The sequence below is a fragment of the Megalops cyprinoides genome, chromosome 14 (assembly GCF_013368585.1).
Source record: "Megalops cyprinoides isolate fMegCyp1 chromosome 14, fMegCyp1.pri, whole genome shotgun sequence".
Taxonomy (NCBI): domain Eukaryota; kingdom Metazoa; phylum Chordata; class Actinopteri; order Elopiformes; family Megalopidae; genus Megalops; species Megalops cyprinoides.
This window is the reverse complement of record NC_050596.1, coordinates 13635801-13750828: the sequence shown is the minus strand read 5'-3', so window position 1 is coordinate 13750828 and position 115028 is coordinate 13635801. Positions and strand designations below refer to the sequence as shown.

The 115028-nt window shown below is 45.6% G+C and overlaps 6 protein-coding genes and 1 non-coding gene across 10 annotated transcripts; 3 read left to right on the top strand and 4 right to left on the bottom strand.

Moving 5' to 3' along the window:
- Positions 1-12907: 12907 nt before the first annotated feature.
- On the bottom strand, positions 12908-17363 carry LOC118788952 (small ubiquitin-related modifier 1). Its single transcript, XM_036545175.1, has 5 exons — positions 17219-17363; positions 16045-16119; positions 15868-15945; positions 15681-15752; positions 12908-14838 (listed from the first exon to the last, which is right to left on the bottom strand). Exons 1-5 carry the CDS (start codon positions 17228-17230, stop codon positions 14770-14772), a joined length of 306 nt encoding a protein of 101 aa, XP_036401068.1. The 5' UTR covers positions 17231-17363; the 3' UTR covers positions 12908-14769.
- Positions 17364-17431: 68 nt separating this feature from the next.
- setd4 (SET domain containing 4) lies at positions 17432-22042 on the top strand. Its single transcript, XM_036545822.1, has 10 exons — positions 17432-18036; positions 18119-18214; positions 18324-18361; positions 18460-18548; positions 18782-19211; positions 19771-19945; positions 20262-20343; positions 20785-20865; positions 21066-21189; positions 21552-22042. The coding sequence occupies exons 1-10, from the start codon at positions 17961-17963 to the stop codon at positions 21678-21680; spliced, it is 1320 nt and encodes a 439-aa protein (XP_036401715.1). The 5' UTR covers positions 17432-17960; the 3' UTR covers positions 21681-22042.
- On the bottom strand, positions 20630-20702 carry trnak-uuu. Its single transcript has one exon. It is a non-coding gene; the product is annotated as a tRNA-Lys (tRNA).
- A 1971-nt stretch (positions 22043-24013) lies between the features above and the next one.
- cryzl1 (crystallin, zeta (quinone reductase)-like 1) lies at positions 24014-32365 on the bottom strand. The gene is made up of 13 exons (XM_036545498.1): positions 32288-32365; positions 31648-31770; positions 31384-31461; positions 31109-31181; positions 30328-30372; positions 30068-30136; positions 29768-29901; positions 28640-28751; positions 26145-26243; positions 25568-25680; positions 25076-25181; positions 24676-24721; positions 24014-24245 (listed from the first exon to the last, which is right to left on the bottom strand). Exons 2-13 carry the CDS (start codon positions 31711-31713, stop codon positions 24146-24148), a joined length of 1041 nt encoding a protein of 346 aa, XP_036401391.1. The 5' UTR covers positions 31714-31770; positions 32288-32365; the 3' UTR covers positions 24014-24145.
- Positions 32366-32798: 433 nt separating this feature from the next.
- On the top strand, positions 32799-85834 carry itsn1 (intersectin 1 (SH3 domain protein)). 4 transcript variants are annotated; one of them, XM_036544820.1, is made up of 41 exons: positions 32799-32931; positions 48707-48770; positions 49361-49381; positions 50191-50286; positions 51584-51647; positions 52499-52659; positions 53514-53690; positions 53999-54077; positions 55964-56073; positions 56499-56562; positions 56745-56882; positions 57296-57408; positions 57875-58137; positions 59055-59204; positions 59584-59724; positions 60635-60722; positions 61405-61544; positions 65693-65802; positions 65899-66107; positions 66471-66592; positions 67371-67385; positions 68645-68964; positions 69628-69784; positions 70274-70479; positions 70650-70732; positions 70989-71155; positions 71949-71994; positions 72610-72731; positions 73332-73455; positions 74066-74257; positions 79625-79746; positions 80693-80799; positions 81036-81219; positions 81323-81421; positions 82459-82626; positions 83060-83272; positions 83510-83631; positions 83875-83957; positions 84507-84590; positions 85099-85272; positions 85533-85834. In XM_036544820.1, exons 2-41 carry the CDS (start codon positions 48743-48745, stop codon positions 85679-85681), a joined length of 5211 nt encoding a protein of 1736 aa, XP_036400713.1. In that variant the 5' UTR covers positions 32799-32931; positions 48707-48742; the 3' UTR covers positions 85682-85834. The 4 variants fall into 4 exon arrangements, with proteins under 4 accessions (XP_036400713.1, XP_036400715.1, XP_036400714.1 ...); XM_036544822.1 differs by lacking the exon at positions 49361-49381; XM_036544821.1 differs by lacking the exon at positions 67371-67385.
- A 4045-nt stretch (positions 85835-89879) lies between these two features.
- On the bottom strand, positions 89880-93688 carry atp5po (ATP synthase peripheral stalk subunit OSCP). Its single transcript, XM_036545400.1, has 7 exons — positions 93624-93688; positions 93241-93291; positions 92662-92772; positions 92183-92312; positions 90693-90805; positions 90360-90446; positions 89880-90117 (listed from the first exon to the last, which is right to left on the bottom strand). The coding sequence occupies exons 1-7, from the start codon at positions 93648-93650 to the stop codon at positions 90007-90009; spliced, it is 630 nt and encodes a 209-aa protein (XP_036401293.1). The 5' UTR covers positions 93651-93688; the 3' UTR covers positions 89880-90006.
- Positions 93689-101415: 7727 nt separating this feature from the next.
- Positions 101416-107818, top strand: slc5a3b (solute carrier family 5 member 3b). The gene is made up of 2 exons (XM_036545884.1): positions 101416-101481; positions 105129-107818. Exon 2 carries the CDS (start codon positions 105426-105428, stop codon positions 107559-107561), a length of 2136 nt encoding a protein of 711 aa, XP_036401777.1. The 5' UTR covers positions 101416-101481; positions 105129-105425; the 3' UTR covers positions 107562-107818.
- The last annotated feature ends 7210 nt before the right edge of the window (positions 107819-115028 follow it).

Sequence of the window (115028 nt, the reverse complement as noted above, 5' to 3'; positions counted from 1 at the left end):
TGGGCTTTCACTTCAAGCTTGACCCTGGCTTTATTTTCCCATGAGGTTAACAGGGCTGTTTTTTTCCCCTTGTTCTGTTTACTCCACATCCACGTGTCAGTGAACCAGCGTTCCGAGGGTTCAGACCAATCAATTTCTATTTGAATTGTCAAGTCATTTTGTTTCCTTATTACGTATGTTACCATTATGGAGTATTGTGTACACAAATACGTGAACTCTCTTTGTAATGCTGAGGGGTGAGTAGTTCTATCCAGCCCACGGTGACCTCTTCTCTATTGTTTAGTTTTTGGGAGGGGAATGGTGGTGGCGGTGGTGGGGGGGATTGGGCTGTGGGGCAGGCCGCGAGGGAGGGGAATTTCTGGGCCGCTACCACAGCAACAGCGAAACAGTCTTTGTGCTCTGCCAAGGAGCTCTGTGAGACCTAGCAACAGCCAAAACCTAAAAGAGCTGACAAACACAGACGCACAGGGCAGGGTCTCTGGGATCCGGGAACCACGGCGGCAGACGCCTCCCAACTTCTATAGGCGCACTTCACTTCAGAGTCCACTTTACTGAAGAAGAGGAAAGTGAAGTTCAGGTAGGATAATCGGGGTATCTGTGATGCCTGGGCTTGTTCTGTTTGACGAGTTTGGATTTGCTTCCCTGTTCAGCTATTCATTTTTTAGATTGTCTCATTTAACCACATAATAGTGGGCGATACACATGCACACTGACACACACACACACACACACACACACACTCACACACACACACACACACACACACACACACACACACACACACACACACACGCACGCACACACACACATGTAGAAAACAGAAGATTATTTTCACATAAAAGAATGATCATTTTAAACTTTCAGCAGAGATGCCTCATTTCTACTATACTATTACTATTACTAATACTGTGATAATTGTATAAACATTTTACTGATAGTGGTTACTGATACACTGTTAGCTTTACAAACAAATGTACATTTGGATATGTTGCACACTAAACATTTGTCATCTTAGACAAACCACTGACATTGTCTCAGGTCCTGTTACAGAGGGGCCACACCACTGACCCCCTCTCAGGTCCTGTTACAGAGGGGCCACACCACTGACCCCCTCTCAGGTCATGTTACAGAGGGGCCACACCACTGACCCCCTCTCAGGTCATGTTACAGAGGGGCCACACCACTGACCCCCTCTCAGGTCCTGTTACAGAGGGGCCACACCACTGACCCCCTCTCAGGTCCTGTTACAGAGGGGCCACACCACTGACCCCCTCTCTGGTCCTGTTACAGAGGGGCCACACCACTGACCCCCTCTCTGGTCCTGTTACAGAGGGGCCACACCACTGACCCCCTCTCTGGTCCTATTACCGAGGGGCCACAGAAGCTAAGGCTGAAGGAGAACTGGGGAAGAGAGACTCAGTAAAGGACAGAAGAAGAAGCCCATGCATGTCAGGAAGGAGTCAGGTCTTTCTCGCCATGAAGGACCTCTCCCTATCACTGCTGAGTCGAGGGTGTGGCCACACACAAGTGGACAGTCAGGGTGGGAGGATAGATGTCTGCTTTGAACCTGAGGTGAGCCTTGCATATCTGCCGTGGCCGGAATTGTGATGTACTTGTGGTGATGCTGTTTGTTTTGTACAGGAGAGCAAAATATCAATATCAGGAACAGAATTAAATGACACTCCCTCATCTGTGCTACTGGTATCACGTCGGGCAACATGTTAATGCCGAGTTAAATTCTGACCCATTTAATTTTTCCACAGGACTACTTTAACTGGAAGTCCCAGCGGCCCATGCTCCGCTTGACTGAGAGCGGAAGGATACGTTGTGAGGCGGAACCCGCACCTCCCAAAACCTACAGCACACGGAGGGGCCCGCTGGTTTTATACTCAGAGGACCTGGCCCTGCCGTACCAACCGGGCATCAACAGAAGGAGGCGCAGCTCCCAGCTCCCCAGACAGAAAGAGGAGCTGCACACCTCTAAAGACCTGAAAAGGGCTTGTGACAGTAAGCAGGTACATTTTAGCAAGTGCTAAATTAAAGAAAGGAAACACTATCATGTGAACATACGCACAGATTGAGGAGGTAGGTGTATACAACTCACTTGGGAATTAATAGTCTTCTTCATTAACGGGAAGACTGGGTATGTAATAAGAATTCCAGTGGTGCTGTGTGCCTGCAAAGGTAATGAAATGAGAAGTGTATTCCCCATGAAAATACAACATGTTTCTTTCCATTTAGCCCCTTGTATCCATTTTGGTTTGGTTTCGGTAAAAGACAACATTGCTGGCTGTTTTACTAATTCCAGAACATTTAGTCACAGATCCTCAAGGGTGCTTCCCTTTGGTAAACCGGTCCCGAATTAAGGAGTTGGAGTGCAGGGCACTTCCATCAGCCAGTGAACTTTGCAAAGTGTATCTGCTCCAGACTACTGACTTAGATGAAATCAAAGCTAAAGCACTGATCAGAACTGACATTGTAATCACTGGCAAAAGAACAGATGTGAAAGATTATTATATTATGTATATGCTGTTTAATTTGTGAGGTCAATTTATTACGGCTGACTTGAAAGGTTTTCTGGCTGATAGATATAGTGTACTTAAACTTCATGAATTTCATCTCAGTGGAAGATGGCATTGTGTTTAAATGGATTTAAAGTCAACTTTCAACTAAATTTGACTAAGGCTATGTTGTCTTTTTGGTGCATGTTGTACCTTACATTCTTTTCTCTCCATTTTTCTTTCAGCCACAGAACAGCACTGCAGGGGATCCTCCAATCTCCCTGCCTCTGTCCTCCAGGCTGCCGTTCATTCTGCCCAGCTTGCCTCCTCTCCATGGGCACTCCAGCAAGCGCTCCCTGGGTCATGTGAGATCCACCTGGCACCCCCAAGTGACACCCTATGACCCTGAGCTTCCAGGTAAGGATGCCAGAGTGAGGGCATAAGCACACTTTGAGGAGCTTTTTCCCTCACTGTTTGATTCCAAACAAATTACATGAACACTTTTTGTTCTAGATTGACATACCTTAAAATATATTAATTCCCAAGACTGAGAAATAAGACAGTTCTCATGTTTTCGGAGGTTCCATGAGGAGGCCTAAATGATGGTCACTTTCTGATGGTTTGCTCAAAATAATGTTAAATATATATGGAATGCTCTATATAAATAAATAAAATAAATAAGAGGACACACATAACTTCTTGAAGCACTCCTCAGGCTTCTGTTGCTTTATAAAACTGAGAGTAGATCTTCTGACAAGACTTGTGTCTGTCACCAACTTAAAGACAAAAGGTTACCAATCTTTCTCGTGAAAGGTCCCTAAACTTTGGTCACATTCCCAGCCAGTGTTAGAAAGGTAATTTTAAATGCGCCAGGTCACTAGTTACCAGTTTCACATCACTTTTCCTCACAATACAAAACACTGCATACAGTGGGAACAGGTAAATTACCAGGTGAACAAGAAGGTGAGGAGAAGAGAAAACTCATTTGGCTGCTGAATCTGTTCATTCTCAGTGCACTGCTGGGACTTACTGGTAGTTTCAGATATTATTGTTAGCTGCTGGAGCAGGTGTATGTGGTGGGGGCAAGGTGGAACAGACAAGTGTGTTGTTAGTTGTTTTAGGTTGTTTTTTGCTTGCTGTTGGTAATACATAAGCAAATATTAAGTTTTATCACCTTCAACATCCTTCAGTATGAGAGAGCTTTGCGGTTGCTTTTTCTCTATGTAGTCGCTAGAAAAAGCATACCAATTGCTGTTGTTCTGACTCAAAATACTCTCTTTATCCTTTAATAAAGTTACTGTCCGTGAGTCAAGACAAAAGCATGTTACCCTGTGTCCCCCGGGAGATGAAGCAAACTTCCTCCAGCATGCCAAACCCTGCAGAGTGCCCCAATCCCTGCCTCCTATCCCTGAGGCGGCGGGTGAGAGCTGTGGGGATGCTGGAGTTCACCATGCCTTTGCAGGTATTGTCCCCGGGGATGGGCCAGACGGGCTCCCTTGATTCCAACGACAGACGTATATCACATAAATGATCCCTATGGGACTTGGAGCGTCAGCTTTCTGTTTTGTTGATGGATATGTGATGCATATCTTTGCATCGTGTGCATAACCTACTCTGCTGCAGCCCACTTATGTTATAATAAGCCTCCATATTTTCTTGTGTATTTATATCTGGTCCATACTCCTGGTTCTTGCTTTTTCTGATCTATAGTTCTGGGCCATAGCTCCTAGTCAATAGTTCCCAGCTATAGTTTCTGGTCTGTTATTCCTAATTTCTAGCTAAAGCTCCTAGTCCATAGTTCCACTCTGTAGCTGCTGGTAGCTACTGGTCTGTAGTCCCTACCCTGTATCTCCAAATATATGTAGATCCTGATTATAGCTTCTGGCCCTATGGCCCCAAAAAGAAAGGCAGTTAATTGTATGCATCTATGTGATTGTTTTTTTCTATGTTAACCTGAGTGAAATGGGTGAAGAGTAAGTCATCTATTTTCATTAAAACTTATTTTTCCTGTGGTCAGTGTGTTGTCTCTATTCTGACCTTGGAACTGTCAAATATTTTCTTATTTACAGAATGTCACAGGATCCTTCAGGCAGGATATTTAGAAGACCAAAAAGAGACCAAGAAATTAAGCCTCAGGATAGTTGTGGAGCCACCCAGGGTACAAATGAGCCCTGTTCTGGAAACTGAGCCCGTCGTCCCAGGGGAGAATGCAGGAAGCACTGAGGATCAGGAGCAGGAGGGCCCTGTAATATAGGATCTCCTTTTTACTTCAAAATGTCTGCGTAAAGATAGGCTTGCTAATGCAGTTGTGTGTTAATCAGTTGTATAAGACACATAGAAAGGTCATCATATTATTCTTCTTGTAGATAAGCCTACCTCATATGTTGTATGATGTACATCTCTTGTGTATGATCTACAACATAATAACAAGAAAAAATTAAATCTGGTGTCTGCTTCTTTCTGCATGCCATAAGCCTTTTTTCAGACCAAGTCATTAGTCATTTCAAAAATGAAACTTTATTTTCCTGTAGAATCAGTGTTGACACTTTATTACAGTGAAAGCATAACGCAATAGATCAACACTTAAGGGTTTATCTTACACAAACTTGTGCTTGAAACTCACCAGCTCCCACAATGTTTGAGTGGCTGCCCTGCGCAGGTAGAGGCTGATGGGAAATTTAATGAGACCAGAGGTGAGGCGGAGCCTGAGCCTCTAAGGATGGCCTTTGTGGACTCTTCCTGGAGGTGCAGCCCCCTCTCGCACGTCACCTACTACGGGGGGCACCTTAGTGGCACTAGACGAGGAAGCCCCTGTGAGTACAGTCTGATCCCTGACCTGCTGGAGTCACAGTCAGATTCACCCTACTAGCTTTCGAAGGCACAATTAATTCTCATTATATTAGGGTTTGAAAAGCTTTGCATCTTTTCACTACCCTGTTGCTTTAATCAATATATGCTTATGCTTTTCTGTTTAAGATTCTCATGTGTGCTTTCTCAGGGAAGGTGGGTGGAGTGAAACCGCAGGACAGCAGGGAAGGTGTTGCCCTTGACCCCGGTCTCTCCATCCTGCATCTCCCCCCGATACACATGAAACCGCTAACAGGGGCAGGTCTGCCTGTTGGATCAGACCCAGACACAGGGGCCACAGTGAGTCACCCTCCTAAAGTTACCTCAGCTCAAACACTGTGAAAAAGTATCTTAGTAGCTGTAGTTGTATCTCTCATGGACAAAAGACAGATACATGAAATGAATTTAATACTTTTTTCTTCTTTTTTTTTCTTATCCAATGTATCTGTTTAAGTCCTGTGGAAGAATTTTTGACTCAAAACAAGACGGCTGTGAGTACAAAGTAACCAACCTTTTTTCATTTCACAGCAGAACTGTTCAGTGGGGCAGGAGCAGGGGGGCGGAGCAGGGGGGTGGAGCAGGAAGGAGGAGCGGGAGGGTGGAGCTACGCGGCTGCCCTCTCTGTGTGACCCTGCCCACAGACACCCACAGAGAGAGGTGCACAGGAAGGTGCTGCTGCTGCCTCTGTTTCTCCCTGATCTCAGGGAGACTGCCAATGCGGTGACACCACACGGTACCCTTTATGTGTGTCTGAGGCTGGGGTTCTGTGCGTGTGTGTGTGTGTGTGTGTATGTATGTGTCTGTCTGTCTGTGTGTGAGTGTGTGTTTATGTTTGTGTGTGTGCATGTATGCTTGCATGGTAAATGCCCTGTGGTTTTCCGTGTTCTTTGTTTTACATACGGGTGTCTTCACTGTATCTAAGGAGCCATCCATGATTATCCGGCTGCAGACAGGGTGGGGGGAGAAGGTTTTTGTCCTGCTCCTATCCTCCACACGAAAGGGCTGCATTTGGATCCTCTGGGCCTGCTGCAGTCAGGGGAAGGTACTCAAATTGCTGCTCTTAATTCACAGTGACATAATTTATGAGATAATTAGGTAGAATAAATATGCATATCTGTCCCTTATGGGTTCAATAGTGCATGGTTCACAAGACAATTAGAGAACTGTAGTCTAAGAATAACAGAATCCCAGATGAGTGTGAGCTTTAAAATGTTCATTATCTAGCCTGGAGGGAAGGTCAGTCATTGTTAAATGTACCTCTGCAAACTGAGAAATGTCTGATACTGAGTTGAAATTCTACACATAAGCAGAATACCTTCAAAAATATCCAAAGGTTCTTGATTACTACTATTACTCATATCACTGATTACTGAGATCACTGATTTTACCAGTAACTGATACAGTAGTTGTAGTGCATAGATGTGAGTGTCAATACAGATGTAGTATTCAGATGTATGAGCTTATTCTTCACATATAGTGTACGAATGTGCGTATTGATACATTAGATTTAGTGTACAGGTGTGTATGTGTTCCTTCAGGTGAAGGGTGCAGTTTACATGTGAGGGTGTGCGTTTTTTCAGGTGCAGTGTAAAGGTGTGTGTGGTGATCGTTCAGGTGTGGTGTTCAGGTGTGTGCTGATCAAACCTCTCTCTGTCACTCCCCAAGAGGACACCTCCCCCCTGGGTGTGCTTCCCCCACTGGGAGGGCGGAGGGGTCCGGGTAAACAAAGCTCCATGGCCCTCTACAGACAGGATCTCTTTGACCCCCGTGATCTTCAGGACCCTGAGACTGGAGTAGTCCGTGGTAGCCTTCCAGTGGAGCTGAGAGGTGTTACTGATAATTGATATTACTGATTACAGATACAGTGTTTGTGGTAATGCATAAGTGCTAAGAGGTGCCCCTTTCTTTTTGGCAGTTAGTTTGCCTGTTTACATTGAGCTGAGTTCATTTTGTTGGGTATTTGTCCCTGTTACAGAGTGGCAGAAAGGCAGTAATGTGGGCACCCTGATCATGGGTCCTGATGGCGAGATCATACGGGTGTCCCTCTGGGGTCCTGACGCTGACACCGCCGGGGAGCAGCAACTGCTTGATGACTTCACACGTGAGCAAGGTGTGTGGGGTGGGCTGTGTGCACAGAGGAGGGGAAATCTTGGGGTGTGGAGCGTGGGGGGCTTCAGGAACTGGAACTAGTTGCTGTTGAGTGAAGACTCTGGGGTATGTGTGGTTCAGTGGAGGGAAAGCTGTTGGAACTGAGAGATATCTCTCTGTGTCTTTGTCCTCAGCACTGAGTGTCCTGGCTACAGAGGTGAAGCTGGACCAGCCCTGGGCTATCCTCCTGCAGACAGATCCAGGTAAGTGTTGTCATGGACTGTTACTCTGCAGACACAGGCCAGCATTCACCTGGGGCCCAGTAATGGAGGTCTGTGGGAAGGAGGCCAGATTTTCCCTTGAACATAGGTGCAAATCTCTAGTCTGTAGACTGAGAGTTTTGTTTATAATTATCCTAACTATTAATATTATTGTAATTACTGTTGTACTATTCTACAGAAGGACACATATTATTATTAACAGTATACCATACATAGTGGACTGCATCCAAAATCCAATTCAAAAATACATTTTTCAGTATTAAAGAGATGGCAGTGGCTACATAGTGATTAAATTATATACTGATTTATTCGCCTTGATTAGTTCCAGAGGAGAGCACTGCTGGTGATATGATGAATCCCCCAGTGCATTTGAACCCATCTACCCCAAATCCACAGGTATGCACCTGCAGACCAGACACCTGGAAGGGTGAAAGGAATGCTCTTAAATGCTGAGTGATTTTTGTTGTAAGGTTAATGTAGTATCAGTCATACGCATGAGTTAGCATGTAGAAAATATATCAGATTATTGATGCACACACTGCTGCATGGTTGTGACATTCTTGTGATTATTACAGTGTGACCTCCTCCCTCATAGCCACCAGAGGGCAGAAGAGAGTCAGAATTTACACCCTGCCTGTGGCATCACTGAAGAGGAAGAGGTGAGCTCCCGCTGCATTTATGGGGTTGTGAATCTGTTTGCCGTGTGGCTGAGAGATCTAACCCTGTGTGTATCCCATCATCTAGCGTTCTCTCCCAAAGAAGCCCAGAGAGAAGACTCCTACTGTTACCACTCACCTGCAGGCCACAGGTAAGGAGAGAACCTGTGCTGCGTTGGCCAAGGCTCCCATCAGTGATCCTGACTGTAGTCTCATGCATTCCCCCTATGCTGTGTTTAGGGCAGGAAGAAGGAGAGACAGCAACAGAGGAGATGCAGAGACCCCTGCCGGCACCAAACAAGAGCTCTCCTGGGTCATTGCCCATAGAGGTCCTCCGCACAGCCTCTCCAGGGACAGTCCATCCCATGGGTGAAGTGCACACAACAGAAGGCCCCCACTCTGACCAAAGGGATCCCAAATCCACAGCAGAAGTCCAGAGGGGGTGAGTGCTCATGGTACCCCACCAACCCTATACTAAAATATTTAGTTCCTTTCACTGGCTTTACTGGCATGACCAGTATACACCTAGAATGTGCACGGAATACACATTGAATGTTTAAAAATCTACATGAAAACTACAGACCGTGAATAAAATGGGTCTCTTCCCGCTCTTTCTCTCCCTCTTTCTCCCAAGTGTCAGCCCATCAATGTTTTACGTTTCTGTTTTATAGACAGGGCAGTGTGGCTGTGGCTGGTAAAGAGGCCAAAAGGAAGGGTGTCCAGAAGCAGGAAGACGACACCAGGAGCAGGAAGCTGAGGGAGGCCAGCGAGGAGGGGCCGCTGAAAGAGCCTGTCACCCAGCCAACTGGCGCCGCCCCAGTTTCGGTGGGTCTGAGTTAGGATTTTTGTTAGGATTAGGTTGGGGTTTGGGGGTTAGGGGGTTAGGGGGTTAGGGTGGGGGGGGGGGGGGGGTGGTAGGTTTGGGGTTAGTGTTAAGGTTACAGTGATCTTCCATCAAGCCCACACATTACATCCAACAACATCATATGTCTTGTCTTTTCCAGAGTAAAAGAACAGAAAAAGGAGGGAAAGAGAAACAGCAGAGTGTTGCCCATTCAGAGGCGGGGACAGTGGTGCAGAAGAAGAGGAAGCAGGGTAAACAGAAGGCAGAATTTGTCGTTGGTGAGTTTCTGAAGTAGATCAAGTGCGCGATTTTATCGTCTGTGAAGTTTTGAGTCGATTTGGGCTTCAGTTGGCTTTAGAACCTCGTCATTCAGAGCCATTGTATCCCCCTTGCTCCTCAGGGAAAACACGGGAAAAAGCAGCCGAGAGGACAGACCACAAGAGGAGAACAAGGGAGAGGACAGACCAGAAGGGGGTGCCAGAGGAGAGGACAAACCAGAAGAGGAGACTAGAGGGGTGGACAGACATGGAGAGCAAACCAGAGGAGAGGACAGATCAGGACAGACAACCAGAGGAGACAGCAGACAAAAAGAGGAGGCCAGAGGAAAGGACAGACCAGGAGAGGGGACCTGAGGAGGGGGCAGACCAGGCACCGGATCCCGTGGAGAGGAAGGAACCGGACATGGTGATCCCCGAGGCAGCTGTGAAGGAACATGGGTCTGCCTGCACAACCCAGGGGGGCAACACGAGCAACAGTGACCCAGGCATGGAAGAACAGGAGCCATGCCCCCCCACTTCACACAGCTCAAGGGGGTGGGGCTCACACACGCCCACCTCACCCAAGGCTCTCTCCCACAGAGTAGAGGCTGCCTCCCACGACCACGTCTGCACCCCTACTGCTTCCATAGCAACCGAAAGCCAATCGTCTTTCATGATAACTACAAGAGAGACTCCTCGTGTGAACTTCCCTACCTCTGAAGTGAACAGTAGCATTGTGAGTGTAAAACACAGCTGTTGTGTGTTATTGTAGTGCTTTGAATTTGTGCCATTGTGTATTACTGTGTTTTTTTGTGTGTGTTGTGTATACTTGTGCATGTTTGAGTCTGTGTTGTTGCTCGTTTAACTTGAATGGATACACTTATTCTCTGTTGTGCTGGAAGTTACTCAGGATAAGAGTGTCTGTGAAATGCATGTAATGTAAAGTAATGTGTGAGTGCATGTGTTCTGTAAGTGTTTATGTCTTTGAGCTTATGTGTGTGTGGGGGGTGCTGTGTTCATGGATGAGTGTGTGTATATGGATTCATGTGTAGTCATAGCATTTAAGTGTGTGCATATGTGTGTGCCTGTGTTTATGTGCTTGCCTTTGTTTATATGTGTGAGTGTATGAGTGTGCATTCATGCGTGTGTGTATACCTGTGTTTAAGTTCTGACTCTTGTGTTCCAGGACAGCAGCAGTCAGGGACCCCCAGCAGAGGCCAAAACCCTCAGGGACCAGCAGGGGGCAGCGCGGGCAGAACGGCGCCGGCTGGAGGTGGAGAGGAAGAGGAAGGAGAAGGAGGAGGAGAGGAGGAGGCAGCAGGAGAAAGAGGAGAGAGAGGAGAGAGAGGAGCGCATGAGGCTGGAGCTGCTGGAGGAGCAGCAGCAGCGTGCTGAGGAGCTCAGGTACCCCACGCCCGCAGCCCCCAGTCCTGGAGGCCCCCTTCTCAGCACCAACAGCACCGTCCACTGGCTGAGGACTTCACTGCTGAATTATAAGAGCAGCTGTTCTGAACTGCTCTGAGAATTTGGCCTTTTTTGCCTCCTGTGCTGCTACTAGTATTTCAAATGAATTATGTGCTGTTATATTGTTAATTGAATAAATTATGATGAACTATGGTTCTTTATTAATAATCATGAGTTTGACAATGTGGTGTATGAGCCTTCGTCATCTGAGCAAGGATTACCTGCATAAATTTTGTAATAACATGGCTCAGCTTACAAACGGGACCCATGCTTAGCGCAAGCAATGTACAAAAGGTTCAAGACTCTTCTCAGAGCTCTAGGTGACCATATCACTCTAGGTAGCGGACCCAGGCATACTCTGAGCTACACTAATTGTGTGTACATGTGTGCATGTGTGCTATCTGCAGGCTGAACAGCAGTGTGTGTGTGCTGTCTGCACACTGAACGATACCTGCGTCTCTGCATGTTAAAAACAACCTGCGTGTGTGTGTGTGCTCTCTGCAGGCTAAGGAAACTGAGGGAGGAGGAGGAGCGGCAGAAGCAGGAGGAGCAGGAGAGGGAGCAGAAGCGAAGGGAGCAGGCAGAGAGAGAGAGGGAGAGGAGGAGACAGGAAGAGAAGAAACGGCAACTGCAGCGGCTCCTGAAGAGCAAGCAGGAGGAGGAGGAGTGCAGAGCAGGTACACACCTGTAAACGTCTGAACACGCCTGCACACACACGAATATGTGTGTCAATGTACAAATAATGCCAGTGTTTCTGGTATAACATTCACCTTTTTGTGAACAATATGAGTCTGTGCCATGCAATGCTGTTAAGATTAAATATATAATTTTGAATTCAAGATGAAATAAATAATCCACTACATTCATTTTTTTCCAGTTTAATATATTAAATATTAATAAATGCTGTGTGTGATTAATCTGCTTATAATTTTTGCATCTTATTTACCCTTTTGCTAAGCTATCCATCTATCATACACGCACAGACATATATGCATACACTTGGACATTACTACACCCATCTGAGAACACTCACTTGAGATCACTAATTGCTGCGCGAAGTCTGTAATGATTGCAGCGATTGCTCTCATCATTAATAATCACTAAAACACACACTAGGCTTACATAGATGGTAAGATGGTTCATGTTAAAGTCAATAAACACTCTGCCTTCTCCCATCTGCAGCGGAGTTAGAGCGTCTCCGTCTGGAGGAGGAGGCGCGCAAGGAGGAGGAGAGGAGGATGCTGCAGGCAATGCAGGAGAGCGAGAGGCAGGAGTACCTGCTCAGGCAGTACGAGGAGGAGCAGCGGAGGAGGAGAGAGGAGGCCGAGAGGAGGAGGAGGGAGGAGGAAGAAGCACGTTTGGCCAGTGAAAAGGCGAAGCTGCAGGCTGAGCTGTTTGCCAGGTATTTTATTTCTCTGCTGAAGTGGGGATCTGGGTTTCACAGTAGAGGTTGCTGAAATGCATCCTTTTAGTAAGGATTCCTTTGCCAGTGTTACTGCAGTTTGTCTTTCTCCGAATATCAGTCATTTCCAAATTTCAGTACTGGGATAACATTAGCATTGTGATGACCATTTTACTGCTCACCATCACTTGGCCATCTCTATCGATGACTGACATACCGCCTCTGTCCCCCCCCCCCCCCAGGCAGCGGGCTGCGCTGGAGCAGCAGCTGCAGTTTCGCCGTGGCCTGCAGATCGAGGCAGGGGCGCTGGAGCTGACGCAAGGCATCTCACGCCCCTGGGTCTACTCTTACTTCACCTTGCTGAAGCTGTTAGGGCTGGAGCAGCCCACAGCTGTGGAGCAACAGGCCTCAGACACGTCCTGAGGGGTTTTGACAAAGGGAAGTAGCCATATTCATGTGTAAGGGTGGGCGTAGCAATTTTATTTATCCAGAATAATGTTTGCATTGTGCGCAGTGGTTTCTCTGTGTAAACTGTGAGCATTATTATGCTTTGACTAATAAGGCACATGGGGCTCTTGCCAAAATCCTGAAATTCAAAGAACACAGCACTTGCCCATGTTAAGAAGATAGTTATGGCAACACGGATGAGCACGGCCCATATTTTAAAATGCCCAATTGGTGAGTCACTGGCTAACGTGTGTAGACCTGTTCTCTGGCTTCAGGTCTGAGGATCTTCATGAAATATGTATTAAATCACCTTAATATATTGCCACTTAATTTAAACAGTGTTTCCACAGGGCTTTGTTCTTCTGTGAATAAGCCAAATGGCATGTACACCCCATATATGCACTGTTTTATGAATGAATACCACGTTTTGCATGTACGGCAAGATCTAATGAAGCTGGAATAAATGTGAGAGAATTCATCCACGCTTTAGCTTTTGGAAAATTTTATTTAAAAAACCCTCTTCCTATAGCCTAAAACCATCCAGAGCAACGTTTCTCCCTAGGAAGAGAAGTTATGTACAATGACCCCATCAACAAGTGCTGCCACAACCACAACAAAACAATAGGATGTACAAGTTTATGGTGACACAGGGCTTCCAAGGTTCAGCACAGTGGTATGAGGGGCAGTGGCAAACATGCCATTCTGTAATAGTATGAATGACAATTCATTATTGATTTTAGCTTCAAAAAAAGCACAATAATGTGGAATGGTGTGCCAATACAAAAAAAAAAACTGTCTACCCATACATAAAGCCAGACAAAAACTGTTCACAAAACATAATGGGAGGACAATGTTTATGAATGGATTTTCCTTTCAATGGCTGCTTTCTTTCCTAAAATAAATTAGAATGCTGAAAAGAAGTCCCTGTACTCCAGTAATCACACAGAGTGATTTATTTCATGATCCAAATCAGATTTGTGTCAACATGTTCAGAATGTACTGTGTTTTGACCCGATGCACATCAACAAAGGGCTGCTGCAGAATCGGGGCTGACACACAGGTTCTGAAATCACACTGTAAGTCACCGCCTCCAGACTCTGCAACAATCTCAGAGCCCCACGGTACAGCCCACTGAACTGGTGATGAACTAAAGGGTTATAGAGCACGTACTGTGACTGACCAACTGTTTCCAGCAAGCAATTTTTTTTGCACTTTTTTTCACCCAGAATCCTGGCAAACTTCTCACACTTAAAATGGCAATTCAGAGATAAATCCAATCTAAAATGATAACATATGCTCTAGGCTTTACTAAACATTTATAAGTCAGCATGGTATCTTCCACAAAGGACTTTAGCTGATGATGAAAATTTAGCCCAATATACAGTACTTCTACTTTCTATTGTTGGAGACACTTCATACTTTCTCACCTTCAAAGTAGGACATTAAGATCTCATATTCTTGTTTAAAACAACAACAACAAAACCACTCTAGGAAATCAATGTGAAAGAAAAGGATTGCACTGAAATATTACATCTAATCTGCAATGGCTTCTACTCATTGACTTTAGCCAGTGTTTGCATTATTTTGATGCACGTACAGAAACAAACTTAGACAGTGAGTCTTTAAAAGCAGGTGTTGAACGGTGCTTTGATTATGAGAAAGTTCTGGGGTTTATGGTATATCATTGACGTTGCCAAAATACAACAACAGCCTTGAGGAAAAATATCCCATGCTACCATAGCTAGAATCTCCCTGCAGTATACATTTAACCCCTCTCTTCGCATGCTGTCCTGTGTCTTAAAAGGGGGGAGCTGAGCAGTCCACAATTCCTTTCAGACCTCCTCTCTGCCCTTGGCCTACCCAAAGCCCTAGTGGAGCATCAGTTTGACTCAGATGGTTTCAGACACTTCTCTCTAAGAGGAACAAAAAAAGTCATACTTAAAAAATAAAATAAAAAAATAGAGGGAGGAAACATATAAAGTCTAATTGTTCCAAAGTCCGCCGGTCTGTTCCTGATACACTTCGATGACGTCCTCGTCTTCCATTCCCAGCTGAGCGAGAGAGAGAGATAGAGGTAAGGAAAGAGTTTGAGGAAATATGGGCATCTGTACAAATATCACACTCAAATAAGAGCTTAGTAACGCTGACATACACGTAATACATGAAACAGTTACATGCCTAATGGCTCTCCCCCATCAAGCTAGTGGACGGCCATGGCACATCTACTGGGCAGGTCCTACCACTAAGTCCAGGAAAGAAGAACAAACTGAACAATCTAGACAGCTGATCTGAATAGTTTATGGTTGGTTCCTGTCATTTTAGAAAAACAAAAGACGTACTCCCTGGTGGCTCAGTCAGCTAAAACTACTCACTCTGAGCACATACTGAGCCTATGGCCTGGGTTTCGAGCCCAGGCGTGTCATCAATGAATGAGACTCCAGAATGCTAAAACAAACTGGCTTTGTTCTGTTCGGTGTAGGTAGGGGTGGGAATGTTAGCTGCTTCTCCTCATCTCTCCACTGCAGTGCTGACTAACAGATCATGAGGGGCCGACGGAGTCCATTGGTGACATCATTCCACATTCTCCAATGTGGGACTTACAGTGTGAAAAACAGACAATTCCTGAATTTGAGCGTATTGGAGGGTTGCACTTGTCTCCAGTGGATCGGAGGATGGTAGTCGGTTAAAAACGGAAGAAGACACTTATCCAGAGCAGCCTGCATAGGTTACAATCTTTACATGTTATATTTACTTAAGTACCTTGAAAACAGGCACCACAGCTGAGGCCCACCTGGGAATTCAACCAGCAACCTTTAGGTTATGTGTCACACTCTTTACCACTGCACTACACTGCTACCCATTGTTTCCAACCACCCTAAAGAAAACACCACACCTCCTTTGGAGTTTGGTTGTCTGCAATTCTCTGTCCTTCAAAGAGAAACCTTAGAGAATCCATATGAACACCCTGCAAAGAATGCAAGAAAGAATTGCTTAGATAGTGTACTCACTGAAATCAAAAGATTGCTGTTTCATCCATTATTAAATGAGCCATTACGAGGCTGTATTTAGGACAATGTTACCTGTCTTTGACTGTAGCTCTCCTTTAACTTCTTTAGATGTGTCGTCATCTTCACTTTGAAGTGAATTTCACTGTTGTCCTGAGGAAAATTGAGATATTGTTTGCTTTCTGAAATAACTCTCTTAGCAAACACTATAAGAGGTCAATATTGCCTATCCAAATGATACCTTCCTCTTACCTGACCAATAACCTTAAGCTTGATGTACTCTCCATCCTTTTTGTCTCCTCCATCTTGACTTGAGGGCTTTGTCTCCTACAGCAGTTTAAGACAGCAACATTACATTAGACATGGAAGAGGAAAACCTCAAGAGCAGCAAAACTGTCCCCCAGATCACTGCTCTTTGACACATTTATAGTAACCTTTAAATACCACAATCTGCCAACCCCCGTATAACACAGCCAATACTAAAAGTCTTGTGAAAAATGCTGTGGCAGTCTCAGAATGTTTCATTTACAAATACTGACCACAGAAACGAATAGGTAGGTACTGTCTGAGGCATTTAAACATGATTTTCACCAAATGACACAGTCGTTACCATAACTCACGTTACATTGCAGATGACTATTTACTCTTTTCGTTCCATTATAATCTAGTCATCTGATATCGGTACTTACTAGCAGCAGACTGATTGCGAAGATTGCCAAACAGAAACCTTACTTTCGGCAGGGAACTGCTAGGTAGCTAGTTAATGTTTGACAGTTAACGAACAAGCAGCAATAGTCAAGTTCAGAGACAGTTAGCTGGCAGCTTCTGTCCATAAGACAAATTTGCTTCTCTGCATGCTGATTTACAGCGCACACATAACGTCAGCCAGAAATAAGTAGCTAACTACACAGGAAGAGAAGGTAAGTTACAGACGGTGACTCTACTGCAGTAACAAAATAACGTGGTCTATTAAGACCTACAATCAGTTAGCAAAATAACGTTAGCTATAACTAGCGAGGTAAGAAATTTCGGACCATTAGCTGGGTAGACTAGACTAGACAGGCTATCTATGAGAAATGACGTGAGGATGTACAGTTTCTGTTTACATACCATGTCGAGAACAGACCAGCTGTACAAATGACAGGTAGTTAACTAGCTAGCGACTGATGCTAATTCTACGGTTTGTGGTGTGGCTCGTAAGAAATTAATCTTAATATAACGCAAAGTGGCCAAGTTAGCTGTCCAGTACATCATTGGCAATATTATTCCACATGCTCGAGATTTAACCAGTCTGGATCCTGCAAAGTAGACTGGCTAGTCTAGAGGAGGTACTAGCGTTCATTCTATCCGGCCCATTAGCTATCTTAGCCCATTAGCTGCGTCTGTACCCATCTATTTAATCCATTTGCAGATTACACAGACTTACCGTGTCCGACATGCTCCGCTATCTGTGTGACCTGCAAAGTCGTTTGTTCACAATAAATGTGTTAACTTCGTATTCTTTCCGGCTGCTCACTGACCAACGGCCCCCAACAAAAACAGAGCCTGACCTCACAGGAAAGGAGGCGGGATTTCCGCAGGAAAGTGCGTCGAGTTTTACGTAGTTTGCGCTGCACCATTACCTTCGCCAAATGACGTACGGGTGTATGTAGTCATATGCTTATAGTTAAACTGGTTCAGTCATATCGTATCGTGTATCAAAGTATTCAGTTGAAAAGTGAGTTTCAGTAACCTGGTGAATTTGCGAGACAAAATTTGGTAAGGGTTATGGGACGCAGATGTGGGAGAAAATGGCACGTGTGCCATTCAATTGTATTGTGGACTTCGATGTCTTCACGCTTTCCAACACGTAATGCTTCGGTTCTAAAAGCGAAATGATTTTCAGTGGTAACAATAGGAGCTTTCCCCTTTGGTCATTCCATACCATTAAATCATACCATTAAGTACAGCGCTAACTGTCCGGAGATGGGCAATCAGTGGAACCGAATGTGACGCGAACACGCGGGACAGAATTTGCTTGTGTCCCTCTGTCTCCCTCATCCGCTTCCCTGGTAGCGTGTAATTATTAATTACGTCATTAATTACGTATATCATTCGTAAGAGGGATTCCGAAGGACCCTAGAAAGTTTTGTACCGCGTGTATTTTATGGTTACACCAGGACGTCATTATGGGAATCCGAAATGGGAGAAGAGCAAGAAGAAAGCGGAGGAGACGGTACTGCCATCAGAACATCGTTCAAGCTGGTAAAGTGTATTGACAAGTTTTAATAAACAGCCAATAAAGATCGCATTTTATTTTGCCTAAATGTATTCTATACCTCTCCAGTGAGTCTGTGCCATGAATCACAGTATGTGGAACTGAGGAAGTGGCTCAAGGAGGGAGGGTTCAACTCCAAATCGTTGATCCCAGCACTTTTCTCAGGTCTGTATCCATTCTTGGGTTAACCGAGGTTAAAGAATGCACATTTTGAAATTTCTTTTCAGTGCATTTTTCTGCAAATCTGTCTCACACTCCCGTCTGTACCCCTCAGACACTGGGAGAGGACTCATGACCACAAAGTCTATTCAGGTAATTTGTTGTTCGCAAAATGTATGTATTATTTCAGATCACTCTCTGATATGTCTCTCAAAATATTTTTCCATCATATTATCCACTGATTTGTCCAGGCTGGTGATCTACTCATTTCCCTACCTGAGAACTGTCTGTTGACTACTGCAAGTGTCCTCAGTAGCTACATGGGAGAGTATGTCAAGAGGTTAGTTGCATGATAAAGATACTACAGGTATAGTGCCTCTTTGCATTTAAGTAAGTTGCTTTATCATCATCATATTATCTTCAGTAAAGATGTCCAGCTCTGTAAATGAGTGAAACGCACAGTGCAAGCAGCACATGCTCCCCCGGATCAGAGCATCTGATAAAGCAGTTAAAACATTTATTGCATGTGTTATTACAGTTTCTTAGACTATGTGGTCATGTTCCTTCTGACAGATGGAAGCCCTCTGTCTCTCCTCTACTGGCCCTTTGTGCCTTCCTCATCTCTGAGAGGCACTTGGCGATGGGGTCACAGTGGAAGCCCTATGTCGACGTGCTGCCCAAAACCTACACGTGCCCCGTGTACTTCCCTGATGACGTCATCAGCCTCCTGCCCAGAGGTCTCAGGAGGAAGGCCCTGGATCAGAGAGATGAGGTCGCAAAGCTGCACTCGTCGTCTTTGGGCTTTTTCAGATCTCTCCAGCCCCTCTTCAGACAGCCTGTGGAGAGCATTTTCACCCATGATGCTTTGCGCTGGGCGTGGTGCAGTGTCAACACTCGGACCGTGTACATGGAGCACCCGCAGAGCCCCCACCTCTCCAGGGAGCGGGACGTATATGCACTGGCACCTTACCTTGACCTCCTCAACCACTGTCCTGAAGTGCAGGTGAGGGCAGTCATGATCACACATCTGAGATTACGACCAGTGCTACTTTAGTGCCACATGGACCATGTAGGGACAGTCTCAGACTCAGTCCTTGTTCAGGATTACTAGATGTAAGGATGACGGGTCTCAGACACTGTTCTGGGGAGTGTGAGCCCTTGATGTGAATGAGCCTCAAAAGAATTTCTAAAACATTATTTGCAATAGTTACAGACAATTGTTGCAATGGTGGCAGTGTAGCATAGTGGTAAGGAGCAGGACTCATAACCGAAAGGTTGCTGGTTGGATTCCCTGCTGGGGCACTGTTGTTGTACCCTTGGGCAAAGTACTTAACCCAGAATTATCTCAGTAAATCCAGCTGTATAAATGGGTAACTTGTAAAAAATTGTAACCTATGTAAGTCTCTCTAGATAAGAGCGTCTGTTAAACGCCAATAATGTAAGCCGTTGTGGTTACATTGTAAATTAAGCATAATTCAGTCCTTGCAATCCAGCCTTATTGGATCTCCAGCAAAGCGTGTGTTGAGAATGTGCCCAGTTCATTCCTTGCCCTGTTTGCCCAGGTGGAGGCAGGTTTCAGCCAGGTGACCAGGTGCTATGAGATTCGGAGTGTGCAAGGCTGCAAGAAGTACCAGCAGGCCTTTATCTGCTACGGTCCCCACGACAACCAGCGGCTCCTCCTGGAGTACGGCTTTGTCGCCCCCGACAACCCCCACAGCGTCGTCTATGTGGATCCAGGTAGTGTTTAATCCCAGACTGGGGGGTGGGGGAGGGGTTGCGGCTATGGACACTGATGTGCTTAAATGAGTGAGTGAATATCAATACTTACGTGTAATTGCTAAATTCCAGGCTGTTTTTTTAATCAAGGGTCAGCCAGGTTTAATTATAGTCCAACAGGATTATATTGAACTTTTAAAACAATTATTAAAGGAAAGCCACTAATGATAATGTCACTGCCAAGTGTTGCTGTTCTAATGCTGTTGAATGACTAAATCACTAACAATGAGTAGACTGTATCGAGCCTCGTAAGTTCACATGAACTCTTGCTGTATAGGTGACCTGCAGGTGTGCCTCTCTGGAGCAGACAAGCAGTTTGCACAGAAACTGCTTTTCCTGAAGCAGCATGACTTTCTAGTGTAAGTGATTTATATTTTGATACCTGTTTCAGATGGTTTCAGACCCAATCTACATTACATTTACATTATGTCATTTAGCAGACATTACATTACGTCATTTAGCAGACACTGAGAGGGAGCGAAAATGAGGCAGATGGAGAACATACAATTTGCTCTTGATAGTAATGACTTTAGTTTGACCACAGCTGCACACAATTATTACTTTTCGTTATGTATGATTTGTACGTTGTTATTAGCATGATTCTCTTCTCCAAGGTTTAATTATTTGCCTGTGAACAAAACGAACCGCCCGAACAGGGACTTGAACCCTGGACCCTCAGATTAAAAGTCTGATGCTCTACCGACTGAGCTATCCGGGCTCTTCTCTACACATTATGGCGCTTAACCATGTCTCTCTTATTCTGTGTCCCTGATTCTCTTGTTGTGTCTCCTGTGTGACAGAAACTTGACCTTTGGGCCAGAAGGGCCTTCCTGGAGGTTGATGACCGTACTCAGACTATTGTCCCTTCAGCCAGACCAGTAGTAAGACCAATATTTCACAGAATAATGCCCACAATGCAAAGACAAACTGATTAAAAGTAATACCTATCTTCAAAAAATTGCACTTGTGGAATCGTGTTCATTCTATAAGACAGGATCACCTTTCTTCATGGGTGTAGTCTTTGATGTATAATTAATCAATGGTTGCTCATGGATAGTCTGTGTTTTTGTCCTCCCTACAGTTCGTGCTGGAAGAGTGTCCTCTTGGGGGCAGCAGTGAGTCAGGACAAGGAGGAGAGGAGCCTTCACTTGGCCCAGACGTTGTGTCAGTACCTCTGGGATGAGAACGCTACAGCTCTGCAGAGTGTGAGTGCAATTCATATCCATGCAACATTGATGAGACCTGCCCCAATGAATATTGTAGAAAGAAAGATGTAAGTCTGTAGAGGTAAATAGAAATTGACAGAACACTTCTGGTGTACCTTTAAGGAAAGAATTTAACCTGTATTATGATAAAAAATCCAAATCTCTGGACCATGAAAAGTGTTATATGTAAACATTTTAAATTGAGTATATCTCAACTGAACAAATAGATACTGGTCATGTAATGTTTTCCAGTATGTGTTCTCAAATAGAACAGGCTGTCATTTAAAATGTCAGAGATCAATAGGCAATGGCTAGGAAAGGTGCAGCATTAGAATGCGAGTGTGTGTTTTTGTATGTTACAGGTATCTCTCTTGAAGGAGGGTGCAGGGGCATCTACCAGGGAACAGCTTGCTGTGGTAGAATGCCTCAGACTCGAAGCACAGGGCATTCTGGGACATTCACAGGAATTGCTGAGGAATCCTCAGAGGTGACCAATCTGGGTAAAAGATGCTGCCCTGCCAGTGCAGGAATATAAGGAATGAGGCTGGTTTTAAGCTGACTCGAGACCCAGAAATCAGGGTTGGATCCAACCCTGTATCAAAAAGTATAGCAGTCCACTGTGGGGTCAGTAGCTTAGTCCACCTGGGTTATGTGCCAAGCGGAGTCAGTGGGATGCTTTGTAGTGTCCAATGCAAAGTTGACACTGTCATCTGGTCCAGCTGTCAAATACTGTTATCCCTGGAATTGAGACGGGCCATTTTCTTAGAGAGGTTGCTGGATGCTTCTCGTTTAACATCAGCCATTAACCAGGATCATTGTGGCACTTCTGTGCTGATCCCTCTGTTAGCAGACATATACTTTCCTTTACACAGGTGCTGCTGTCAGATCATTGGTCAGAATAAAATAAAACATTTTTACATGATCTGTGTTGTACAACTTTCGGTTTCAGCTTATGTCCTGAAGGTGGCGCTCTATGGCAGCATAAAAAAGCAGCCATCTGGGGAAAATGTTACTTTAACTGTTCTCTGTTCAGGCAGCAGGGGGAAACATTTAAACAGGGAAACCTAGGTTAATGTCTACAAGTCTGAAACTGACCTTTGACCCTTGACCTTGTCGATCTCCAACCCTTGAGTCAGATGTGGGTCATGAGCTGCTGACCAATCAGCTCATGAGGCTTAAGTCAGCAGGAAGGGGGGGGCAGACCCTTCCTGTGGGGGCAGAGATGGAGATGGGAGTGAGAAGACAGGACAGACCAGAGGGAAACAGCTGTGGTCCACTCCATGTCCCATAACAATGCAATAGACATAAGGACAGTCCTCAGAAGGACTACAGTCTGCACTGCTCCATGCAGATCCCCGCCATCTGCATTAATAAACAGCGCTGGAGAAGATAAGATGGACAGCGTCTGACCTAACGGACAGAGCGACAGGGTATCTCTCCTCGTCATCACCAGCGCAGGCTGCCTGTTGACATTCCTTTAATGAGAAGCGTGCTTGCTGATGGAATCCTGTACTTTCCCCCGTGCTTGGCAGGCTCTTTCCCTCAGGGGGTGACTTGCGGAGCAGTGTTACATCAGGTCAGCTGCCAGACAGACAGCAGCACGCTAGAATGAAACGCCACTGACAGGATCCTCTTGTGAGGTTTCGCTGACTGAAGGGTTTTGTTGAAAGCATGACGGTAGTGTGCACATACAAGCAATTAAGACCTACTGCTGTTATGTGTCATGGTTTGGCACTATGTCTATGTGGTTACTTTACAATCATCTTTTTGTACAGTACCAGTCAAAAGTTTGGACACACCTGTTTAAGATAATGGGAAACATGCATTCAAAGACATTTTGATTTAAAAACCTATGCTTAAATGCTGAATTTAAACATAAATCTTTAGATCTATGCTATGAATTTCTTTCCAAAAAATTATTTAAATTTTTTTTTTGGCTACTTTGAAGAATATAAAATATAAGTATGTTTAATTTGTTTTTGGTCACTGCATAATTCCATTTGTATTATTTCATAATTTTTATGTTTTTACTATCATTCTGAAATGTGGAAAATAGTAAAATAAAGGTCTGTGCAATCATTTGACTGGTACTGTATCTGTGTATGCTAAAAACTGGACTTCTCTAGGATTCTCTGGACCACCTTTTGCTGCCGTCATGGTCTATAAAGTGTTTTGTAACAAACCATATGTGTGCATATGAGATTGTAGAGGCTGTCTTCCTGTGATTTTTCTGACACGTATCGTAAGAGAGAGACTGCTCAGGCGTCACTCAGCACACTGACCCTGGATCAGTGTGAGGCGATGACAGAGGACCAGGCCCAGGGGCTCCAGCTCAGGAAACAGAAACGCACAGCTTTGCACTTCACCGTTTCACACTCATGCAACCAGAACACACAGTACATCCCAACTTCTCCTTTTGCTGTCAATGGGGTTGTGATGCTTAGTTTTATGTTTAGTGTGGTCTCTTTTTCATCAGATTATGCAGTATGTCAACCTCAAAGCGTAGAGGAAAAGCTTCTCCCCAGGAGTAATTTTAAGAGGTATTATAAAATGAGGCACATTTTCTTTGAATGTTGAATTAACAGCAGTTTCATAAATTAAAGCTGATATGGGAATCTTTCTGTGGCGCACACTGATAGAAACATGCTCACACCCAAAATTAAGAATATTGAATATTTATGTGCAGCAAGTGCATTGAGAACACTTTTATTCCATGTGTTTCTTAAAACATTGTTTCTTAAAAGAGAAACAAACAGTACAAAAATCCATAGATGAATAAAACCTAAAACACGTTTTTACACAATATAAAAACAAAATGCAGCCTTTTGCAGTTACACAGACAATTAATTTCAAGAGGACAGTCGGTAGTGAAGCACAACACAGCTTCTGTCTCTATGGTGCAGTGATTCCATAAACCTGCTGACTCACTGCGGAATGTTGGGACAGTCAGTCCTCCTCAGAGCTGAATCACCACCTTCTTTCTGACTCGCTTCTGCTGCACCATCTCCATGGAAACAGTCGCCTCATACAAAGGCACAGGGTCCTCCAACTGTGGCCTGCGCAGACAGAAAACATCAGCTCTGTCCACCACACACACACACACACACACACACACACACACACACACACACACACACAGTGCCTTGTCCCCATTCAGCACATCAATCATCCTGCTCTTTTTTACTCTGTTCTTCAATTTCAGAGAAACAGGTTGCGTAACAGTGGCTTCTTTCCATGAAATGAAATCCAGTACCTTGTAAATTGTGAAATTCACAAATAAGGGATTTGTTACCATAGCTCTTCCAATGTAAGATACAGTTTTTTCCTTTGAGGGTGGGAAAAGTCAGAGCAAACACTGCCAAGAGTAAATGTCACCGCTTTGATCAATCATTCAGGAATAAATGGCAAATGGAGCACTTGCATTCACAATCATTGCTATGGGCAACCCCCTTACACACACATACACAGGATGGAAGTGTGCAGTACCTCAGAGTTCCACTGGTGAGCTTCTCAACAACATCTTTCATGATATCTGGGGGACAATGTTAAGTTCAAGCCACTCATTTATATGAATGATTTTTAAAATACAGAAGTCATTTCAATTGACATTACCTTCAGGAATAACAGCAGATCCAAATGTGTCTATGCTGCTGTCTAAATAACCCCTGTGTTACGTTTCGAGAAGATGGTACCAACTGATGTAGAGGTACCAAGAGCTGAGCACCTCAAAGAAGGACATTTTCCAGCTGTGTGAGCTGGCCTCCAGGCAACACTGCTTGAGGCCTTGCCCACGAGAGAGAGCGCCCCTCTGGGACAGCGGCCAGAGGAGGGAGAGCCCTGCTGGGGGTGTCGCTGAGGGAGAGGGTTCATCCCAAGTGAAGGATACGAAGATACCTCCCCTGGCAGGCGCTGGACGCCCCCCACACTTCTTCATTCAGGAAGGAGAGAGAGGCACCCTTCAGGAAGAGACTGCGGCTATCTGGGGGGTCCAGCTGTGAGGGAGAATGTCCATTGTGTTTTGACAGGAAGAAGTCCCACGATGACACCATGCACACGCACAAACGGACAAAATGCTGAGTAGGCTACGCATGTAGGCAACAACATACAAAGCCATGCATACTAATGAAACAATATCCACCTATATACATAAGCCAACCATCACGAATATACCAATACATACAGAGACACTGTTTGTAAGTGGTAAGACTGCAAGGCTTAGTAGCAGAATTAGCATACAGTAAAAATCATACTGTATACTGTAAAGTAAAACAAGAACCTTACAAGAAACCATTCACCATTAGTCCCTGTTCCAGCATCCATTACAACACCGATACCAAGTTAACCCTGACTATTCACACATCTCCCGACTCCGCCCTACCTGCAGGTTGTCCTCTGCAGTGATCCAGTGACCTCCGACCCCAAGAAGAGTGATAATGTCATGCTTGTGTGGGAGCAGGCGCCGGGCCACCGGCTCCTCCTCATATAATCTCACTGACAGACCAGGAAGAGAGAACACAAGAACACATGGTCAGCACTTTGGGCTGGATATGACTTCCAATGAAAGGAAAACTCAAAATTAGCGGTAGAGCTTTTTCCCCATAGAGCCCTGCACTTTGGAACAACCTGCCAGACTTTGTCCGTGAATCACACTTCCCATCATTCTGTATAGACTAAAAATCCGTTTATTAAGTGAATTTTACAGCCAAAAAGTACAGAGTATTTCCTCTTCTTACATACTTGTTTGCGTATTTTAGTTTTCCATTTTAGTCAGTTTCCTTTGCAAGTTACCTCATAATTTTTAGTTTCGTTTTGTATTTACTACATGGTCTGTGATATTGTATTTTATTGGTTTTTACCAAATAATCTGGCAGGCTAGTTTCCAATATATGCTCCCTCTAACACAGAATGTAGAGCCAGCTTTCCATTTTCCCAATGCAACAGAGGTGCACTCTCACCTCCAGCATCAACGACAATGTCCACGCCCATCCCTCCAGTCTCCTCCAGGCAGGACTCCACCAGGTCCACCTTCCCCTCCCACGTGTTGATCACCCGGGCTGGGGGAGAAGGAACGGGACGCCCCATTACTGACATCGCCAATTCTCATTCACTCTCCGGTGTCACTACTCCGAGTCAATACCCCTCATTAACTCTTGTCTGCTCTGCAAAAGGATAACTCTTCAACAAAACCTGGAACAAGACTCAAGAGATTCTGAAAACTGTAGTACTGTTCTGAGACTGTACATGGCGTGTACATGAGATGGTCACAGGCACACCCTGCAGCACGGCAGAGAGATCTTTCTTGGTTCTTCTTAACAGGTTACAAGGTTTCAGTTTTCAAGTGTTCGTACGACAAAGCGCACCTCTTGAGGTAACACTTACAGTGAAAGCTGAGGGATTGATCACTGTTGGCTTAGGTAACCAAAGACAGCCAACACTGTGCTTCTCAAATGTCACCTCGCATTGCACTGGGTGTACGCTACGACTGTGTATCACAGAACGGAATGGTGGTTTCTCATACCAGACAAAAATGACTGCATCAGTTTTGGATTGAGAAAAATACACTGCAGGCTCTTGGTGCAAATACACCTGTTCATACCTGTGCATGCGTCACACACCAAACCTTGTCACATATACACAAATCTCACATTTGCAAGAACAGCTACAGAAATCGTTTATTCAGTTGACAGGTGCTGTTACGCAGGCTGACACAGATTATATTACTTCACATAATCTACATATCAACTGAAGCAATTGAGCTGAAATTACTCAAGGGTTCGGTGCTCCAACTGGGAATCAAACCTGCAACCTGCCGGTTGCAAGCTATGTTCCCTCTCCTTTACACCGTAGTGTCCTCCAATGTATAGCGTTGCTCTTGTTAGCGCAGGAGTGAAAACACATGATCTGACAATCGCCCTGCAAGTATTTAAGCCACCATTGTTTAATCAGCTCCCTAAATGAGCAGGAGTTAACAGCAATAAGGGTGATGCTGATCAGTCCACCCTGAGCTAACGAAAGGCTTTTCTCTTCTGACAGTCACTCTGATCTGACAGGAGAGAAAGTGTAACTGAGCCAATCAATGAGACTGAGCTCCCGATGGGGCCGCTGGTGTAACTGTGGCTGGCTCTGAGCCTTGTTAATTAAGCAGACAACAGCTTCCTGCAGTGCAGGGAGTGTGTAGACACAGAAGCCGTGCTGAGACACGACCAGGCCGAGCACTTCGCACTGTCTATACACTGCCTTCCCAGCCTCGGAGTGGATAAACACTTTTGTTTCCTTCTTAGGAACGCTGTTCGCAAGCATTTGCAATTACACTCTAAAATGTACAGGGCACTCGACATTCTGCTGAGCGTACGAGAAACTGATTCCTGGTAGAGAGACAAAGTAGTTGTTCTTGTTCTGTGTTCCCTAAACAGGGTTCGAATACATTACTGGCACTGTACATTGCTATTAACTTTGTCTGATGAATTAAACTTTATGAGAAGTTTCTTTTCTGTTTGCTGTCATGTTAACCAGTCAGTTAAAAAGTGGGACAGCACAATTCCAACATTGGGATGTTTGTCCTTTTATTTCCCTTCTGTTCTATAGGAATTTCAGAATGTCCTCAGTTCCACAGGGCTCATCAGGCTGAAGGACTCTCCGCAACAGGAAATCCCTCTCCGACATACACACACCGGCAGAAATGCAATCGCAGAGCCAGCAGGAAGTCACACATCGGCTTTCGCAATGTTAACGCGTGGCAGTTAGCCTAAGGCTCCGGAGAAACAGATATTGTATCCGCAGCGCAAGTATGCAGAGCCCGGCGGGTGTCGCGCCACATGCGGTAGGAGGCTCAGACTTACCCACGAGTGACTCCTGGACGCCTTTGGCGTGCGCCAGAGTGGCAGAGACAGAGTGGAAAGAGCAGTCAGTGAGCAGAACAGAGTAAAGACAGACGGCACACTAATCCCTCAGTGCCTGCTGTCAATCACTCTCACAATTACAGGACCATTGCGTATGCTGTTAACCACACTCCTAAATACATAAAACTTAAAAAAAAATACTAGGAGGGGCAGGGCTGCATGGCACGTGAATGACTGGGGTTCTAGAGGGCGGAGTTATGAAGTACATTTACGGGGTGTGGGGCACATAGCAAAACTGTTTATTTTTGCTTTGTTTTGATAGCAAGAATTCAGTGTAGAACATTGGACATGAATGACAAACTAATACTCACACATACCAAACTGTTATAATGAAACTGATACTAGAAGAGTGGGGCAAATAGTGTAGATTAAACAGTTGAACTGTAATGTCAGGGGCCTGAAAGCTCATTCTGAGGTATGCAGAAAGATGTAAAGGTAGAAAAAATGACACAACTACTTGCCACCATCCCTTAGCACCGTTCCACCGCAGCCTCACCCCAGGTCCTCCTAAATACCAAAGCACCCAACCCCCCAGGTCTTTTTGCTCTTACCAACACTAGGCCGGAGCTGCTCCAGGAACAGCTGGTCCTCAGGGGACAGCGCTGAGGCCAACACCTTCACCCCATGGTAGTGTGCCAGCTGGATGGCCAGCACTCCGAATGGCTGGGCCGCACACGAGGCACACACACACACACACACACACACACACACACACACACACACACACACACAAACAAACAAACAAACAAACAGACGTGGACAGAGGGGATAGGACACAATTATGTTTGCCCGTTAGCTATAGCAGTCTATTGAAGCCTAGGTATAAATACGTTTGCTGCATTAAATGGCCCAAAACTAAGAGTGAAGTGGTGTTCTTTTCACATCTTCCCTGATGGACAGAAAGTATCTCCTTAAAGCTAATCCAATAATACAGTCTGAGACAAGTGTGCCATTCAAAGCAGCGTAGTCCAAATGTCAAGCATTACACACAATTACTCAAGCAGTATTAAGGAGTGAATGTGACCTTGATGTGAGAACTGATAGGTGTGTGTATTTGTGTGTGTGTAGTCATGCATAGAGTGGTGTATAATTTTCTGTGTGTATGTGTATGTGTATGTGTAATAGACATAGCAGTAACTATGCAGTTGACACCAATACAGGCACAGATGGGGAGAGGATTGGCAGATGACTGGCTGATGACAGCTATCAGAGCCAACCACAGGGCAGCAGGTGACACCATCCTACTGTGGTTTAGAACAGAGGAAGCAGCACCTACATGACTGCTGTGTGTACTCTACCATGCAGCAGGACAGTGGCTTTACAGAAAAGTGTATGCTGAGGTTATTATTATATTTCAAGTTTTGATTTTGTTAACACTTTTTGGTCACTGCATAATGCCATTTGTGTTGTTTCATAGTATTAATGTCTTTACTATTATTCTAAGATGTGGAAAATAGTAAAAATAAAGAAAACCCCTTCTGTGAGTAAGTGTGGCCAAACTTTTGACTGGTACTGTATGTGTGAGACAGCACATGCAGGGCTGTGGGACTGCATTGCTGCTGTGTGTGTGAGCACTCAGAGTGACTATATAAACACAGTGGGTGTGAGGGGAGGGAGTAGACAGGCGGCAGGACAGTAGCTTTAGAGCAGCAGGACAGTGACACCGAGCAGCCTCTTACGCTAGCTCCATCCAGCACCAGCAGGGTGTGTCCGGCGGCCATGTGGGCGAGGGTGTGCAGCGCCGTGTACGCCCGAACCCCGTCCCGTAACGCGCCCGCCGCCTCCACCCAGCTCACCTTCTCCGGCTTCGGCACTGTGGAGCACACAGACGCGCACAAGCAGGCATACGCGCGTACAAACACACACGCACATAAACACACGCAGACACACACACAACCCATTACCTTCACACTTTCAGTAACTTCACAGCACTGTGTATCTGATCAGCCAGCACGTAACGCAACTCGGGGACAACACACCCAGGTGATGCTCGTGGATCAGGACAACGTCACATAGCCCAGACACCTCAGCATCCAGGGGGAGAATTCCTGTCATGAGACGGAGAGCGGAGTCAACAGAGCAGACACGTTCAAGCCATGAGTGCACTGCTTGCTGGGAAGAACCTGCCCCCAAACACTCAAGCTTTCAGTGGGAGATAACAACACAACCCCCTCGCTATCCAAAATGTTGTCCGCACATCAGTGTCGCGACTGACAGTGCTAATTTGACATGCTCTTACCGACAACTTCATCGTCAGGTTGAAAAAAAGTCACCTTGGGCCCAACTGCAAAAGCAAAAAAAAAAAAGATGAAACCAGGAAATGTCAAATAAAAGTCTCAGACATTTACTTTGGATATATTATTAACTGACCTACATTGACATTTGTTGGCTCATTTATGTGTCATGGTTAAAGGTTGCGGAAGCTTGTTATTGTGGTGTTGATTTTACAACTCTGTGGGGCATTAACATTGACAGGAGGCCTTGGCACACAGGACTTTCACCTGATGGCACTGCCCTAAACAACAGACATATAACTCCCCCAGCCAACACAGCTGAAACCTGATACGACCCTCTACACAGCAATCACAACTACACAGCTAAACCTGAAACATCCTTCTACACAGCAATCACAGCTGGCTGTCCACAAAGTACAATGTAACTACTGGGGCCCCTAATGACAAGTACTGTGAACAGCTGCTATAAGCTAGAGACACTGTATTGTACCGGTGTTGCCAGTATTGGTCTTCCACATTTAAACTGCAGCATGCTTTGATCCCCTGAACTGATTGGTCACACCTTATCCTAGGAAAGCACTAAAGCCATAGGGATTGTAATGCATTTGCTTACTAATTCCCTCTAGATAAGAGCATCTGTAAAGTGACCACATATAGGAAATACACATGAACACAGATTGACAAAAACTCTCACAGAGGAGAGAGGATCATGCAAGGCTGCTTAAAACTGAGCAAAACCACACCCCAGACAAAAAGAAGTAACAAAATGTGGTGTCACTGCTTTACCTTGGAGCACGACGCCAGCAATCTCCCTTCCAACTGCCACCAGGTCTCTCTTAACTTGTAAGTCTTCCAGAAGCTGGGGTGGTAAGGGGAAAGTGAGGGTCATCAGAGAGACTTGCTAATCAGTTTAGCTCACTGCTTCACAGACTGTACAGGTACACTGCCAGGCAGTCAACATTCTATTGTGAGTTTAGTGAGTCACTCTTTTTTAATATTATAAAAATTTAATTCATATGGTTTCCATGCACACACACTGACTGTCTTCTAAAATCACTCACCTTTGAGTCTAGTGGGCTAAGGGCACAGGTTTTCACTTGTACTTTGACCTGGTGGCTGCCAAGGGTTGTGGGAATATTCTGTGTGAAAATGAAATGTTTGCCTCTTACCAAGGGGATAGTGGTAAAAAAAAAAAAACATTATTTATGTTCGTTAAGATCAAGAGAACCAACTGGTGATCAGTCCAAATTTGTCTAGACAAAAATTGGCGTACATTACGTAACAAAGGGGGTGGACTGAATTCAATAACCATCTTCAGCACTCACCGTTTCCTGGATGACAAACTTCACATCATCTGGCGTTTCGCTCAGTCTGCAGTATAACCCCTTCATGATGGGGGGTCGCCCAAAGTGCCTTGGTTTTTTTGTTGGGAGGTCAATGAAGTGCGACTGCAAGGCGGAGGGAAGAGGAAAATGCTTCATCTACGAAGGACGCTTGACACAGCCTCGGAAGATTTAAAAAGGAGTGAAGAAGTTCTATATGTAAACTAAACATATCTAACTACTCTGCCCACCTAGTCAACTACCAGCCACTTTTACAGATTTGACCAGGGATTTGCTGATGCTGACCATCGACAATTACTTGCTAGTTTTTGAAGATTTATAGAGGCTACCTATAGCTATCCGACCAGCTGAGTGTATAGAGCTACATAACAAGAAATGCAAAGACGAGCTCATCTTTGTAAACCTTTGTTGTCACAGCTGTCGTTTTACTGTATGGACCATTGTGCAGGGTAACCAGCTAGCTGCTTTTGCAAAGCAACCGTTAGCTTGCTAACGATGGGATGGTCATTGTCAAAAACTGTGCGGCCAGATGAACATAAATTACACAGCATATTTCGAAAAGCTACCCCAGTTCTATAGCACAACGAGGTGTGTCATTGAAACAAATCTGATATAACCCTACCCAAACTGCTGCTAGTCCTGTTGTCAGCCAGCCAGTTAGCCAAGTTTTTCCACAGAATGTTGACAAGACACGTCCCTGGTTTACTGCTACTACCGGGGGCGTCGCCCGACGCGAATCGCATTACTTCATTGGCTGAACTGCGAAAAAGCTCAACCACGAGATTTGCAAGGCGTAACCCAACCCCCCAACAACCGATCCAGGTTCACCTCATCTAACCCTCACTCAGTCCTCAAATGTAATGAGAAAAAATTACTCTGATCCAGGGTCAGCTAATTGGGTGTAGGCTATGAATCGGACATATGCGTTGGAATGTCGTCTGGCATTTGTCCGACAGGACGCCAATCATAACTAATGCTTAATTTTATTCGTTAAATGTTGTGACGATAGCAGTAATTTAACATTTTGGATTTCCTATTGGCTCATACTACTGTCAATCTATTAAAACATTGGGAGGGTGTGGTTACGTAGGGAGAGGGTTGCGTACTGTGGTTGCGTAGCAGTACGGCGGCTCTGAGCGAGGAAAAACGGGAGACGGTGAGAGAGAAAATACGAGCATCGGCTGGAGGAATTTTACAGTTTTTTTTTTAAATTGTTTTAGGATTATCGAACGAGGTGGTCATTTGCAATGGATCACCAACGATGAGGTGAGAATGAACGCTTTGGGGTTTTTGTATTGGGGGTGATTTCCCCATATTTTATTGAGATGTGCAGAATGGGATCTGTCTTGGGAAGCATTGCGATCACAGGGACTACTAGCTAGCGTGGGGGTCACCCTGGAAGAAAATCACTGCCACTCTACCGATCGGCACAGCGAGATGGCAACACATTTTTGTAAAAAAAAATAATACATTTACCTTTGTGGTGAAACGATGACATTGGCTAGCTTTATGTGGTGTTTTGATTGGCATGCTATTTTCTAAATAGAGAGACTGAAAAGTTGGGCATATTGCGGTTCTTTTCCACAGAAAATAATGGGCAATGTTTACGCTAGCTGCATCAATTTATGTCCCGGTTGCGTGCCGCAGTTGAGCAAGCTGGCTCGCTAGCTAGCTGCCAAGCTCTGAATGCATACTCTTTAAAGTGTATGGTTAGCTAGCAGTGGTATGATTATTTATCTTGTTAGACAGCTTAATTAGTCAGTTAGTGCTTTGCGAAATGGTTGATAGGTTCGTTGCTTTTTGGGACGGTGAGTGTGCAAATTTGTGCATCTCACATGTTTGATAACCACCTTTCCAGCCACCCAACCATCTTCATAGGCATGACCATAAGGTTTGTATTTTAATATCCTTGGGTGGTGTGCCTTGTGAGACTATGCTACGCAGCTAGATAACTACCGCATACAGTGAGCAGATAATACATTTTCTACTGGCGTTAGCTAGCGTTAGTTAGCTTAGCTAGCTGACTAGCTTCTCTCTCTGAAATCTAGCCACCTAGCTAGAAACGGATGCCTCTGTCTATCCCATGCCATAGTCTATTGCTATAACATTAACCAAGTAGCACTCTAAATCAACAAAATTATTGTTGAACACATTTTAAATGACAGTACATGTGTAACATTATACTGTAGTTGGTATAACTAATTAGATAACTACCTAAACTATGTCATTGTGGGTGTCGCTGCAGTGTGTGGCTAGTATGATTTGACTGTCTGATGCTAACGTTAGCTGCAAGGATAGCTACTTCAGGGTCTCAGACGGGTCGCTGGAATCGTGTGACCTTACACAGCGAAATGTCTCTGCTCACAACGTCCTAGACTAGAGTGAAATAACTAATTTAGGTAACGTCAGAGAGTGGATGACAACACAGTTGTTGCTATGTTGAGTCGTGTTTTGAAAACAAGTGATTACACTCGTAATGGTAGCTTTACCTTTTAAATGAAAAGAATTCTCAGAGAGACAGGTGCTTTACACACATGGCAAAACACAAACCAGTGGAACGGTAATTTTACTAAACGTGTTCCGTCATTTGTATCGTTTGTTATGATTGCAAATAATGCCCTTCATCAATGGCATGTAAAGGTGCTTCGGGCTGAGCCGAGACTCCACTCAGTTATATGGCCAACTCCCAGTTCAGATTCAGTCAAGACATAGTTTCCACATTGCCTACCCTATAACATCTATGGAATTGAGCAAGCTGGCAGATGGAAAAAAAAACTTATTTTTAATAATCGCAACCAGACCATTATGAGGCTATAAGCCTGGCGAAGCATCTGGCACAAACGCTGATATAGGAAAAAAGTTGAAGAAACGGTCCCCCCTCGTGTTAGCAATCACGGCAGGGCACGGAAAAAGCGATGATGCAAATCTTGTGGTTGCACAGTACGTTTGGCCAGCTGTGTAATCGTCATGGCTCAGAGTCCCGGGCAATAAAGACAATCATGTTGCAGCTTTTTTTAGAGGGCAGAGTGCTCATTGCAACTGCAGCGCTACTCAAGATAATGTGCAGGTTAGTGTTTCTCCGAGATAAACCTTCCAGAGCAGTATCGGCTTCTATATTTAGCGCCTGAGAAAGGCTGTTTTCAGTTATATGAATTTAGGAGGAGAAGTTTTTGGGATATTGTTGATACCGCACACGAGAGTCTGCTTCTGCCACTCTTTCAGCTGCCCAGTCGTAGCTTGGGAGCTGCAGTTCAAACAGTACGGTGTCAGGATCGATTCCCAAGCAAGGCTCTGCTGTTGTGCCCTTTAGTAAGATACTTAACATGAGTTGCTTCCATTACGATCCAGCTGTCGAAATTGATTATATCATACTCTGCAGGTCCCTTGCATAAGGGTATCAGCTAAGCAACGAGGTAATGCTGTAATAATCTCTCTCCATTTCTGTCACTGCAAAACCTTCTGCTTCACAGGAATCTTTGGGCCACTACTGTAAACTACTGTAGACGCTACTGGTTTTAAATAGGCTTACCTGTATTTCTATAGGATGCATCCCTACTCCATTTCTGTACAACACAACCCCAAGAAAATGATGTAGAAAAGGACCACAGCCTCACTTAGGTTTTCATGGTGTCCCTGAGGTTGTTGAGGTTGAAAAAGCAGATGTGGTCCAGTTTCATTGGTACTGTTTCACACCTCCGCGTTCTACTTGAGAGGGAGTGTGAGGGATCAGAAGGAACCGAAAATATAATTATGGGATAGCAGTATAATATAATAACAAAATACTATGGGGTTAAAATGAGTTTAACCATTCGAGAAGATCATGTCTGTCATGATCACTGCATTTTCCTTTTTTCCATTTACCTACAGCAAGTCCAAAGATAGGAGAATAAGAGATTGTGCGTACAGTGTAGCAGAGGCATTCTTGACACTTATTGTCCATGGGTAATTTACTTTATAGAAAATATTTGTACAAATATTACATTAACATACATCTTAGTGTTAAATCCTGTTACATTTTGCCTCATCACAGTGCTGCTCCCATCTCTCTGCATTGTTCCCCTTGGAGTGGCTCCTTTGGTGACGCTGGAGCTGGTATCACTTGCACACATCTGAGATGCACAGCTAGCCAGTTAGCAGTATTACCCATCACCAGTGGCAAAAGTCCAGCTTCCTTTTCACTGCAGGATTCTGAGTTCAGTGCCTTACTTGAGGGGTCATCAGCAGTGCCCCGTGACGACAGCTCAGGTCCAGAGTGGTGATGGTGGGACATTGACTGGATAGAGTTGACAAATGCAGAAGCATTCATGTAGCCAGTTGGATCTAGTTCATAGATAGTCAGACTATGTTAAGTCATGTCGTCGTAAGAGCAGTGGCGGTGCAGAGTGTAGTTATACAAGATCATTACCAGAAGGTTCTGGGTGCGAGTCCCGTGTGAGGTGCTGTCAGGTTTGTACCTTACCCAAACTGCTTCAGTAAATATGCAGCTGGATGAATGGGATAATTTATAGACAGTGCACACTATGGCGGCCTAAGTCTTCATGGATAATGGTATGTGCTAGGCAAAGAGATAAGGAGGTTGCTAATGTAGCCTATCCATCTCTTTCTTCTGTCTGCCAATCCTGTACTACTCGTACACCCAACCAGATACAGAGGACCCACCCACCCCTCCTTGACTGTCTACTGATCCTCTCTGCTCTCTAGCTTCACCCTGATTTGGTGGACTGGGGACCACCCAATTGCGGAACGGGGGGGTAATACGGGTCCCTTTGTCCCCTCATCCCCCTCATTGTCCTTCTCCCCTGGCCTGTCCCCCCGTCAAATCCCCGCCACACAGGAGCCAGACAGTGGCTGGGCTTTGTGGCCGCTTTTGTGCAGGGGAATTAAACCCAGTGGCGGGGGGCGCAGCTGAAGCCATACAGCTCACGTCACTGGAGGTCAGAGAAAGCTTCGGCCCAAAAAAAAAAAAAAGACTGCAGAAAAGGAGCGAGTAAACAGTGAGCTGTGAGCTATGCCATCGTTCAGTCTGGCATCTCTCTCCAGGCCTGGGTACTGTCAGAGACGGCAGCCTTTTCACACTGCTGCGTGACGCTGTGCTGCGGTATTATCACGGAAATAAGTTTGTTTATGCGCCAGTATGACCGTGAGAGGACGGCTTTGGTGTGTTCCTGCCAGAGTTTTGAAGGAAGTCACAAAGTGTCGGTCCAGCGCTGCCCCTGTGGATGCCTGCACTCTGCAGGTGGAAGGGCAGGGGTCATGCAGTTATGTGGTCTGTGGAACCACAGTGCACCACAGTATGATCCACTTGGACTTCGGCACTTCCGAGCTCCCCAGCCCAGGTTGAAGAGGAGCCATGTGAGCTGGTGGTGGGGTCTTCCCTTCCCTTTCTTATTTCCTGTGACATTGGTGTAAACTGGTGGTTTTTTTACTGTTTTACTGGGTTTTTTTTTTGTCTAATTTGGGCAGCAGTGTAATGTAGCGTTAAGCAGCGGGCCTTAGTTGTGACTGACGTAAGTATCTTCGCGAAGCAACGGTAATGTAATGCAATTTTGTTTATCGACACTGGCTGGGGCTGTCACCTGGGGAACGGCTCGGTCATTCTCTTTGTGCTTTTTGCATAATTATCGTGAACAGCGCAAAACAGTTTGGTCTTTGTATGGTTTCCCGCCCACGTTCACTGTCAGTAGCCATAGCAGCCTGGCCACGGTTCAACTGTCCGGTCCGGAGAGCAATACCTCTTTGTGCGCCCCACAGCATTAATTCCTGGACAGCCAGCGGAGAGGGCTGCGTGCCCTGGTGTTCCTTACATGTCTGTCTGTGCTTGGTATGTTGCTCTGGAGAAGATCGATGCCAGGTTGCTGTAGCACAGAAGGCTCTCTGGGGTCTGCCATTTTTCTGCTTTTCAAGGGTTTGAGATCATGTAGGGAAAAAAAATCATGCAGAACCTTAGCTCCTCCTGCTTTGGAATTTCACAGCTGCTGGTTGACAGAATGGCATCGACTCCTTCTCTGAGGGCGAGGGGAATGTTCAGCTGAGGCAGAGGAATGCGCAGAAAGAGGGGTAAATGAGACTTTGGGAAGTGAAAGAGGACTCTTGGGGGTGACCGCTGCTTTCACGCGGGGCCATTTGGACGTCACCAGGCCCTGAAACGTGGCGTCAGTCCAGCATGCGAGAGAAGACAAGTGACCCAGACGGATGAGCCTTTTAAACCCAGTCACTCGGCGGAAACACTTCACACAGCAAAATCCAGAAGAGAATGAGCTTCTTCCGGACAAGATGTCAGCTCCGGTCATTTATGGATCCACATCTATTCCTTAAGGGAGCTATTCATTTTCTGAAGCGTTGCGTCGGAGCTGCGTCTGGATATTACAAGGAGGCCACACTGAAGTGATTACAGTTCTCCGGTTTCTCTGGGGGCACAGCCACGGCACAGCGACCCACCGAGGACGTGAACCCGTGACCCCCTTCTGTCCTGACCACAGCAGCTCCATGCAGGCTGGCCTTGAAGTGCAGAGCATTTCTTTTTTTCTTGTTTTGTTTGTAAAGAGGAAGCCAGAGTTGTGCTTGGCGGGCGAGCTGTCGCCTCCACGACCCTGGAGCGGAGATTATGGCCACCGGTGTTTGTGTGTCTACAAGGATCCCAGATCCAGGGCAGGATTTGGGCTGGGGCTGAGCCACCAGGCCACTCCCAGAATGCAACAGCGATGTGGCTTTAAGCCTCGCCTCTTCATGTGTACATGTGTACAGATGTCCTGCAGATCTCTGTAGGGGTGGTTTACAATAAAAGTTAGGCAGTACAGGGACATTTGATCTCCCACACTCCCCCCTTTTACTTTTCACATAACAGCCCCTATATAGCTCACACATTGAGTTCAAATCTCAGAACTCAGCATTTAAGGTAATGTATGTCTTGACTCTTGAGAATGTGTTGAATCATCATAGCACACGATATGAAGCTGTGCTTTAAGATTGTTAGATAAAGCTTGTTTGGGCTAAAATTTAGGGGCTAATGTCATGTTTCCACAATGAGCCATTGCTGCACTCTAACCGAATAGTTTTACATGTAAAATTCCACCTTAATTATCACCGCAGGAGAAACGGAATATCTTGTTACAAGGCCTTCAGACTTTGAATTGGAATGTTCTTTCCTTTCAGGCAGATGGCTAGCCCTGGCAGGGGTTGGGAGCAGAGCTCTTCACCTGAAGTTCAGCTCCCCGGTGTTAAAAGTAGAAGGAGTAGGCAGCATGAGGGTAGCTTATTTGTCCGTCTCTGCCTTTTGGCCGTTGCTGCACAGTACCGGGCTGTGCAGTCAGCTGTTGTGGGGCTTAATTTAATGCTTCAGTACGTGTCCCTTTGTGTGAAAGCTGACTTTCTGTGCGAATTCCCAAAGTGCCGGCTACCCTTAAAAATACTTCAGGTACTAGCGCATAGAAAAGGTCACAGTGACCTGTTACGAAGGAGAGAGTTAGACCTCCGTCTCCCCCTCTTCAAACTCTCCAAAAAAAGAACAGGAAGGAAGGGCTCTTCGCCAGCGGTTTCCGGCTTGGCCCTATCAGCAGATATGAGTCATGTGGTGATATATGATGTCCTGTCGGGCCTGCTGCAGAAGGGGCTGACGGGAATGCCCGCTGGTCTGCTATTGGCTGCATCTGCTCTGACAGCCTGCGCGGTGCGGCGGAGAGGCGCTGCGTCCTCCTCAGTGAAAACCGGTGCTTTAAATGTGGGGTCTGACTGCAGTGCTGAGGATGGGAGATGGTGCTCTGCCTGCGCTCTGTGTGAAAGCCAGTGGATTCAGGGAGTTCGGAGTCTTCAGCTGCACTGCTGAGGTGGTTACTGCAGAGTCACCCCTCCATGCCTGAGCTCATGTCCTGTGCACATTCAGAGAGAAGCTGTGCTGCGCTGCACACTGAGGGGTGCGAGGATGGGGACCAGTCAGCACACACGCACACGCACGCACACACACACACTCTCCCACACTGTACACACACACTCTCCCACACTGTACACACACACACTCTCCCACACTGTACACACACACACTCTCCCACACCGTGCACACACACACACACACACGCGCGCATGCACGCACACACACACACACACACTCTCCCACACTGTACACACACACTCTCCCACACTGTACACACACACACTCTCCCACACTGTACACACACACACACACTCTCCTACACTGTACACACACACACACACTCTCCTACACTGTACACACACACACTCTCCCACACCGTGCACACACACACATACACACACTCTCCTACACTGTACACACACACGTGCCTGTATTCTTGCTCATCCACTCCGAGGTGTAAGTCTCCCTGTGTATCCATGTGACGTGCCTCTCTCTGTGTGTCCGTGAGGCGGGCCTCTCTCTCTCTGTCTTGTGTGGTCTGCCTGTGTCGAGCAGAGGGGCGCAGCTGCAGACTGCAGTGTCGGAGCGTGCGGTTCGGCGCAGCCTTCGTGAGCGCTCCCCCCTGAACCGTCTCGCCCGCCCGCTTTCGAGGAATCCGCCCTGGCACCCGCCAGCTCTGCCTGGCCGCCGCTCTAATTCAGCGGGATGTATTTTTGCTTCCCGTTCTTTGGTGTTGTGTTGCTGTGCTGTTCCTTTAGGGCAGGGGTGTCCGAACCTCTCCTGGAGGGCCACTTGTCCTGCATGTTTTAGATCTCTCCCTGCTCCAACACAGCTGATTCTAATGATCAATTCGTTAGGAACTCCTGAAGCTACTGAATAACAAACTGATCATTTGAATCAGCTGTGTTGGAGCAGGGAGCGATCTAAAACATGCAGGACAAGGGGTCCTCCAGGAGAGGTTTGGACACCCCTGCTTTAGGGGGAACTGGGTGCCCGATTGTGGTTTCTGTTGTGGTGTGTGGAAAAGATGAAATCACCGGAAGGACATTACATGACGTCATTGTCATTTAGCAGATGCTCTTATCCAAAGCAACTTACAGTTGTTACCCATTCTTACAGATGGATAGTTACTGAGGCAATTGTGGGTTAAGTACCTTTACCAAGGGTACAACATCAATGCCCTAGCGGGCAATCGAACCAGCAACCTTTTGGTTACGAGCCCTGTTCCTTGGCGATGGCGCAGTTTGTGTGTTTTAGGGTGAGGTCTGTGTACGGTAACAGGAACAACATTACTGTTAAAAACAAACGATCCTATAAAAATGGGCCTGGTGTGGTTATCCCATCACCCATGTCTGACACAGCGGGGAGAGAGACTTTTAAAAGGAAATAAAGAGCAGGATTATTCACATACCCGCATTATGCAAACATGGTCAGACCACCTGAAGAAAATAGAGAAAAAAGAGCACTGAACATGGTTTAGGAATGATCAAAGAACATGTTCAACATGACTGAGATCAATAAATGTGCTGTGATAACAGCTAGCATCTTCTGTTGTTTGCCTTTCTCACCTTCCATATCGCTTGTCAACAGACAGCAAATTCTTTAAATCCCTCTCAGCTCGGCCTTGCTCTGACCCTCATACACCTTTTTTCAGACATGTTTTTGCCTTTTTTTTGTCTGTGTTTTGATTCCCTTTTCCCCCTTTGTGCGGCCTTATTTTGCAATCGGCAGTTGTGTACAGTCGTGGGCCCGTCTCACCATGACAACCTCAGCACTTGCACAGGAGCACCGAGGCGAGACGAATGTAATCTCCCGATACGCTTGGATGCAGCTGATGGCTATTTTCTCGCACTGCAAGGCGCGCAGCACAGTGGACACGGGTCGAAGGGTAGGCGCTAGTCCGCTAATGTCGTCCGAACGGCGTGCAGACACCTGACGAATCACGGGATGCCTGAGAGTGGTGGGGCAAACAGCCCCTGTCCTTGGTGGAACGAAGCCGATTTGTTCTGCTGCTGTGGGCTCCTGGTCACCGGCTGGGATCGAACCCTCTAAGACTGAAGGTAAAAGAAGAGCTAGGCCATGTGTTCACAAATGGGCCCTGTGATTTTGTTGGCCTGCTTGTGTGTCTTGACTGTTCCAGTCTACATAACCATCCTTATTTCCATTTAAGACGGTTGTTGCGGAGGTGAAAGAGTATAGGTTTTGTGAGTGCTGCTTTGCCCTGGTGGTGATGCAGTCAAAAACCTTAGTTTACATTATTGTCATTTAGCAAATGCTATTTTCCAAAGTGATTTACACAGGACATAATTTTATCCATTTATACAGCTGGATATTTACTGAGGGAAGTGTGGCTCATGTACCTTTCCCAAGGGTGCGACAGCAGTACACCAGCAGTGAATTTAACCAGCAACCTTTCGGTGTTGAGCGCTGCTCCTTACCCACAACACCACTCTGCTGCCACACTGCAAAATAAAGTGTCTGTGGTACAGGAACGCTGAGCAGGTAGGGGGGTACGAGCAGCAGGCCGCTTTTTGACCCCCCTCCGGAGCCCGGGAAGGTGGGATCGCCTCACTGGGGAGTTGCCATGGCGAAATGCTAATTAGCCTCAGGGCTCCGGCGAGAGGGCCGCGGAATGCCAAGTGCACCCGGGAAAAGGAACCGTGGCGGGAGAGAAAACTCCCGCCACGAACGGTGGCGATTGTGACAGAATGCTGGGGCTCTGAGTCACCGCGACAACAGGAGCGAAGCGGTCGGGTGAGTCAGGTCGGGAGGAATGCGTCGGACGAGTCGACGCTCGTATCTGGACCGGAGTACGAGCCGGCGCTCTCGCCCAGCAGCAGGCGTCCGCGTCACTGCACCCGGTCTCCCATGTGCCAGGCTTGGGGGTGTGTTTGCTGATCTTGCTGTCAGATTCCAAGGTTGGCCTGTTACTGTGTCTGTAACATTATGTATTACATTCAGCTTTGTCTGGAAGCGACAACGCATTTAATTAGATTTCTGTAAACTGTGAAAGCGTCACAGAAAAAAAGGCACTCCGAAACAAATGGGGACCATACACAACAAACAGGGCGTACAGATACAATAACACAATGGAGTTTTCAAATTTGCATACAGACATTACATTACATCATTAGCATTTAGCAGGCGCTGTTATCCAGAGCGACTTACATCAGGTTACAGTTTTTTTCACATGGGCCCCAGCGTTTCACTGCCTCATACAGGCTAATAAAATCAGAAAAAAAACAAAACGGTTTCCACTCAAAATGAGTGCTGTTCAGACTGTCATCTGTAATTGCGCTCATTAGGATTCGCAGTGGCCGTTGAGGCTGATCAGCCAGGGAAGGCCTGTGAAGGTCACAGAGCTTTGGCTTGTTCTGTCTGTCCTAGAGCGCCATGACAGTGATTGGCCCATTTCCTCCTCAGCATTATGTCATAAACACGAATGTGACATGGCAGTTTCACTTGGCTGGTGGCAGCTCTCACCCCGTGAATGGTCACAGCCGACGAGAGGACGTTTCTGTCCATCTGCTCTGTCCATTGAGTTTGACGTTGAATGTGCTGCATAACATTGACCTGATGTGTTAATCCATGTTGTATATGGTGCTGATGTCAGTTTACCTGTGGAGGGAGATGGGTACCACAGCTCAGCACCAGCCGAAAGCTGTGTGAACTACACCACCCAGAATCCCACAGTGCTCGTGAAACAGACTTGCCTAATCAGTGTCACTGTGGCATTATAGCGTCATTGCTGAAGTCATTACAGACACATTGTGAAGAGATCTTCAGATTTTTTGGCTGCTTGGATAAATCGATCACAGTGGATGTGGCTCAAGTGCAAAGCAAACAGCAATAAATAAAAATAAATAATGCTTAAAGGCAGCAAATCATGAAGCAGTTTTATTCATATGTTCATTGGCATGCCAGCAAATCCTTTGCACTGCATGCAGATGAGACATGATTCAGAGGCAATGCTGTGGGCCGTTTGCTGCAGATTAACGTCATCATGACGTTGCCCACTGCTGGCTATCTAATGGAGCTGTGAGACATGTACTCAGTCCACAGTCAGGCACACAATATCTCCGCTACTTTATTCATGCTTTTAGCAGGCAGCCCTATCTAGGATGACATGCACAGCCTATAGCTGTGCCTCTGTGTATTAATACAGCTGGAAATGATCTGAGGCAATGCTGTTTTGGCTTTCCTCAACCATTTAACAGCAATGCCCCGGGTAGGATTTGAACCGGCAGCAGTGTGGCTTCATGGCTTGTTCCATACCTGCTAAACTGCTCTGCCATCTGAATGGAGCACTACAGCCAGGTGAAAAGCCTACTGAAACGTCATTGTACTGCCTCTCGATTCAGATGGGAATCACTCGTGTTTGGAGGCAACCCCCCGTCGTGCAACGCGCCTGCCTCCGCTCCCATCTCAGCGTCTGCTGGCACGCCTGAGCGCAGAGGCCGTCAGGCCCCCGCTTCGGGGAGGGCTCCTTCGGCTGCTCGGCCCGGAAGCAGGGTCTGGAAGTGATTAGGGCGGGCCCGGCCCGGGCGCCGTGGGAGTGTCTGCAGGTTTCGAAGGTTCCTGGTCCGGCCCTAAAGTCAAAACAGTCAGCTGAGATTCATCTGGCCCCAGATCAGCCAGGAACGGCCTGTGTCACAGCGGCTGCCCTGTCTCTCCCGCCCTGAGTTTATTTGTGCTGATGTCATAATAGGGTTACGCCCATTGAGTCATTTCCTTTTTTCGTATATGTCACAATTCTGTGAGCTCATTGCGAAACGGACCGTACAGAAAGCACCTGTAACCCTCAGAGGTTCTGCAGTGGCCTGGTTCCAGCCTGCATACCAGAAACAGTGTCTAGCCTTCTTTTTCTCCATAACACTATTTTTTTTTATTGAATTACAGTGATGAACTCATACTGTTGTGTAAGAAATGGGAAAAGTAACTAGCTTCAGTTTGTCGCCCAGTTATAGATGTAGGGCCTTTTGAATGGTGTGTGGATTTGAATCCAGGCCCTAGTGTCTATGATTCTGTGTTCTGTGTTATGTGCTGTCTGTCTTCCTCTTTCTCTCTCACACACACTCGCCCATTTGTTCACACTCTTGCTTTTCTCTCTCACATTCTCTCTTACTTTCTGTCTTACGTTGCTGTTTTAGACAGCTGGGTGTTTTTGTGAACATTACTGTAAGCGTCCACCACCCTCCCCAGTACCAGCAGCCCACACCTCTGTCTGTCAATGGGACGGGCCGCTTTCCCACAGGGGAGGGACCCGCTAGGCATGATGGGATACCGTAACTCCTCCCATGGAGATCAGGGTGCAGCAGGGCCGAGGGCGGGGTGGAGTTCACACACGCTCCTTTCACCGTGTGAATACTCACAGCCTTGTTCTCGGAGCACCAGCTGTTGAAACTCCTCTCGGAATACAGGGCCGCAGTTTGGAGCCTGTTCATCCGCTTGCCGCTTTGAGGCCAGAGTGGAATATGTGCTTCCCCGTCTGCTCGTTTCGACAGAGGTGGCGTGGAAACTGTGTCTGCATTTAACACGCGCCAAAATCTCCTCATCTCTGAGAGAGAGAGAGAGAGAGAGAGAGAGAGAGAGAGAGAGAGAGAGAGAGAGAGAGAGAGAGAGAGAGAGAGAGAGAGAGAGAGAGAGAGAGAGAGAGAGAGAGAGAGAGAGAGAGAGAGAGAGAGAGGGAGGAGTGGAGGGTGGGTGGGTTTTGCAGTCCGGGTTCCCCCTCTGTAGTGCAGTGTTAGCAAATACTGTCTGTGAGGTCCAGGAAATGCACTCTGTCGTAAAATTTTTATCATTTTCAGGCCAGAGTCACAGGGCTGTGTGTAGCATTACATTGCATCCCATTATTGTCACTTACATACGTTACAGTTTTTACATGTTATCCATCAATACAGCTGGATATTTACTGAGACAACTGTGGATTAATCACCTTGCCCAAGGGTACAGCAGCAGTGCCCCGGTGGGGATTGAACCAGCAACCTTTTAGTTACATCCCTGCTTCTTACCACTCTGCTTCACTGCTGCGGCAGGGGGATAAAGGTGTGTGCATGCGGGTGTGTGTGCGTGTGCGTGCGTGTGTGTGTGTGTGTGTTTCAGCCAGTTTGAGTGTGCTGTTCACATGTGGAGGAAGCGTCATACCTGCAGGAAACGATATCGTTACAGCAGTCACGTTGACACCTGAAATTCTCCAAGCCTTTCTCTAACGAAAGCCGTAGGGTGTGATCTCGCTGCGTAGAAATGAGCGGGTATCACACGTACGCAACAGAGCACAGCAGAGCAGGGCTGCCTGTGATCTGCGCACTGCCACAGGGTGATCAGGGACTCAGGGACACAGCAGGACTCAAACCTGCCCCAACTGGTTCAGTCGCGGGGTTTAATCTCCAACAGAATCAGAATTTAAAAACGGCATCCAGTGCCTCTCTGCTCGGCGACCAGCATTAGAAGAAATGGAACATGGGTAATGGCCATGGATAAGAGAGTTGGTCTTGTAACCGGAAGGTTGCGGAATTGAATCCGTGGGTTGAGACACTGGCGTTCTGTCCTTGATCTGAACCTGTAAAGCGAGTAAGTCTAAGGACATCATCTATGAGCCCGCATGATATGAGTCATTTGCAGTCGTATCTGATTTTGTTACAGTTAAGAGGCAAACAAGAAGTTGCTGGTTCTCTGTGTGTGTTGATTTGACTGCAGCAGCTCTCTTATAGTGGGTGAGGGAAATGTCAAGGGGAAGGACAGCTGATTTAGGGCAGAAGTGAAGCATAGAAGTTAGGACAAGAGGTGCAAATATTATATACTTTCTGGCCAATATAATGACAGCTTCATGCTGTGTAAGGGTACCATATTTAAAAAACGGTTAGTGGGCTACATATGCTGTTGGGTGAAGGAGGGAACGAGTTTGCTCTGATCCCTGTGGTTTTGGGTTACTGTGCAATACAGCTTGGAAACATCTGGTGTGAGGTTGTGCGCTGGGATCACGTGCGCACGTATGTGTGCGTGTCAGAGTTCGTGCAGGGACGCGGTACTCCCCGAAACGCGAGCCTCATCTGAGACTTACTCAAACGTCTGGCCATTTCCGCATGGAGCTCCCACTTTCTTCACCCTGTGGGCATCTCCCTCCCTCATGAAAGTGCTTTTGAAGTGCGCGCATACACACACACACGGGCACTGCATATGTGCACACACATTTACATTTACATTCATTAATTTGGCAGATCCTTTTATCCAAAGTGGCTTACAAATGAGGCAGAGTACAACACAAGCAAAAGCCAAACAAGGAGTCACAATATTAGAAACGCTGCATGACCAGCTTTCAATAGTTGGCCAGACAAGGTACAAGCATGGAGCTCCTGCTTTCCTACCAAGTGGGCATTTCCCTCCCTCATGAAAGTGCCATTGAAATGCGCGCACACACACACACACACACACACACGCACACACAGGCGCGCATATTAACATACACAAACACTCATGCTAATGCTTCAGAAAGGGAGATGGCATTAAATGATGGTATTAAAGTGAGATTATTAGACAAAGCCAGGCTACACTGTGAGCATGTTCCTGTCATGGAAGCATGAACACAGGCAGATTTCAGAGGTCCAGCGGGCTTAGTCATGTGATGAGCCGTGAGCCAGGGCCCAGAAGCGAGAGGTCCTTTTTGCAGAGCGAGAAAGCTGGAGGTGTCTGGCTGTGATGCCTGCATCTGGCAGCAAATCCTCGTAATGATTAATAACCTGAAGGTCACGGGGTCAATCCAGAGGTCGGCTGTTGTGTGTGTCCCTATAGAAGTGAATGAAAACACTGCTGTCCTAAGAAATCTAAATTACACAGCATTCAAAGTAAACCGATGGTGCTCCCATTTAAAAATGTGGAGGTTCAAATTCAGGCTATTTTTCATGTGATTGATTAATGTAGGTTAAAAAAAATTCTATTTAGTTGTTTTAGATTAGACTTTTAGACTATTTGGGTTTTATTAAACATAGATGTAAAATTTAAAACCCCTAAAAGGGAGATGGCGTTTAATAAAGAAAGATTTCATGGTTGCGGTCGGATACAGCAGTGGGTAGTTTTGGAACTGACTGGTCGGGCCAGCCTGCATTTTCTTTAAATCTTTCCAGCTGCAGACTGAAAGTGGGCCAGGCTGTTTCTTCCACGCTATCTCACTGTATTTACTGTTCTCTGCGGTCCGTTTCTGTTTGCTGTGCTCAAATACCCACAACACAGAATGACAGAATACTCTCAATAAAAGGGGGTGCGGCCGGTCCTGTCCCTGTGCAGAAATTCAGTCTTCTTAAGTACTGAAGGCCATAAACCTGGGTTGCTTCAGTAAATATCAGACTGGATTGAGTAACCCGTCTGGGCAAATGGATAGTATTTCACTGTGAGCTCTGTACACTGTTCTGCCAAATTTATCTGCCAAGCAAATTATTATTGTTATTATTATTATTATTAATAGTAGTAGTAGTAATAGTAATGAATAATAATATTAATAGCAATAATAATAAGAAGAAAAGGAATTTACAATTAATTTCATTATTATTGTTTCAGATGTAATTGCCTTTGGTGGAAGTGTCCTAGCTAATGTTTCACTAAGTGTTCAGATTCTGAGACTGGTGCCCATTTCAGATTGAGTTTAAGCATCTGGGCGTATCTGCCTACCAACCGGTGCCGCTTTCATGTGTCTCATTGTTTCCAGCTCTGTCACTCACACGGATTTCTTCTCCTTTTTGTCATTGTGTCATTTCTCTTCCCTCTCCATCCGCCTCATGGCGTGTCTGTCGCTTGGCACGGCTGCTTTGTAATGCAGTCGGTGAAGAGCTGTGTGACACATCCTTTGTTATGTGTGCTGCCTAATTACATATTGAGAGGCAGCATGTTCTTGTAGAGGACTATATTTCATGTTTAACATGTATGATCTTCAATATTCTTGAATAATAAATGTGTAAAAGTGTTGGAATGTGTTGTAATTGCTCCAGACTTGCTACTTGTTTGTCGTGATTCTTTCCATTTTAAGTGGATCTTGCAATGTGTAATGAAGTTTATTCACTGAGTATTCCACTGACACAGCTGGGTTCGAGAGCGCCACCTGTCTGCCACAAACGGAAGTGAAAATGAATGAGAGGTGAAGCTGTGAGAAACAGAGAATCACTGTCCCCCTTTGTGTCGTTTCAGGAGTGTGCCATTGTGTTCCAGCTGACGGACTGAATCATGGCTCAGTTTCCAACACCTTTCGGAGGTGAGTGCGATGCTGTAGCACAGCTGATATTCTGTCTTCCTCATCAGTGTGCAGTTTTAATGCCTCACAGGAGATTCGCCAGGACAGTCTGTTACCTGGAGTCTGACTGTAGGGTTTAAACCAGACACCAGCAGTGTTCACCAGGCAGCGGGATATGGGTTCTAACATCAAACTAAAACTGTTCACTCGTGAGTCCCGTTAATGAATTGGTTTGTCACTTCTCTTTAGCAAGTGGGTGGTAGTTAAATGAGGGTAATTTCACATCAGTGCTACGCAGAGCAGTCTCACTGCAGCCTGAAGGTTACAGCCTTACTGTCCAAAGGTTGCAGCTTCTCTACCTTAATTTCTGTATTTGGTGTGGTGGCAGACGTATTTTTAAACATCCGTGTGTGTGTGTGTGTGGGTGTGTCTTTGTCTTTGTCTGTCTGTCTGTCTGTGTATCTTTGTCTTTGTGTGTGTGTCTGTTTGTCTGTATGTCCTTGTATTTGTGTGTGTGTGTGTGTGTCTGTCTGTGTGTGTCTTTGTATTTGTATGTCTGTGTGTGCGCATGCATTTTCTCTGTGTCTCCCCTGTCTCCGTCCTGTTTGTAGAAGCACAGCACGGTGAGAGTGGTAAGTGCACCTCGGTGTGGCGGGGTTGGGCCGGGCCTGTTAGGTCACCTGTCCCGCAGGTGTACACAGATGCCACGTGGTCTGTGTGGTAACGTATCCCGGGAACACCTCCTCACCCTCCAGCGCCTCTCGCTCGCCATCTCTGTCCCTGCTCTCATCGGCTCCCCTCTTCCCGACAGCGGGGCGAGAGCGAGGACACCGACCGAGGAGGTCCTCGGACGCCTCCCGCCACCCCCGTCCCCTCCAGCCTCAGCGACGCCGCTAACGGGCCCACTTTCACTCTCAGGCACCATCTCTCCATCATGCTGTAACCCGATCCCCTTCCTCTCTCTGCAGTGTACCTGCCTCCCTGTGACAAAGGACATGACAGGCAGCCACACGCACTGACCCGCACAGAGACACGCACACGCACTGAGACCCAGAGGGCGCTGACCCGAGCTCCTTGTGTCCTTTGTGTTGTGGCTGACATTTTAATGTCATTTTCTCCTGCTTCATTTAGCACACAGTGAATCAGCAGGGTTTGCTCTATGGATGAGTTATAAATGTGCACGTGCAGCAGGGCAAAGTGATGAGCTCTGGTGTACAACACCTCTGGGGGGGGGGGGGGGGGTCAATGAGGGGATCTGCGCTCTGTGAGGTCATTCTCTTAACCCATTCATTGCCACTCTGACTCATATGCCATCTTTAATTGCAGCGAAACACAGCAGGACATCATAATACCGCTGATTACAGTAACCCATAACGACAATAACCTCTTCAGCCGAATGTTGTGTTGCTGCTTACCGACGGCCTCTCTCTGCCCGTTTTAGGGGGTCTGGATGCCTGGGTCATCTCCGTAGACGAGCGGGCCAAACATGACCAGCAGTTCCACAGCCTGGCCCCCACCCCCGCCGGCTTCATCACAGGTCAGCGTGCTGTTTTTCCTTAGCCTGTGCTGCCGGTAACAACAGCGATAAGGAGCTGTGCCAACACCACGCCTTGCACCCCATGTGAAGGATTTCAAACTGCATTGCAGTGAAGAGCGCCACCTGGGTGCCTGGATGAAGCATCGCTGTGTTGTGTTGCACCAGAGTGCTCCCTACGCATGGTGTGGCATGTGGTTGTCCAGTTAGCACAGAGGGCATCTTGCTGTTGAAATGGGGAGGCGATAATGTGGAGAGCAGCTGGTGTTGCGGGCTTCCTTGAGCGGAGGGATCTCTTTGTGCTGAATGGAAAGATAGAGATGGGGAGGGCACTTCCTGTTTCCCTGTGGTGTGTTTCGTTTCGCTTGCCTGCCCCTTCTTACCCCGATGGGACGGTTTTCCCTGAATAAACAGCAGCTCTGGGGCACCACTGAAGCGTGAAAGATGCTCTGTACAGTGACCCTACAGGGTGTCTCTTCAACAAAAGCAGCACCTTAAAACCAGCACCTTACCTTATCATTTAACACATGGATCTTAGTGGAGAATGACACTTACTTGTAAGGTCTTTGGAAGTAATCTGGAAGGATTTCAATTCTGAGGATTTAAATTTACATCGTAAAAGTAGCGTTCAGCGGATGCTCTTATCCAGAGGGACCTGAACAGTAGTGCAGGGCTAATTTGTTCATAAGAGAGCCAGATATGCATAAGGGAGCTGACAGACAAGCTGACTACCGTTGAGTTGAATAGCAGCGTTAGGGTCATGATGGGTCTCTGGGGTCCCTCACCTCCAGGTACTTTTAAAACACCTGTCAGTGTTCATGCAAAATCCTGGCCTGGTTTTTTTTAATTGTTTAATTTTCTAGACAACTGCTATAAGAGACCCTTGCAGAAGTTAGCTTGAAAAGCTTTTCTTTTTTGTTCCTGTTGCTTCACTCTGACAAATTACCTTTTAAGAGGGTCTGTGTCTTACAGAGGTGCATTTGAGGAGCACTTCATTTCTACAGGGGTGCTGTGGGCTGCAGTCAGAGAGAACAGCTTACAGTGGTTTACTGTGGAGCAATGGTGCACACTCACGATGTTTTCGCAGTTAGAAGGGCGTATTATAATGAGCACTGTGCTTTTTTTTAGGCCTTTTGGTATCTGTGCTGTTTGAAATACACGTTGAAAGGAGCCCTATATGTATTTTGGGGGAGGCCGCTGTGGGTGTCTGTGGTTGACACTCTCTCGGTGCGGTTGCTCTGTGGTCACGTGTGAATGCTCTTTGTGTGAATCTCTTCTTTTTCTCTCCCTCACTCCACAGGCGACCAGGCCAGGAACTTCTTCCTCCAGTCCGGCCTGCCTCCTCCCATCCTCGCACAGATATGGTAAGCGTCTCGTTACGGACCGTTAACGGACATCGCCCTCCGCAGCACGAACCCACTTCACTCAGCGAAGATGGAAAACCGAGTCCGCCGGAAGTTAAACGGGGACGCGCTTGTCTGTATATAGGAGTCTAGCGGTGCGGTCGGTGAGGTCACGGCTCGCTGCTCACGCCGCCATGTGAACACTCCTGCCCTGGCCCGTGTCCTTACGCTGAGCGCCTGTGGCGTAGCCAGCCTGTAACAGCCCCCTCTCTGATCAGATTAGCGCTGCGCTCCCAGCCCTGGCTGACGTGAAGCGGTTTATGTGCCGTCACTGCTCATCATGACATATAAGGCAGTTTACTGTGTGATCCTATCACAGGCAGACACAGTCCAGATTGCCTGCTCTCTCTCGCAAATATGGGTGTTCCTTCTCCTGTTGTTTTTGCTCATTAATGATTGAATCGATTTGTACGAGGCGGTTTGGACCTGCTCCTGTTGTGAGGCAGGTCCCTGTTTCCAGACAGGAGGAGGCTCTGAAGGGCCTGCTAATGTGCGTGTCTGGTGTTGTGTTGGTGTACTTTGCGTCACTGTTCTGTTAGCCTGGGGGCATCCCTTCCACATCCTCATCCTATCTGCTTTTCTTTCTGCCTCCTCCATCTTGTAACATTCTTCCCTCTCTCTTTACTTTTTACCTCTCCCTCTCTTCCCTATCCTGCCTCTTTCTCCTTTCCCTCTCTACCTTGCTTTCCCCTACCTCCCCTTCTGTCTCTCTACATCTCTCTCCTCTCTGTCCCTCTCTCTCTCTCTCTCTCTCTCTCTCTCTCTCTCTCTCTCTCTCTCTCTCTCTCTCTCTCTCTCCTGCACTTGTGCAGGGCCCTGGCTGACATGAACAACGATGGGAAGATGGACATCCACGAGTTCTCCATCGCCATGAAGCTGATCAAGCTGAAGCTGCAGGGGCACCCTCTGCCCCCCTCGCTGCCCCCCGCCATGAAGCAGCCGCCCATCGCCCTGCCCCCGGCCCCGCCCTTCGGTAGGGATGTCAGGCCGCCTGGGGAGGTCACAGAGCCAAAACGTGTTGAGGATCATGCTTAAAATAGCAGCGTCACTTAAGCATTGCGTATCCGTGCCATAGACTCTTCGTCTGCACTGTAAAGAGTTAATAACCCACCCTTACCAGAAAGAGTGATTCATACAGTACAGTCTTAAAACCTGGGAGGAGCAGCTGACAGGGAGGCAGAGTTTACTGATTGATATCTCCTTTATGATTGGCTACTGTTAAAAATCTGTAATTGGAGGTGAATTGAGAGAGACTCTGAGAATCACAGCAGTGTGCGCACGTGCGTGTGTGTGTGTGTGTGCGTGTGTGTGTGTGTGAGTGCGTGTGTGTGCGTGTGTGTGTGTGTGCGTGTGTGTGCGTGTGTGTGTGTGCGTGTGCGTGTGTGTGTGTCTGTGTGTGTGTGCGTGTGTGTGCGTGTGTGTGTGTGCGTGTGCGTGTGTGTGTGTCTGTGTGTGTGTGTGTGTGTGTGTCTGTGTGTGTGTGCGTGTGTGCGTGTGTGTGTGTGTGTGTGTGCGTGTGTGCGTGTGTGTGTGTTTGTGTGCGTGTGTGTGAGTGCGTGTGTGTGTGTGTGTGTGTGTGTGCGTGTGTGTGTGTTTGTGTGTGTTTGTGTGTGGTGTGTGTGTGTGTGTGTGTGTTTGTGCCTGCGAAAGCTGTTAAGGTCTTAATGAATGACAATGTGTGCTTCCTCCATACATTTTATAATTATTATTATTATTATTATTATTGTAATTATTGTGAGTAATGTATTCCTTTTGTGTGTGTGTGCGCGGTGATGGAGGGACAGAGTTTATGTTTTTAACTCTACCACTTTCTGCACCTCTTTGCAGCTATGGGAGGTATGCCCCCGATGCCAAACCTCCCAGGGGTACCCCCTGTGCCCCTCCCTCCTCTAGCAGGGGTGGGCATGTCCCCCCCTCTCGTGTCATCAGTGCCCCCGCCTGTGCCCCCCATGGCCAACGGAGCACCCGCCATGATCCAGCCCCTGCCCGGCTTCACACACCCAGGTATGCCCTTTTATGCCCCCTAGTGGTTGAAAATATTAAAGCTGTGCTCTCCCCTACGCATACCCTCTCTCCCTTTTTTGGGGATGGGTGCTGCTACGCCATTAAGGTAGTAAAGAGAGTGTGTTGCATTACCGTTTATAAAAAGATATTCAGAAGTGTTTGTGTTCTTTTGTCTTATGAAAATATTAATTTTTGTTAGAGAATATTACAGTATGTGAGGCGGAATGCATGCTGAGTGTTTAAGAGAATTGCCATTAAAGCATTGTGGTAGGAAGTACAGTGACCCCTTTGTGATTTCTGTCTCTCAGCCACGGCGCTAAACAAAAGCTCCTCTTTCAACCGCTCCAGTGTCAAGTTGCAGAAGGGACAGTCGTTTGAGACGCCCAGGTGAGCGCTCCTCCATTCCCAGGGGCTTCTGACAGTGGCAGACCTAACCCAGTGGAATGCCGGGCTGCTGTTAACCATGATGGACAAGTGGTCCGCATCCCTGCTGTGTATGTGTGTGCGTGTGTGTGTGTTCATATATGTATGTATGTGTGCGCGTGCGTGCGTGTGCGTGTGTGTGTGTGTGTGTGCGCGCGTGCGTGTGTGTGTGTGTGTGCGCGTGTGTGTGTGTGTTCATGTATGTATGTGTGTATGTGTCTGCCGGGGTCTGCGTGTGTGTGTGTGTGCGTGCGTATGTGCGTGCGTATGTGCGTGCGTGTGCGTGTGCGTGTGCGTGTGTGTGTGTGTGTGTGTGTGCGCGTGCGTGCGTGTGTGTGTGTGTGTGTGTGTGTGTGTGTGTGTGTGTGTGTGTGTTCATATATGTATGTATGTGTGCGCGTGCGTGTGTGTGTGTGTGCGCGCGTGCGTGTGTGTGTGTGTGTGTGTGTGTGTGTGTGTGTGTGTGTGTGTGTGTGTGTTCATATATGTATGTATGTGTGCGCGTGCGTGCGTGTGCGTGTGTGTGTGTGTGTGTGCGCGCGTGCGTGTGTGTGTGTGTGTGCGCGTGTGTGTGTGTGTTCATGTATGTATGTGTGTATGTGTCTGCCGGGGTCTGCGTGTGTGTGTGTGTGCGTGCGTATGTGCGTGCGTATGTGCGTGCGTATGTGTGTGCGTGTGCGCGTGTGTGTGTGTGTGTGTGTGTGTGTGTGTGTGTGTGTGTGTGTGTGTGTGTGTTCATATATGTATGTATGTGTGCGCGCGCGTGCGTGCGTGCGTGTGTGTGTGTGTGCGCGCGTGCGTGCGTGCGTGTGTGTGTGTGTGTGTGTGTGTGTGTGTGTGTGTTCATATATGTATGTATGTGTGCGCGTGCGTGCGTGTGTGTGTGTGTGTGTGTGTGCGCGCGCGTGTGTGTGTGTGTGTGTGTGCGCGCGCAGGTTCTGCCTCTCGTGCTGAGGCTGCTGTTTGCCCTCTGCTTCCTCAGCAGTCACGCCTCTCTTCCGGCTGTTGATTGTGACAGTGAGAGACGCGCACACGTAACAACTGTAACACCAGCGCATGACTTCCTCCCATGATGCTGTGCAGGCAGACGCAGTGAGCACTCTGTAAGGGTGAGATTAGGACATCGGGGGGGGGACTGCGATCCCCCCATTAGAGATAAAAGCGTCCTGTAGGAAACAAAGAGATCTTTTACGAAGAGTGGAGAAATGGACGAATTTGCATGGGACCGAGCTTTCAATATGAGCTTCTTTTTGTAAGTTTTTTTTTTACTTGTTTTTATGCTGTGGCGACATGTTTGAGATGGTGGAGCTATAATGGGTTTGACTGAACTGCATTTGATTATCCTGATTTGATTTGGGGTCTGAAACAGGCTCTTTTTGAAGATGGCTGCTGTTTTGCAATCTGCACGAGACTGAAACAGCTGACGGAAGTGAAACAGAGCTTTTTCCACGCTAAAACTCAGAACAGCACCCGGCACAGACCATGGGAACATTCCTTAAGATAATTTAGTCATGATGATTACTCTGGAAAACTGCTCTTAAAATCCTGTGCTCTCTGGACAACAGTTTGCTGTCTTGTTCTACTGTCTCCACAGGGACGTTACTGCTGTACTGTTAACACTGCAGGTTTAAGTTTTGACAAAAACAGCATCCATGTTGTTGACCTAGCAGGCCAGGTTCAAAGCTTGCTTGCTTGTGAGGAAAGAAAAACACATTTGGAAATGTTTTTGTTTGGTCTCCGCAGTGCGTGATTGGATTCTGGAACATCTCCTTTCCTGGTGTACCGTGTAGGAGTCTCAGAGGTTCGGCCTTTAACCTTGTGTCTCTCTCTAACCCTCCCCCCACCCCCAGTGCCCCGGCAGCGCCGCCGCCTACAGACTGGGCCGTCCCGCAGTCCTCCCGGCTAAAGTACCGCCAGCTGTTCAACAGCCACGACAAGATGATGAGCGGACACCTCACAGGTACATTAAATTACATGACATCGCATCGTGTAGCAGACAGTGTGAGACCAGGCTAACAACACTCCCAGTCCAGTGAGTGAGAGCATAACACTACTCAAGCCCTACCCTATGTTAACTTGTGCAACCTGACTAGACAAGGGAAGCCAAGGTACGGTGGCATCCTCTCTTGGCTGTCTTACATTATTACATCACATTCATTAATTATTGTACATATCATCACACCACATGTTGCTTTATACACGTTAATTCACCTTGCTGCTTCCGTGTGGTGCGTGTGAGTGTTAAGTTGGGTTGAACTTTGATGTGGCTGCCGAGGGTGGGTAAGGTTTGCTCTCGCTGATGTTTGCATGACAGGTTGCTCTGTTATTTTAATCATTAGATATCTCTAAATATCTGTGTTTCTTTTCTACATATCATCTTTGTAGGGCCTCAAGCGAGAACCATCTTGATGCAGTCCAGTTTACCACAAGCCCAGCTGGCGTCCATCTGGTGAGATCCCAATCCAGCATGAAAAGAAAACGCACACAGCTGCATACAGCTGGCGTCCGGACTCCTCCGCACCGACCGCTGCTCCGCACTGCTAACCTGACGCACTTCCCACGCATCCCAAGAATCCCGGGAATGTGATGAGCTCGGGTAGAGACGGCCTTCTGTCTGTCCCTGTGCTGCAGGAACCTGTCGGACATCGATCAGGACGGGAAGCTGACGGCGGAGGAGTTCATCCTGGCCATGCACCTGATCGACATGGCCATGTCCGGCCTGCCGCTGCCCCCGGTCCTGCCCCCCGACCTCATTCCCCCGACCTTCAGGTGAGGAAACGACGTCCGCCTCGCTGTGCGGTGGAGTGTGAGCGCCCCCTACTGGTCAGACTGCCGAGTGTTGTTTTTTTGTTGGCGCGACTGATTTTTAGTTGATTTGTGTGTCTCTTGCATGTGTGTGACCGTGATTCTGACTTGATAACTAATGCACATCAGCGTATGTGACTCTTTTTTTAGTACATTGCCTTTGTTTGTGTATCTGTGACAGTAAATTTTGAGTTGATTACTCTTGTCTACTGTCTGACCGTAGGAACGTTGCTCTTGTCTGTCAGTGTCAATGTGACGGTGATTTTTGTGTTGATTGACGCAGCCTGTTGGCATGCACGACAGCAGTGTGACCGGGGTCTTGAGCGCATTATCGTGCGTGACTGTGATTTCTGTGTTGATTACTCTCGCCCGTCCAGAAGAGTCCGCTCAGGCAGCGGGATCTCGGTGGCCAGCCTGCACGTGGTCGACCAGCGGGTATCAGAGGAGCCGGAGGAGGAGGAACAACAGAACGCAGATAAGAAGCTGCCAGGTAAGGGGCAGGGGTCAGGGGTCGGGGGTCAGGGGTCGGGGGTCACCGGAATCAAGAAGAATTTTATTACATCATCTCCGCTTTCACCATGGGCTCAGATGTTCAGGCATCAGGTACAGAAATCTGTGACAGTGTAGCATAGTGGTAATGAGCAAGACTCGTAACTGAAAGGTTGCCAGTTTGAATCCCTGCCTGGGCACTACTGTTGTACCTTTGGGAAAGGTACTCAACCCAGAATTACCTCAGTAAATATCCAGCTATGTAAATGGGTAATGTGAAAAAATGGTAACTGAAGTCGCTCTGGATAAGAGTGTCTGCCAAATACCAGTAACGCAATGTTAATATTTAATTTTCTTAAGCAAGTGCATAGCATTTTATCTATAGTTTACCAACAGGGACCTGGAGTGGCGGTAGTGTTTACGTACAACCTGCGCCCGGACTCATTCTCTGTTCCTCTTTTCCTCAGTGACGTTCGAGGACAAGAAGCGGGAGAACTTCGAGCGGGGGAACCTGGAGCTGGAGAAGCGGCGGCAGGCCCTGCTGGAGCAGCAGAGGAAGGAGCAGGAGAGGCTGGCCACGCTGGAGAGGCAGGAGCAGGAGCGGAAGGAGCGGGAGCGTCTGGAGCAGGAGAGACGCCGCCAGCAGGAGCTGGAGAAGCAGCTGGAGAAGCAGAGGGAGCTGGAGAGGCAGAGGGAGGAGGAGAGGCGCAGGGAGATCGAGAGGAGAGAGGTGAGGGGGAGAGGCGCAAGGAGACCGAGAGGAGAGAGGTGAGGGGGAGAGGCGCAAGGAGACCGAGAGGAGAGAGGTGAGGGGGAGAGGCGCAAGGAGACCGAGAGGAGAGAGGTGAGGGGGAGAGGCGCAAGGAGACCGAGAGGAGAGAGGTGAGGGGGAGAGGCGCAAGGAGATCGAGAGGAGAGAGGTGAGGGGGAGAGGCGCAAGGAGATCGAGAGGAGAGAGGTGAGGGGGGGAGAGAGAGAGGCGCAAGGAGACAGAGAGGAGAGAGGTGAGGGGGAGAGGCGCAAGGAGATCGAGAGGAGAGAGGTGAGGGGGAGAGGCGCAAGGAGACCGAGAGGAGAGAGGTGAGGGGGAGAGGCGCAAGGAGACCGAGAGGAGAGAGGTGAGGGGGGGAGAGACGCAGGAAGATCGAGAGGAGAGAGGTGAGGGGGAGAGAGAGAGAGGCGCAAGGAGACCGAGAGGAGAGAGGTGAGGGAGAGAGATTGGAGGAGATCGAGGGGAGAGAGGTGAAGAGGAGATAAAGTGAGAGAGAGTTGCAAGATTGAGAGGAAGGAGGTACGAAGGAGAGATGCAAGGCGATTGAGAAGAGAGAGGTGGGGGGGGGTGAGAGATGCAGGGAGATCTGGGGAAGAGAGGTGAGGAGGAGAGGGAGAGACAAGGAAATTGAGGAGAGTTGAGGGTGGTGAGGACAAACAGGAGATTTGGAAGAAAGTGAGGTGAGGAGGTTGGGAGGGCAGGTTGATCGAAGTGTGTCAGAGAGGGACGGCCTGTATAAACCTGCAAATGCGAGCATGCGTCTGTGCACGTGGAGGGACTGTGTACTTGAGTGAGCTGGTTTGTGAGGGACAGTGTGTGCAATGTGTGTGCGTGTGTGGAGTGTGGTGTGCTGAGCTCCTCCGTGCCCCCCCCAGGCGGCGAAGCGGGAGCTGGAGCGCCAGAGGCAGCTGGAGTGGGAGAGGAACCGGCGGCAGGAGCTGCTCACCCAGAGGAACCGCGAGCAGGAGAACATCGTGCTGCTCAAGGCCCGAAAGAAGACGCTGGAGTTCGAGCTGGAGGCCCTGGTAACAAGGAGACCCCGGTTACCCACTAATACAGGCTCACACTTTAGAGACATCAGAATCAACCATTCATTCATACACGTAATTCATATCTATTATCAGTGTTAGTAATATAGACCCCAGGTCCATGAGAGGGAGTCATCGTTGGGAAAAATTTCAAACACCAGGAAAGAGTCTGTTTGTGCAAGTCACAAACAATTAGAATCATACTGGTTGTGAAAACTGAAAAATACGCATTGGATTGAGGAAAAATAGTTGCAGATTTAAAAGATGCACGGTCATCACTTTGAATGACCTTAAAGTGATCTCAGGCTGGCTGCACTTCCCTTCGTTGAAAGGCGAATGACTCGGCCTCTCCGCGTTGTTCTTCCCCCTCCCGCAGAACGATAAGAAGCAGCAGCTGGAGGGGAAGCTCCAGGACATCCGCTTCCGCCTGTCGGCGCAGCGGCACGAGATCGAGAGCACCAACAAGACCCGCGAGACGCGCATCGCCGAGATCACGCACCTCCAGAGGCAGCTGCAGGTACGGGGGCGGCACGGTGTTGGAGGAGCTAGGATTTCGTCCCAGGCGGTTACCCCGGCTCTGTTGGTCCAGAAGATCGTTCGCTAGCTTTCTGTGTACATGTATTCTGGTGCATTTCCCAAAATGTATTGCAGTCAAATATAAATTTAAATTTAATTTTAAAATGTATACACACACACACACACACACACACATATATCTATATGTGTATATATGTGTATATACATATATACACTTTATTCCTTTATATAAATATGTGTGTTTAGTGTGGTAAAACATATACAGATGCTCCTCGACTGACGATGGGGTTACGCCCTGATAAACCCATCGTAAGTCGAAAATGCATTTAATACATCTAACCTACCAAACATCATAGCTTAGCCTAGCCTACCTTAAACGTGCTCAGAACACTTACATTTAGTTGGGCAAAATCATCTAACACAAAGCCTATTTTATAATAAAGTGTTGAATATTTCATGTAATTTATTGAATACTGGATGTGAAAACACAATATTCGAAAAACGCTGGCAACATAGTACACTGAGTATCGGTTATTTACCCTCGTGATCGTGTGGCTGACTGGCGCTGCTGCTGCCCAGCATCGCGAGTGATGAGTATCACTTTCACACCATCGTAAGTCGGGGACCGTCTGTATAGAAATATGTGTTTACCTGTGGGGCACAAGTGCAGTCTTTAGTTGTAACATATCATTGTAGTAAAAAATACCAAACCAAGTAAACAGTGGAGTTAAGTAAAAGACAGGTCAGAGCCAAAACGCGTGTACACACACACACAGACACACACACACATACACACACACACAATTGGCCTGCTAGCGGTCATACATTCCTCTGGGTTAGAGGTTCAGGATGTCCTCTGCTTGACGAGTCGTCCTTCATCTCGTCTGCAGGAGTCCCAGCAATGGCTGGGCCGTCTGATCCCGGAGAAACAGTGTCTGAACGACCAGCTGAAACAGGTCCAGCAGAACAGCCTGCACAGTGAGTGTCCCGCACGCTGCCACCGGCTGCCACAACCAGGACAGGACAGGAATAAGCCACCACACGCTGTGAAGTAGTGACAGAGATGGAGGCTTTATGAGCTCCGAAAATGTGGAGTTACCAGGTGCCATCAGCAGCTCACTGATTGGACCATTCATTTTTGTTACCCGTGGCAAAATCTTTTGATTGGTAGTGAGTGGAAATTAGTGAGCGACAGCGTAGGCTATTTCCACTTTGTGGAGCTCATGAAGCCTCACTCAAGCATTAAACTGTTAAACCCCCTAGCTCCCTAGGCCTGTATGTGGACAGTCTGCTAACCTCTGTGGAATTCTCTAGCATTTTGTACCTGGGTTGTAGCGGTGTTATGGGTCTTCACCGCCTGATTATTGTTCATCCAAACAAGTGTATTACTTGTACCACATGTGGATAAATCAAACTATTAATATTTGCCCTCTACTAAGACAAATGTCTTAACCTGTTTTCAGTTACTTTTTCCATTATATTTTTTAACATTAGATATTATTACATCACAGGGGACACTTTGAAGTGCAGTGTTAAAGTTACTATGATGTTGCCGTGGTCACTGTGTGTGGGTGTATGTTACTGCTTGAGCGCTGCCACGCTCTGTTGGAGGGGTTCCGACTCCGTAACCCGCTGATGTCACTGATCCCCCCCCCTGCAGGGGACTCCCTGACGACGCTGCGCAAAGCCCTGGAGGTGAAGGAGTCGACCCGGCAGCAGCTGCGGGAGCAGCTGGACACGGTGGAGCGGGAGACGCGGTCCAAACTGCTGGAGATCGACGCCTTCAACAATCAGCTCAAGGTAGACCGTCGCGGACCGCTGAGCTACACAGAGTCATACCACAGCATAATAAGACGTTCCCCACTGGCTCTCTGCTTAGCTTTCAGCAGAGCAGAGCAATTCTGTGATAGGCAGGTGTTTTGCCCAGGGGTTCCACTTGTACATCAATCGACTTTCCGCCACAGAAATCACGACAGATAAGCTCGTATGAGCCGCCTGCCCCCAACAAGGTCACTTACTGACAAAGGCTACAGACGGCCTCTTTGTGACAGTAATGTAATCACAACGAGAGTGAGGTCCCAGAGGTCCGCGATGTGACAGACTGACTCCGTCCTCAGCGGCGCGACTGCGCCGAGGTGTCATTCCCACAAGCTGCGCGGCTCCCCTGCACTGGAGGTGATGGCAGATAGCCCCAGACAGCCGCACTGAGCACGGAGCGCAGCACAAACTGCTCTGTGTGTCTGCACGAGCCCGTAGCCTGTGACCCTGTGTGGTGCTGTTGGTTTATCTGTGTTGTACGTGCCGGTTTTTGTGCAACGCTCCATACATGCACGTGTCACGGTTTGTTTATGTCTGTATGAGCGTGTGTGAGTGGGAGTGTCTGCGCATGCTTGCATGCCGTTGTGTGTTTTTTTGTGTGTATTTTTTTTGTCTGTTTTTTTTTTTTTGCATTTTGTGTGTGTCTGTGTGTGTGTATACATATGTATCTGTGTGATGGATGCAGAATGTAGGCAGAGTGAAGGTGGGTTTGGGTAGAGGACGTTGGGCCCTGAGAGCCAGTGAAAGGCTTGCTCCACGTGATCAGATGCTCTACTCTCATTGTCTTTCTGTTGCTCGCTCTCTGTCGCCTCCTTGTTGGCATCCCGTGACCAACCTACCCCCCCCCCCCGCCCCTCCTCACCCCCCCATCCCAACCTCACGGCCATCATGCCCTGTGATTGTGGCTTTGCTGTCCTCGCCCCTCTCCCCCCCGCCCCGCGTTCCGCCCCGTCCCGTCCTGGGCTCAGTCTCTGGGGCAGTTCTATGAGGCCCACGCTGCCCGGATCGAGGCCCTGCGTCTGGAGCTGCTTCTGGAGGAGCAGAGGGGGCGACAGGTAGCCGCCGGCCCACCGGCCTCTCTCGGACTCTGCTGCCTTGCTGGACAGAAACATACTACTGCACCCTTACAGAAGAATGAATTTTTTTCTTGTTTGAATTTTGCTTGCTAAACTAACCAAAGCAAGTGGATATTGGATGAAAGATGCACTCACAGGCTGCCATACTCACACACTGAGATTCATACTCACTTTGTCTGTATTGTGGTAAGCAGAGCCCAGACCTGCTCCATCTAGATCCATCCCCATGGATTCAAGTTAAGGGGAATGTGGGACCATATGGTTAAGGGAGTAGACACAATCTGTGCTGTGTCTGGCAGCCCTGTCCTCCCTCTGTGTTCTCCCAGACTCAGAGTGAGAGAGTGATCCACAAGAGGGCAGCACTGTGTGTTCACAAAGTGAACCACAAGAGGGCAGCACTCTGTGTTCACCTAGTCACAAAGCGATCCAGAGCATCTGGACTGGAGGTCATACTGTAATGCTGTTGCACTTTTGTCTTTTAACATTAGTAGCTTCTTAAAGGACAGCATACTGTGCGTTCATAAGATCTCGGCTGCAGCATTGGGGTTGGAGTGAAGGGAGGTTCTGTCAGTCTCAGTTTCAGGTTCCAGAAAAAGTCCACCATTTAACAGAAGCAGATGTCCTGAGTTTCTTTATGCTTTGTACCCTCGAGCAACACAAACAAAACAAGGAAGCAAGCTGCTCTCAAAACCTAATTAGAAGTGTGATACACTGTTTTATTTAACTGTTAAGTTCCACCATCATGCTTTTCAGATAAATGACATGTGAGCTGAGCTGTAGTCTTACAGGAGGGTGCTTTTGCAACCCTCGAGGTGTGTATGAGTAATGGCACCGTTGCCGCGCCCTTGACCACAGGTCGTCAGCCTCTTCCAAGTTGTGGGGCTGGTGGACAAAGCAGGGTTGGACTGTTGTCCATCCACAGCATTTTGCAGTACTCTTACCTGAAGGTGCCCCACCTAACACCTCAGCACACCCTTTGACCTTCCGGCTGCCATTTGCTGCGCCTCCCCCTATTACTTCTGGGTTTGCAGCAAAAGGGATGCTTCCCAACTCATTCCAGTTAGTGGCTCCAATGCCTTGTGTTCTCTGGCTAAATCCATTACATTACATTCATTTAGCAGATGCTCTGATCCAGAGCAACTTCCAGCACAAAGAGAAGTGTATCCATTCAAGCTGAATGAGCAACAGTGTCAGACCAGGCCAACAACACTCCCAGACCAGTGAGTATGAGCATAACACTATTCAAGCCCAACCACAAGTTAACTTGTGCAACCTAACTAGACAAGGGGAGTCAAGCGTACTACCATACGTCAGCCACAAATCCAGAGTTGCCACCTCTCACCTGGGAGTTGTGGTTATATGTTTCAAAGAATGCACTACTGTACCATAGATATCAGCAACAAAGAAAATTGACTTTTCAGCAGTCAGTAGTAGTACCCTTTACCAAGTCTTTGTCTTTGACAAAACTGTACAGGGACTCCATTTAAATCCTTCGTCGAGTCTCTGAACTGTACTGAGGCCTTCTGTACCAAGGCTCTGTCTCTGTACAGAGACTGTGTATTGGGTCAGTTCTGAGGGACGTTCTTCTTGAAGTTGTGCCCCATCCATATTGCCTTCAAATGTACGGGCTGCTGAAAACGGGCTTAGTGGAAGCCACACGGGCCGTGTGTAGCCAGCAAATGCAGACTGTGACAGCACAGAAACTGCAACACAGGAGCCCTGATAACATGACTGAGAAGCGCACTGGTCCTGCCTGAAACGAAGGCAAGAACGCATTTAACGCAGGTCTGAAAGTGCATAAACACGCTGTGCCAGCAGCCCTCAGCACCTTCACTGGCGGCCTGATCGGTTATACAAAAAGCTCTGACTTAGGTTTGTTTGTTATTTACGTCCTAAATCATCTTCTCTCCAAGCCTGCCCCAGTTTCCTGTAAATCTGAACAGAGTGTGGAGTTAGGCGGTGTAACGCATAGGCTCTCGTGGTTTTGATGTGGCTGCGGTGTGCTGTGTCAGTTCTGCACTGTGCGCTGTATCTGCGGTGTGATTGCCTGGAGTGATTTGGATTGAAAGCATTCCACTTCAGTTGTGTGTGTGATTGTCTAAGTATTCCGTATTTTGATTTTTTAACTTTGAGTGAATAATCAATGCACCATATACAACAGCTTGCTAATTGCACCATTGGAATTATTCACCTTTTACTTAGTAATAGTTGTATTTTTGGTTTAGCCAGACACAAGCTAAAAGGATCATTACTGTTGCATGCTCATAAATGTAGTTTTATTGTAATACTGCTACAATCAAAGGCTTAGATACAACTGTTAATTCAGAATAGAGAGTCATCTGCTCTTCCCTCATTTAGCAGTCTACACAAGTCAGAAGGTTCCTCTCTTTCCTGTCTCCTCTTTCTCAGTTTCCTTTGTCTGTTTTTCTGTCTCGCTCTCTCGCTTTCTCATTACATTTTCCACAAAGGGTATCGTCAGCAGTATTATCTTGGATACAGGAAAATTAAGAATGGCCTTTTTATACTGCATTGCCCTCTCGCATAATATCTTTAGGCTGGAAAAAAAACAGAACAGAAAAAACACTCAGGTTGTCCAGTCACATTAAATCTGGCAGATGCTGTTACTGAGAGCAACTTATGAAGCAAAGGTACAAAATAGCATGCTATTAGGCCACATGCGCACATTCTGTTTTACCTGACATTACTTACTTTCTCACAGTTTTAATTTATTAAATTTGGTGAAGAAACTGGAAGTTGCAGGAAGTTTGGTGGGGAAATTCCATACGTGGCTTTTTAGAGTACATGAGCTTTTTCTCCACGTAGGATTCAAACCTTCACCCTCTGCTCACAAGTGCAGTCTGCTGACATCCTCTCAGTCCGGTCCAAACCGTGGCCGACGGAAGGATGGCGTGCACACAGTCTTACTCTAGATTATGCCGCTTGCATGGAGTGATGGTGGAGGCCTTGCTGTGCACGGCGGAGCCCCCCCGGGTATCCCCAAACCCCCCTCAACGTACCTCTCCCCTCTATCCGCTATCCCACACTGCACTGCAGGAGCTGAGGGAGATCCACAACAAGCAGCAGAGGCTGAAGCAGAAGGAGCTGGAAGCGGAGGCGCCGGAGCCGGAGCTGGAGAGCAGGGCCCCGGACTCACAGGAGAGCAGGTGAGCGTGTGCGCCAGCAGGGGGCGACGTTTGTCACGGCGCCGCGGTCAGGCTGTGGGATGTGAGTAGGTGACCCTCTACTTTGGCCCTCCTCAGGTTAGAGCCTGTGGGAGATGGCGGGTCGTCCGTGTGGGGGGAGCCAGGTGGGGAGGAGCCCCCCACCCTGCCCTCGCAGGCCTGGATGACGCGGGTGGCGGCGGAGGACGGGCAGAGCAAAAACGACATGCAGGACAAGCTGAACAAGCTCTTCATGCAGACCCCGGAGGCTGGCAAGCCAGCGGCTCAGTCGCCCTGGCCTACGGGAGGTGGGTGTGTCAGTTTGTGTCTTGTCTGTGTGTGTGTGTCTTGTGTGTCTGTGTGCGCGTCTGTATTGTGTGTGGGTGCTTGCATGCCTGCTTGCAACTGTGTGTGTGTTTGTGTGTGCATTTTAAGGTTTGTGCGTGTGTGTGTGTGTGTGTGGTCAGGTGTGTATGTGTGTATGTGTGTGTGTGTGTGTGTGCGCATGGTAAGGTTCGTAAGTATGTGTGTGTGTGTGTGTGTGTGTGTGTGTGTGCATGGTAGGGTTTGTGTTTATGTGTGTGTGTGTGTGCGCGTGTGTGTGTGTCTGTGTGTGTATGGTCAGATGTGTGGCAGCAGTGAGATCTGTGTTATGGGCTTGTCTCTTACAGAGAAGGTCCCTGTGTCAGGCTTCACCCAGGACAAAGTGAAGGTGGTCTTCTACAAAACACTGTACCCCTTTGAAGCGCGCAGTCACGATGAGATCACCATCCAACCCGGTGACATCGTCATGGTAAGAGGCGTGGCCTGTAGAGAGAGGAGCTCTGTAGTCCAGGGCTTCACCCATATAAAAACACCCAACCAGGACTGACACCAAGCCTTACACAGCCAAACCTGCCTGAATACAGACTGAAACAATGGAATGCTCTGTGCTAACACCATTTCTTGTCGTTTACTCTCATTAGCAACACTTGCGATTAACACCGATAACACACATCATTTAAAAGTTCTACTAACAAATTTGCTTTAAAAATCCATAGAATACATTTGGAGAAGCATAGAAGATTGGATACGTACTGCATATTATGAGAACTGAACCATAGCTTTTAGTAAAACGTGCTTTGGTAGAAGTGCAAAGGAAAGTGCAAACTGTTACAAAGCAGATGAAGTTACATACGTAATCAGTACTGACCACTAATCTGATTCATCTAATGTAATTGACTTCAGTTTGAAACTAATCAACACTAAAGTGTTAGGGCATAGTAGAGGCCTAGGATACCTGCTGTTACAGCTGTGTGTGTCAGCATTACAGTCCTGTACTTGCAAAACAGAACATGACGTCACACTACAGCTTGTCATCCTATTTTAGTAACAAAACACAATAAGCACATTTGCTGCTGCCATTATTTCATCACTTGCATAGTTTTAAAGTTAAAATGGTGGTGTGTTAGGCGTATATCTGACGAGCCCGCAGCCCTTAAGGTGTAGGGGGTTGACTGTGCTCCACCCAGGCAGGGTGTCCAGGTACTAACCCCCTGTATCTCTCCCACCCGCGTGCTCTCGTCCTGGAGGTGAAAGGGGAGTGGGTAAGTGCGGGTCAGTTTAACATCGTCCCATCGGTCCCCCCTACACCCTGCTCTCATTGGCTGTTCGAGTCCAGTTGCTTGCTCCGCACCTGCATTCGTTTGATGTCATCCGTTTATTCTTACGAATAAACGAACGTGATGCCGAGTGTTCACAAACGATGGTCCCTTTTTTAGCGATCCACCCTTAAAGAAGGGAGCGGCACGCTTGGGTGAATTTTTGGAAGTCTGTACGTGAGGGAGCTTATTTGTTGTCCCTGTGAGCACACGTCTGCACGCGTGATTTAAGACATTTGTTTTCTCCTCTTCAGGAAACGGTAGACAGCTTTAAAAGTTTTTTTTGGCACATGTGATGTAATTAAGAGGGCCCGGAATACACACAAAAAAAAAAACGGTTCGCCTCAGTCTCACACAGTGCATATCCGTAAGCTTTTTTTAAGAGAGCTGAAACTCTGGAGCCCTTGCAGGAAAAAAAAAAAAAACGCTGTTGGATGCATTGTTTGGGCTCTAATGGCAAACCTGACAGGAACAGCATGGCACTGGGTTGTGGCTTGGGGGACACCGAGCTGTTGTGTCAAGGAATGTCGCAGCAGTGCGAATGTCACCATCTCTATGCTGCCCATCTCCACAACAGTCATCAGCATGCTGAATGTTCCTCACTGCAAGGTGTAGAGACAGCTTGTCCTGCCCTAGACACTCGTACAGGAGAGAAACGTATTCTGCATGAGTCAGAACATTTAAGGATGTGGGGCTGGTGCTGAATATGAAACAAGCTGTTGAATGCACAGCTTATTAGAAGACCCCATGCAAGAGTGGAATCTCATGGTATGTGTGATTTAAGCAAACTGTGGAGTGGAATTTCTCACGAGGATAGGAATTTAATGGAATTTTTCACTGTTAAGTGGAATCTCACTGCATTAGAATCTCAGTATATGGAATGGAATGGAATGTTGGTATGTGGAGTGGACTCTCGATTTTGGGGTTGGAATTTACTCGCAGTATGGAACATGATCACGGAGAAGCTTGCTGCTTTAGTGTTGCCCAGTGTTGCCTGTCTGTTTCATCTCTGCCATCAGCACAGTTTCAGTTTCATTCTTAATAGTGAAGAATGAAGTGTTTTTTTTGTTTTTTGTAGACCCACTTGTCATGAGGGACACCTTCAGTCTGTCTCTGTTTAGGCTTCCTCCGTGTCCTCTCTGCTGACTCAGTGTCAGTTAGTGACTGGGATGACCTCTGACCCCAGTCTCTCCCTCACCTGATAGGTTGACGAGTCCCAGACGGGCGAGCCCGGTTGGCTGGGCGGGGAGCTGAAGGGAAAGACGGGCTGGTTTCCCGCCAACTACGCCGAGAAGATCCCCGAGTCGGAGGTCCCCGCTGGCCTGCGAGCGACGGCTGTCCAGGGGTCCGTCCCCAAGCTGGGCACCCACGCGCCGCCCACCCCCGCCGCCGTCACACCCACGCCCGCGCAGCCTCCGCCCGCCGAGGCCACCCCGCCCCCCGCCGCCACGACGACCGCCGCCACCCCCGCCGCCGCCTCCACCTCATCCTCCTCCTCCAGCAACTGGGCAGACTTCAGCACTACGTAAGCCCCAGCTCTTCCTCACACACACATCACACACTCTGCCAGCACGTCAGATGAGTCACGCTTGAGTCACACACGCTCACTTTGCAGGCGATGTTCATTCATTCTCTCTGTCAGTACCACTCTTTACCTAAGGGAGCAATGCTGGCAGTTTCAGTGGATCAGCTGTGAGCATGCATAATATTATTTAGTCTCAGGACACAGCTGAGTTTCATAAAGAACTGGCCCTGGAGAGACTAGCAAGCATATTAATTGCCGTCAGATTTTTCTGCTTTGACAGTGATAACATTACTTGTCACCTTTCTATTAAATTACATTACTGGCATTTAGCAGATGCTCTTATCCAGAGCGACTTGCATAGGTTACAATTTTTACATGTTATCCATTTATACAGCTGGATATTTACTGAGGCAATTCTGGGTTAAGTACCTTGCCCCAGGCTACAACAGCAGCGCCCCAGCAGGGAATCAAACCAGCAACCTTACAGTTACGAGCTCTGCGCCTTGCCACTAAGCTCCAGTGCCGCTCATCAAATGCCCCTTGATTCCACTCAAAGCACCTTACTTACCGTAGACCTGCAGTTGATGGGTAGGGAGAGCCAATGGAAGCTGTCATATAAAGGGAAATTAGGGTATCAGATTGTATTAATTGAACACTCCTCAGGTGGCCGTCCACAGCGGAGAAGACGGATGGGGACGGCTGGGACGCCTGGCCCACGCAGGCCTCCCTCTCGGTCCCCAGCGCGGGACAGCTGCGTCAGCGCTCCGCCTTCACCCCCGCCACCCTCACAGGCTCCTCCCCGTCGCCCGTCTTGGGACAGGTACACTGCAGGGAGAGAGAGGGAGGTCATGATTTTTAAAGTGAAATAACTGTTATATAGTAATACCTGTCCTGTTCCTGTTCACCTGCTCCTTTCCTCCTCCTTTTCCTCTGTCTCCCTGTCTCTTTGTCCCTATCTTCCCTCTCTCCTCTCTCTCCCTGTCTCTTTGTCCCCATCTTCCCTCTCTCCTCTCTCTCCCTGTCTTTCTCCCTATCTTCCCTCTCTTCTCTCTCTCCCTGTCTTTATCCCTATCTTCCGTCTCTCCTCTCTCCCTCTCTTTATCCCCATCTTCCCTCTCTCCTCTCTCTCCCTGTTTCTTTGTCCCTATCTTCCCTCTCTCCTCTCTTTCCCTGTTTCTTTGTTCCTATCTTCCCTCTCTCCTCCTTCCTCTTTCTCTTTCCTTCCTTCTCCCCCCATTCCCTTCTCCTTCCATCTGTCTGTCTGCTTTCTCTCTCCCTCCCTCCCTCTCTCCTTTTCTCCTTCTCGCAGGGGGAGAAGGTGGAAGGTCTCCAGGCTCAGGCGCTCTACCCCTGGCGTGCCAAGAAGGACAACCACCTGAACTTCAACAAGAGCGACGTGATCACGGTGCTGGAGCAGCAGGACATGTGGTGGTTCGGGGAGGTGCAGGGCCAGCGGGGCTGGTTCCCCAAGTCTTACGTCAAGCTAATCTCGGGCCCCGTGCGCAAGTCCATGAGGTGAGCCCCCGCTGTCCGGCCGTCCGGCCAGTCGTCTGTCTTTGCTGCAAGAGAGAATGGCAAATTGTGCTCAATGGCGCCAGTGTAGCACAGTGCCAAGGACACTGATAGGTGGACGGCGGCTGTCCCAGTGTGCATCTCTGACCGGTGGCTTCCTCTCTGCTGTGCAGCATTGAGTCGGGGTCGTCGGATAGTCCCCCCAGCGTGAAGAGGCCCACACCCTCCCCTAGCAAGCCGGTGGAAGCCGGGGAAGGTGAGTCCTGGGACGGGTGCAGGAATCCATCTGCCTGCAGTCTCTACCTGTTACAGCCTACATCTGTACTATGCCATAAGAGCTAGAGCTTGTTATGCTTAAATACCATTATATCAGTATTCTTACAGTTACAAGAGTGTGTGTGTGTGGGTTTGGTTGCATGTTCTATAACTTAAATATTCTACGGGCTGTTGGGATCTCTTTGGTTAAAATGTGTGTTTGTTCTCTTTTTTCGTGTGTATGCGTGTGTTCCCAGAGTTCATAGCCATGTACACGTATGAGAGCAATGAGCAGGGTGACCTGACGTTCCAGCAGGGAGACGTGATCGTGGTGACAAAGAAGGAGGGGGACTGGTGGACCGGGGTGGTGGGGGACAAGACCGGCGTCTTCCCCTCTAACTACGTCAAGCCCAAGGACGCAGAGGTGAGTCGCGTTCTGTTAGCAGGAACCAGAGCGAACGGCTGATTTTGCCTGCAGTGTAAATTTCACACTGGCGCTAGAAAGCATGTTTCCACACAGAGATTTAGTTCTGTGTTCTAACATGCAAGGGTCTGTATTGGAGCCGTAGACTCTGTGTCCTTTAAGACCACATGGAACACAGTGACAGATTCTCAAACTGTGGAAGTCATAAACTTGTGTGGCACAGCTCTGGAGCTGTAGCTGAGTTTATCTCCTCGGTCTATTACCAACCGTTATCACTGAATCCATTTTGTTAAATGGGCAGTTAATTTATACATCCTTTTAGCCCTAGTAAAACACCCTTTCCTGAGGGTGTGATATAAACCACATGACAGACTGTGAAGCAGGCTGTAATGTTTCAGAAACCACATGTAGTCTTCCCCGTGTATTAGAAATACCTGGTGATTTCTCATAGGCTATGATTATGTTATTTGCATATTAAACAGATATTGTAATAAGCCTTTAACAGCAATGAAACAGTGATGCTTTTTTTTCCTCAAATTTTGGTTTCAGCAGAATTTCAGCAGTGTTCATTTTTGTTGCATTCAGACTTAAAGCTGAATGTGTTGTATAAATGTACAGTGAGAAAGGAAACAAACAAGAAGAAAAGATGAATAATGTGACCCTAATACCAACAAATTCCACTATGAATTGTTACACATAATCCCCCAGCTCTTTCACCACACTGAGGGTGGGGGGGTATAGTATTGAGGATCTTCCACGAGACGGTTAGCTGTGAGTCTCCCTTTCCCTCCAGGCCCTGGGACCCGCCGGGAAGACCGGGAGTCTGGGAAAGAAGCCAGGTGAGTGGAGGTGTCGGCAGGATGCTGTCTCCCTGGATACGGCCCAGCGGGGCGGTGAAACACCACGGCAGGAGCTGTGTCAGGGAGCAGCGTGCCATTCTCACTGCTATAAAGCATGTTCTTCTGCCAGCTCGACTTCAGGGGAAAATAAATCAGCAGTACCCTTGCGGCTGCGTGTACCGAGAGTAAAATGCTCGGATTTTCTAAATGGCAGAAAATTGTTTTTAAATTGCCTTTATTCAGTTCTTCTGTTTTCTGAGAAGAAAGCTACAGGCCGCACAAGTGTTAGCAGTGGGGTGACAGTACAGTATAGTGGTAAGGAGCAGGGCTTGAAACCAGAAGGTTGCTGGTTCAATTCCCCGCTGGAGCACTGCTGCTGTACCCTTGGGCAAGGTACTTAACCCACAGTTGCCTCAGTAAATATCCAGCTGTATATATGGGTAACGTAAAGACTGAAACCTATATAAGTCACACTGGATAAGCAACTGCTGAATGACAATAATGTAAGTGTTTTGCGAAAAGGCATTTTAACAAACCTGTTTCTACTCCTCCCACCCTGTCTCCCTCTCATGTCACCCTCTCGCCCATTTTCCCCGCCCCCCTCTCTCGTGGCAGAGATCGCCCAGGTGATTGCCCCCTACACGGCCACGGGGCCGGAGCAGCTGACCCTGGCTCCTGGCCAGCTCATCCTCATCAGGAAGAAGAACCCCGGGGGCTGGTGGGAAGGGGAGCTGCAGGTACCCGCAGCATGAAGTCCTCCACAGGACAGGCCTGAACACTCTATAAAGGCCGTATCTAGATACCTTTTACTACATTGCCTGTCAGGGTCTGTCTACCAGGAAGGACAAAGACCATTAAGACAAGAGCACATTTTTTTGTTATTTAAGCTGAGAGACTCTTTAGATAGCAGGTTGCTGTCTAAAGTAGGTCTTTCAAGCACAGGGGGATTGGATTAATCTGAACACTGATTATGCACTGTTTTGTATTTTCACTCACTCCCTGTCATCATCATTTTTGACACAGCAAGCAGTTTGTTTTGTTGTTGTCATTTAACATTGATGTTCCTCTTATTTGCATGTCAGATTTCCAGTGCTATACACACAACTAAGGGTACAGGAAAGAGAATGGAGTGCCTGCATGCTGTCACAGTGCTGCCATACATGCTGTTTGGTCTAAATGCGGCACTGATACTGTATCGGCCTGGTTGGTTTCTGTCACCACAGCTTTTAGGCTCTGTTCACTGCATGTGTTTCTTCATGTGACTGCTTGTCATGGGCCTGTGATGCTCTCTCTGTCAGCGTGACTCATACCCCCCTCCCACCTTCTCTGCTTTCCAGGCCCGAGGAAAGAAGCGTCAGATTGGCTGGTTCCCAGCCAATTACGTGAAGCTGCTGAGTCCCAGCACCAGTAAGACCACGCCCACAGAGCCCACGGCACCCAAATTGCCGGCACCCAATGCAGGTATGGCACAGGTGCTGCCTTACACCCTCGATCTGTGCAATTTTAGATATCTCTGTACACACTGAGTTATTTTTCATTGCTATAACTGCATTTAAATGATCCCAAATAAATGTCAAATAATTTAAAGTATAACACAGTATTTTACCTTCGCCAGTGCTGAGCATGAAGGCACAGTGCAGAAGTGAAGTTATGACTCCTTGCCTGCTGTGTGATATTCCTAAAAGTGTTTAATGGATAAAAGGCCTGTGAAGAGTATGCTGTTTTATAGGTTAAACACTTGGGGGCATCAGACAGTGTTCACAGTGATTTTCAAAGATTTCATAGTACAGTGCATGCACTTGTGTTATTTGACTTAAGTGCAGAAGGTGGAAAGTCTGAGAGCAGTGTTAGGAGCACAGTCTTCTATTCCAGGTTAATTATTCCTTCCTGCTCCCCATCTCTCCCTCTTGTTTCTTTCTCGCTCTGATTTCCTCTCGCTTTCTGCTCTCCCTCCGTCTCACTCTTCTTCTGTCTCCCCCTCTCTGTCTCTCTTCCTCTCACCCTTCCTCTCCCTCTCTCTCTCCCCCTCTCCCTTTCTCTTCCTCTCTGCCTCCCTCTCTCCGTCTCCCAGTGTGCCAGGTGATCGGCATGTACGACTACATCGCGCAGAACGACGACGAGCTGCCTTTCGGGAAGGGCCAGATCATCACCGTGCTGAGCAGGGAGGACCCCGACTGGTGGAAGGGGGAGCTGAACGGCTCCGTGGGCCTCTTCCCCTCCAACTACGTCAAGCTGACCACCGACACGGACCCCAGCCAGCAGTGTGAGTACACGCGCGCCAGGCCCCTCTGAGCAGCGGCCTGTAGCCGTCCCATTCATTGCTCACCTGAAACACAGCAAAGCCAGGGGAAACCATGACAAAAAGGGGGCGCTTTCTCAGACAGTTAGCTGCAGGGAAAGTCTCCGTCCCTCCCCCCTGCCCCCCGGCCTCTTTGAAGATCTTCCAAAATGCATCATTAAAGTAAATTTTCCTGTCGATGTGCCCAGTCCTGGCCTCACCACATGCTACTGTTCCTTTGCTGTTAGACCCACCCCTTCCCTTTGGTGTAGCACGAAGAGAACGTTTTGTCATCTGTTCTGTGTCGTACCGTGTTGTGTGTTGTGAACATGTCCACCTGTTTGTTTCCTTTGGTTTCTCCTAGCTTGTATATTTGCATATTGTTGTTTTTTGTTTTGTTTTTTTTTTTTTTTTGGGGGGGGGGGGTGGGTTATTTTTGTTTATTTTTTTTTTTTCTTATGTGCTGTGTTTTCCTCCTCTCTCTAGGAATCATATGTTGCCCATTTCCCACTCAGCCTTGAAAGTCCTCAAAGAGACCCACTATCCCCTATACACTGCCCCGAGGGATGATGGGAGATCCAGCCCCTGATCATGTGACACCTGCATGATCGGCAACTGGCCCTCTGGCTAGAAGAACACACAGAGTAGTTACCTCATTTTTAAAGCATAGATGCACGCAAAACCGACAGACGACCTCCTCTGCCTATTATCAACGATGAGATAAATTCATTAATAAATGAATTTGATTTTATAGGATTTCAAATTAAGGGTTTTTTTTTAATGATAGTAAGTGATGGATAGTAATTGAGAGCCTGGATAGTGGGTCTTTTTGTGGCTTTCTGTTAACTAGTTTTATCAGTCTTTCTTTTTTTGTGTTGTTGTTGTCAGTGTTGTTGGTTTAAAATATCCCCGAATCATGTCAATGAACAACAACAACTAAAGAAAGGGCCACTTAGCCAAATGGCTTCCATTGGATATTACCCTCCACCCTACCTGAATAGTGCCCAACCCCCCCATCCTTGCTCCCACCCCCCCTCACTGCCACCCCTCAGCCCACAGCTCCACAGAAAGACCCACTATCAGCAAACAAACACTGCATGTGGTTAGAGTGTTCATGGTGCGCCCCATTGGAGATCTCACCTGGAAAACTGTGCCTCTGTCACATGGGCAAGTCGAGGAGTTCAAAGGTCACCGGCCCAGAGAGGGGAAGACTCAAGCCCTTGGGGGGGGGTTATGGGAGGGGGTGTGCCCAGGAGTCAGCCTCGGTTCCGGAGCGAAGCAGGCCATCCAGAACTGTCCGTCAACTTTCTGTGGGCAGGGCGGAACTCCTCCACTTGTCCAGTCAAATGTCTCCCTCTGGTCTTTCCTTTACTGTTTACTTTCCCCTACAAGCGTTTTTTTGGTTGAATATTTTTGCTGTATGTGTGCTCGCTGCTCTGTTTTGTAGCATTTGTGTGATGGGGTAAAGATTGGTGTTTTAAACCAAATACCTCTTGCCACCACAGAGTGAGATGGGGGTAAAAGCACAGTGAAACATGCACACGTACACAGTTTGTGTTAATAAGGGTGACTGTGGTTCACCCCTTCACAGTGTTTGAGTTTTAGGTTCAACACTTTATTTTTTGGGGGGTATTTTCATTGAAATATGTAATTAATTGTCCAGGAAAAGGGTGAGGTGGTTATGTTTTAATCATTTTATATTCATGAATTCAAACAGTTTACATGCCTTTTTTTCTTTTTTTTTCTTTCAAATGTTAAATTTTGAAAATATCTTTGAATCGTCACACGAGTCTTTGAACTCTATATCCCAAGTCCCTCTTTGATGACCTAGTCTATTTTTTATAAACAATTGACTTTGTAATAAATAGTGTTTTTTAATATCTACGAAATGTAGCATTTTATGTTTTTTTTCTCCCCGCTGAAGATGAAATGTAGTTTTGAAAGAGACTTCTGCCACAGTTCCTGGGAGACCCGACTGTGCAAATTGATTGGCATAACACCACACCCATTTATCTCATGTTACTCATTTCTTTTGGAGTCCCTTAACTGCTCTGTCATGGGGAAATAGCTTTTTAAATGAACAATAAAATCCAACCTTTTTCAAAAAGACAAAGAATGTACTTAACATGAAAATAGTCCTACCCTCCAATTCCACTGTTTACAAAAGGAATGGTGAAACCATGTAAAGACAGGTATTTCCACAAGTGAAGTCCGTTAGTGAGCTTCCTACCAAGTGCTGTCTGTTTCAAACAAATGCCACACGCAGAAGGTCTGTGTTGCCTTTATCAAAGTATTTTATTCCTCGTACAGTAAAGCATGGCATTCATTTAAGAAATATATAGCATTATACTGGTATATCATTTTTTTCTTTTTTTATTTGTTGCATAACAGTATTGTCATTTTAATGTAATTCTTTCATGGTAATTGAACTTCCTGTGTACAGCTGCACCTTTTTTATTTTTGTTGTTTTTTGATTGGTTTCATTGTTGTGATGGTGTTGGGGTTTGCTGCTCTGTGATTGGTCGGTTGGACTTTCCATCATTTCTTGAGACCCCCCCCCCCCCCAAGACATCTGGGACATTTTATACTATGACCAGCCTGGGTTGGCAAAACACAAAAATCCCAAGCCACAGATGAAATGTGTCATCTATATATATTACTCTCTATGAATAAACTGGTGTATCTCCACTTTGCGATGCACACAAGCAGTCAAAAAAGGAAAGGAATAATAAAAAAATCCTATTCCATTTGCACTTGGTTACTGAAGCATTTCATCAGAAGTGAATGTCGAAAATGATATATCCAAACAATCCATAGCTTTAACAAAACTGTAACACAGTCTTTATAGAAAATGAAATGTATAAATACCTATTAAAAGGCTCAATGGCAATGGTAGATGTGTGCTTTTCTTCGGCTGGTTGAAGGCCAGGTTGGAGTGGGGGACCAGAAATACACTGGTACTGCACAGTTAGCTTTCACAACACACAACACATCACTGCCCTTGAGATGTTAAAGGAGCACCAGGCACACATTTCTGAGTGAAAGGATTATGCTCAATGTAGCTTTTAGAACTGTAGTCTTTTTTACGTGGATACCTTACTGTTAACACTTCATTTACTCGGACTTACTGTAATCATCAGACCTAGATTTTTCTTGCTCAAAGACAAACTTTAAAGAGACAGGATGGTCTACTTTCATAATTGTAAATGGGAACAGATCAGATTCCTAGGTGGGCCACTAAAGAGCACCTAGGATACCATACCTGGTTGTATGCTTGAGTGAGGTACGTTACCTGACAGCTGTAAAAATGGGTAATATGGTGAATGTAAGTTGCCCTTAATTCTTAAGTCACTGTGTTATGAGATGAAGGATGTATTACAAAACATTCTTGTATCACACGTTTTATTCACAAACAGTGCAACATTTTTTCCACAAATGTTAGTACTTGGCTCAAGGATATCAAGGATACCAGTTCAAATCAACTTCCACCTGAATAATGGAACATTTAACTGCTCATATTCAGCACCCTTTTTTGAAATATATTTAAATTTTGAATATTTCCATTTAGTCAGCAGCACAGCTGTTGTTTGATTGGCCAACAGTAGGACAGCTGTGTGGTGCAGTGATAAGGTACAGGCCCTATAACACAGCTGTTTTACCTTTGGGCAAGGTACTTCATGCGAATTGCCTCAATAAATACCCAGCTGTATACATATATAACAAAAATGAAAAGGTGTGTATGTCACTCTGGGTAAGAATGCCTGCCAAGAAAAAGTAATGTCATATTTACGACATGGGCCAGTCAAAGACATTGGGTATTTTCCTCAGAAGCAATTATAGCCAGAGTGCAGCTGGCATTGAATAAAAATAAGACCTATTAATAATCATTTGATATTTTAGAGGGGAAATTGACATTAAAACAGATTACCATTGGTGAAGGGCTGAATGTTCTAATCATCCAGGAGACTTCCATTCTGTTGGTTCATGGGTATGTTGCATAGATCCACTAGTCTTAATGTTCTCTACTGGTCTGATGCTTTGAAGACATTGAGAGTAATATTAATGTGTCCATATAGTATAAAGATGTGTGGACCTGTACTGTGCTTGTAAATTAATACCCATGAACTTTGACCCTTTATTTTGAGGCCAGATGAATGAATTCTGTACATAGAATACTCTATACTAGGTGTTGATAAAGTTCCAGAGTTTCCATGCCAAGACCACAACAGTAGCAAGCTAGTGAGATCCAATCAGGAGCTAAAAAATGTGACCATACTTCTTAAACCATATCCTTCTGGTCCTGTTAGTTGTGGTGCAGAAATACAATAGGCCTCAGGATTCAGTGATTGGTTGATGAATGGCATCTAGTCCATTCATGCTGAAAGGTTTTACTAGACTTTCTCCCTTAAAATTGTATTGTTAAATGCCTTTGAACCATGTAGGTAACAGGACCTGGGACAAATCTCAAAAGAGTTTTTCTGCGAGTTCCACAAGCGCAAAACACCTAATCAGTGTTTCTCATTCTGCTCCTCAGGGCATAGTATGAGTGCTGCTTTTCCCTCTAAATGCTCTATTAATTAGGCTAGCTTCATTGAGCTGATAATTGAATATGGATCTGGATTTGATGTCATTTAACAGTTATTGGCTGTGAAAGAGCCCTTTGTGTAAGATTAAAATTAAAAATTAAAAAAAAAAAAAAAAATTAAATTTTTAAATTTTAAAATTAAAACAAAATAATTGCTGTGAAAAGATTGAGTAAATGTAATTCTTTAGTGTGCTTCTATCAGTTTATGTCCCTTTGACAAAATAGTAACACTTATTCAGCTTAATGGTTTCAAACCCTGCAACAGTGAATTAAATGAGTAATTAAATGTCAGTGTTGAATAAGCATGTATGTGTTTTCACATAAACAATCCTCAACAATAAATTTCTTTCAATGGGTCTCTGCAGCAGAGCCTGTCTTGAGCTAGGTTTCAGATCTGGATCAGTAATCATCAAACAGCTTAATCAAGCCAAGTTTTTTGGGAGTTCATTTGGAGTGAAAATCAGCACATATGCCAGGTTTCATGGACCCAGGCGCAAAAGCAGGGAGAGCAGCCTACACTGCCAGGTCCTTCCATTAGTCAGAGAGAGGCACTTCAGAGATACCGCTGGGTCAATATCTGTTATGCAGACACTAGAATTGCTCTTAGTCCCTTCTTGACCTGACATTGACATTATACCAGCGGCCAGGACCTAAGATACAGCCTTGCAGCCCTCCAGTAATTAAGAAACAAAGTGATGTGGAAAAGCAAATAATGGTAAGAGAGACACAGAGAGAGGGGTTGACCCAGGCTGTTGTCCCGTTCACAGGGTGCGCTGACCTGCACCTGCTGGACATGCTGAGCCCCACGGAGAGGAAGAGGCAGGGCTATATCCACGAGCTGATCGTCACCGAGGAGAACTACGTGAATGACCTGCAGCTGGTCACCGAGGTACTGCAACGAAAGGACGCACAGGCCTGGAGTCTCGGCAGCCTCACTGCTCCTCTTCCCCCCAGGGCTAATCCTGACTGCTCTGAGTGAATGGGAATATGTGTGCTAACCCGGACTGCTCTGAGTGAATGGGAGTATGTGTGCTAACCCTGACTGCTCTGAGTGAATGGGAGTATATGTGCGAACCCAGACTGCCCAGAGTGAATGGGGAATGGGGAATGGGGGGCTATGCGCTAACCCTGATGGCCCTCTTTAACTGAATGGTGGCACCCCATTCTGATAATCTCATCAGTTAGGTTCAGTGGGATGAGTGCTAATGGTTAATGGCCTGCAGCTAACCCTGCTGACACACAACATTTTTACAGTGTTGCAGTGGCATCACAGCTGTCGCTATGCTAACGTCACTGCAACGCTACAGACACGCTGGCTGTCATGGAAATAAATAAAGGGGACGCGTGCGGTTGATGTCACGTAGGCGTCCGGTTCACAGGTCAAACAGGCCTGAAAAAATTAAGACCTCAGTCTGGACAAAAAGCTTCATACAGTGGCATACAGATTTACAATGTGACATACAGCTTCTTACAGTTACACATTTTCACAAAATGGTGTACAGTGAGCCCCCAGGACCAGGACTGGGAAAATATGTGGTTTAAACATAACAGTTTTATAGCCCTGATAAATGCCTTCCACCCATGCAGCAGTAAGAACCTGTGCACCATGCAAATTGGCCACATTACTAGCATGTCTGTAAAACCTTTCCCATAATTTGAGAGGTCAGTCTGCTTAAATAGGAAATATAGGCCCAAAAGACACGTTTTCAACACCATCACAAAACATTTTACCAACCAAGAAGAAAACATTCTACAACAATTTGGCCGTACTTATCTTTAAAATGTTTGAACATTCAAGCAAACATTTATTACATTTTTTGCCGCGGTGTGCCCAGGTGTTCCAGAAACCGTTGCTGGAGTCAGAGCTGCTGACAGAGAAGGAGGTGGCCATGATCTTCGTCAACTGGAAGGAGCTCATCATGTGCAATATCAAGCTGCTCAAGTATGCCCCCTACTGACAGTCTCCCCACATTGCGGCCAATCCTGTCTTCATCACCTTTGTTATTTAGCACTATAGCTATATATCCCTTCATAAACTCTCACTCCTGGTGTCTTTGTCCCCCTCCCTCCCATTTCCCTTTGTATCCCTTTCTTCCACCCCCCCCCCTTCTCACACACCGTGTATTCTCTCTCCTTCTTTTTTCCCCCGTTCTCTTCTCCCTCCCTCCCTCTCCCCAGGGCCCTGCGGGTGAGGAAGAAGATGTCGGGCGAGCGCATGCCGGTGAAGATGATCGGCGACATCCTGACGGCGCAGCTGCCCCACATGCAGCCCTACATCCGCTTCTGCAGCTGCCAGCTCAACGGCGCCACCCTCATCCAGCAGAAGACCGACGAGGTGCCCGACTTCAAGGAGTTCGTCAAGGTAGAAAGACCGGGCGGGGACCTGTTGGCTCGGATTGGCTCATGCTCTGTGGGGGTAGGTGTGAGGTCATGTGACCCGTGTTGTGCTGTGTCCTCTGTTTCAGAGGCTGGCCATGGACCCGCGCTGTAAGGGCATGCCGCTGTCCAGCTTTCTGCTCAAGCCCATGCAGAGGGTCACGCGCTACCCCCTCATCATCAAGAACGTATGTGTATATGCACACACACACACACACACACACACAAAACCCCCTCTTCATCAAGAACGTATGTGTATATGCACACACACACACACACACACACACACACACACACACACACACACAACCCCCTCATCATCAAGAACGTATGTGTATATGCACACACACACACACACACACACACACACACACACACACACACACACACACACACACACACAACCCCCTCACCATCAAGAACGTATGTGTATATGCACGCACACACACACACACACACACACACACACACACAACCCCCTCATCATCAAGAACATATGTGTATATGCACACACACACACACACACACACACACAACCCCCTCATCATCAAGAACGTATGTGTATTTGCACACACACACACACGCACACACACACAACCCCCTCATCATCAAGAACTTAGGTGTATATGCGCACACACACATACAACCCTCTCATCATCAAGGATGTAGGTGTGTATGCACACACATGCATATACAAACACATGACCCCCTCATCATCAAGAATGTACTGTATGTGTACACACACATATGCATCATCAAGAATGTATTCACACCCACCCATCATCAAGAACACACACATACACACAATGATACCCATAATTTTGTATGAGATAGCTCATTCTGTGTATGTAGGGTTTTGGTGTAAAGGAGAAGTATAATTATAATTATAATTATAGGCAGATTGGATGCAGTTACAGTATGTGACATAAATGTGCAGGCAGATTAGATGTAGTTGCATTGATAGTTAGTTTCATTTGCAATAGTTGCAGTAGCTGGAAGTTAGACCTGCCAATGTAAATCCCCAAATTTTAAATCCCCATACAATAGATGTTCTCAGAATTAAATGCAGTCCTGTGTAAGCCCTGCACTGTTACTGTGAGCAAAAATAAATCCATGTAAAGCAGGCATTGCATGATACTATTGAATATTTAGTTCCCTGTTCGTGTTAAAACAAACTTTGTGACCCTGTCTGCTTGTGACCTGTGGTGCTGTCCCCCTTCCCCAGATCCTGGAGAACACACCCGAGAGCCACCCGGACCACAGCCACCTGAAGCAGGCCCTGGAAAAGGCCGAGGAGCTGTGCTCACAGGTCAACGAGGGTGTGCGGGAGAAGGAGAACTCGGACCGGCTGGAGTGGATCCAGGCCCACGTCCAGTGCGAGGGGCTGTCTGAGGTACACACACACACACACACACACACACACACACTCACAAAGGTGTATGTACACACTCATTCAAGCATATATGTCAAACACACACTAGGAACCTACAATCACAAACTTACACATGTACACTCACACGCATCAACAGAACACTCACAAAAGTTTACTTATAGCTGCATTCATAGATATATACGTACACACATATAAGTACACACATATTCACATGTATAGATTCCAGAAACATGCTTGATTTAATTTGTTTAAATAGAGGCCTGAGATTTGTAAAATTGCCACTAGGTAGCGCTGTTAGTCATATTTGCATACTGTCCTTGCCAGTTTTTCAGCTTTAATAATATTTTTCTTGTACAGGTTGCAGGAGCTTATTGATTAACCAGTCAATTAATCAGTAATGGAAAATGACCTTGACCTTTTTTCTCTCTTGCAGCAACTAGTCTTCAACTCCGTGACCAACTGCCTGGGGCCTCGAAAGTTCCTGCACAGCGGCAAGCTCTACAAGGCCAAGAGCAACAAGGAGCTGTACGGCTTCCTGTTCAACGACTTCCTGCTGCTCACGCAGATCATCAAGCCCCTGGGCTCCTCAGGCTCCGATAAGGTCTTCAGCCCCAAGTCCCACCTGCAGTACAGGATGTATAAGACTGTGAGTGGAGCTGCTGAAGGTGTGGTTAGGGCTGCTGGGGGGGGTGAGGGGTGATGTCAGAGTGGGGGGGGGGGTGTAGAAGCTGGTCAGGAGCTGAAATAACTCTAACCACCCCTTTTAGGTTTTGTGGGTTAGCTCTGAGCATCTGCTGTGCCCTTGGATACAGGGCACATGGAAACCTACCCTAATGCCTTCCCTCTCCCCCTTGCCCCCTACCCCTGTCACCCCCCCTCACAGCCCATTTTCCTGAACGAGGTGCTGGTCAAGCTACCCACCGACCCCTCAGGGGACGAACCGATCTTTCACATCTCCCACATCGACAGAGTCTACACGCTGCGGGCCGAGAGCATTAACGAGAGGTAAGAAGCACTGCAGCCCACCTCCCGATGTAGACTACGCCCCCTGTCCCACATCGATGGCGTCTACCCTAAGGGAAATGCCGTGTACTGCACTCATACAGCAAGGGGCGGGGTTGCGTGTATAAATGTTCAGAAGTAGATAGTGGCCCAGAGCTGAGCCTAAATTATATTTCAGTAATCTAATTTAATCTAATTTGACCCAGTGTAATGTGATGAACTTGGTTGCGGTTGCTTGTGCTTCAGGACAGCTTGGGTGCAGAAGATCAAGGCAGCGTCAGAGCTCTACATTGAGACGGAGAAGAGGAAGAGGGAGAAGGCTTATCTTGGTGGGCATCACATGACGTAAACATTTTTTGATCGTTCACGCCATGGACATTTCTTTATTTAAATGTATTGCTGTTTGAAGTTCATTCACCTCGGAGCCCTATGGCTCGGGTTCAAAACCGGCCATGTCATAGGCTGACAGTGACTGGGAGCATTTTGTAAGGGATAGGGGTGGGTAGGCCGGCCAGGGTTTCCTCATCTCACCGCTCTCAGGCACCCTGTGTTGTGTCAGGCGCCCGCAGGTTGCTTGGATGACATCAGTAGAATAGCCTCTATCCTCCAATAAGCACTCGCTTCACTGCGGTGCGCTGTGTGACTAGTGGTGAGAAATCTACCTCTTGGCTGCGTCTGAATACATTGGAGGATCCCATTCATCTCGCTGCAGGGTTTTGTAAAAGGAAAAGAAAGATAAAAATGTTCACTCTTTTCGGGGCGAACATTATTTGAGTTGAGAGGTTTGTGAGCTTGCTACATTATTCACATGGTTGCATTACTTTTGAGATATACTGTGTCTGGGACATGCTGTTGACACCTGTGTCCTTGTGGTGCAGTACGGTCCCAGAGGGCCACAGGCATTGGGCGACTGATGGTCAACATCGTGGAGGGCATTGAGCTGAAACCTTGTCGTTCCAACGGTAAGGCTTCTGCATGTGACCATTGCCTTATTTAGAATGAAAGATACCTTAATGCAGGTTGTTAACCTGTCTAGTCAGGTTGCATAAGTTAACTTGTGGTAGGGCTTGAATAGTGTTACGCTCACACTCACTGGCCTGGGAGTGTTGTTAGTCTGGTCTAACACTTGCTCATTCAACTTGAATGAATTTACTTCTGTTCTTTTGTGCTGGAAGTCGTTCTGGATAAGAGCATCTGCTAAATGAAAGTAATGTAATGTAATGTTTAATCCTAAAGATCTGGAATACTCTAATGATCTGTTTTCCAGGGAAATGTCTAAGGGCTATTTAAGCCTCAATTTGCACTTTAAGGTCTGAAGGCCTGTTACAAAGCACAATTTGAATCTGTGTTTCTGGCAAGAATCCTGCTCTGTGATATAACAGTAGAGTATAAGTCTGCCATGTAAGTCAGGCAAACGATGTTACGTAAGAGTTGCTGTCATGTTCCACGTGCATATGCCATGCCTCCCAGGGAAGAGTAACCCGTACTGCGAGGTCACGATGGGCTCCCAGTGCCACATCACCAAGACGCTGCAGGACACGCTCAACCCCAAGTGGAACTCCAACTGCCAGTTCTTCATCAAAGACCTGGAACAGGACGTCCTGTGTGTGACGGTGTTCGAGAGGGATCAGTTCTCCCCTGATGGTCAGTGTGTCGGAACGTGCCCACGAATACACGCACGTGCGCGCACGCACACTCACACACACACACACACACATGCTGGGGATATGTTCTCGTCTGATGGTCAGTATGTAGGAACTTGCAGATGAATAAACACACATACACATCCACACTATGCCCACACACCAAACACCCTCTGGCCATATGCCAAATACATGTACAGTTTGGCAGATTCTGCCCAGTGCAGAACATGCAGGCGAGGTGTTTCTCCTCTCTCCCTGCAGACTTCCTGGGCAGAACAGAGATCCGACTGGCGGACATCAAGAAGGACCAGGGTTCCAAGGGCCCGATAACCAAGCGGCTGCTGCTCCACGAGGTTCCAACTGGTGAGATCGTGATACGGCTGGACCTGCAGCTGTTTGATGAACCCTAGCCCGCGCTCCCGCGGGCCTCGTTCTCTGTCGTCTCCGGGTCCCAACATTCCGATTTGGGTTCCGAGATGCTCCCGACTCCCCGCCTCAGTGTTCTTAATCCCTGTCCTCGTGTCATAATCCCATTTGTACCGCCTCCAGTGATGCGTGTAAGTGGTCGTGTGTGTGTGTGCGTGTGTGTGTGTGTCTGTGTGTGTGTGTATGTGTGTGTGTGTGTGTGTTTGTGCCTGCAAAAGCTGTTAAGGTCTTAATGAATGACAATGTATGCGTTCTCCATATATTTTAAAATTATTATTATTATTATTATTATTATTGTGAGTAATGTATTATTTTTCTCATTGTGATGACACAAGGATCAGACTTTTGTCAGAGATTCTTTGCTAGAATCTTAGTTACTGTCTTACAAAGTATTTATTTATTCTGTTGTTCAACAAAAGCAGTGAGGACACATGTATTCACATACTGGAGCTGCCATATTCTACTGCATCGTTACCCAATAGCGTCAAAATGATATGTCTTCATTTACAATCAACAGTGTGGAAAAATATTTGTATCACAGATGTTATCATCTGTTTTTCACTGTTCTCCATGAAGAAGCAGGTTGACACACAAAAATGTATGTGAGCACTATCAGTAAAGTTTACAGGAGGGGGAGTTAGTTTTAGCAAGCAACACCCAGGTGATTCATGAAGAAACATTCCAAGAACCCAAAACTAATCTACTATAAAGCTTGGTCTTTTTTTTAATCCCTCATAAAATCTAGTCAGATTACTCAAAGCCGTTTCATTTGTCCTTTAACTGTGCTAATTCACTTAACAGAGAATGATTGTATTTGTTGAGGCTTGCAGAAATTATTTTTATGTATCTGTTCATTCCTCTTCTGCTCTTCTGTTTGAGATGTCCTGCCCTCTTCTCAGAAGAATGGAAAGCACAGTAACACAGTTGGATTTACACAGACACCGTATTCAGATATATTTAGAGTTACACTAACATGCTTTTATTCACTGTTACCGTTGCACTGTTACATTTGGATTCATTGTCATGCTGTTAACTTTGCACAGTGAAACCTGCTGGTGTGCAAAAACAGCCCAGGGCAATTTTTACAGCCTGTTTGCCCATTGATTATTTACATCATATTTATTCAATTTCGAAACAGGAAGGTTTTGAAGCAGGGTATTTGAATGAATGTGTGAGTGGATTGTGTAGGTTTGCGTTTGTACCTTGTAGTTCTCTTGCAATTTTAAAAAAGTGGCCATGTTTGAGTGTGGAACTATGTTGATTAATGCATTGCACTTATAGTATGTAGGGAAAATATTCAAGGTTTTGTGGGGCTTCACATGGCAGTTATAAGGACTGGTTATGTTAAAATCGTACAGCTGAAAAAGGACCAAGACCAATTGTGCATCCTTGGCTGAACTGATGGTGTGGGGGTTGTGCACGGTCTTACTCTTTGCTTGTCTTTAAAACATTTGTTAAAGTACGTAAAGGAAGTCTTATAATCAGGGTAATGAAGTGAATAGGTACAGGATGCGTACAGCTTGTTACTTGGCTATTTCTTCTAATAACTGAAAAGTTTTGTTTTATGATAACAGGAGACACAAGGTCAAGTTTGCTTGAGAACAGGTTTTGTGGACAGAACTGCTTGACAGTTGTGGGATGGAACATCAGTCTTATGTATTTTTTTCAACATTCCACAGGACTGTTTCATCAGGGTGGTGTGTGTGTGGACCTCCCTTATGTTGGATTCTAAATTTTTACCATGTTGCTCTCCTGTGCAAATGGTGCTGACCATCTGAGTCTTGCACAAGTTGCTCACACACAAGCACTGCGCAGATGAAATTATGTCTTTTGTTGATCTGTTGTTTTGGTCATTCCAGTTGAATGGGAAACATGCATTGGCTTGGGAGTGTCAGTTTTTTCCAATGCTTTTTGAAATGCATAAAAAAACAGCTGTGACTGCTACATAGAGTAAGGAAATGACTGGGTAATTTTATTCCTGGTCGAATTTGCAGTGTTTATGATGAAAAATTAACCGTAGAGATATTTTTGAAAGGAAATGGTAGATTTATGAGAAGCTGTATTTAACTAGAACCACTCTACATTTCTCATACTGATTTATATGCATGAATAGGATATTTTATAGAAGTTTTTTATTTAATTTCTTGGAATAAAACGTTTCATATCGCAAAAGGTATACTATTTAATATACAGTGCTATATTATAAGACTCACATTTCTGACTTGTACTGGAGTTTACACCATATTTTATTGTAGCCTGTTGTGGCAAATTTTAATTTTGCTTCATCCTTTGAAATACATACCAGTTTTTTTATTTTAAAAGATTGCACTGTGGTATTCGGGAGTTTGCTAGGGTGATGTCTGGTACTATGAAGTTTGTTTATTAACTGATATAAACCTATCTTCAGAAATGTTGACTTCAGGTCATGTTTTGCTGTCATTCACTGTAAGCAGTGCATAGTACTGTAGCTGCAAATGTTCACCAAGAAATATTGTATATATTTTGGGGGTATTTCCCTGTTCAAGGGAACAGAATGCTGAATTTCTTCAAATAATCATTTTGATGTAAATGAGGTAATTTTGAGGTATTGTACATACACGAAAACACATTTAATAAAATGATGCGTTGCAGAGGAGCGTAGTGATGAGGTGGAATGGAGAGAGGAAAGGAATCACCAGCCTTGAGCTGATCACCGTGCAGTGAGCTCAGTATAAGTTATATGTACTGCATTTGTCTCCCCCATTACTCCTCTCACTCTGTGTGGCTTTCTGTCATTAATCACAGGCCAGAATGTCAATGGTACACCACAGTAACAGCAGATATGACAACATTGCCTGGATTCAAGCTTCCCAGAGCTCCTGGTGTAGATGTAGATGGAAGCCTCATTTTGCTTTTTTTTGGTATTGTAACCATCCATTATACAAGATGGAGGTGAAAAACGGTACAGAAGTTGCCTGTTGTGGATGTTGACATTGTTCCCGCGGTTCTGCTCTGGCCTAAAGAGCAGGGAAACTCAGAGGGTGGCTGTGCTGGGGTAGGATGCGAATGGAGACAGCTTTTGCAGAGCCTGCAAGTAACTGTACCTGTCTTTACGTGACTATCCTGTGTGTGTACATGTATGTAGGTAGACTGTGTGTGTGTATGTGTGTGTGTGCGCTACAATTGGATGAATGTGCTTTTCAAGACAGCTTTGGATGGAGTGTGTCCTCGAACCCTAGTTCTCAGAAAGGGTCTTTCTCAGAGACTCAGAGACAGTGACAGCGGTTTGGCTTTTTTCCTCTCTGTGCAACTCCTCCAGGCACCTCCCTCCTGCCCACACACCTGCTTTGTACAGTCCTTCCCAGTATTGCAGTCTCCCTCTTTAACCCCCAACTCAGTAAGCAATCCTTTATGTTTAATTGAGGAAGTCTTAGCGTATATCAATTGCAGTGTGTGGTTCTGGTCAGGTAATGATGACCATTCATTAAAACAAAATGAAGAGTACTTATGACCATTGTAATTGTATAACAATGTATTATTGTTTAAAATGTTGAAAAAACATAATGCGGAAAAGAGTCAAGTGAAGAGCGGTCATCTTATCCTACTTACACTCCAAGGGGTGCACAAGTTCGCCTGTATTATTTGTAATTTGTACAGTAGCTCGATGCCATTGTATTTCTCCCTTCCCTCAATGTCCACAGAGAATTCCTTTTTTCTTTTTTAATGAAGTCCACGTGTCAGGTCCCTGGTACTAAAGACCACATGAGCCTCTGGATGTGCAGTACTGTATTCTGTAAACCTATGGAGAACAATCTCATTAAAACAAGTCCTTTCTTTAACATGCATGTTGTCAGACTGAGTTTTGTCATACATCAAACAGCCGTGACCATAACATTGTACACTAAGCAGTTCACCCCATCCTACATGATAGAAAGCCTAATTTTGGTAATTATTGGTTATTTTTTAAATGAGGAGCCACTAGTAAAGTATTGACCTCAATCAGCCCTGATCTAGAGGCGTATGAGTGCTTTTATCAACTGCACTGTTTGAATGTGTATTAGACTAAATGAAATCCCTTACATGTGAAAACACAGATGAAGTGCCTTCATGTACAACTGAGAACTCTGAACCATATCATGAGCTGACAAGCAGACAGCAATAGCGACGTATACAGTATAAGCCATTAAGACAAAGCACGCAAGCTGTTACATAATATTTATTGAACAAAAACAGGTAGACAGGGTTTACTGTTCTTGCGCAATTCTGAAGCCAGGCTGCAACAAACATTAATATCCCAGTCTCTATTCTTCCCTTTCTAAGTCCACAGGACTTATGTCTCCCTGATGATTTTGGTCAGCTTCTGGATCTTGGACTTGGTGGACATGTCCACATATTTGTCCCCAATGCTGACAATCATCCCACCCAGGATGGAAGGGTCAGACTATAGAGAGAGAGACAAAGAGAGAGACCTTTACAACACTGAGGGGAAATGGTAAGAAAGGCCACAGTTCAAGTTCAAGCACTTCAAAAAATAAGTTTCATGGTTAAACATATGACCTGAATGTATGACTGCATCCGTACTTAACAGTCACATTCAGTTAGGAAGTGCTGGTCACAGGTATATCCTGCTCACTACAGAACCCCAGAGAAAGCCCTCTCTCTGCTTCAGCTCTCTGTTCCCACCTTAGTCTCCAGCTTGAGTGTCTCCCCCTTCTGCAGGAAGCCATTCAGAGCGACCTTCAGCTCTGCCAGACTGGTCTCATCCAAGGGCTGTGTTAAAAACAGACGAACACAGACAAACGTAAGACACAACCTTGTAAGACTGCAGTCACAGCATTCAGTTATTTCAAATGTTAATGCCACATGCTATGCACAAACACCGGTTGATTCAGTAATGTTGATGCTCACACCCTCCTGTGTCTCAAGTCTATAAACAGTGTAAGACCTAAAATGCTATCTGCACATGTGGATATGTGAGTGATTGCGTGAATGATATGTGGGTTTTGTACACCCTACCTGGGCGGTAGTGACGGAGCAGATGACCTCCCCACGATGGGCGCTCATCATCTTGCCGAAGGCGGAGATGACATCAGGGGTCAGGGTCAGACGACCATTCTCGGCCAGGACGTCTGAGGAAAAAGACAGACAGAAAACCAACAATGACCAACGAGAGAATGAAATGAATTAAATGACATCCCTTACATGTGGGATGAAAACAAAGAAATGAGCAAGCATTGCTCACGCTGGCTGTGGGGACTGATGGCCTTTTCACCCTCTGATGATGTCATTACTGCAGCAGTAACTCAGTTACTCATCCCATCACTCATTCAAGTCCACAAGCCAGTAAGTAAAGGGCACTACAGTTTCTAGGCCTGCTTCAAGTCTCAGCCACCAATAACTACCACACTGAAACACATAAGGTCTGCTTTCATCCTAGTCCTGCACATTAAAGGGGTGCTTCCTCAATACTTCCTAATGCACTACTACAAACTAGGGCTGGGTGATATCATATCATATCTCGGTATTTTTAGGCTGAATGGCAATACACGATATATTGCAGTATTTTCTACAAAGTGGGCTAAATGTTCAGTTGTAAGTCAAAGCCACATGTGAGATGTCACAAGCACTTTTATTAAAGCAGACTGTGATCAATATAAATCGCAAAGTTGGTTTCCTTCAGGTTTCCTTCAGTTTCAAAATATACAGCTGCGAAAACATGTAAATGAAAAATTATATCGGCAGTGTGGACTGGCGCTGTGTCTCAGTCCATGCTGCAGGAGAACTTGTGTGATCGAGTGGGGCCGGGTTTGCGCGCAGACGTAGAGGGAGAGTGGGGGTGGGGTTGCACGGAGAGTGTGACGGTACGCTTCCATTGCAACGAATTTCGCTTCGTTCTCATTCAGGTTGTATGGGGGCGAAATTCGCTCTGATTGGGCGAAATCAGAGCAAATCTGGCAAAGCAAGCGAAACGGAGATGGTGAATCCCCAACTTTATGCAAATGAGAACCATGTGAGAACCAATCAGTTCAGCGTGTGATGTGTTTGGTACATGATGTTCTGCTACCTAATGGTGTCTGGTGGTCCCATCACATTTCAAGCCATTATATGACAGGACCACCAGACACCTTTCGGCCTTCGTTGTCCCTCAGTGGTGGAATGAACTTCCACACTCCATCCGATCTGCTGAGTCCCTCACTATCTTCAAGAAACATCTGAAGACAAAGCTCTTCCTCGCTTACCTGAACACCTGAAACACTACCACCTAGAGCACTTTTTTACGTCTTAATCTTTGTTTTCCTTAAAAAAAAACTCAAAAATGGTTTCATGCACGTATCTCTACTAGCTAGCTTGTCTGGCCAACTATTGAAACTTGGTCATGAAGTACTTCTAATATTGTTGACTCCTTACACGGGTATTTGCTATTTGCATTGTACTCTGCCTCACTTTTAAGTTGCTTTGGATAAAAGCGTCTGCCAAATGAATAAATGCAACGTAATGCAACTTACTAATGAGGTTGACAGTGATGGGGGACAGCTTCTCCTTGGTTAGAGCATCGCTGAACGTCTTCTGCTTGACGCTACGCTTGACATGGGGGTTCATGACGATACTTGACAGCTTGGGGTCTGCGATCAGGCCCTGCGGGTGGACAGAGGGTGATGCTGGTCAGTCAGTGAAGTCTCCTAGATAATTCCTCAGCTCCACTGCACACCGCAAACACAAAACTGGGCTCATTCAGATCACTGTGTAGAGTAACTGTGATACACCCAGCCAAAGTGACCTGGGTACATCAAAAACACAGTCCGTGACAATAGCTGGGTATAGCAGAGACCCAATAGATCTTACGTATCAACATTATCTCAGGTGACTTATGAAGCAGTGCTATCCATTCATGTCAACTGAAGCTAGTTAAGCATACAGCAACCCACCAGTGGCCAAAATCCAGAGGCGAAAAGCACCAGATCATGCCTGAAATGGGCAAACTCACCGAGACAACGCCCAGCTCCTTCTCCACTTGGTCCAGCTTCTTCTGCTTGCTGGCTGCCGAGTACAGGGCGGTGGCATAGCGGCCCTCCACTCCATACACCTGGATGGGCGGCTGAAGAGAGGAGGCCTTTACTCCGAGCATGCATTATGAATGAACTTTCACCTATGCAATAACTTCCATTTTCTCTGGGTGGTCATGTTGGTTTTAAACCATTTTTTGGAGGAGTGAATCTAAACATTCAGCCAATCCCCTTGCCCTAACCCAATCCAGGGTGGACCAATAAATACCTGCACAATGCACAATATATTTCAACATTTAAATGTAATGCTGTGCATGGACCCCGCCAAATACATGAGTGAAATCTTTCAGACTCTGGCTGTAACCTTTCAGCATGCAATGGAATGTGAAGGGCATGCCTGACCATGTTTGCTGTTATGTTTTTGCAGCTGATAACCACGTGAATCCCTTCAAGCACTCACTAAATCAACGGTGTCGCAGAATCACTCGGACGAAAGGGATTGGGAAACAGTCAAATTGATGGTGGGGCAACACCGACAATCATTCGCCTAGTTTTCTTACCTTCACCAGCTTAGCGGCTGGCCTGCTCACCGTGGAGCTGAACTGACGCACCTACACGAGAAAGGGAGAAATTACGGACCGTGAAAACATGGCATATTAATTGCAAACAATGTCTTTGCTACATTGGTTCAATGAATGCACTTCTGCAAAACCCAACTGCTCCAGGTTCATTAGAACAAGCACGGCCTCTGGTATTACCTAACATTAGATAGCTCGTCAGTTGCAAACTGCAATACTGTTGCCCATTGAGTAAATTCAGTAAATAACGCCAGACGAACTCTTCGAGCATTGCAACCTCTAATTTTCTTTATTTTTATTTGGGTGCCACATAAAATGAATTAAATTCGTGCGTCTGGCATAGCAAAGCTTTCAGAATGTCATACCTGCAGCCCCAATCTAGCCGCTGCCATATTCTCCGGCAACCGTGTAGGTCAAACCCACAGCGCAGGAACGGATAAAGCGCCAGAAAGGCTGCGGAGTTCTGGGTATTGTAGTTTCGCGCGTTGGCTACTCTACCCGCAAAGCACAATGGGAGGTGTTGTTGCTAGCGGGAGCTAGCAAGCTACAGTGGAAAATTACTTCCTCATCGACGACCGAGGGATGGAACAATGCTTCAGTGGAAATTTACTGACCTCTAAAAATGGCTGACATTAGTCTCTTGGAGTCATGCAGTGGGAGAAAACTTTATCCTCCTCAAGGACTGAAAAGCGCCTGCTTATTTAACCAGGCAGCTCGCTTGGCACAGATTCTGTGCCGGTCGCTGGCTGTAGCTTGCCATCGCTGTTACCAAACAGTTGTGGGGAGTATCACAACATATAGAAATTAACAAATGGCAAACTTTATTAATTTATTCTGTTGCAAGCAAGGTAACTCGATTCACGAAAACTGAAAAAATCAAATAAAAAAGTCAGATAAGTAGGCCATAACGACAAATCAACATGTGGATTTCGTAGGTGATTTGCAATCTATTAATTTTTCCCACGTTAGCTATATCTATACACTGTACGGCTAACAATTAGTGCGGTTTTGTTGGCACGCAGTAAGTTGTCTACATGGCGGGTGTGGATCTGCTAACACGGAAATTAGGAAACATCGCTGCCTGTGACTTACGTTACATTCAAATTAGTCATCGAATTCCATATGGCAATCAGTTTAAGTCGCGTGTTCCTGCAGCCTAGTGTCTGATAGCATCGTCAACTCAGCCTAAACATTGAATAAATTTCCACGACGGAGAGTGCATAAAACGGAAGCTTCTTTCTTCTGCATGCATAACAAAACGTACTACATATAGTGGAATACTGCAGAAGACAAACATTTTGAGGCATTGTTTAAAATGCGTAACGTATTAATGCGGTTAACAAATGTACTTTAATATTATGTGTTATTACGTGGTTTCATGAAGACAGACATATTTTTAATCCAGGGTGTTGAACTGTAGGCTATTTGAGAGTGTACCGTATTGACAATAGACATCGTCCTATTTGGAGGCGAATGTAAAAATATGTGACCAGTTCCCACTTAAGATTTGCTTAAGACATTTACCTGTTTCTGAAAGATTCATGCAAATCATGCATGTATCACAAAATACTGCATTCCACTGTTTAACTGTTGATGGCACAGCATGTTATCTCAGCAGAAACATTCTCTGACACACTTTTTGTGCAAAAACAGTTTGCACGTGTTTTCACTTGGACCAAGGTCAGCCACTGTAACTCATTGTCCTCATTAACAGAAATGAGAACAGAGACACTTAAGGATGATGCTTATACCAACGCCACAGAGCATGATAGTCGTACCGTTTTGCCGCCCATTTCACAGCGTGTTCATGGCAATGCTTTTGCAGGCTTGTGTGACATTTGACTGACTGATGTTCAGGATTTAATTGCTTGCCTAAAATTTTCTTTTGATCATGTACAACAGCTGCCCTGAAGGTTTTGTGACATTTCCCAGCAGCTTTGATTGATGTGATCATATGCTAAATCTTTTTCATTGTTTGCCAGGTATGTTTGTGGCTGGGAGGAATCTAAATAATGTGGAGCAAGACTACACATATTGACACCCCAGTATTGAGCAATATAAACTCGATGCACCGAATGGCCGTGTTGTGAAGGGAGACAAAAGACCTGGCACGTACTTAGGGTTTGGTTTTGGATTGTTGCAGTTGTTAAATAAAATAACTGAAACTCATATGCATGGGTGTGCACGCAGACAACAAATTTTATGACAGTGCATACATTTCAAATGACTTGAGCTAGGTTAAAATGAAAATGAGGTAATCTGAAATACATAGGGCCATTCTGATTGATGCTAATGCCCTAGTTTGTCCATGTGGGGTCAGTGGGTTGTTTTAAAGAAAGACACTGGTTTGAGTAGCATCCCTTCCCTGCTTAGAGATAGTTGCATGCCAGTAATTTCCTTGCAGCAGTATTGGGTTACCGATCCGTCACTGAACACTGACCGAGTATTATGTGGTGGTCAGGTTGCTCCTCTTTCATGGGGTTTGTCAATAAACCACACATACAGTCCTTATATTTTACCTCTTGCCAACTACAGGTCAATTGGTTAGCTTCAATCAGGGGTCATATTACCTTTTGTAACAGGCTGCACGTAAATATAATGTGCTTTCAAAATGATGACAAAATCTATTGGAAGATCTAGAACTGAAGTGGAAGGAGGCTAAACTGATCAGTTTGAAAATGCTGTTCGTCTCTTGCTCTGGTTCAGATCTGGTCCAGGAGAACGTCACTCACATAAGCTGAAATATTGAAAAGAGGTGTTTGAGGGGTCATGATGAAATTCAGTGAAACTTTTTCATGCAAATGCCAGAGAACTTGAATTCTAATTCTAAATATATTGTAGAACCACATGCAGAATTCTGGAACATGCTTGAATAGTTACTCAGTGGAACACATCCCCCAGATTCCATTCACCATTCTCTCTATATACTGAGCATTTGATAATGTGCCACCTATTCCAAATATGCCTTTCTGGAACATCATGATGGTTATATTTGTTTATTAGTTGTATCTATGTATGTTTCCATCTGCTAGAGATGACAATAGATAGCTAATTGTATCAGGTTTAAAAGGGGATCCTTGGCTAATGGTTTGTGTTTCAAACAGCTGTCAGCTAATTGCCCTTGCCAATGTTCTTTGCTTTCATGGCAAAAGGGTCAGACATTGGGACATCTCTGGAGCCAAACTTTACTGATAAAAACCACAGTCTAGAGCAATACCTCTGGGTATCTTCTTCCTTGTGTAAAGAGGGAAGACAAAAGCAAAAAGAAAGAACAAGTTTATTCGGGGGCGATAACCTGTTGGAGAAATGGAGATTTCCCCTTTGTCTGGCTTGTGTAAGAATATAATGCTTGGCTGCCACAGGTAATGGGATGGCAATATGTTATGTTATGTGGAGATATTTTGCAGGAAGACATAAAAAAATTGTCTTTAGATTGCATGAATTTAATAACATTACTGAAGGTGACTACATTGTTATTATGCATAAAAACTTAAAATGACATGTTGTGGTACATCTCCTTTAGATCTTACTCTGGCTGTAGTGGGATTGTAGTGGAGTGAAGTGTAAGGACAAGCAAAGGCTGAGCAATTATTTAAATAGCAGACCAGCTAAATAACCAACTAAATAACTAAATAACCAGCTAATGGAACTGATGGAGAATACAGATTTATTTTGGAGTCATTTGTTTTCTGTTAAATGACATTATCATTTCTTTCACTGTCATCCATGTCTGGATTTAGAGCACCGTAACAATATGTGCTGGAAGAGTCAAAGTGACTTACAGTTGAACTTGTTGGACTTGTTGAAGATCAGCTCTCAGGTGAACTTGTCACATATCATTCGCTAGTCTGTGGCGGCAAGAAAAAAATAGCTGTTATACTGACACTGCAGAATACCAAGAAAGGGAGATAAAAGAAAGACAGATGCTTTCAATCAGTCACAGCCCTGACATATGGATACAAGATAGGTTTTATGCCTCTAGCCTGAAAAGACCCTTTCTGAAGATGAGACAAAAGTAGACAAACACTGTAACTGTTACTACACTGCAACTGTATGACATGAAAACTGTCATTTTGGAAAAGGCATCTTCTCTTTTACATCACACCTTTCCTCTTTCACATTCTCACTTGTCAGGAGTCAGTATTCATACACAGTATATGGTCATCATCACCTTCAATGCAATAACTGCACTATTCAACAAAAGGTGCCGATCCCCCCAGCTCACATCCACTATAACCAGCCAACCAACTATCATGCTTTTAACATTGAGCAACATACTGTATATTATGGTGATATTTACAGATTATCTACTACTGTCATAATCAAAATAGTCAAAACTAGCAAGCTAATAAAGAGACTGCATAATATTATTGAACATGTTTGTTTGTTTTATTGGTAATGTAATACAATGTTAATGTTTTTTTCAGTCTGGCAGCTAAGGGGTGTACAAAGGAAACGAAACCAAGACATGATGGTTGGAACAAGTGAAAATGATTTTGTAATTCACTTCACAATCCAGTGGGGTGATCTTTGCATTAGATTTCAGTTTTGGTTCAGAAACATGACAATCAAATAAGTATTTAGTGTAAGCTAATAAAACTACCAGTCACAAAACTACCGGTACTGATGTAAAAACACTGAACACAGTTTAAATGGTTTGATACAACACAATGAATGCTTTGCGAATAACTAGTGTAAAGTAGTCCATGAAATTGTTTGCACTTTCATCATCCCTACAATACTGATTTTGTAAAGTGCATCCTCAAATAATAAGAGAGTGTTTACTCTTCAATCTGGGGGTGAGCAATCAGTGCCCTTTAAATATTTTTTGGTCCAGCATGAACATGATAGAAATAATTTATGTCTGGTTCAAATGTCAGTGGTAACAGCAGCTCACAACTTTGCTCTCAAACTTTTTGTTGTCCTGAGTGCTTGATTTCCTTTTTGGTTTGAGGTAGTTCTTAATGCACACAGTGATGCTGATGTACTAATCTGGGTTTGGCGGATGCCAGGAGAGCGCTACCTACCGGAATGCACAGTGCCTACTGTAAAGTTTTGTGGAGGAGGGATAATGGTCTGGGGCTGTTTTCCAGGGTTCCAGGCTTCCTTAGTTCCAGTGAAGGGTAACATTAATGCTACAGCATACAAAGACATTTTAGACAATTGTATGCTTCCAATTTTGTGGCAACAGTTTGGGGAAGGCCCTGTCCTGTTTCAGCATGACTGTGCCCCTGTGCACAAAGCAACGTCCATGGTTTGATGAGTTTAGTGTAGAGGAACTCCAGTGGCCTGCACAGAGCCCTGACCTCAACCCCATTGAACACCTTTGGGATGAATTAGAATGCCGATTGCAAGCCAGGCCTTCTCGTCCAACATCAGTGCCTGATCTCACAAATGCTCTTTTGACTGAATGGGCACAAATTCCCACAGACACACTCTAAAATCTTGTGGAAAGCCTTCCCAGAAGAGTGGAGGCTGTTATAGCTGCAAAGGGGGGAGGCAACTCCATATTAATGCCCATGGTTTTGGAATGGGATGTCCAATAAGCTCATATAGGTGTGATGGTCAGGAGTCCACATACATTTGGCCATATAGTGTATAAGAGAATGATAAAGCAGTGCAGCAGTAAAAATCTCATGTTCAGATAAAGCATGCAGTGGGGGTTTCATACTATGCATTTCAAAGTTAGGGTGTTATAAAGAAGACAACCCTGTCATTACCAAATGTAAAGCCCAAGTGGGGCACATAATTATAGTTACTATAGTCATATCATATACTGTAGTTTACATGCTTTGGAACAGTGCTATGGAGCACTAGATATTTGTGCTATTGACCTACTTACAATTTTTCTATCTTCCCCCAAGGGGGAAGAAGTCTGGCATACAGTTTAAATTCAGTGTTACCTGTAGATTATGGATTTAACTTTCTGTGTTGTATATGTCTTAGATATGTTTCCAGTTTAACAAAATTAGGCCGCTCAGTTTAACAGTTAACTGCCTCCTGCAATGAGAAAAAAACATCATCATGCATTTACAGAATGCGTGTGTTCTGTTTTATTCAACTGCTTAGCATTGACAGTAGGGAACCCTACAAAGGGTGGAGCTACCAGGGATTATCAGTGACTCACTGAATTGAATCAATTGAAGTATTGCTGACAAGTCTATTTATTGAGATATGAGTGATGGCATGTTGTATCTCCACTTACTGCAGGGTTTACGAAGCATCACTTTCCCAACAGTAGTTGAAGGTAATAAATTATATGATTTTACTTATTGTATGTTACATATTAAATCTGTGTTGGCATATAGATCAGTCCCTGCATTCATTGGCATGTTCCCTAACTAAAATGTTGAATTTTTAGCCCTTGCACGTTTCCCTTGTTTAAATGGGATACTTGGCTTAAAAATTAAAATGTGCTGGAATTGAAGATGTTGAACATGGTAAGCTTCGACTAAAGAAGAAATGAGCAAGCTGGTAAAAAAGTTATGTTCTATTTCAGCACAGTTGTTTGCTAAAGTAGCTCTTTGTGTGATTAGAACCCACTAATTTTGGTGCCATTGAGATAATGAGACCTGGTGCTGGGAAGACTGTGGACTGGCAGCTGGACCTAGAATGCAATTTTAGGTTGTTTACTCAAGCTGATATTAATTATGTGTGTTTTTCATTTGTCAAAGAAAGCTGCATATGGCTCTGTTGGGACACTTCACATATTAGGGACTGCATTCTCAGATGTGTCCAGGAGGTGTAGAATAGTGTTGAGGGCACTGAACTTTTAGACTGACCACTGACCCTAAGATCGGTGGGTTTTATTTCCAGGGTCAGAGAAACTTGCCTCCAGTCTGTCTTTGAGCACAGTGCTCCATCTGTGTGTGTGGCTTATATGCAAGTCACATAAAATGTTCACACCGACTAAATAAATACAACAGCAGCCTGCCCTCATTCAGCTTTGAAAACAGGCTTGGCTCCTCTACTATCACCTAATTCTTAGAGAGCTACTCACACACCATTTGGACCTGTCCATCAAATAATTGGGCTGATTGATCTGATGCAATGTACAACAGCTGGCTCTGACATCATGGTTTATTACAGATTCTTCTAACTCCCTTGTCCAGTCATGGTCACTACAGTTATCAGCCCCTGCCTAGGTTGTCTTAACTGTGCATTACGTTGCCTCTCTGAGCTGTCAGTTACCTCTGAAACTGGAAACTACCAGAGTGCCAATTTCTGCAATACCAATGCACATAGTGCAAATGTTATAGGTGATAATTCAGGTGTACCTGCTTGGTGATGTCATGTTACAGACCCGTGCAACCTGAGGGTTTTTTCTTTTTTTTTTTTTGGTCTCTGCAGTAGTCATGGGAGGAATGCTTTTAGTGTGGATTGCATGCTGTGCTGCCAAAAGTCACAAGTTCATGTCTCAGACTGGTCACCTATGAGGATTTTATTCTCAGCTCCACTCAAAATAACAGGTTCAGGACGTGCTTGGCATTCTGGTTATACAAAGTGTGATACCTGAACCAGTTCATTTTAAATTATACCTCTCACTGACTTAGTAATGTCGACTTGCTCTAACCCAACCACTGTTGCTTTCTTTTTGGGCATTTCTTTGTCCTTTCATTCTGAATTAATACTCACTTCTGTTTATTCAAAAAGTTCATAGCAAGGCCAGTGTTTGGTGCTGAAGCAAACTAACGTTTACAAATATTGTTTAGACGCTAGAGAAAGAGAAAGCACTAGACTTATGCATTATGAGATTTCAGATTATTCTATTGTCAGCATTTGAGTAAGCTGATTAGTTAAAATAGTAATCCTTAGTTGTAACACAGTGACTTAACCGCTTGGAAAATTACTGTAAGAACCACGCTTCTAGTAAGTTCTAATAAGTTAACGTAACTGGCTACTAACGTTATGGTAAGCAAAGCTGTTAGTTAGCGGTATACATTGCGTAAACCTATACAATACGAAAAAAAATATCTGTGCAATCACCGATATTGGTATGCTCAAAGACAAAGTGTGTGTTTAGGTGACGTTGTCATACAAAATCCACTCGTAATAAAAAGCTGAATTTGAAGTACGTCACATGGGCGTGTCCTGTAAAACAGAGAGGGAGCGGACCTTATAAAAGGAAGTCTCTATCGGTTGTATTGCCGTAGAGATGTCTTGTCTCTCAGCATCACAAAAAGGGAGGCGGGGAAAGAAGTAATTTGCGCCGAAGTCAAGCAGGTATTGTGTCGCTTTTGACTTATTTTCACATGTATTCATTACCGAATGGATCTGCATATTAATAAGGACATTTTGTAGCTAAATCGGATGAATGAAATGGTAAGTGGCCGTTTCCCCTGCCATCTACGTTAGCTGCTTAGTACAAGCTCCTAGCTAGCTCACGTTTGCTACCTGTGCAGCAAATGGATCTAACTATGCATCATAAAGTCTGAGAGTAGGGGATGAATGAGATGTGAAAGATGGCTAACTAATTTGGTAGGTAACGTTACCCGATTACGGTAGCATGTACCAAAGGCTTAATGATGGTGGATTCAACCGGCATCGCAAAGGAAGTAGCGTTCACTAGTTCAGTGAGCTCAATAACGATAGCGAGCTAACTAACTACCTATCGTAAATATGGGATTTAACTGTCTTACTATTTCTCATTCTTGGAATTCCAAATGTCAAATTTGATAACCTGTCCCGAGTTACCTAGCTTGCTTGCGAGCCTAGCTTGTCTAACATTTGTGATTTCTGCTTCCAACACCAGATTAATAAAGAAAAATCAAGAGGCACCCGAAATTACAGCAGGTATAGACAAAACACAAATATATATGTTGTATATATGTATACAAAAAAAGAATCTGACGTTGGTGTACCAATTCATTTTTTTGCATTTTAGAAATTGGCAGTTTCGCCAGCACAAAAACATATTTCTAGAAATTTCCTTGATCTCAAATGAAACCACCGACGTCACATCGAAGGCACTGCATGCTGTTTGATAGCTGCTGGGGCTTAGCACCTCCATCATTTAGATAACAATAAAAAATGTCATTCACCATGCCTGATGAGATGTTACACGTGACGGGCAGGAATGGGCTAAGGTTCGAGATGAGCTGTGATCTCAATGTCCGAGTAATTCCCTGATCACAACTAGCCATCACTTGGTAGTTTGACTGGGTAAACAGTTATCATGGGGTAAAAGTAGTTGACAGTAGAATGAATGGAATAGAATTGCGAAATAAGGGCGGTAACGTTAGCGGTCTACGATAACGTGACACGTGTTAAGACTGCCTAACTGCTTGCCTGGCTTGCCATGTAGCAAATATATTGTATCGCATTGTTACAGAATGAGCTGCAACCCATTGGTCATTTGACGTTGCTAGCCAGCCGTTAGCAGGCTAGGCAATATTACCATTATCTAGCCGGCACCGAAGTGAATGCAGCTTTCTGTCATTGATATCAACCAGCAAAAAGCTGGTTAAATGTTATTTACTGTAAGTTGGATAAATGAAATGCAGCTAACGTTTGCTAGCTGTCTTGCTAAATGTTTTCAGTTGACTTTAAGATGGTCAGAGCCATGCCGTGTTTGTGTAGTAGCTAGCTAGCAGTAAAAGTTTATAATTACGACAATAAAAATGTATACAAATGGCTTTTAATGATGAATGCAACGCAACAAGGTCAACTGTACCTACAGAGACACGGTAGCTGTCTGAACATAGCATTGATGGTAAAGCAAAGGGTTGGCGATCACTTTATCCCACAAGTGCATCAGCTCTCCCAGCTTCCTTTCTGCGCTACATACCTGGTTCTTTGGTTGGTTTGGCAGTTGTTCACTTGCCGTGGATAACATCCACGAAGCACTCAATATTATGTTTTCCATTGCGCTTTGGCCATCTTGCCCAAACGATCTGACTTGTTGGGAGGGCAGTATTAAATCGCCACGCGCCGCGTCTTTCAGTGGAAATCCAATAAGCAGATTAATTAAACCACGTTTCCTTTGTTTTTGTTCGGAGAGGTAGGATGTCATTACCGCTATCTTAGTAGGTCAGTGCTTATTGATTGATAGATGGGATTGGTCCCGCTCCGTTTTGCGTCCTCTCCTGAGACGCGGTCGGGCGACCAGAGAGCAGGTATTTGAAAGGCAAAATAGGGCACGTCTCTTGATGCCGTTAGTTTTCCATGTCCCGCCTACAATAGTGGATTACGGTTTATATTATTATTATTATTATTATTATTATTATTATTATTAAGTGGTATTACGTTAAAAGGGCCATTTGTGAAAAATGAGAGTGAGAAGCGGCTACACACCCGCATACATTAGATGTAGTCATGTATGTGTATAAAATATGTGCAGTGACACGTGAGACTTGCAGGTCGCTGTTAGGTTCTGTTTTTGACATGTCATAAATTTTGCAAGTTTTACATGTTTTTTTAAATTAAAGATTTGGAGTAGCCAGGTTTAAGTTGCTAAAAATGATTACAAAAAATAAACTGTAATGCATAGTAAAATGAAAACGAGTCACTAAATAAAATATGTTTGATTTGAGTGGAAAGGAGCAATTTTTTTTATTGGAAAATTCTTCTTGTGCTTGCTGTGGAAATGTTTGAGCAGAGATAGAAGAGACCATCAAAGCCTAGTCCCAGTCATGTTGTTCACCGTTAAGACAAACAGTCATATAGTCTCTATATGAAAAGAACTGCAGGAACTTGTAGTTCCCCAAACACATGTAATATTACTATAATACTGAAACAATTACTGCACCCTTTGCTGTGTTCTTTCAAACTGAGTGCTACAAATAACACAGCTAAATGACAGCAGCTTTGTGAGAATGCAGTGTTACCTGGACTAGAGTCATCATGTGACGTACATATATTCTTAAAGACAGGAGCCCTTTTCTGCTTTTGACATTGAGTGCACTTCAGCAGACCAACTTTGGAAACAAAGCTTCTTTCACTGTCAGGGCTGGTTCTTGAGAAATCCTAGCCCTGTGCATTTGAAAACAACAAATATGTAAATGGTGATCCATGTGAAGAATGGCAACTGTGCGCTGAAAACAGACTTGGCATTTGACTGAGGCTGAACAAAAATCTTGGCTGATTTTTGATCGGTCCCAGAAGTCATTGGATGGTGGAGCTGTGACCTAAGGGACAGTTAAGGATGAAGTCATCTGTGATCTCCCCTGCAGAAACTGACTGGTCTGGTGAGGGTTCTGGTTCAGAAGCTCACTGCTTGGGTTTAATTTTACCCTGCAGGAAATAAAACCACTTCCTTGATCCTTTTAAAGTCACACTTGCTTATTTCTATTCATTTTGGAAAGTATTTAATAAGCTGTCATTAATCAGAACTGACCTGGACAGAGGTCAAGCACAGAAGTCAAGCCTTTTTTTTTACAAGCCAAATTGAGAACGAGAGATTACATAACAATTGACTTTAGTATGAGGCATGATTCACTGTGGTCTAATTAAGGTGGATTCAGAAAGGCACAGATGTTGATGGGAAGCCACATATATACATAGTTATGCAAGAATTGTGAATAAAAGCATATCTGTATTGTCTTTATTTTTTCCCCTTTATTTTATCCAGAGTAACATTTTTTTCTGTGTGAATTGTTGTACATACGAAAGAAAGGTATAATGTTTAAAAGGTTGCATGGTTTTACCCACATATTAATGTAATCGCACAGAGACTCATCTGTTTCCTTTGGACTGTCCTACGTTTTGGGTGCCTGCAATAAAATGAATGAAACCGAGTGTATTGTGTTTTGATTTGCAGATGGTAGAGTGTGCCGTGCTCATGTGTTCTGCACCTGTTTGCACTCTCACATTTCCTCCCAACCAACACTGAATCTAATCTGGTCTTTGTCTTTGTCTTTGCTGTCTTGCAGGAATGTAACTCTAGGCATAACTAAGACCTGTCACCAGCGTCCAAAAAATTTTCCCCGTGCATCTTCAGAGTACATGGGTGGTGGATTATCTAACCAAAAAATTGAATTTTACCTGACGGTGGAGTCTGCAGTTTTCCATCCAGACAGCAAACCAAAGGACAAAAGCATTCTGACCAGCCCTGAATCAGTCTTTATTTTACAGTTCACTCCACGGATTTTGTTTTCCTCTACAGGTATTCATATATACGTATTTGAATAAATATTATAACTTGATCCATATTTTTCAACGTTAAAAAGATGGGCCCATCAATGGAAGCGGCTGACATTGCCGTTGTGGCACTTTATTTTGTTTTGGTCTTAGCCATTGGCTTCTTTGCCATGTGGAAGGCCAATCGCAGTACAGTAAGTGGGTACTTCCTAGCTGGACGCTCAATGACCTGGGTTGTTATCGGGGCATCTTTGTTCGTGAGTAATATTGGCAGTGAGCATTTTATCGGCCTTGCTGGATCAGGAGCAGCAAGTGGGTTTGCCGTGGGTGCCTGGGAGTTCAACGCACTGCTGCTCCTGCAGCTTCTTGGATGGGTCTTCATCCCTGTCTACATCTGCTCGGGGGTGTACACCATGCCAGAATACCTCTCCAAGCGTTACGGGGGGAATCGGCTGAAGGTGTACTTCGCCGCCCTTTCCATTCTTCTTTACATCTTCACAAAGCTCTCTGTGGACCTGTATGCGGGGGCGCTGTTCATTCAGGAGTCTCTGGGCTGGAATCTGTACCTGTCAGTGATCCTGTTGATCACCATGACTGCCTTGCTGACCGTCACTGGAGGGCTGGTCGCTGTCATTTACACAGACACCCTCCAGGCACTGCTTATGATCGCCGGGGCTCTGAGCTTGACAGTCATCAGCCTGGTGAAAGTCGGGGGTCTGGAAGGGGTGCGGGCCAAGTACATGGAAGCCACCCCGAACGTGACTGCCATCCTGGCCAAGGGCAACTTCTCCTACACCAACTCTTGCCACATCCACCCCAAACCACAGTCGCTCAAAATCCTGCGCGACCCCCTGGACGAAGACATCCCCTGGCCTGGCTTCCTCTTGGGCCAGACCCCGGCTTCCATCTGGTACTGGTGCGCCGACCAGGTCATTGTCCAGAGGGTCCTGGCCGCCAAGAACATCGCCCACGCCAAAGGGTCCACCCTCATGGCGGGCTTCCTGAAGATCCTGCCCATGTTCATCATCGTCATCCCCGGGATGATCTCGCGGATCCTCTTTGCGGATGAGATCGTCTGCATTAGCCCCGAGCACTGCATGCAGGTGTGCGGTAGCAAGGCGGGCTGCTCCAATATTGCCTACCCACGCCTGGTCATGAACATCATGCCGGTGGGACTGCGGGGCCTGATGATGGCGGTGATGATCGCCGCCCTGATGAGCGACCTGGACTCCATCTTCAACAGCGCCAGCACCATCTTCACGTTGGACGTCTACAAGATGTTGCGGAAGCGCGCGTCCTCCAGGGAGCTGATGGTGGTGGGCAGGCTCTTCGTGGTCTTCATGGTGGTCATCAGCATTGCCTGGGTCCCCGTCATCATTGAGATGCAAGGGGGCCAGATGTACCTGTACATCCAGGAGGTTGCGGACTACCTCACCCCGCCCATTGCTGCCCTCTTCCTGCTGGGGGTCTTCTGGAAACGCTGTAATGAGGCTGGGGCTTTCTGGGGAGGCATGACTGGGTTTACCCTGGGGAGCTGCCGCCTGATCCTGGCCTTCATCTACCGGGAACCTCCGTGCAATCAGTCCGACGACAGGCCTACCTTCATCAAAAACATTCACTACATGTACGTGGCGGCTAGCCTGTTCTGGATCTCAGGGCTGGTGGCAGTGGTGGTCAGTCTCTGCACTCCGCCTCCAAGCAAAGAGCAGATCCTCACCACCACTGTGTGGGGGCTCCGCAGCAAGCAGAGGATGCTTGTAAAGGACAAGGAGGAAGCCTACAAGCTCACCGATAAGAGCCCCATACACTGCAACGGGACCAGCAACCACCACAAGGAGCTGCCCCTGGACGTCCAGAAGGAGAGGTGCCTGGACGGGGCGGACATCAAGCTGCTGGTTACTCCCATGGACGACCCTGTGACCCCCAGCACAGAGACGTCCACACCGATGGAACACAATGGGAACGGCCACACGGGGCTGATGCATCGGGACAACCCCGATGACAACAACAGCATCGCTGGGGAGCGTGGGAAGTGCATGAAGGTCTTGGATTGGTTCTGTGGCTACAAGGAGTCGGCCGCCAAGGCCCAGCCCAAAACTGAGGAGGATGAATGTGTCATTCTGGAAATGCTTTACGAGTCCCCCAAAACCAAACTGGTCCTTAACCTGGGCCTCCTGGTGGTGTGCTCTCTGGGAATCTTCATGTTTGTCTATTTCTCCTTGTAGTTTTAGGAGTTTGTTCGTTTGTGTGTGGGGTGGGGGGGAACGGTGTGAATATTTGCTAAGACAAGCTATTCGGGGTCTGTAATATTTACAGTGTGTTATTGTAGATAGGCGGGGGATTTTATTTAGCAGTCATTGGAAAAGTGTATCCTTTCCATCAGATCATGATGTGAGAACTAATGAGAACAACTAAGTCCATCTTCAAGGTACTCAGGCTGGGGCAGAGGTTAGAGGGGACATAGCTGGTAAAAACCTTTTATACTCACCATTACCAAAAGCATTTTGGAAATGCTTTTATTTTTAACAATAGACAAGTGTATATTGAAGTAGAATTTTATTATCATAGAAAGTGATTTAAATGTGAAATCTGCCTTATTTAATGTTTTCACTCAGATTTTACTGTAGCATTCAGATTTTTTTATTAGTAGAACTTTGTCTCTACACTAAGTGTTGTGCTGCAGTGTAATTTTGGTACCATATCCTACATGAATTGTAAGTGCACACAAGCTTTGTTTTTTTGGCATTTTATGGTTTAGTTCAATCCATATGCAATGTTGTGCAGACCATTTTAACCAGTTCTGTATGTGCTACATTATCTGTGTTGTGCTTTTTATGGGTACACGTGTTTTAAGACATCCGTATAACTGTTGGCATCAGTTAAAATGTGCTATATTATTCAAAAGCACTTTCTGATCAAGCTGGTAGTGTCCGTATAGGTCAGAAGACCACAACAAAGCCTTTTATCGATGGCAGGGATTTGCACCAGTGCTGTTAAACTCAGCTTTCTGCAGCTTCTAGAACAAGCACAAGGTGTTAAACTTCTGTTTTTGACTCTAACTTGGTATGTTCATTGTAATGTTAAAGAAGATGTAAAACATGTTTTCAACATTGAAATATCAGGCTTGTATATTCCCTTCCTGAGAGCTTTAATATTTATGAATCAATTGGTACAAAGTTTAAAATTGTATTTGGCATAAATATAATGTGAAAAAGCAGACAGTTATTCAATACAGCAACAGCTATCAGTCACTGCTCACTGGATGTAGTTGGTGCGTAGTCTGCCACCTCTTGCTGAAGGAAGATTCATATAAGCTGCTAGCATGAAGCTAATAAAAAACTGTCTTTGTTTATTTTGCTTTATTCAGTGTCACAGCTTGGGAAGTTGTTTAAATAGTGATACACTGAATATTTTGCTAGCTAGCTAGCAACGTTCTCTAAGTTTTGAAACTAGAGACTGCTTAGCACTTTTGTTTAAAATGGGTTAATGGTAGCTTTTGTCAGAAAATGTTTCCACCTTCTGGAGGAAGTGAGTCAGATCACCTGATTTGCTCAGTCTCTTTTGCTTTTAAAGCAAGTACGGCAGATTCAACTGTTATGTTGGCTTTGGATACAGCCAAAAGTATGGCAGACCGTTCTCATGAAGAGTATAGGTTTGCATTTCACAATGAGAAACCCTCTTGCCCCTCCTATACAAGAACGTCTATTTCAGGAGCATTTACTGTGTTTCAGTTGCTGTGAATGCAGTGAATTTTGACATACTTCCTACGAATACAGCTGTCTAGGAAAAACTGTTGGAAGATTTTTCAGTGCTACCCTTAGTAAATGGCATAAAACACAAAAAGGGTGTTGACTGGAGCAGATCTTCAGTGAAGGGCAAGGAACTATAAATTGGAAAATGGAATTAAATATTTTTGAAAATTATAACATGGGTTTTTTTCTTTTAAAAGACAACAAATCATTCACAAATAGTTTGGAATGGTACATAATTTTTGCACTTAGTGAAATGAATGTGAAGGCACTTTTAAAATGGTTTGGTACTGGGGAGGGGAAAGCCACAATACACCCTTATCATTCACAATGCTAGTGATGCATGTTGGAGGAGGACCAGTTGAGTTCATGATTTGTCAACATTGACTGAACAGAAAGATTACAAAGAAAAGAAATCAAATGAAATTCCAAGTTACTTCATTGAGAAGTTCCACTTACTTGCTGTGCAAATGGATTTAGTTTCTGTGGGGGCAGAAATTTAATTTTGCTGCTTTTAAAGGAGGCAGTGGTGGTCTTGGTTTTGTCAGAATGTGGTTCTGTAGAAGAGATTCCATTATTAACTCTGAAGTCACTCATGTTTAAGATGAGATTGCACCATTATTGCATTCTATTCATTTATTTTCTGTCAAAATCACTTGTACAGTTTCTGAAAATCTCACTGTTTTTGGATTATTGGAGACATTGGCACCATCTGACTAATTCTGTATTATGAGAATGGAGTAAAAGGAACTTAATTTATTCTGGAGAGGAGTCACATGTCAAGCAACTGAATGACTTGGAAACCCTAAGTCAGCACTGAGACTGAGGGCAGCTGGGGTGGGTTCCAGTGCACACAGGGGCAGTCCTTGCTTAGATTAGTGAGGGTAACATGCAGACGCACAAGAACGTGACATTCCTAATTGGAGATGGAAATGGCCATATTTTTACCTGTCTGTGCACAAGCTTCTGTATGCTTTCAACACCTGTGCCTCTCAATTTGAATGGTGCCTCGGTTTGTACTTTTGGGCCCTGTTCAAAGCTGTAAAAGACTGCATTTTTAGCATTCCAATAATGGAGTTCCCTGCACACCAGCTTGCTGTCAATAAAGATCCAGTGGGTTCAGTACTGCATTGTTGTACGTTGGACAGGGTGGTCCCTGGGTGCATGGTATTAATTCATTGAAATTTTTTCCTTGTTCATTATCATTTTGAATAATTGGCTATGGCTTCAAGAGTCCAAGCAACTTCGATCTTCCAGTTACACATGATGATTTTTTTTCCACTCAGCTGAACAAACACAGGCAATCTGTTTTCACCAGCAAAGGGTTAAAGTGGTTGTTATAATTCAGTAACAAGGTCTACAATTGCTCTTAATATCCAATAGCTACAAATGCCTTTCAGTGGAGATTTTACCAGGGCTGTGACTATAGTAGTATTGTATTTGATCTCACTGTAATACATGGTAGGAAAAAGGTGACTAAATGTGAAATTAAATTTTTGTATCCTAGTATAATTTATCAGAGTTTTCCTGTGTTTCTACTAGGATGCTATTACTGATCATGAATAAATGACCAAAGTTTTGCATTTCTGATCCCCAGTAAGCATTTAAGCAGTATTTCCTACATGTTGTGATCATATCTGGAATAAAGATTTTTGTTTGAGGTATATGTAAACTAATTGTGTGATAGTCTTCAAGAGTTTTGAAGATTTTTTTTTTTTTTTTTTTTTACTGATATGCTTCCTGAATTATTTTCATTTGGATGAAGCGAGTGTTTATCTGGAACCTCTCCTTACCACCTGTGTCTTAGTGTGTTAAAAATGTGTTGAACAGCATTTGCTATGGCCTGTGTTGAAACTTGAAGGTAATGTATTTTTTTTTTTCTTTTTTGGGGATTTTTTATTTACAGCCAGTGAAAACATTTTTCCAACAAGAAAAAGTAAAATTTTAGTTACCTTCAGTCTGTAACTGCTCTGGTCTATAATAAATTTCTAATGGGAGTAAATGTAACAACCTTCATTTTCTTTTTGCTGAATTGTGGTTAAAGTTTACAGCAAATCCTTGGGTTAAGTTCACCAACATCTAACGTTTTGGGCAAAAAAGGCACCTATTACACCCTTTGAAAAATGTTAAAATGTATTGCAGAGAGCTGGAGTGGTTGTCATCAGGATTTTGTACAGAGGGAGAAAAAGCTCTAAATGGTTTATTTTGGAAATACAATGTGTAAAAATATTGGTTTGAAATAAATATATATAATATACCTTTGTGTTTTTATTTCCTTATACGTGTGCCTAATACATGGTTTGCCACCAAGCTGCACCTGTTGAGACGATACAGTGCTGCTGCCAATGAACCAGGGTACTGTGCCAATGAGTCTGAACACACTGAGGAATAGAGCACAGGCATTCATTCGCATAGAGCGTACTCCCCTCATTCAGCAGACAAAGCAAAATCGTCTTGGCGGTATTCAGCGCTTTCTGTGCCATTAAGTTAAAGTAAATCTACAAATTAATTTTGGCTGCATGTGCCATAATTGTGCTTAGCCTGTCGTATTAAGAAACCACATATTCACTGTGCAAACACAGCAACGTGCAAGGTAACTCTGTCAACATTGTTTGCAAAGTAGTCAGATAATCACACCAGTAACACATCCACAGTATAGGTGAAACATATACTACTCAGTTCTCAACTATAACAACTTTTGTATGAAAACAATGCTCCTTGCGGATGGATGGAAGCCTCCATTCCCTTGCTTGCTAAGAGTCGGGTGATCATCTTGAAGTTAACATCTGCTCCAAGCTAGCTGTAGGTCTGTCATACTGCCCTTCAACTACCAGTCCTTTCACCAGTTCCTTTATGTGCCTGGATGGAAGCCCACTGTGTGTGTACTTCAGCTACAGGTTTGTAACATTTAGATAAAAATAGGTCATAAAGGTGCAGAAAGGGACTTACACAAAGGTTTTGGTTCATTGGCAAATGAAAACCTGCACAGGACAAATAGCCTATTTAATAAAATAATTATTGAGTTACTATTCTGAAAGAGCCACATCACAATTGAATGCTCCATAAATTTAACTAAAATGAAATATCCCCCATGGTCTTTAAAAATAATCTTTAAAAAATTCAGACATAATAAAACTATTTTTGAACCATGGGTTGAACTATAATCAGCAGAGGTGAATACATACAGTATGTTGGAATTGCTATCAAAAGGAAAACGGTGAAACGTTAGCCTCTCAGAGAGACTCTTTGACCTGCCTCAGAGGTAGCCAGAGCTCAGTATTGGGGGTGGGGGTGTATTTGAATGCTGTATACCTCATCGCTTGACAGACTGCATCTTGTGCTTCCTGAAATTACCTCTGCGACTGACATCATCTGGCCCTCTCCTTTGTCTGTTTCTAAAACAACACGCTGCACTTGTGAGGGGTAAATAAAGAGCATGACCGCATACTCACCCGCAGTTTCCTGAAGTGAAACACTAAATAAAGCGTAGTGATAGTTGTACAGTAATCTCAGTAGTAATCACCGATACTGCACACTTCTGATGACTCCAAAGGCATGACTCTTAATTTATAGTATTGCTAATTTGTGCCGAGAAACAATAAAGTATTTTTTTCACTGCTTGGTTACAAATCACAACAAAAATTCTACTCAATATGCCTTAACTGGGAGTAGCAGGGGAAATGAGAGCATTTTTTGCAACCTCAGAGATTTAACATATCGTCTGGTAGCTGTTTTAATATTAAATATGGACCTCAACCAGCTACACAATGAAGAAATGAATGTAATCTGCTTACATAACCAATGAGAGCCAACTCGGTAATCTGATGATGGACATCACCAGGATTTATGCATTTCCTTGAAAATGTAGCCGTCTGAGCTGGCTGACTAAACATCTTATCAGCGTCTCTCTCTCTGTGTCTGCATGTGAGGGAGTGCTCCGCTGCTCTCTCTGGCTGGTAATTTTCCACTGTTGAGAGAGCATGCCCTGACAAGCTTGCCCATTTGCATCCTGGGAACTGACAAACAAAATACTGTCCCGGTGTAAAAAAGACTTCTGTTTAAGCAGGATGAGGTTACTTGTGGAACACTTACTGTGCTTTAAAAAAACAAGAATCGTCATTCATTTTCAGTATCTAGCGTTCTAAATACTGTCTGCAGCACACTGGGCATACTATTGGCCTGGTGTTCATTGTGTAACGACACTCAGGTTTAACAAAATTCTCTTTTTCATGGTGAGCCACAGCTGATTCCAGATCACTTAAAATGTTTCTCATCTGTTAGTTTCCAGCTCATGAGTGAAGCAAACAAGCAAGAGAGAAATAGTTTTTGTTTTTGGCAAATTTCTGTAACACTACAAGACTTCTGCTAGATGTGCAAAGCAAAAAAAGCGAAAACACTGAAACAAGCAAATAGGCCCAGGAGTTGTTTGGAAGAAATGAGTGCTTCATTCTACTTTTACACTATATTAGGATTCTTCGCAGGTAGCTCAATTAGAAGGACCTGCCACGCATATATGTCAATGATAACAATGTCAGAAAATCTCCAAAAAAATCATTTAAATGTTTATTAGGTGATAAAAGTCATCTGTGGCTCTAGCTCAGGCTGACTCTGATCTGAGAAAATGAGTTTGAAAAAAACAACAAAAACAGTCAAAACCTCAGAAAAACCTCACTGAGAACACTGAGCAGGAAATAGCTTTGTGCATGAGCAGGGTGGAGATGGGTATGTGAGAGGTCAGTTTGCAGCTCGTCCTGCTCACAGCAATGGTGGGTGAACGGGTGGGCCCACTCGGACAATCATGTGGAACATGGAACTGGTACAGTATGTGCTCTTTGATGCCACAGATAGAGCTCTGGGTTACAAACAGCATGCAGATAACAGTGCCAGAAGACCCACACCTCTGCCTCTGAGGCCTGTGAAGTGCCTCCTCTCATATTATTAACACTAGGGGTTGTGGTGCAGTTGCTGTATACAAGACCAGTAGCTTGTCAGTATCTACAGAATGGGATGGGTTCATGGTTTGGTCATTGAGTTCCAAATGGAATACTATACTCTAGTCAGGTCAAAATTGGTAGTAGTGCTTGAAGATTGTCCACCCTTTGACAGCGTGTGCCACGTTGGCAATATTTCACAGATAGCACTAATGACTCCATATCTGATCTGCTTAGATTCCTGCCTAACCCTATTGACTGCACTTATTGTAAGCTGCACTAGACAAGAGTGTCTGCCAAAAGAATAAATGCAAGTGTAAACTACTGTGACACAACAGAAATCAAACCAAGCTTGGAGATGCTCAGCAGGAATGGAGTTACATAGCAACAGCGGAGAAGAGCTGAAGAAAAACATTAATTTTGCACAGCGTGTGTAAAACTGGCCTTTAGTGCAGCTGGCATGCAGTGCAAAATGACAACGATAAGGCGTGGTCTTCAGAGTTCCTTGCACACAGCTATAAAGTGGGTGTGGTGTTGTCTAGGTCACAATGACATATTTATAGAAATGTTCAAGAAGATTTGCGGCTTTTGAGGTAGCCACCTCAATTCTCAGAATAGGGCGTTTGTACCTGCATACGCACACTGTTAGCATGTTAAAAAAAGAGCTTGCACCATTGCCCTTTATACTTTGCACATTAAATGTATGTCCTATGGGAAAATTCTGATGACTAACCTGAGAGATGTTTTTCGAGTTTCATGGTTACTGCAAATGACATAGGTGCGAGTTATTCTGGGTACTGTATGGACATTTAAACTGTCACAGGTGTGCCTGACTTGCTGTTCATTACATGCAGTGTTCATGCATCTCCTTCCTTTAAAAGCAAATTTTCACTCCCCAATGTCCAAAAGTCTGTTTTACAGATTTACTGTATTTGGGTCATTGGCACTCAATCACAAGTCAGGATCAAAAAAGGTGAGTCAAATCTTCCACCCATACAATGAAGCTCTGCCT

What these genes read in the sequence shown, in the direction of transcription:
- LOC118788952 (XM_036545175.1), bottom strand. An exon ending in AGCTTAAGGTTATTGGTCAG is followed by an intron (nt 15,946 to 16,044) that starts GTAAGAGGAAGG and finishes AATTTTCCTCAG; the next exon opens with GACAACAGTGAAATTCACTT. An exon ending in ACAACCAAACTCCAAAGGAG is followed by an intron (nt 14,839 to 15,680) that starts GTGTGGTGTTTT and finishes TCTCTCGCTCAG; the next exon opens with CTGGGAATGGAAGACGAGGA.
- setd4 (XM_036545822.1), top strand. Translation starts at nt 17,961, where the DNA reads ATGGGAATCCGAAATGGGAGAAGAGCAAGAAGAAAGCGGAGGAGACGG. An exon ending in ACCACTGTCCTGAAGTGCAG is followed by an intron (nt 19,212 to 19,770) that starts GTGAGGGCAGTC and finishes CTGTTTGCCCAG; the next exon opens with GTGGAGGCAGGTTTCAGCCA. An exon ending in AAGCAGCATGACTTTCTAGT is followed by an intron (nt 20,344 to 20,784) that starts GTAAGTGATTTA and finishes CCTGTGTGACAG; the next exon opens with AAACTTGACCTTTGGGCCAG.
- cryzl1 (XM_036545498.1), bottom strand. Translation starts at nt 31,713, where the DNA reads ATGAAGGGGTTATACTGCAGACTGAGCGAAACGCCAGATGATGTGAAG. An exon ending in TGGTGCTGGATGGAGCTAGC is followed by an intron (nt 28,752 to 29,767) that starts GTAAGAGGCTGC and finishes TGTGCGGCCCAG; the next exon opens with CCATTCGGAGTGCTGGCCAT. An exon ending in CATTGTCGTTGATGCTGGAG is followed by an intron (nt 25,681 to 26,144) that starts GTGAGAGTGCAC and finishes CTGGTCTGTCAG; the next exon opens with TGAGATTATATGAGGAGGAG.
- itsn1 (XM_036544820.1), top strand. Translation starts at nt 48,743, where the DNA reads ATGGCTCAGTTTCCAACACCTTTCGGAG. An exon ending in AGTACAGGATGTATAAGACT is followed by an intron (nt 83,273 to 83,509) that starts GTGAGTGGAGCT and finishes CCCCCCTCACAG; the next exon opens with CCCATTTTCCTGAACGAGGT. An exon ending in GAAACCTTGTCGTTCCAACG is followed by an intron (nt 84,591 to 85,098) that starts GTAAGGCTTCTG and finishes CATGCCTCCCAG; the next exon opens with GGAAGAGTAACCCGTACTGC.
- atp5po (XM_036545400.1), bottom strand. Translation starts at nt 93,650, where the DNA reads ATGGCAGCGGCTAGATTGGGGCTGCAG. An exon ending in CAGCCGCTAAGCTGGTGAAG is followed by an intron (nt 92,773 to 93,240) that starts GTAAGAAAACTA and finishes TCCTCTCTTCAG; the next exon opens with CCGCCCATCCAGGTGTATGG. An exon ending in AGGAGCTGGGCGTTGTCTCG is followed by an intron (nt 92,313 to 92,661) that starts GTGAGTTTGCCC and finishes GTCCACCCGCAG; the next exon opens with GGCCTGATCGCAGACCCCAA.
- slc5a3b (XM_036545884.1), top strand. Translation starts at nt 105,426, where the DNA reads ATGGGCCCATCAATGGAAGCGGCTGACATTGCCGTTGTGGCACTTTAT.